Genomic DNA, 144,179 nt, shown 5'->3' with positions numbered 1-144,179 from the left:
TCTCTACATTCCATGACATCAATGCCATTATGCTTTGTTGTTTCTCTTATTACTTCACCATATACCTCTGAAACCTTGCTTACAATTAATGTGCCTGACGTTTATTCAAGTTACTCTCTCATATTAGACTAAATAGTGAAGAGTTACTTTGGATGATTTCAGATACCACAGAAAAATAACCAGATTCTGGAACTATTTGGGCAAACCAAAGACTATTTTCTGCAAGGAAAAGATGAAACACTCCATTGTAACATCAGTATAGAGCAACTTATTAATAATAAACGTATTCTGGAAAATAAACCCCATGATATTGAAATAATATATAGCTTTTGTTTACTTATATCTGGAAGGAGAACAGTAACTTCCACACTCAAGACCAAGCAATACAAAAATGGAACATTTCAATTTGTTTGTGCTTCTTTTCAAAGGAAACAGTCCCCTTAATGTCATCCTGTCTTCCTTTTCCCTACCATCGCAATCAGTATTTTCTGATTTTGTGACCAGAATGTGGCAGTCCTCTCACTTTAGATGGGGTTTAGATCAAAATCTAACATCTGTGAATGATGTTCGTGCCCACAGCACAGGGGGTGGATATAGTGATCTCTAAGGTCACTTTCAACCCAAATCATTCTGTGATTTTATGATTCTAAATCTTCACTCATCTATTCTGAATCTCTGCCCAACACATGGAAAATTTACCACTACAAATATTGTACTAGTTCTGTCTGAATCCAGCCTGTTCATCTACTATATGTATGGACAAGTGACTATGGAAGAGCATTCGGAGCTTCCTCAGGACTAGACCAGAGAGCTCAAAGGACAAGTTTCATCACATGTACAACTGTGCCATGCCTCACCTTCCACAGTGCTTGGGGAAATGGCTTCAGCTGATTTATTTTACCCAGTCATATCTCAAACAGGCTTGTGAACCTGCGTAGTTTAAAATTAATTTGTTTAACCTGCCTGTAAAATATTTTGATTTTTTTTTCCCTGGGGAATGGCCCAGCATACCTTAAAGAAAATGCCCCAATCAGATATGTAGCCAGTGCAAGTTGTTCACAGCTCAAATGAGGCAATTATCCTTGATACTCAATGTCAAAGATCAGTTTTTGCTCATGGCTGTATAACCTTTTCTATCCAGGAATGAAAAGCCTCTTTGTAGGATAGGAAAAGTAACCAAAGAGGGTATGAAGAAGTCTGTGAATATGTAATATTCCCGGGAAGCCAGCAAAGCAGCAAGCAGGTGCAATAGTTAATGCATGCATACAACACTGCTCAGCTGTACTGATGCAAGTTTGCACAGTCGGAGTTATTTTCTGGTAACTTTTGTAAACTATAAAGCAACCAAAGGAACAGTGGGCAATATCTGACTTCCTGTTACCTCATTATGCATCACAGAACTTTGCTTCCTATCTGGTCAGTTGTGTTACCACATGAGCTCAACCCAAAACTTAACTAACCTATTTGCATAAGAAAAATTCATTCTGGGGAACTCTGCATGAGATACTGGATAATATTACTTGGTGCTGTGTTATTTCTCAATTAAAAATTAAGAAGCTGACCACTCAGGTGGCTTGCTTAAAATAATTAATCTTAAATACAACATTGTGAAAGTCAGTAATGGGCTGGAAAGAAAGGCAAAGTTAACTAAACTTAATTGCAGCCCTTTTTTTTTCCCCAAGTACATGTTTAATACTAAATGAGATACTTAACAATAACTATGGGCAACACATTAATTAAAAAAAAAAAATAATCAGGTAAACTGAAAGTTAAAAGACAAGTGAAATATTCATAGGTTTTTTTTTCTTTCAGCGTTACTGATGGCCAGGAAATTTTGACTGCAATATTTCCTGTCAGAAAATGGTATTTCCTCTGAGCAAAACAGTCTCTGCGGGAATATGTCAATTATGACAAAATGGGAAGGAAGGGCAGTAAATGAATCCTTTTAGTGGTATCAAAACATTATGTTTTGAAGTGTTTCTGAACATTACCAGCATGGTGTTTCTTTTAATTATAATAATTTTATAGTCTGGTTTAAAAGTGAGATTCGAACAAAACATTCAAACACTATAAAATGGGTCTTTCCAGCCTCTCTAAAAGCATTTTTTTTTTTTTAGTATGTATTTTATTTAACTCCCTTTGCCTTCAAAATTACGTTTAGGAAAATCATGTTTTCATTTACTGCAAAAATGTCTCAGGTAGTGATTCTTAAATAAAAGAAATTTCAGATTTGTACAGCTTAACTTAACACCTAGTCATATTTTTGCCCCATTATTTGCTCTAGATGGGTTCACACCTGTCTTGGGAGATGACATAAATGAGACGGAAGATGTTTATGTTTCTTTCTTTCAAAGGTTGAAAGAAAATCTTGTTTCAGTGACAAACCGAATATTCATTTAAGAAATTCTGCCCCTCCCCACTTCTTTTCTCATTGATTACCTATTCCATCAACATCCCGTACCACCTAAGCTAAATCAGAACACAGAAATGATCTTCGGTTTTGTTTTTTTAATCTATTTCCTTAAATTCTACTGTTTCAGTCCAGGTTGTCTAGATAACTATACTTGTAGTATAACTTTAATAACAGCTGTCAGTACAACTGGCGAGAGAGGCTGTGTAAATGGGAAAAAAGGTGATGAGGTAGAAGGGAAAAAGACAGCTCTTCTACTGGCCTTGGTACTGAAGAAAATGTATTGTAGACTTCTGCAAAGGTTCAGATCCATCCATAAGGATAAGCAGATCTTTACTTATTTAGACAGACTTGATTAAAACAAGATACTCCCATTCGGTACAGACAAGCATTAATGGAGTCATTTCACCTGCTGTAGTGTTTCATCTTTGCAATGATTGCAGTGATGAAGCTGCTTAAATTCGAAATGCTCCCAACTTTTGCTAAAGCTTCCAGAATTTCCAAGACACTTGTATATGCTGTTTACACATAAAATATGCCCTTATACTATATATGACATCAATATCACAGTTAAAAATAGACAAATTGTCTAATTTTATGAGTGATTGAGTAAATGCCTAAGTGGGTTGGGATTTTGTACAAGGGCTCTCATCTCAGAGGTCAAGGGTTCAAATGTATTCCAAATCAATACTAACTGAGAGTTATTACCTCTGGGTGGCCTGTGTGAAATGAATGGTGGTTCTAGCCTAATTTCTAGTTGACAGATGTCTGTGCCATCAAAAAAAATACCATCATTACATTTGGCATTCTTCACATAAGCTTCAACATAGAAGCCAAAGACAGACTGGGCACAGAGGTGGAATTAATCTCTTATGAAAGGACTATAGTCCAAAACAGAGATAGAACAGATTATTCAGGCAGTGTGAGGGAACACTGCAGTGCTAGTGCTTGTATTTTTTTCCTTCCTCTGAATCAAGAGAGGACAGAATTTCTCACGTTTTCAATCTGGTATATCTTCATAAAGCCCAAATTCACTTTTGCACGGGAAAATGTGTAAGCAGCTTATTTGTGCTACGAAGTTAGATTGTGTCAACAACTCCACTGTAAACCCCAGCGAAGTATGATAATGTAATCTGGGCTAAAAGTTGATGGGGAGATTCTCAGCTCTAAAGTCTATTTCAAACCACGTTAAAAAATACGTTAGGCCATTTATAAGTTAAAATACCCAAGGCTAAATAAAAATAATAAAAGAGTCCTTTCATCTTAGCATGGAATGCAAAGAGGAAATTGAGTGTCAAATATTCTATGGTTTAAAAAATATCCCTGCATCTGTGCATCAAATGAGGAAGTTTTGATAATTCTTTCTGATTAAGTCTGAGGACGTTTAAGAGGTTCTTGTTTGAATTTTTGGGAATATGCTATCAGCAGGTCCTGGAGACAGACCGCAGAGAGCTTTAAAAAATGTGAGTGATAACATTTTGAAATCACTGCAGAACTTTACTGCCACAAAGAAAAAATATGTAGATTTGGCTTACTCCCAATGGGAAGATGAGCTGCATAGTTTTGTGCAGCTTGAAGGCGTTAAATTTGCCTAGTGGGAAGACCAGTTAAAAGAGAATTACAGCAGTTTAAGCATGAAAAATAAGAGTATGCTGCGCATCAGCAGTCTCAGTTCTCAGGCAGATACTGTGAGCCTTAATTCTTGCTGCATTTCTCAACTGAAAGAACAAAGATAATCAATGATTTTAAGAAAAAAAGTAACTCTTCTTATTTGTGCATAATAAAAGCATGATATTTTTTTACATTCATCCTTGAGATCACAAGCCTGAAAAGGGGGTAGATCTTGGCACCGAAAGTTTATCAGATAAATGCATTTTAGTGGGATGTAAAAGGTTGGATCCTAAGTCCACTAGGGCTGTCTTTAAGAATCAGGCCCTCTAATACTTCTCATTTCCCGTGGTACTTTGCTGCTGTGCAGTGACACAAGAAGAACAGGACTCAGTACGAACCACTCTGGGAAAGAAATTCAAGGATGCAGAAAGCTGCTGCCTTCTCTAACTGGTCCCAGCACAGAAAACTGGCAAAGAAGGAACACAAAGCTCAGTAGTGGTAGCTTCTTGTCCTCAAGTGAGGTATTACCCAGGCCAAATGGACTTTAAGCGTAAGGCATTTGTTGACCAGGTACTCCATGAAATTAAAAAAAAATCCCATCAAAGACACTGAATAGTCTGAAAATTTAACAGCACCCTTCACTAAAAGGCTTATGTTCTTTGTGTATTTAAAGAGGAAAAAATCCTATCAAGGCATTTTAGGAAGCAATGGCACTTTTACAGGAAATACACCAAACCATCTTATTTTTTTTACCCATCTCTATCTTCTATGGAGCTAAACTGTAGACAAAAATAACAATCTGGGAATACAGGATGTTGATAGAAAAGTTAGTATAGAAACACAAATACTCCAACCACAGCTTCCAGAGATCAAAGGGTCTTGAATAACAACTTGTATCCTCAAATAAAAATTTTAACAGAATGTCTGTACAGAATCAAATAATCCCCAGACAAGTTACCTAAGTAGTCAGTAAGAAGAAGAAGGGTACTTCATCTTGATTTAGCACCTAATTCAAGCAGTACTTCTGGAGGCCCATTTTTTCATGATTGCACTGCAAAATGCACATGATTGTGTTCGTGCTCAATTTGTAAGAGCTAGGATCTGGCTCATTACTTAAAGAAGAGCTGGTTTGGAAGAGAAAACAGTGTTTGCTAGCTCCCTATACATGGAGATGTGTTGGTGTGGATGGCAGGTGTCATCCCTGGGCTGTGGGGCTGCTGCATGAGGTTAGCTCAGGGCTCCAGGGCTGCACCACAGGGCATGGCCAGGCACTTTGAGGAGAGCTTTGGAGAAGAGAGGCACAATACTGTCAGCAGCTGCGAAAACGGGGAAAGAACCCTACCAGCACCCAGGGGAGAGGAGGAGATGATCTTCTTATCTCTATATGCACATGTCAGCTTTTCCATCTTCCTCTGTTCTACTGAGGAGGGGCAGCGGGAGTGGTTGTGTGGGCACCTGGTAATCCACCACAATCTCATATCAACTTCCGTGTATTAACCTTACAGACTGCACTGTTTAACTACAGAAAATAAAGCTGCTCATTGTCTCAAATTACCTAGGAGAATTTCATTATGGTACAAAATTCAAAAGCATAATACAAAAGCATTTACGAGCCAGAGGGGTATCAGCTGCAAAGCACCAACACCCCAACTTTTATCTGTAAGAATTCCCAACAGAGGTAATTTGCAACTTATGCATTGGAGAAAGAAAGCCGAGGAAAATGCTGATGCCTGAAAAGCGAGCTGTTCTAAAACTCACCAAATAGCATGGAGGAGAACAGGACAGTTGTTGTCTGACACTGTCTTGAAGGCACTGCTCTGAGTGCATCTCCTGGGCAAGGGTACGCTTCTCTGAGAGGAAGGTGACTCTACCAGGAAGTACTTGTTAGGTTTGTTGTTTCGTTTTTAGAAAATGCAAGGATTTCCTAGTGTTCTCTCTTTGCAGTGTCCTGATGCGCACACAGCTAGGGGAATGCACGTATCTCCCTCTTCTCCTGATGTTCTTCCATACTGTGAAGGAGAAAGAAGGCTCCGCATGCCAAATTCTTTCTGTCTGGAGACATCAGGGATAACAGCAGAATTACAGTGTAATTAACTCTTAGTGTTCTTTGCTACAGGAAAGGCATAGCTCTTTGAAATTGTTTCCATCCAAGAGAAATTTTTTTCTGCATAAAGCTAGGTCCAATATGTTGCCTAGTCTAACTGAAGGTAGCACTGCACTCGCTAAGTTATCTATGTACCGTCTGCTCACTTTGATTTACAACTTTTTTTCTTGGAAAAGCTCTGGCTGCTCCTAAGAAAGCAAAGAAAAGGACCTCTCATCCCCTCACCCTCAGTTTCTCAACCACCCCATGAAGCTTTCTATAAAGGGTTGATGTAGCAAGGTATTTAAATGCATCAGTCAGGGTTAATTTGTTTCCAGTTACATTTGCTCAATAGAAGAGAAGTTACATGAAAAAAAATAAAGCCCTTCTAAATTCAGGATTGCTTACTGGCCCAGATCCATCTCATTTCACTTCCCCAAGATACTTCCAGAAGGAACCCAATCTCTTTACATTTGTTATCTTCTCCTACAGAAGGGGAGAAATGAGGGAGAGACAATTGCAGAGAACAGTACTTATCCTCCCCTCCTTCACCATTTGCTGCAGGAAGAAGTATAAAGAGACAAGTTCCTCCTCAAGTTTCTTCACATAAGCAGGATGAACTCAGAGAGCCTGAGCCACGAGCTCATAAACTCTTGCTGGTTTAATGAGCAACCTAAATAGCAAAGACTGAAGCACTTTGAGCACTTAGGGAGCTCCAAAAGTCCTGTAGTTCCAGAAGTAAAAGGCAATCAAAATAGGCGTTGGGGTGAGTGGGAGAAGGGGAACAAGCAAAAATAATGTGACTCCTAGGGTTATCTGAAATTGTGCAAAATGTGGGGAAGAAGGTGAGACAGCATTTGACTGTATCTGCAAACAGCATCCACAGGTGCATTAGAAAGGGAGAGATTCAGAAGGTAACTGGTTCTGACAGTGGCTAGTCTGCAGGCATAACATTTTGTTCTACTGAAAACAAGAATGCCTGGGCTGTTAGGAACAGATGCCAGAGTCTTTGGGAAATTACATAGATGCAAAGTGACAGTTAAAGCCAAACAACCCCCTGACGGATGGGAGCTGGAGGCTCTAGGGCTGCCACCACTTCACAGAAAGTAACCGTACCTACCCACATCAGTAGTGCTGTCTGTAGATTGCCACAGTATCACAGGAGGTGGTGGTTATTTACAGTTACCTGAAATTGTCAAGACAGACAGGTGTGTCACCTTCTCCAAGACTCAGGAAGAAGAGGCTGGGGCTGCCTGGGGCAAGCTGTCTCCTCTGAGGACTGCTCAATAGGATGGAGCCACAGGGGCTGAGGGGACACGGGCATCTGAATCATGTTGTGAGACTCACTGCCTCCTCAGGCAAGCAGCACAAGAGTTGGAGGCAACTCCGAGAACTTGAGCAGCAATGTCTGAACTCCTGGAGCAGGTGCAGGTGTTAGTCTGGCTGCAGTTGTGTTGAGCTGGGCACTAAAAGTGTTACATCTGGCATTTTATTGGCAAGCTTTTATGTTGCAAGGGAAGTTGCTGAGGATTCTGCTTTGCTCCCTGGGCAGAGCTTGTGCAGAGGCCTAAGAATCTGCTGAAGTGATGCAAAGCTGTTTGGTACTGGTCTCAGACAAAGGAGTCAGATCCTTCAGGAGTCTTAAATCCTGAAAGGCTGATGGATGTGGCACCTTGCCAGCAATGCCACCTGCACAGAGCAGAGAGAAGGCACTCTAGGCCACATTCAGATGCTAAGGGCCCCTACAGCAGCAGGGAGAGAGAGAAGAAAAGAAGACCCGCATATAAGCATGTGTCTAAGGAGATTCCAGACCATGTCAAGTCTGTTGTTTGGGGACTGAAATGAAAAATGTGTGGAAATACACCTGAACATCAGATTTCGAAGATCCTGAACATGTACCAGGAGCCAAAAGGACAACAGCTGCCTCAAATGAAAATATAGTAAGGTGTTTGCAAATAGCAAAGGTCGTGGAGCAGGACTTTAGTAAAGCATACACTACAAAATGAGGCATATTATTTTAGACACTGTCTCTCACGCATTTTCTTCAGGGTTGTCCTAAGTCACCGGATGGTGCAGAAAAAGAAAAGAAAGCTGCTCTGGGTTCTCAAAGATAATTACCAGCAGTTTCACTTTTTTCTTTGGTTTTATTTAACATAATTCACCTCCTGATTTTTACCAACAAGGCAAAAATCCATTCAGTGATGACAACGTTGTGATGAAGACCTCCATGTCTATAAAGTGAGATAATAAACGATGTAACAAAGGTGCACACTCTCCGAAACAGATCAAGAATATGACATTTTTAGTGAAATGGAAATACAGCTTAACAATGAGAGATTTAGTCAGGAAGGGAAGAACTGAAAGTCTTGCTATTTGGATTTAAAGGGTAAGGGTTTGAGCCACCAGCAATTCTGGCAGCATGGCAGTCTGTCAGAAACCTCTCCTTTTGGCACGTGTAGGTAACTGCAATGACTGCAGCTGCATTCTTTTCAATATGAAGTACGGGGAAGATACTTTTCTCAGCCAAGATGATATAAACTCAAAGTAATTCTATCAGCATGCAACAGCTAATCTTGTTTATGAAATGCAGCCAGTACCTGTTTTGTATGACTCTTTTTCTTCCTTCCTGTCAGTGAGGGAATCTGTATTTGGCTGTTTTATTTTGTGTCTGTTTGGATACATCAATGTATTAGGGGAATTTAGGAAGTCTGCCTCTCCAGAAGGATTGCTGTGCTTACATTCAGATTACATTACGTGCCTGATTTAGCTTAGGCCTTGCTGGATTTTGTTGCTTGGCTTATGATCCAAAGACTATTGAAGGCATGAAAAGGAGCCTCACTGTCTTTGAGTCAGGTCCTTCTTTGAGAGTGTTGCCCTTCACACTCATACAACAACAGAATCCTTCAGGATTATTGGACTTGATAGCCCAGAAATGCAGGTTTATTGTACAGCTCTTAATGCAAATGTGAAAAAATTTATCCAAGCCAGATGTAAGCATTCAGGTAATATTGTGTTGTCAATAGAAAATGTGTGCAAAGGTCACTTTTAAGTACAGCATGTGGCCTCTGCTGGACTTAAGATAGATGAATCCTAGAAAAACCATTTTTTGTGGTGGCCACCTCAGTAAAAACATCTGCTGAGTGAAATACTTCAGCCGAAAAGTAAGCACAAGACATAAAGGAGCATAAAAATAAAACTAGCTGCATTAAGAGAAGTCAGGAAAATAAACCTGAAATATTTTACTGCTGTTGTAGATATTGGTAGTACACATTCCCTCTTGGTATTATCTCTGGTTCTGGTGATCTTCACCTCAGAAATGAACTGACCAAGTATATCAGTTCCAAAGTTTCTATAATAGTAGTATGTTTTACTACACCTACTGAAGGTTATGCCTGAGAGTCCAAAAGTTTCAGTTACCCACTGCTGATGAGGCTTTATTCTAGTCAACAGCAAGCCTCTGACAACAGAAATAGATGGAAATTGGAATTCTTGTTTGATTTTTACAGTATCTGCCCCGTGCACAGAGCCTTAAATCTCATTTTTACTCAGAATATCGTCTGAATGGCTGTTTGTGCTCCTGGGAATGACTAAGTGCGTTTTTATTTTCTCCTCTTTTGTGCTACTTAAAAAAAGTTTTATTTCCTGCAGTTTATCACCCAAATTCCAAGAGTTTCAGAAGCTGGAATATTTCAGGCTATTTCCCCTATTCTGAATTGTATGTTGGTATATCTCATTTATATAGAGGGCTGCAGGCTGCTGTATCTTCCAGCCTATGATGCTGACATGCTCAGTGTTAAATCCTGATTTCTTCTCTCTTCTTCGTGAAACAGGATGGCCTTCACCAAACCTGCCCTCTCTGAGAGGTGCAGTGCACTTCTCTGTGCAGTACATGGGCCCCATCTCCCAACTGTACATGCTATCCTTCTTTGCCTTCCAAGAGGTGCACAGCCAAACCAGACCTGTCCAAAAATTCCTATGGGACTCTGTCAGTTATTCTAAACATTAATCAGCTAAGGCCTTATAATACGAATTCGCAGCTTTTCGTAAGATTTGCTTTGATTTCTTACATGGAAAACAATTTGTCTCTAAGACTCCTTCCTAAGAGTTTTATTTCAGATAAGGAGTGGATTTTTTAAGCTAATTTCTCAGTTGTCAGACTTACTTTGCTCTGTTTCATATTGATATTGAAAACATGCTACTTTGTGATGAAAATAAACTGAAGGATACACTGGGAGCACACCTGATGTGCTACAACCACTAGCAGGTATTCCACTCACAGTACTCGACTAGGACCAGACCTAATCCAAAGGAAACCCTTTCCAAAATGTGTTTGGCCTTGATGTCAGATCTTGTATACCAGCTTTTTCACTCTGCAGATCCACTCTTATTATGCAGCATTGTTTTCTAATGTAGATCTAGCCAAAGAGGATATTAATGCAAAACTATCCCAGATCACATTAAGCTGTCTCAGACAAGTGCCATGTATTTGGAAAATGAAGGATGTAATAATGTAGTATGATAAATGCTCCAGAGTTATGTGAATTCTGGCATTTAATTTTCCGGTAGTTTATTTCAAAACAATGCGGACAGTATCAACATAGCTGCAGTGATGTTTGTGAATATTAATAATAATATAGAATAGAATCATAGAATCACCAAGGTTGGAAAAGACCTTCAAGATCATCCAGTCCAACCGTTCACCTGTTCCCAGTAGCTCCCACTAAACCATGTCCCTCAACACAACATCCAGTCTTTCCTTGAACACCCCCAAGCTCGGTGACTCCACCACCTCCCTGGGCAGTCCATTCCAGTGCCTGACCATCCTTTCTGAAAAGTAATACTTCCTCATGTCCAGCCTGAATCTCCCCTGCCGTAGCTTGAAGCCATTCCCTCTGGTCCTATCACTAATGACACGAGAGAAGAGGCCGACCCCCAGCTCACTACAACCTCCCTTCAGGAAGTTATAGAGAGCAATGAGGTCTCCCCTGAGCCTCCTGTTCTCCAGGCTGAACATTCCCAGCTCCTTCAGCCTCTCCTCATATGGCCTGTGTTCCAGACCCCTCACCAGCTTTGTTGCCCTCCTTTGAACACGTTCCAGGGCCTCAATATCTTTCTTGCAGTGAGGGGCCCAAAACTGGACACAGTGCTCGAGGTGCGGCCTCACGAGTGCTGAATATAGGGGAACAATCACCTCTCTGCTCCTGCTTGCAATGCTGTTTCTGATGCAAGCCAGGATGCCATTGGCCTTCTTGGCCACCTGGGCACACTGTCGGCTCATGTTCAGCCGAGCATCAATCAATACCCCCAGGTCCATTTCCTCTACGCAGTCCTCCAGCCACACCGCCCCAAGCCTGTAGCGTCGCCTGGGGTTGTTGTAGCCGAAGTGCAGGACCCGGTGAAAATATGAAAACCTTACCTCTTGAAACACAGCGAGCACTCTGATTTAGATTTTCTAGATTCATATATTTTTATAACCATTACAAATGTTCCTCCAAAAACATTAATATGGACTGATCTCCGGATGGCTTTGTCCTGCCCTCAGAAGTGTGCACTGAGATGTCTCTGTGGCATCCCAAGAGTCTGTGGTCTTCATGGAAGCACAGGCACCCAGCACCAGCTGCTGTGCATGACAGAGTCAGGATCTTTGCTCCTCAGACAGAAAGACAAATCTCAGTGACTTTGTAAAACAGTTTTCACATCAACTGGAGTCCTTGGCTCAGCTCCCCTCTGCTTTCTTTCCCATCATTCCTGGAGTTTTCATTGAAAAAAGCCTATGTTCATCCACAGATCCTGGGACCAATCTATCAGTGAAGTAAACTGTAAACTGTAGATTATACACCATTTGATCTACTGAACCACATCCAGGCATGGCAGGTGCTCCCTAAACTTGGTGCTGGAAAGAATGAAAGTTCTTACGTGCTTCCTTTTGTACTAGCCTGTTGAGAGAGTCTGTCAAACATAGAGAAGCCTCCATCTAGTTTGAAGGCTTTTGAGTCTATGATATTTAGGATGAAGTAAATAAAAACCATCATAGAAAAGCTGGGAAGAAGCAAGAGAGGACTTATAATGTGGAAGTGAAGGAGTTCGTACCAAGATGATCAGAAAAAGATGGGGGGAAAAAAACAACACAGTGAAACCATGGATATGAGCACTGCACTTTAAATTGCATGTGTTTATCTATCAGCAACTGTTTGACCGATGTGTTCTTAAAAATTGGAAGCTGTATTTATAGGTCACTTGCTTTCTCCTAGCCCTGTGATCCTCAAGATACCAGGTATAAATGAGATTTGAATAGCAACCTCTCTGCTCCTATGTCTTGTTGAGCAGAAGAAAAAATATAGAGAGCCAGTTCCTCAGCTTTTTTATTCAGAACTTGAAATGCGTAGACAATTCAGAAACTGAGGAATTACTGGCTTACTCCTATTCAGAAACTGGATAAATCAGTAGAGCAAGTGTTTTCTTTGTATCAACTTCCTTCTGAGTTTCCACTGATGAGAAAGTGGCAGCCACCATGGCTAAAAACAAAAGCAGAATTGGCTGGGGAATTGAGCTGAACTGAGAGCAAGAGAAAAGCTTCAATTCTCCAAGGAGGACCATGTTCCTGGCAGGCTGGCTGTTTCCCTTGAAAGACTCTGAACAGCTGGGAGCATTGTTTAGTGTAAGATGGCCAAGGACAGTTCCTCAGTCTGGGATGACTTAAATTGTCCTCCCAGTGAGACACTTTGCAAACTACAGAGTAGAGCGCCGTGAATTCTTCTGATGCTTCTCCTGCCTATTCATGCAACAAAACTGAAATCATCAGAGATATGTTAATTGCAGGAGCCTCAAAGCAAAACTAGATAATACTTCCCAAGGGAGGAGGGCTCACCACATTTCCTGCTGTCACCAAGCAATGAGTAACATTTACTGCATGGGAGCTGAGATATGATACAATAAATTACGCTTGCTATTTGCATATTCACACAAGCACGTGAAAATAAAAGGCAATGGACTACGGGTAAATTTAAGCTGGGAGTGACATTCACTGGTCATTAAGGAAGGTATTAAAATACGTTTTTTTTCTGCCTTTTGGATGTTCTCTTTTCTTTGTGATTTCTTCAGTATTGTAAACCTGCTTGGTATTTGTGAATAGGAAAGTATTCCCTGATAAGGGCACTTGGGAAACATGCTTCTTGTTAGAGCACTGGTATAGAAGTTCAGGTGAAGAGCCAATTCCAATGGTAGCTATGAAGAAAGTTGTGTTTGTGTATTACAGTTAGTTTCATTATGGAAGGCAAGATGATAAATGGAACAAGCCAGGAAGCCCAGCTGGCTGCTCAGAAAAGGTGGGAAGGCAGGCAGGAAAGAAGGAAGGCAGGCAAGCAGAAAGACAGTAATGAAAGCAGAATGGCAGGCCAGCAGAATAGAAAGGAAGCAGGCAGGTGGAAAGGAAGATGGAAAGGAAAAAGAAAGGAAGAAGTAAAAATCTTACATTTCCTTTGCCATATCAAGGCAGTTTAAACATTATTATTATAACAAAAATACAGCTCCCAGCTCCCAGTGTCAAAGACTCCTAATGGCCATGAACTGACATGTCAGTTCAGTGAAGAGGTGTTCAGGAAATCAATTAAACCTACAGGTAGGTTATGTTAAGTTCTGAGTAATTTGAGGCATGAAATAACGTGAATAAGCACTCTTACTCCTGAGAAGTGGTTCTTGTGCAACTGAGCAAGGTTTTGATGTCTGTACCAGAGCTGCTTGCAACTGTGGGAGCTTAAGAGCATGAAGGACATTTCATCTAGTGCAGTCTGGCACCTTTTGTTGAAACAGAACTCAGACACTCGTGTGTCGGGAAAAACATGCGTTTTAGTGTTAATGGAGCCAAAGTGAAAGTCTGAACATTGTGTAGGACAAGAGACAGGCTTCAAAAAAACCTAAGGAAGGGCAGTCAGCCCCTAACTGGGGTCTAGGAGAGGTGCTGCCAGACTCCACCCGGAGTCACATAGGTGAATTGCCTTCACCTGTGCTCTCGGGGCTGATCCAGTCCTTTCCCCAGGTGATCAATCAGTGGTCCAGGCCGTGACTCAACAGTTCCCATACAGTGTCTTACAGTGTAAATGGTCTCACATCCCTTCTCATGCTACTAAAGAATGACCACTGCATCCATGCAGCCGTGCCTTGGAGATAGCAACTGGAGAACTGTATGCAGAAGGCTTCAGGATAAGACCTCCAGAGAGGCAATCAGGCTATGATCAGGCAGCATAAAAAGATGCTGTATCCCTGCTAGATACTTCTGACCTGTGGTTGGCATCCAGATCCCCATTGCATTACAGTTGGATGTGTGCCCTCCTCTCAGAGGGAGGCTGTTGCAATTGTAGCAGGGAGGGCAAGGAACACAGTGTGCACAGAGCCTCAGCCACCACAGGTCACACTCCTGCATTATTAGCAGAAGCCAAGGAAGAAGGCAGATTTGTCATAACATGACAGGGTGTGACATGGGACAGCTGAGATATGGGAACGTATTTGCTGTCCCTAGCAGCCTGTTGTTCTAGAGAGCTGCCTGCAATCCCTCTTGGGTAATCATAGCCATGACAAGAAGTGCAGAAAAAGAAGTCTTTGGAGATAAAGTTAAAATAATTCTGAGCTATGAGCCTTATTGCTTTTTTTTTCTGTGGAGGAGGCAAGATTAGGGACTGTATCTTTCTGCACTGAAGCAATTTATGAAGATTATTGTTCGTTAGACATAAATATGGTATAGAGCTAACGGAACTGCATTTTATACAGGTTGCTCTGAAAGTATACCTCCTATTTATTTCCATTGAAACTACAAGAAATACAAAGAGCACAGTAATATTATTTGATAGAGAAAATTCTCAGCTACAAAACACAGTCATTAACAACCACATTAACATTACGCATTTTTTTTGCCAGAGATGAACAAGAGCTCTTCAATTCATGGTATGACAGCTGTGCAGGGCTGTGAAGAACGTGGCTTGTCTTTGACTTTGCTATCAACAGTGCACCATCCATGCCTCACTGTGCTCACATCCACTGCTTGGTCTCCATAAATGTTCAGCAAGTGTCAATGAATGTCACTGAGCTCCATTCTTTCTACATAGAGGAATTCAGTGACATATCTTTGCTTTATGTGCACATCTACATCAGACACCATTTGATCAGACTGCCCCTCTGCTGCCATCTGTTGCGCAGCAACACATAATGGAGTACTGCTTGGAAGGACCAACCTCTACTGCCATACCACCAACACGCACCAACATAATAAAATAAGAGGCATTACTTTCAGAGCAGCCCTCATACACTGCTGCCTTTTGTATACATAAGTTTGCTGTTTCTACTGTCTATTTTTATCAGTTGTCTTGTACCTCATTGCTATTATCCATATACCCTTGCCATTTTGGTGGTGAGTCCACAACAACACTACTTCTGTACATGTGCTATACAGCTACTTTAAGAATGTGTAGGCAGTCTAGTGAATCTGAGCAATTTCAGAGCTCTTGCACACATAAAGATCAATTCTGCACTGCTGGAGCAATCCAGCTCTCCTCAGCCCCCCACTGTGCTACTGTTTCTCGAGCTACAGCACACTGACAGGGAAATATGAACATATACGCCATGAAAGCAAAACTGAAGGAGCTGCAGGACCAGTGCTGTCTGAACAAATTTAAGAGACCCCAAGTTTCAAATGAAATGGAGTGACACGGTCTTGTAAAAACTACCATCAGGGAGAAAGAGAAATATATTGGGATGCTTGTAGGTCATTGTTAATTAAAAAAGCATCTGATTATCATTAACATAAATTGTCACTGAAGGAAATGGGCCCTTCATTGCAGGAGACAAACTGGCTGAGTTAGCTTAAATTGTCTGAAGTACATGTACCATGTGATGGAACCAGCGAAGAAACTGAAGGCAAATTATAACTCTGCATGTAGAAAATGTAACTAATTCAGAAAACAGTTAAGCTGATGTTGAACCTCAGTGTTTTGTTCAATTGCACTAGTGCCAGCACAAGCAATGGTTGAGTTAAAGCAGCAAATTTCTTATAGCTGAAGACAACATTCCTACACTTGCAAAAGTTAAGGGAATCAAAAATAGCAATGCAAAAAGTCATAAACTCTTGATATTTATAGGTATATCTCAAAAAAAGAAAGCCCTAGCACATAGATTAATTTGTATCTCTCCACTCGCCAGACAGGTCTGTGCCAAACCCTGTTACATTTTGATTTAGTAATTCTTTCCTACAGATAATTCCACCTAGTTAGAATTTGACTCGGAGGTATTTGGTCTTCCTCTTGCTCCAAAAGTCACTCTGCTTTATGCTTGCATTGCCAGTGGCTATACCAAGAATAGCCCAGTGACTGACACAGCTTCCAAAGCACTTGGAAAATCTTACTGTTTGTTTGAAACTCCACTCTCTGAAGGAAAATTATCAAATGGAGCAAGAAAAGCTTTAAAGGCTACACAAATCTTTAATTTCAGTGATATACAATGTATTGTACAACAGGAGAAAATCTATCTCAATATGAATCTAAAGCACACCTTCCCTCTTTCTGCATCTACACAGAGGTTAGCAGCTGGAGTTTTGGGGTCATTTTACTAAGTCACGCCCTTAAGTAACAGTTGCATTATTGAGCTTGAGTCTTCATGTAGTCTCTTTGTTTCCTCTCTCCTGAGCACTGCTGCAGAATTGAGCAACTAGTACACTGGTCGTGTGTGCAAATCAGTGTAGTCCTCCTCACTTTGTTGGAGCTAACGTGATTTACATGAATCATGCACTTGTCCCATCTCATGTAAATGTGCTTCTCAGGTTACCATATCCCTTTTCTAAATTCATGTTTTTAGATCTATAAGTTCTATCACATCATTAAACAGTAAATAAACATTTCCATTATGATAAATTAATAGCTGGTAAAGTTTAGTAAAGAGCAACTCTTTTACTGATACTTTGAAATAGATGTTTTATTTCATTTAGAAGTTGATGGGCATTTTTTAATATTTTGTCTTTTAATTTCCTTTCTTAAATTTTTTTCATTTTCAAACAAGCACAAACATTACCTTTAAATGTGCTGTGCTGTTTTGGACAGGAGACTATTTCAGCATTTCTGAAACCACCTGAAAGTTTCCAGACCTATCTCCTCTTTATTGTTGCTAAAAATGTCTGCTGAATTTGAAAGTAGTTTGAGCTCTCTGAAAACTCTTTTTTATGATTTTTCAGCTAAGCTCTGATTACGATAACCACTAAGATGCTTCCTGAAAATGTTCCTTTTTCTCATCTTTGGTTTACCTCTAGCAGCCACCCTCCCTTCACCAAAAGGTATCTGGTGCTTTCTCTTTTCTCGTCAGCTCTTGCACCCAAAGGTGCTATCAAAGCTGAAACTGTTCCGTTACAAATGTGGTTTGTTCATCTTAAAACTCTAAACTTGAAGCCCTTGCATGGAGGAAATGTGTATGTGATTATTCCTCTCTACTCTGCTCTCTTGAGACCCCACCTGGAGTACTGCATCCAGTTCTGGGGCCCCCACCACAAGAAGGACATGGAGCTGTTGGAGAGGGTCCAGAGGAGGGTCACAAAGATGAGCAGAGGTCTGGATCACCTCCCCTACAATGACAGGCTGAGAGAGCTGGGGCTTCAGCCCAGAGAAGGCTCCAGAGGGACCTAACAGCAGCCTACCAGTACCTGAAGGGGATCTACAGGAAAGCTGGGGAGGGATGTTTAATAAGGGCAAGTAGCAACAAGTGCAAAGAGTTTTAAACTGCAAGAGAGTTGATTTAGTTATCAGGAAGAAATTTCTTACTGTGAAGATGGTGAGACACTGGAACAGGTTGCCCAGAGAGGTTGCAGCTGCCCCCTCCTTGGGAAGATTAAAGGATGGAGCTTTGAGCAACCTGGTCTGGCGGGACATGTCCTTGCCTATAGCAGAGGGCTGGAATTAGGTGATCTTACAGGTCCCTTCCAACCCAAACCATTCTATGATTCCGTGATTGATTCTATGATTTCCAGCAAGTTGCAACATAAGGATGTATCATCTCTGACAGGACAGGCCCTGGTCTTTGGGAGGTCCTAAGCAATCAAAAAAAATGCACCTGAGAGGCAGGTTTGTTGACTAGTGGTTACTATTTTGGACCCATTGGACGTTAAGTTCATGCCTCTCATATCAACATGATTGCTTGATAGGAAAAGAGGCATGGGGCACTCTTTCAAAACAGATTTTGAGTAGTTAATGTCTATGTAGATGATCATCATGGCTTATCTTAAAGAGGCTTGCTCTTCAAACTGTTCTCACACCCATCTAAAATCTCAGACTCTTCCAAAGGGATCCTAAAATCACAAAGCAGCCTCTATCCCCAGTTTAAAGGAGGGTATCTTTCACTTTTCATTCCCAAAGGCCTCGATGCCTGAGTTAAAGAGGAAAGCCTATTTTGATTTTGCTGCAGATATTCAATGATACTGTACTATGAATGTATAAAGAAGGCTCAATTGCGTATAAACTCTTTGGGGAAAATGTTTGTTGACATGAACAGGATTTTTTGCTTGAGTAAGGCCCGCAGGATTTGGTCTGATAGGTGTCTTGAGGTTTTCTGTCACAACTGTGCTGTGGTGCCAACTACAGTGACAGCAATAGCGAATCAGACATTTTTAGCCTGTAAACCCAGCTCACACATGGGCATACTGGAAAGCCCACCTCCTACTCTGGACAGGTACATTTACATATGCAAAACAAAGCTTCAGTTGTCTTAAAAATGTAAATTAGCCTCCAATGTGTCTGCTTGTGAACACATGCTACAGAATTAGCTAACGTGCCCTGAACACAGATTTTTACTATATTCACAGAAACTCGTATCTTCAAAGGAAAATAAAGAAGAGATTTCTTGTTGACTTTGCTCTTATTCTATCTATTCTAGGAAAACCGAAGACATATTTCATTTATGAAAAGCTACTTCAACTAGCTTAGCAATCAAGTTAGAGGCACCTCAATAGTAACATACTGCCTTTGTCACTTTTCATACACTTCTGTATTTTATGTACTGCACTGATATGGAGCTTTTCTTGAAGAGTTTTCTTTTGAATCACTAAATAGTTGAACAGACTGTCACTAGAAAACGCTTTGGAACTTTTATGAGCGTACTTTTATTGTAAATATTCATTTACAGAGGAGCTATTTCAGTACCAGAGCTTAAGAAACAGTGCCATGAAAATTCTTAGCTAGAATAGTCTATAATTTGTTGGGTTTATTTAGTAAAACTCTCAGTCACAGATGGCAAATTTTAGTCAGAATTAATAAACATATAAGCATGTTGATTTGCGGTATTATTTCATCTTATTTCCCTCTTCTGTGTATTCATAAAATCTTTGAAAACCTTAAGCTTTATCACTGTCTCTTAGAAAAAGCATAATCATGGTATGAAATTAGTTTTCTCTCACTCCGTCTGTTGGGATCTCAGTGCACTTCTAGCTAATATGCAAATAACTGTTTTCCTGCATAACTTGTCCCCCTCCTTGAAGACCAAAATAGTGTGGCAGAAGATGATAAAAGTTTAGTGGCTAAATAAGTTGCCCCTGAGCTGCACACAGAGCACCGGTATGTCTTCAGGCTCCACTTATGCCAGCTAAAACTGTGCTCTTGCATGGCATGCTTCAGACTGTTACCTGAATTTTCATTCAAGGTCACACGTGAGTGTTTCTGGGGGTATGAAAGGGATCAACCCCAAAGTGACTGTTAATGTGAACCTGGTCAAACTGGTCAACACTCTGAGTGACATTTAAGCCACAGAGAGAAGCCAGGTTTCCCTTTCGTTAATTCAAGTGATGTCTCAACCACTTCTGGAGGAGTCTAGAACAGTGCCCAAGAAATAAGCCATGGGAGGGGTCCTGTTGTCATCTCCTTTGATTTGGCTGGCTGGTATCGTAGCCAAGATTCGGCTGGTATCTGGTGTCTCAACCACTCCTGGAACTAGAGCCAACTACAACTATCAGTAAGGGATAGGGGAGGCTGTCCCTTCCCTTTTTGCTTTGATACTGTAAATAGGGGCTAGGAGGCCCTTCCCTTTTTTGCTTTAGCACTGTAAATAGGGGCTACTGGGAGGATGGCCCAGGCCTCTTAATCTCCTATTAATGTTGATTCTTTTTCCCTCTTATGTATGGACTATGAGTGTTGTTTCCCCTTAATCTAATGGGGGATTTGTCAATGTGGTAACCCTTCCTCCCTTCACAGGTGGGACATGAAAAGGTGCACTGGGATGAAAGACCCATCTGCCTCACTGTACAGAGGGGCAAACACGAGGCCCCAGGCAATAACTCTAAGCCACTGGTTTTCCTTTGCTAAGAGTTTCCTCTTTTTATTAGGCTAGAGAAGGTGACTGAATTTATTAGCCTAAACTGGGCTGGAACAGATGAGATTTACAGTGATATATAGAAGAAAAGCCGAGTCGGAGGAAAAAGATGAAAAATTGAAATGATAAAGTTGTATTGGTAGCTTGTTGAGGTAATTGAAATGCCTTGTTATGTTGTGTTGTGATGGGTTCAAATAAAATACAGGTGCAATTTGTCTAGATCATGCCTGTAGCACACTACAAAATAGATTCCTCTCTTCTACTGTTAAGGACAGGTTCAATTTTTGGCTGTCAGTGTGGATTGTGAAGGGATGAGATGAGAATAAAACTTCTCCTTACTGATGTGCTTGACAGTCCGGCATTGTTTGTGCTATGCTACTTGCAGCAGGTTGGTGAGCATTATTCAAGGCACCATTTTTGCAGACAAGCACAGTGCTCCCAGTTTGTGCCCTGCTCTGGTTTCTGCTTGGAGAAAGGTCTCCAGCTGTGGTGCAGTGTCATCCTCAGAGCCACAGCCAAGTCCCCAGGGGCACTGAGGAATGTCCATGCACCTCACTGAGGTGTATCCACACTATGGCACTGTTCTGGGAAGGCAGCTCTGTTCAGAATGTCCCTGGATGCTTTGGCTTTCACTGTCAGCAGAACCAGTCCTGAAGCAGCGCACATGTAAAATGAGGAAGGAATAGAATTAATAAGATCCCTCTAAACTGCAAGGAAATAATTTATTAGAGGTTATTGTGTAGATTTCAAGAGGGAAAAGGTGCTATGCATCTCCAAAAATGACGTGGATTCCGGAAGCTATAGCTCAAGCCATGCACACATTGAAAATCCTAAGTCTTACCTGAATCAGGACAAGAGTCTGAGCACCCTGGTCTGGCTAATCATACATTTATTTCCTATTTAGTCCTTAAGTCCACTCAGAAAACACGGTCTCCAAACCATGCCTTACAACAGCAGTGTTCTCAAAGAAGACACAAATACTAGACTGGTAGAGCACTGGCTTACTATTTTTGTTATCTGTAGAGGTAAGATGCAGAAGTGACAGCATGTACCTATTGCAAGTCCAAAGCAATGTAACTGCTTTCTGGCATACTGCTTTCTGCCACAGCTTAATACCCTGTGGCTGAAAACTGTTTTCCGTAAGCTTCAACACTTATAGGCTGCAATTTGATTACTTCGTGTGGTCAGGAGAAGATTTTTTTTAAGCGTATTCCCAATACAGCAGTGAAAACATGTCAGAAGCTATTAATATCGCAGAGGAGTTACCAGGTTCCCAGATAGGTATTTTATAATTACATAAGTAGCAGCATTGTAACAGTCAGAGTGATCTAAGGCTATATAACAGAGGGTAACTTTGGGAGGAGAAGTAATGCTTGCAATGAAACAAGTTTGTACCTAGGGGAAAAAAAAAAACAACAAAAAAACAGGCCAGCTTTTGCTCTGGGAAGGACTTGTGTGCTGATCCATCCTTTCATTCTAATCAGTTGGTCTAATAGGAAATGTTACCTGTGTCTACAAACCTTGCCTTGCAAATACATGTGATTTGAATCAGTAAGTAAATCTTCATTGCACAATTAATACGCATATGATAATTTAATGCCAGTGAGTTTGTCAGTAGTGACATGTAGGCTGTACACAAAATCTCTTTAAATACAAACCAGTTTACATGTATTTTGAAAATTATTACCATGAGTGAAACCTCTAATGTGCTTGTAAAATGTAATTCAACTTTTTCTGTAGTATCTTTCTCTGTCTCCATAATGCCCTTCATTCTTTGCTTTGTGTTAAGGATATGTATTGACTTTGTAAAATCACTGTAGCAAACTGTAAATGATGTATTCAAAGAAAAATCACTGCCCAGTTCCCATAGAGAGAACATGAACAGTGCTGGGCAATCAGAGTTATGCTGCATTTTATATTGTGACATTCAGTGCAATCAGGAAAAGCAGCCCAAGCACAGACATCACTGACTTTTGACAATAGAAGTCTGTTCCTTTTAATATTCATACTGAGAAATACGAAGTGTTTTTCCTTCTTCACCTTACTCCCTTCACATTAGTGCCTGTCATCATCCATGGGGAGAAGACAATCCTTCATTACCTACACTTTCTTCCAATATTTGAAAGGAGCATACAAACAGGAGGGGAAATGGCTGTTTACGAAGGTGGATAATGATAGCACAAGGGGGAATGGATTTAAACTGAGACAGGGGAGGTTTAGGTTAGATATTAGGAGGAAGTTTTTCACGCAGAGGGTGGTGAAGCACTGGACCAGGTTGCCCAAGGAGGTTGTGGATGCCCCATCCCTGGAGGCATTCAAGGCCAGGCTGGATGTGGCTCTGGGCAGCCTGGTCTGGTGGTTGGTGACCCTGCACATAAAAACTAGATGATCATCATGATCTTTTCAATCCAGTCCATTCTATGATTCTATAATGATGATACACTTCCTTTGCTGCAAGAATGTAACTACCAATATGACAACTGCTTGTGTACAGCCAGCATATTCCCTCCAATTTGTCCACAGTCCATACACAACACATGGTAGCAGACACACCACAGAAAACATTTTTGTCCTTGCACCTAACCAGTTCAGCTACAGATATTCATAAGTGTTTTTTCCAAAAGACTGGAAGAGCAGAAAAGCTGCTCATCAGAAAAGCTTTTAAAAGTAAATATTATAGTAAGAACACAGCTCTGTGTATTTTGGATTTAAAATTCCACACGCTGGATAATAAAGAGTAAGTGGTACTGTGAGGGAGAGGAAGGGGAGGATGAAGCCAAGGTATCATGGCAATTGCTTGGCAGCTTGCTTTGGTGACCTTCAGCTGCATGAGCCTCACGGTATGCTCTGTCTGGTACGAGTAGGACTCTGAACTTTTATGCTTTTGTCTCAAAATGAAACCAGGTCTCAAACAAAACCAGTAAAGTCCAGACAAGTTTTCAAGTTGGCTCCTGCTCTTAGGATTTCCTGGTACCTTGGAGTTTGAAAGCCTCAGCATGAAGGGAAAGCCAGTGCACATCAGTGGGAGATAAGGCAGGGTTTTCCTCAGTGGCTCCAAACAAATGGGGGAATCAAACTCTTCTCCTGAAGATGTGGATGGAGCAGAGTGTGGTGCTGGTCTCTTTGTAAAAGGCAGAAATAAAAGTCTGCATTCAATTCAGTGTCTTCCCTAAGGACAGCCATTCAGAAAGATGATGCTGAATTCTACTGCCTCCCTTCAAAGAGACAATAGACTAAAGCAGGACTTAAATGATGAACTGAAAATTAGATTTAACAAGAGGTGTAAGAGGCAAGCAGAGGCTTAATTTTTAAGAGCAGAAGATAGCCCAAAACACAGCTGTGCTGCCAAATGGCCAGGTTTGGATATGAGTTTGACTCAGGTTGTCATTAATTAGGGTAGAAGATAAGAAAGCCTTGTGGGATTTGTCCTACTATTTGTGAAGACAACCCACTGCATTAAGTGACTGACTAACGCCAATTAAGGGAAGAGGCAGAGCAAAGACACAGTTCTGAGGGAACTGTTTGACAGTGTAAGCTCAGAGAGCCCCCTATAAGAGGTGAAAACTTAGGCCCTAGCACTGAGCTATGTCTGGGGTCTAATCACCAATTACCTGGAGGAAAGGAAGAGTGGAGATAATACAAAGGCCTCAGCAGTCAGTATTGTGGAGCTTGCATCCATTTGTGCCTTCTTTGCTTCAGCCATGTCAGGGTCATGCTGAGCTCTCCGCTGGATTTTGTGTGCATGTGAACTCTTTGAGAGGCTGAGGAGCTCGGGAGTTTTACCATTGCAGCACACATGACATCTGGCACTTTCTTGGTGAGTAGAGTTGGTATTCTCATCTGTGGACATGACAGCTTGAAAGCCGTTCCTATTGCTGATATAGTGACATTTTACAAAGTCGGTATGCTTTTATGTGCACATTGCTTTCACCATTCCTGCTGTTACGGGTGTGTTGTCTCTGTACATCACTTTTTCAGTGGTGTGCAGTGTTGTTTTATTACTTGGTGCCTTCTTGCTTTTGGGGGATGGCCTCATTTTTCCACTTGTCATATAAAATCCTTCTTTTTTAATATTCACTTTCTGCCTTCCTCAAAACTTGTTGCATCTGAAAAGACATCATTCAACGCACAGCTTAAAAAAAAAAAAAAAATCATTCAAGATTAACCTCAAAAACAAACCAACAGTTAAAGGACTATTTGAGAAAGTCAGCTACATCTTGTTGAGTCCTGCAACCCTTCTTGGTGCAAATATCTGGTGCTAGTAGTGCTGAAGACTGAGTAGTTCCCATTGGTGATACCAGCTGTACTGTTGTACCATGACACAGCCCACATCTGCAAAACTTTTGTCTGAAGAATCATGAACAGAGTGGGGTAAAATCAGGCAGGGATGTAAGTTATGCAGCAACACAAAAGCTGTTGTATGACACGAAATGACAACACCAAAGCTGAAAATAGCTGTTTTTTTCAGCTTTCTCCTCTATCGTTTCTTCAGCTCTGTCATTTAGGTAACTTGTAACTCATTCTTCATCTCAGTCCTGCAAGATAGACAACTATATGAACCTGTAAGCAATATCCATACGTAATGCTGCTGCTCTCAAGTTTTCCTTGTAGGGGAACAGTGTAAATAGCTTGCAGCATACAAAATTCTCTTGTTCAAACAGTGATAGCAAAATGTTCCTTTCATCTCTCCGAAAGCCTCTAAATTTTAAAACTGCTCAGCATGCTGCATTCTTTAGTATTTTTTACTCTGTTTTGCATGGCTTTAGCATTATGTATAATATGGTGGCACAGAGAACATCGAGTATTGGAGACAAAAGATTTAGTTCTTTCATGTAAGGATATTTAACCACAGTTGTGCTCAATAGAATAACCTATATTCAAGAACTGATTTTTGTGATTCATTTAAGGTTGATGAGAGCTAGAGTCAGGTTTATTTTATTTAAAATTGAAAATGTATGTTTTGTTTTTGAGGAAGGAGGTGACGTAGATTCTTACCCAGCTCTTCTGTGCACTCTGCATGAGGATGTTTGAAAACTTGCTCACTTTCTGTGAAAAGCCTGGTGGTTGATATCACACAAATGACGTTGATACAGGTGAGATGATGGGCATATTTCTGCCATGTACTCTCAATTCTGATTTCATAGGCATGTGAGAGCACTCTGCAGTTCGCATGACTCAGCCCCATGCTGGGGGGAGCATGAGACAAACACTGATAGTGTAAGTTCCTCCTCTGTTTTACTGTACATCTCACAACAGCTCCCAGAAAAGACAGTTGTTGTCACTGAGATGTGTCCCTGTGAATGAAGACAACACACAGGGGAGAAATTAGAGTACCCAGCCACACCTGCTCTGGTAAAACACAGTGTTTGGATAATCCATTCTGCTGTATATGTGAAAGCAAGGGGCTCATGAGTTAAATGGGTGTTGTTTTCTTCAGTGCTCACGCTGTATATTCAAAAATTCTCATGGGTTTTCTCTGTCATATATACAAGGGCTGGATTACATACTATATATTAACCCTAAATTATAACCTGAAATAATAGGCATTATCTGTATTTATTTTTGTGGTGCTGTGACATATACAGTAATCAAAGAGCCTTCACTGCAGCTTCCATTCCATTAAAGCTGTCATATGTATTTTATTCTATTTTTTGTCCTTACTGCCGCAGTTCAACCTGAGGGAAAAAGAGCAAGCTTACAGACTACGCTTAAACCGAGATGCAAACTTCTCAGAGAAGTGGCATCTGTTTTGCCTTTTAAATTAAAATCAGACATCAGAGCAGGCTGCCCAGGGAGTTGGTGGAGTCACCATCCCTGGAGGTGTTCAAGAGGTGTGTGGATGTGGCACTGAGGGACATGGGCAGCAGGTGGATTTGATGGCTGGACTGGGTCATTTTAGCAGTCTCTTCCAACCTCACTGATGCTATGACTTTATAATATATGCAGTACACTACATTGAAGCACAGAAATAGAGATGTTTGTATATGCTGCAAGAAGATACATGTTGTGAATCAAATCCTAGCCTGGATGTACACACTCATTCAGAATCAGCTGCATTCCAGCAACAGGTTGTGTGTTGCTCCTGGGAGCGGAGTCCCAATGTGATGGTGTGCTGATAACTTTTTGAGATGATGTAACACACATCCCATCTTGCTGTCAGGGAGAAGTGGCACTGAGGGGCACATCTGGCTTCTCATTACTAGAAATATCCTGAGCTTCTGGTGCTGACCAGTGGAACTGACATAAGAGCCTGTTCTACCCCCCTGGGCTCTTACACTGAGTCCAGAGATGAGCACATGACAAAGGAAGCTGGGATAACATCTTATGGCTTCCCAACAAATCAAAGCACTCATTTGTCACCGCTGTAATTCACCGTTTGGGGCACCATGCCAGGCTCCAAGCTCCCGATAACTTCTCTCGAGAGATTTGTGTGCCCTTTTTCTTTCATAATGCTGAAATGACAAAGTTGTGGTCAATATGAAAAATGTGGGGCCAGAAAACTAGCCAGCATGACCTTAGTTCTGTAAATAACCATTAGTGCAGGTCTGGATGGAGGAAAAAAAACCCAAATCTCGATTGTATCATCTGAATCTTCATCTCCAGATCTGACTACTGAGGGACTGGCACTGTCCCAAAGGATCGATTATGAGATTTAGAGCTTCCCACCGCCCACCTTGGGCTCAGCCACAGGCTGTTGGGACTCTGCTCTTCTCTGAGCTCAGTGGGGCTGCTTGAGTGCTTCCAGCTCTGTGCTCTGTGCTGGCAGGGGCCAGAAATACAGCCCAGCTATCCAAGTAGGTGAGATTCCATCCCCACATTACTGAGGTTGGCATGAGTTTACTCCCTTCCCCTTCTGCTTGCAGGAAGGTGAGGGTGGCCGGGTGGCTATAAGGCAGGTTGATGGCAGAAGGGATGCTCCGTGCCCTGTCTTGCTGCCCTGTGCTGTGCTGCTTTCCAGGCAGCATATTCCAACCAGCCCAGCAGCTTATATGGATGCCGAGATGGTCTTTAAAAGTGGATGTAAAACCCTTTTATTATTTGGTTGCTTTTCTGAAGTATTACACAAACCCTCCAGGAAACTGTACTGTTTACCCTCATAAAAGTAGCTCTGACATTAGTCTGGGGATGTTTATTAACTAAAACTGAGCCTTCTAAGGAAAGTCAGCTTTCTTCTCTCTCTCTTTTTGTTAAATAAAGCAAAGCTTCACCGCCTCTTCCCCACACACACTCAGTACTACTTCTGCTCTCTCTCAGCATCCCGTTCCCTCGCAGCCATCCCAGAGGTGCGGACACCCTCGCGGAGGGGGGTGCGCGGGGACGCGGCGTCAGCAAGGGGGTTCCACGGGGGGTGGGCCGGGGGGGCCGACGGAGGAGGGCGCGGCGCCCGGCACCAATCGCCTCCCGCTCGCACCCGCCGCGATAGCCGCGGGCAGCGCCAGCCCCGCGCAAAGCCCGCGCACGCCCCGCGCAAGGCAGGCGGCGCTGCGCCCCGCGCAGCCGGAGGCGGGAGCGAACGGCAGCGTTGCGCGGAGGCGCCCGGCGGGGCCCTGCGACGAGCGGAGCGGAGCGGCGTGGGGCGGCGATGTGAGGTCGCAACCGGCGAGAGGGGCAGCCCCAGCGCCGGGGAGGCAGCCCGGAGCTTCTGCGCGTAGCGAGGTAACGCGTCCTGTCCTCAGCGGGACTGCTTTCTGCCGTCTTTCCTTCTGGCTCACCGTTTCCCCATCTTTATCTTATCTGTTTCTTTTCCCCCCTCTTTTTTTTTTTTTTTTTTTTCCTCTTTTTTTTTTTTTCCTTTTTTTTTTTCCCTCTTTCCCTTTTCTCTCTCTTTCCCCTTTTTCTCTCTCTTTCCCCCTTTTCTCTTTTTTCCTTTTTCTCTCTTTCCTCTCTCTCTTTTCCCTTTTTCTTTCCCTGTTTTTCATTGCCCCTGTTTATTTTACCCTCCCTCCTTCTTTCCAGCACTCCTCCTCTCCCAGCCTCTTACCCAGGGCTGGGTTCGGGGCAATCCCACCGCGCCTCGCTTCGGAGCTGCCCCGGGACGCTCCCGGCTGCAGGTGCGGCGGGAGGGGAGGGGTAGCCCCGGGGAGGCGCGGCGAGAACACTCGGAGTCGGAGCGTGGGCACGGAGTGGCCGCCTCCAACTTTCTCGGATCACGAACCGCGGGGGTTTCTGCGGAGAAGGTGCAGGTTGTGCGCGGCGAGCGGTGGGAGCTGCCCCTACCGGGGCTCCCGAGGAAGCAGCGAAGCCCCCTGGGGGGTTCCGGGCTCGGCGGGCGCTGCGGGAGAGGCAGCGGGCGCGGGGGGGAGCGGGGCGTGTGAGCGGGCGCTGATGGTAAAAGATACGGAAGGAAGAGCCCCAGTGGCTGAGACATAAATCAGGCAGAATATATGGGGAGTTGATGAGAATAGGTCTTTTCACCCTTAAAAAAAAAAAAAAAATAGGCACTCTGGAAGAGAAAAAGGAGGCTGATTATTGGCATCCAGCTCCGAATCCCAGGCAGCTGATGCTGAGGGGAGCCAAAGGGAGCAGTTCTTCTTGGTTTAAAAACAGCAAGACAGTCTCTGCCAAAGATTGCTGTAAACACTGAATAAAGATTTCATTGTGGCTCGGTGTGACTAGAATAATTAGGCGGTTAATTGTTCATTCTGATCTTAAAGTGCAGCAATCAGTAGTGCACAGTAGGAAAAATACAGGGGGAAGAGAGGAAAAACAGCAATAGGAAAATGATAGGAAAATCTATCACTTTTTCCTCTCCCGCAGGTTTTTCTTTTGAGGCTGAGAGCACGTGGGTGCTGGTCTGTTTAGATAGAGAACACCTTCATGCAGTCGGGGTGTAATTGTGCTTTTGCAGCCACTGTGTCAACATCGCTGTGGGCTGGACAAAATCAAATTATGAGACTTAGAGAAATCCCATTTTATGGAAATGAAATCTGAAGATGCCAGGAGAATGAATGTCTGAGCTTGATTGACTGATAGCAATTAATGCATTTTACTTATGTGTACACTTTATTGCCAGCTCAGCAGGGATGCAAGCTAATGGTGCCAACCTTTGTGCTGCTCCAAGACATTTTTCAAGCAGGCACACAAGGTTTTATTGGTAAACCGTTCTGAGTTTTTAACGCTGTGATTGTGCCTCCCTTCAAATCGAGCTCCTTGCAGCACTGACTCTTCCATGGTAGTCTAAGGAAATGCTCTCTTGTTGCACTGCGAGCTGTTCCCTGTGACGCAGTAGAAAAGCGCAACCTGCGTGTGCTTGTACTGGGGGAGGCTGTAAGTTGTCGAGCAAGATGTGCTTACATGCATTAGAATAGGATGCACTGATGGAACTGAATGGAACTGAATGACGGCACCACAGGCAAGAAAGGTTTTCTTTCCTATGCAGAATGCTTTTCCATATGTGGTAGTTCATAAAGAAGCATGCTAATGGGTTAATTGACAGAAAAGAAGGAAGAGTGCTGTGTTTAAAAGAAAGAAAACTTCCAAAGTTCAGAGGCATTTGAGCAAAGTGAAAGAGACTTTAAAAAGTCTGATTGTAAAGGAAACGCAGTCATCCCTCGCATGACTTCGTGGACTTTGGAGAAGTTATATGAAAGATTCAGTCTGCTCAGAGACGTCCATGTAGCCTGCCCATCCATCCTAAGCAAATAAATAAAGGTGCTGGGGTTGGGCAAGAGAAGCTCAGTTAAATATCTTTTTCTGTCACTGCCTATGCAGAAAGCACTGTCAAACAGAAATAGACCTTTCATTCAGCTCTCAGAAGTAGAACAATTTGTCGTATTTTGTTGAAGATGAGTTTGTTGAAGGTTTCAATCTGAACTTTGCTAGATTTTTGTGGAAATAAATGTGGAGAAAATACAAAGCATGTTGTCTGTTCAAGGGTACAAAATGGACACAAAACACTGCAGTCTTTGCTCTCCGGTCACAGAGTTTAGGGCAGCCAGGACAGAAAGGTGAACTCCAGAGTTCTGTCCAAAGTGATGGTAAAGAAAATCAAGTGGATATGCAAATGTCAAGGTTGAAATATGTTTCATAAGCATTTTTATTAAGCTGTTGAATGTGCTTTATCCAACCACAATGACACTGGTATTCTGTCTGTGAAGATATTCCTGATTTAATTGCAAGGTGTATTGAAAGAGTCTTCCAGGCATTTTGCTTGCCAGTACAGTCTAGAGAGAGATATTGGTAGCTTTGTTTGCACTCTGAGACACCATAGAGTGTTGTGCTCTTGTTAAAGCAGTTCCGAAAGTGTAGTGATCAAGTGAACACAAAGGAGACTGCTCAAGCTTCTGCTTGTGATGTTCTGACAAAGAATGTTTCTGAAGTCCACATAGTGATATTCTTACACAAAGATGATGTTAGATTTTAGAACACTCTGTAGTACAGAAACATGATTTTGAGAGAAGTCTGAGGTGTTTTTTTCCTGCATTCCCAAATACAACATTTACCAAATGGCTCCTCTTTTCTTTAATAAAATGTGATGAAAACATATTTTGGGCATCACAGTAAGTTGGGGAAGAGGTCTTTCTTGCATTGTTACATGTTTAACAAAATACACAGAGGATTTTAAACTGATATTCGGGGAAAAACACTTGCCATTGAATACTATCTTATACCTAAAAGTTGTTTGAAACGCACAGTACATCTTCATAATAAAATTGCATTGTCACAGACGTAATTGTTATTCATAACAAGTAGTCTCACAAACAGATTCCATCCCTGTAAGTATTGAGTCTCAGTCAGGCCAATTATGACTAAATTACTGCATGTTCTCTGCTGTATCAACTAATTAAAGGGTAATTAATAAAATGATAATTTCATTCTATGGCAATGTCTACATCTGGTTGTCATAGCAGAGTTTGTTTGACATATGGTTAAATGGTCAGATAGTACGTTGTATGAATGCATTTGCATAGAACACCTGGCAAGCCAGAGGAATTTTAACCCTTAACACATTGATTTCAAGAATCTGTGTCAGTGTACCATTAGATTTGCTTGCTCATTCTCCTCACCTGGTCTTCTTAAGCATTTAAGAAAATTTGGTTCTTCAAGGATATTTAAGTGAGTAACTCTTCGGTAGGGGAAGAGTGGGAAGTGAACTTGGGATATTAGATTGGAGAAGCAAGGTAATATTGCACTGGCTTGTCACTGTGGGAAACAAAGTTCTGGTAAGAGACTCTCCATAGACCCTAGAATTACAGGGTGCACCCTCTAAGGAAAATTGGGCTGGAATTCGCACAGAGACAAAATGATCTCTTTTCGTAGATTCAGTTGTGTGTCAGAATAAAGGCTGAGGTTGTGGTCACAACAGCATGGAAAAATCTGCATTGCAGGCTTCCCACACTGTACCTGTCATCTATAGATAAACAAAACTTTTCTCCCATGGGACAGTAACCATGAAAGTCACACATCCTGAAAAAAAAAAAAAGAAGCAGCAGCAATCTTTTATCAAGTCAACAGATGATACAAACAAACAATCCTGGTTTAGGCACCTGATGCTCAAGATGCTGCCTGCACATCTTCTGAAATATTAGTAGTTGAAATCTTCATGGCAGTCCATGCATATTTTTTCATACTTTTTTTTTTTTTTTTTTAGCTTTCTTTTATTTTCAGGGAATGTATCTTAAGCCCCAATATTGCTGTGAAATATTACAACCTGTGCTGTTTCAAAGTATGCAGAAGAGTATTTCTGTCCTTTAAACTGTAAATAGTAGTACTGAAACGTGGGTTAAATTACCGTTTCTCATCTGTACTGGGTCAAGCTGGATCCCTCAGAGAACTAAGGATGAGACAAGAAATTGCAGACATAATGTTTTCCTTCTCTTTAGGAAAGAAAAAAATAATAATATAAAAGGGAGGGAAATAACTAGTGCTTTTTCAGCAATTGAGCAAGACGAAAAGGATGTAGTAAACTGCAGGAAGGCATGAAAGTCTGTCTTTTCCTATGCAAATGATCCTCAGTGAACAGTTCCCTCAGTGAATAGTCAGGGTGGCTCATCACCTCATGCGTCAGGTGCAGAGTTTGGCCAGTGATGCTTATAAAGCACTGTTTGTGTGTCTCTCTGAGAGTCAGAGTCCTGTTTCTTGAGAATTTCCAAGTGCACAGATCTATCTCATTTTCATTCTACTCATGGAACTCATTAACACCTGGAAAATCTTTTATAGCATTTAACTGCATCAGATGCACTGTCCGGCACATGTTTTCTTAATAGGGCTTTCACTGTGGCATTGTCAAAGAACCCTTATGTCACAGCTGGGAACATGAATCTGTCATGTCAGTTCTGTACCCTGTTTGAGACAGGAATAGTGTATGAGTGTTTTATGGAGGAGCTGAACATGCCCATATACTGCATTAGTGTGAAAGAATGTGGAGCTTGTTCTCCTAAATAAAGATTCAGGCTGGTGGTAGTGGAGTACTTTGTACTATTAAAACACTGCTGCCTCTAAAGCATTGTGCTTAAGGAAAGGGAAGTTTGAGGCGTTCAAGACACTCATAGTCTTCTAGTGGTGTAACGCTGTTGGTTAACGATATGTCATCATTTACATTTCATTGGGAAAAAATTGCCAGAGGTTTCTAATTCTGCCGTAGCAACTTGGTTGAAACTGGAAGTTGATATGAAAGTCCTCACCCTGGGAATATTTGTTTTTAAAACAAGTTTGATTTAAATATATTTGGTAATATAAAAAGAAGGGGAAGAGAAGTAAATGTTTTCTAATTCTGTATGCTTTTTGTGCCCATTAAATCACTGTAAAACCCAATTTTAAATAGCCTACTTTGTAGCTCTTTAATCAGCATGCCTAGGGTAATTAAAAAAGGATAGAACTGTGAATACTGGCTGCAGTACATGTGTAAGACCTACTTTTTCAGAGGAATTTTTAACATAGTTACATGCATTTCATTTAAAAATTAAATGCTTAAAATTCACCAGCTCTGACACTACCAAGCCTGTCACAATGATACTCCCCTTTGAAAAGTATCTGCAGACTTGAGTGACCATCACTGTTGTGAAGGTGCTAGCTTGGGCGGTCACCTACAGAATTTGTGCACAAAAGGGGCATTTTATGCAGTCATAGGAGGTACTGTCTTTTAAAATGCTTGTCTTACTTTGAAAACTCAAGTATAGTTCATACACTAAGAAACGTGCCGTTCCCTTGGGCCCTGTTGCTGTCACACAGAGCAGAGCTCAGCGCTGCCCCTCCGCTCCTGTGAGGAGCTGCAGCCACCATCAGGTCTCCCCTCAGCTCCTCTGCTCTGGGCTGAACAACCCCGGGACCTCAGCTGCTTTTCATACACCTTGCCCTCCACACTGTTCACTATTTTCATAGCCCTCCTTTCTCACAGTTTTATGCCCTTCTTATACTGTGGCACTCCAGAGCTGCCCACAGTGCACCTTTTTTTTTTCAGAAGGACAGAAGTCCTTCATGCTTTTGACCTTCTCAATAAATAACTGATAAACAATAAATAACTGATGGAGCAAGCCCAGCATCAAACCGTGTAGGGTTTGCCCTGCTGAACTGTGCAGCAGCCAGCAGCACAGTCCAGAGGTCCTGACAGTTTTCAAATCGACAGCACACTGGGGATGAATTATTCTACATGATTCCTTTAAGCTACTACAGAAGCAAATCAAAGGTAAAAAGAAAAAAAAAAAGAGTCTACATAATTAACCTTTTTGCCTAGGTATTGTGACACATAGTTAAGAGCCCTTGCAATATGTAACTTAGTTACAGAAAAGTGAGTTAAGGATTGAGGGAAAGGCTTAACTATAAATTTTCTTGCTTGTATGAATTTAATTTAGGATTGCCATCATGATGTAGCATAAATTAAAATAGTGATAGCAGATCGCTACTTGGCAAACCTCTTAAGAAGACTATGGGTACCTCACGAGGTTATTATAAATGGAATGTCTGCTGTATGCTTAGTCCATTGCTGAAATTAGTCTGTTCTTTAATTTTAAGATACTCTTGAAAAGGAGAGAGGTGATTTAACAGGTGAAGTTCCATAGTGAGAATTAGAAGACCAACTTCTGGAAAAATAGCATTTCCTAAACAGTGTAGAAGTGTTTCCCAGCTGAAAATCGGAACTTTTGTCCTCCAGTCCAAACGTTATCTAGAGGTCATTAACCATTCTAGTACATATTACTTATTGCTTGAGCTGAAGTTCTTGCTTCACAGGGAAAATATGTGTTTAAGTAACAGAGAAGTACAAGAGAAATCAGCACGCCTACTCAAGGGTGTACGGAACTACTTAGGGCAGAGGAATGCCTTCCAAGGAAGGAGATTTGGGGAAGAGTATAGATCAGTGGTTTATGTCCGTTTGAGGTTTTTTTCATGGCTAGATGTGTCTATCGCTACCATATCTCTTGAGAGGATCCATTGCACTTATCTGTTTGGTTCGTGTTTTCCATATGGACTTGCTGTACTCCTGTGTCTTCTTCAGAAAGTAATATAGAGATGGGCAGGCTCCATGCAAGCAATTAAGAGTGCCAGATCTTCATGGGCATCTCTCTAAGGCAAGGGAAAATGAATACAAGCTGTTAAATTTATTCTGATAGGAAGCCTGCTCCCAAGCACCCTCTTTGAGGACACCCCTTGAGCGCCCAGGGGAGATTTTGTCAAGTGAATAGAAAGCATCCTTGATAGTGACAACAGGAAGAGCAATCAGACCCTTGGAAAGGCATCAGTGAAGTAATGACTCAGACCAGTGCCTGTGGCCCGTAGACCTGCACGCCTTACATCCTATCAGCCCTCCTTGGGAGGAAGAACCAGAAGGAGCAGAAAATTGCCCTTGTAGAACATGCTGAATGCCAGGGAGTTGTAGCAGAGGAGGCGCCTAGGCGCAGTGCTGTAGGAAAAAGCTGAAATCAGCCTTCAAGCAGATGACAAGAGAGGATCTGTCAAAGCAGCCTTTAAGAGTACAGAGAGCACGTTGCGAAAAAATGATGATAATAGCAACAAAACCTTGCAGAGACTGAACAGAGGAAGAAACTGCAGGAGAGCAAGAAAGCAGATTTGAATAGTGAGGCAGAGAGAAAGAAATTACAAATGTCTTAATAAAATAACAGACAGTAAGGGACAGACTGGATCAGTGACAAGTATGGAATTTGGCAGTGACTTGGAGATGAAGTAATACAAAAGGAAGACAAATGACTTGTAGGTTTGTGGACAAACATGGCAGAAAGCAGAGCAGTTTGTGGTAGTAAATACTGGCTGAACAGCACCTAGATCCCACAAGAAGCCTCTGGGGTGAGTACTTGATATTGGAGGGGTTTTGTAAGAAAATCAGGTTCCTTGTTTTGTGTGTGGAATTTCAGGTAGTTCATCAGTAAACCAAGAGAAAGGCATCTGTTGCCAAAGTGTTGTAGATATTAGGGTTGTATACATCAAAAATGTAACAACTGTATAGAAATTCTGTACTGACTCATGGCTATGCTCTTCCTGGTGTTCTAGACTTTTGAAGGGTTAATTCTCATTAGGGTGTGTTCAAGGGCACTGCTGTGGGCACGGTGGAACTGCATTCTCTTACATATGCAATGATTGAGGTACGCTATTGGTAATGACTCATGTATGTACATGGTACGTCTCAACATGAAAGATGTAAGGCTCAGATTGGTAGAGGAGCTGATGATCAAAAGATCCCAACAAACCCACTCAGCCACCAACTCAGCTGACAGTCTCTTTCTATCTGTTTTCTTGCCAATCTGCCCAAAATTGCTCTTTGAGTGCCATCTTGCGTTCTGTCATGCTGCTCTGTGACAGTTCAAGGACCTTCCATTAAAATTCATTTATGTCATGATAACTACTAAACATTTGCCTATTAGCGAGATAATGAATGAACCATGGTTCTCAGCAGCAATACCCTGCAAAACTATTAACTTCCTATTAAAAAATCCATATCTCCATGACACTTGCTTGCTTCCCATGTCTGGGTTCTCCCAAAGAATTCACTCTTCACTGGAGAGGAGCTCCACTGTATCACCTCTGCAATCTCTTACTGGGTTGTAGAGGTGTTTATGCAGAATAACCATGCACAGTGATGTGTGGCAGATAGGTATTTATTTTTTAACATGTATTCCCAGCCTTGAAAAATGCATTTTGATAAAAATGTGTTTCTAGTTTTATTCCTTTAATTACGAGGCCCTTGCTTTGCTGGAACTTCAATAGTTGCATCAAAAGTAACTTACAGGGTGTGCCACTCGCTTTCTTTTTCGTGTGTCAGTTTAATAAAGCATAGTGAAATGGTTCTAGATAACCATGTGAAATATTTTTTATCCTATTGCTCTCTTTCTTTGCTGAGATATAACTGCATCAGTGCTAATATCTGCACAGTGGGCAAAATATGATTTCCACAGGAGTATATGATGAATATTTTTGAAGCTAATATAGGTCTGAACACTATATTCCCATTACTTTTAATGATCACTGAGCATCAAAATTCCCAAAGTAGCTACAGTTACCCACCAAATTGTCCTCAAAGAGTTTTTATTCTAAGATAAATTACCTTCTTCCTCCCTCTAAGAGCTTACCACGTTATTTACTAAAGAAGCAATTATCAAATGTCATAATATATTTGACTTGCTGGTTGTAAATATCCAGCCTATCAGCTGTATGTGTATTTATAATTTCCTTAGGTCCATTGGTCTGTCTTTTTAGGCACCACAAAAAAGGGAACAAACCACTTAATTTCTGATATAAAATACCATCCCATGCAGGATAATTATTTTCTAGGAAGACCCCCTGCATTGCAGGGCTCGAGGAGAGTTAGAAGAAAGTCTATTTTCTCATATGTCAATGATTGGTGTCATTTCTGCCTGAAGAGATGGCTTTGGTTCTGTATGCTCACAGGCTATTCAGACACATGTCTGAAATCATTGCTTTGATGAACTTCTTTCTATGGTAATTTACTCATCAGGGTACCATTTTGCAATGTCAGACTGTTACTTGAAGAACATTTACATGACGTAGTGAAGTAGAATACAAATTAGAGTGATATTTTATACAGCGATTTTTCTTTACTGATTTGCTTTACTGCATATACAGAGACCACTTGAAAAGCTTCCTCCTGCTGCATAATTCCACTGCCAATCATAAGTTTAGAAATAACCATACCGTTCTCCTTTAGCAGGTTGGTAGCAATCTCTGTAAGGATAAGAAATAGAGTAATGTAATGCTGCATAATCTACATGTTCAGCACTGAAAAAATCTCTCTGTCATCAATGAAAAAAGGCAGAAACTGTTTTTCTTGAAAGCTCAGTACTAGATGAAAGTATTTAGAACACAGCAATATCAGAAAACTGCAGAGGAGGATACATTAGAAAGTTCTAGCCATATTGACCAATAAACAATTTATGGAAAGAACACAAACAAACTGTTAGAATATTTTAAGACTGTAGCTTCTGACAAGTATACTTTATTTATGACTTTGCAGAGCAATCTTTTCCAGTAATGTTTATAGGATGTAGAAAAGAAAGAGAGGGGGAAGAGGGAGACCCAATGTTTTATACTCTTGCACCAAGCCATGTGTGGGGTATTATCAACATCCATGAGATAATCTCAATATTCCTGCCTCACAAACCACTGAAACTAAAAGAAGCACAAAAATAGTGTATTAAATGAGTAAAGAAATGAAGAGGAGGGAATGGTTCTGCCCCATCTGAAACTTGTATGATACCAGTGCCAATAAATGAGAGCTTCAAGCAAAGGCAATTGAGGTTGAAAAAGAAAACTGGGATGGAGTAGGAAAAGGGCCCGGCCTTAGGACAACTTCTGCCACTTCCAGACACTCTGTTAGCAAAAGTCAATTCACTTCTGATTGCGACATTTATCTAGGTAAGGACAGAAATGAGTCTGTTCTCAAGAGATTCTGAGCCAACAGGGATTCAGGTTGCTTTTGGCTATACAGTGAATCTGGATGCTTGAGAAACTATGCAGTTTTAGTTTGTGAGACCGGGCAGAAATAAAACTTTTATTAATAAAACTGTTATTAATAGCTATCATTTGTATTTTAAGGTGCCTGCAGGTGCTAGATGTGATGCAGCCCCCTGTGCTGTGCAAACGTGTAGAACTGGTAGGTGATAGTTCTGTTCTGCCAAACCTTAGATTTCAAAATCATTACGTTTCAGAAAGAAACCAAAGCCCTTTGAAAATGTTCAGACAAAAGAGCTGTCAGAGCATTCACATTTAGGAATGAATAGGTCAAGATTTTGAACATGTTCTGACCAGCACAATTAAAACACAAGGCAGAGCAATGATAGAGCGGGCCCAGAAAACCACGTGAGCCACCAGGGAGCAAAGGCAAGGGAAGCTAACACTGGATTCAAGCCCCTGGTTTCTACTCTCATGCTACATCATGACACATCCCCAGATGCATCCATCTTCCTTGTGTGAACTGTTTCTGAGCCATGGGTCACAAGCCCTGTGGGGAATGGCAGTGCTCTTTACTTTGGAGACCCACCAGTAATGATGCTCTGTGTGCAAGGCTCTAAGGAGAGCAGTGTAACCCCTGGAAGCCCTGGCACCGTACTGTAGCCAAGGACAGCTGCTTGTGCAGGGACACCTTCTTCCATCTCAACACCACTTCCTAGGGCAGCCCTGCTTCCAACCCACTGCTGGAGAAAACACCGGTGGGGAAGAATGTTGTAGGAATGAACTCATCAGGAAGAGTGTTACAGTATCTTTAAGATAACTGCAAAGAGCATTCTGCTTTAACAGAAACTTCAGCAGTGTTGGTTCACTGGATGAGTGTGCTTCTAACAAATCTGTCGAGCGTGACAAATGGTACTCTCTTAATATTCTAATTTTACTGGATCTGATGAGCAGCTTTCGGAGTTCAGAGGCAGAAAAAGACTACTTGAAAGATGGTTCTTACAAGAAGCTAATTGCATGCAGGGCTTTCAGAAATATTAGGTCAGTTCCTGTTCAAAAGTTGGGTGTCTGCACTTCTTAGTGGCAACAAAATTAATTCTTCTGGACTTGGGGAAAAAAAGGAGTACTTTGATTTTTACTGGTTAATGTATTGTTGTGTCTTACTTCAAATAACATTTTTAAGTTTTAAGCCATTCCACAAAGGAAGAGAGATCATTTCAAACATGAAGCTTTGGTATAAAATAATTCCAGCAAAAATTGATTGTATTATAGGCACTATATTTATATGGCTTTTGTAAAATACTGCTTTTTTAATGCTAATATTTCAGCAGTAGAAATGAAATATTGCAGCTGAGTTCTCTTCTGGACACATACATAAAAATACCATTTACACCAGTACAGCAGTGAAAGCAATGTGATTTAAGTGGGTTCAGATCTAGCCCCACTGGCCAAATTCTAGTTTTAATTACACCCTATCTATCTTAAAAATCCAGGATTTACTATCTCAGGACAGACTGGTGGTCTAATAGCTCTGGCGTCTTGTCTGGAAAAATGACCTATGTCAGATATTTCAAAGAAAGATGTAAAAGATCTTTACAACACAGCACTATCTATGTTATTTGGCTTTAATACACTGGCTTCCATGGGATTGGTTACACTGGTGAAATTAGAATTAATTTCACCTATGGAGGGTCTGAATTTGGTTTACAATAAGCAACTGATCTGTATTTGATTGATGACTTCAGTTGTTGTTTTTTTTTAATTAGCTTACTGTTATTATTGTGTTACACTGATGACCCCATAGCTTGGAAGTTCCATCCATCAGAGCAGATCTTGCCAAGGTTCCTGAGGAGGTTTCTACCTAACTAGAGGGGTTATGGAAAAGTGTGAAGAAGCACCTGATGTGCTTCTTCAAGCCCAGGTTTAAAATAATTTTTGAAACAAACATTATTGTGAAAAGTACAGTACACAGGGCTGCTTGTAAACAGTACTTTAAAAATCTGCTGTTTTGAAGAAAGATTAATCTGAAAAGATTTTCAAAGGCATTCTTTAGCTAGACATCACACTGAGTCACTAGCTTGATAATAGTGTTCATACCAGGCATTCTGCCTTGATAGTCCCACTCAAAGGATTCAAAAAGCAAGCTACAATAAACAGCTTGGTTTGATCACAGAAGTGTCAAATAAAGTATTTTCCTGTTGGAAAAGGAAGTTCATTAAATTTGAAAAGATTCTTAGTGAAAATTGACCTTTTGGCAAATTGTTGCACAAAGAAAAATGTGTCTGGCATACATTTTGTGTTTGGGATGCAATTTTGCACTGATGTTAAGCATCTTGAGGGTGAGATTGTCATGACTGGCGGGGCTCTAAGCATGGCTGGGGGAAAGGATCCCTGGGTTAGGCAGAGACGAGTAGACCAAGAACATCATCTCCCAGACACGGCCTTTTAGATGGCATCAAGGAGTGATGCCACCACAACACTCCTGCCCCTGGCACTGAACATTTTGTTTCAGAAACTTCCCAATCACTCATTTCACAACATAGAAATTACAATTTTTGCTTCTTAAAACTGACTTTTTAAATGTTTGTAGGGGGAGAAATTACATTATTTTTGCATTTCATTGTGACTTGGGAAAAATACCAAATACTATAACTTCTTGTGAGACAAAAATATTGTTCTTCAATCTGATATAAAAATTGTATGGCCACAGTAAATATCCTCAATCACTTGTAATAGAAAAAAATAATATGTACTGCTACATTTCTCATCAAATGGTCCTTGGCTAACTTAGATTTTACTGTGTGAGTGAGGCTGCAGCCATCACTGTGTGCACACATACAACTGGAGACATCCTCGTCATCTGAACCTATGGGTTCTTCTTATGGTGTACAAGACTGTCTCCAATATTGAATACCTCCAATATAAGCATCTTATAAAAGAGAACTCAGGGAAATGTGTAAATTAAAAATATAACAGGAAAGAGATTGAGTAGCCCTCTATAGAGTCTTCTTTGTGATTGCACAAAGATTTGAGGGCTTCAAAATCATCCCTTTCCAGGAGATGTACTTTTCCAGTGGGGTGAGAAGCAAGAAATTCCTAAAATTTCTTAGCTTCAGGAAAGCAGAAGTGACAGTCTCCCATGCAAGAGGTTCTGTATTTTTTTTGTTCACCAAACTCTCATGTAACTAATCCATTAGTGCTGTTTTTTTTGTTTTTTTCTGTTGCTGATATGAATTAAATCCTTACACTGCAGTTCTGCCATATACCCATCTTCTTTTCATAGCCTCTGTTTCCTTGTCTTACTTAATTATAGCCATAAAGTGGTCTTCCTATTATGCACGCTTCAGCATGAGTTCATCTGTAGCATTCAACTGCAGAAGTAATGCTTCATGCAACCTGTGGAGAGAAAAAGACACAGGGCAGCAAAGTGGCATTGAATTTGCTGTCCCTTGTATGCTTCTTTCCTGATCTTTACTGGAGACATGCAGTATGCTTTGAATGTTTCTTGAGGGTCCTTGCACCTCTGTCAACACATTTGCCCACTTATATGGTTCAAAACTTACATTCATTCTGTCTTTTCTTCTCTAGTCATTGTTTGGAGGTAACCTCTGGATGGTACAACATTAATCAGGGAAAAAAATCTCGATAGAGCGGGCTTTACTATGTATTGTGCCAGCATGTAACATACCAAAACAGCATGCAACATACCAAAACAAAGCATGCGATGCTGTGGAAAGTAGACGTGCTCAAGGCTGAGCTTGAAATAATTTTGCACATGAACAGATGTGATTCCAGTGCATTACCATCTTTAGCTCCCTATGATGATCTGTGAAGTTTGCACATTTCTAGCAGCCATGATGAGGCTCCAGCTTTTGGAAAGCCACCCTGAGACCTTGGCACTAACACTCCCAAAAAGTAATGACCATCACAGACCTCACCTTCTTCACAAGCAAAGTGCTGCTTTTTTATTTGCCTAACATTTGGCAGCATGTAGATTTAAAACAACAAAAACAAAGCCCAGCCAAAACAAAACACCACACTGCCTACTTAGTCCTTCCTTGCGAAGAGGAAGAGAGGGACAGTACACTCCATATGACAGATGTTGGTTGTTTAATGATCTGCAGGATGGCACTCAGATGCTGCAGTGATGTATGGCCCCATGGGGAAGAGAGCAAAACAACCTCTGTGCCCCTCTTCTCAGCAGCGTGAGAAAAGGGGCCCATCTGTGAGTGGAAATGAGAAACCTGAAAATACAACTAGCAGCAAATGCTTTGGTCATCCTACATTGCACGCACGTCCCTGTGCTCCCCATTGCATGGAAGAGTGATTAAAGCCTCGTTTTTGAGGACTCAAGTGGTATAGTGCACTGTGCTGGTTCTCTTACTGGGCACGGATTCCATCCCTTTATGTGTGCATATGTGAGCATCACCCAAAGCATCCCAGGCAGTGTAAACTGCAGAAGTTCAAAGCTCTAGGATTCCTCTTCATTGCTTTTCTAGGTGCTCCCTCTGATCTTGCCTTTTCATCCCTGGCTTTATTTTGAAAAGTATCTCCCCCATTTCTTCACGTGTCAGGTTGCAGGCAGATTCCCTTTCCTGGTAGCTAGTGTCCATCCGTGTTGCTTTGCGCGTAGTTTACATCTTCACAGTCCATAATGAAACCGAGACTTGAAGGAAAAGCCTCTCTCTCCAGCTGTCATGTCTTGCTGTGGCAGCAAACTGGTGTTTCATTGTAAAAGATGTTAATTTCAATCTGAGCTGTGGCTGTGTTGAGAGAAGCATAAAAGGAATTCTTGATTATCTGTATCAGTATCGTTGTCCCTGGGGACAGGCTCTGAATCCTCAGATCACATATGGCAAGAGTGCTGTGATAAAATATGCATCAATAAAACTTTGCAATTTATGATAATAAAGGAGTGGAAAGTTTTATATACTGTGATAATTATTCCTGACTGGTATTTTTTCCTCCCTTTCATTCTTCTGTACTACTCTGTTTTTAAGCCTTTTTCTGCTTCTTGTACTACTGACTTGCACTGTTGAAACTGTGGGTTCACAAAGCAGGGAGCTCTCTTCCTTCCTGGGTCCCTGACCTCCATTAGGCATCAGTCCACTTACAGGGCAGGAGGAATTTGTCCTCTCCGAGAAGGATCCGCAGCACCACTCTGCACTCTTCTCACTCCGTTGTGTATGCAGGCACACGACATCTAGCATGAATTTCCAAGTAGCTTCCAAAAAGGATCAAATTATATTCCTCTGATCTTCTTTGCATATCTCGTTACTGTAATCAATGAGAGATGCATACATTTGCATGAAGGTAGGCTTTATCCCATTTTGCATGTCACCTGCATTGTTTTAAATGTATTTCATTTAAATGATGTTTTTAATCTTTTGAAGTAGGAAAAATAATGATATGTTTACAGTCCTGGGAAGTAAACACTGGTCTATTAAATACCACCAATATATTATCTGCGACCTTATTTTTTTCCCCAGCTGACTGTATTTGTGGTGGCCGTGGTATAAGAGACCTTGTTTTCTGCTTTGGCATACTTGATAGCGATTAATCATATACCTTGCAATGTGTGGCCCCACAATGCAAACTGTTTGCATGCCTGGATTCTAACTGACTTCAAAGGGACTTCCAGGTGTCGTGTTTACAGGCAACGCTCCTTTACTCAACACCCTCTCTGACATGTTTGCACAGCATCCAGCGCAGTGGGACCTTCAGTTTGCTGGGACATCTAAGCCCTACTGTAACAGTCATTAGTACTGCCAGTCTTGTGCTTTCCCCTTTTATTTTACCTTTCTCAGTATTTTTCTTCAGCTGGCCTAACAGCAACAAATCATTCGTTTTTATCCTTTTTAAGGCTTTTTTTTTTTTCCTCCACAATTAAGGAAACTACTTATGGGAAACAGTTTAGCCATCAAGAATGTGTTCCTTACTGACACTCACTTGACTAAATTGTGCGCTCCGGTGCGATGGTGACAAAGTACTTATCTTGAAGCACATGCTATTTCCTATCGACTTTAATAGCACTTAATCACCTGCTTGAGGTTCAGCACGTGCTGAAAGGTTGCAAACACTGGGTTCCAGAAATCTGTACTGATTCAGTCCTGCCCATTCAGCCTTTTTTCAAGTTTCTGCAGGTGCTTGAATTTCATCAAAGACAATGAGACCTAGATCATTTGCGTAAGTGCTTACGTGGACTTCCATGTCTCTAAAGTTTTGCTGAATCTAGACCTACCTGATTAAAAGGTGCTCAGATGTTCAGCGGAGAGATCAGATTGCTTGTAATGGGAAGGCTATTTGCAAGTGCTTTCTTTCTCATGCAGGTGTAGTGCAAAAGACAAAATGTAATACTATTTTAGTTCCACTTTAAGGAGTGATGAGAGATTAAGGTTACAAAAATAATCATTTCTAATTATATAAGTGGAAGAAGGAGTGGACGATGAGGTTAGTAATGAAAAAAAAAGGATCTGGGTTTTTTTTCTGCCTCTGTATTTGTGTGAATTAATAGGAACTTGCAGACTATTAGAAAGTTGATTGAATTTTGTTTCTTAACTTTGCTCTTTTTCATTAGGGTGATCCTAAAAGCAGGTGGCTTTCAATTAGTTTTGTTGACAGTGCTGGCTAATGTTGTAATGATCCTTGGGAAAGGGAAAGAAAAGAGATTTATTGCAGAAGGGATAAGCTAGGCCAGGCAAAGAGACAGAGTACATAACCACTAATTAACTCATGTAGTCATTAAAGACAAAAAAAAAAAAAAAAAAGGAGAAAGGAAAAACAACAGGCAACCTGAGAGAGGATTGTAAAGCATTTCTGCACTGCAGATCAGACCCCTGAGCTTTCGTTACACTGTGCATATCATATTAGATGGTATATATGAGCCAATTGCATATAAATCACATTCTCCCAATTTTGCAAGTCCTTGTCACAGAGCATATTTAATTTAACATTGTAATATTTATTTTCTAAAGTTGTAAGTAGGCCAAAACATATCCAGTAAAACGAGCGTTCTGCCACGGCACAGTGCCTGACCTACACTCCAGCAGAAAATTAACCCTAATTCATCTTCACGGTGACCATACGCCAAATAACCATTTCAGTTGCTCCATTCCTGCCCTTCGCTGACTTTGCTGAAGCAATTTTGCCTAACTCAGTTTGGATTTTTAATTACATCTATTCCATTCATTTGTTCCCACTTAAAACCACGGTTTTGTGCTTGGGCGATTTGTAAGCAAGCTTTGCTTGGTCTTAGTATCCTTTAGGGACAGACTCAAGCCAGAATGCGCATATGTTTGTTGAAACCATGTCAAATGGGAATGCTAGCTCACATCTTTGAGCTTTGTTTTCTGACACAAAGGGTCAAAGTCTGTCTGCTTATTGCCATTTGTCACTTCCCTCCCCTGCCCTCAGTATTATTTCAAATTCACATTATGGATGAGCATTTGTGCGCATAGGTACAACTCACAGAGGAAAACAGAGGCCCTTTTATTCTTCAAAGAGTCTCTCCAAATGATGTGTTTGGGGCATCCCTCACAACCATTAGCACTTTTCTAACGTCATGGCTGGTAAGAATTTCAGCCAGTCTGCAGACAAAGTTTGTTTTCAGATACCAGATAGAGAGACTGTGAGAGGCATTATTGTTTGATTTTGTTATTCTTGATAAGAATTAATAGGAATTTATTAAGACTGTGTGTTTATTGCATCTGTTATTTGAGTTATTAATGCTATGTTTTTCATTATAGCACAATATAGCTCATTCTTCTGCTCTTCCCAAGATCAACAGAGATTGTATCTGAATTCCATAATGCTTTCTACAACTGTAGAACTGGGCATATTTGGGGAGCAATAAGGATGTGAAGTGGGAAGGCTGCAGAAAGGGCACTGAGATAAGGCAATCTGAGTCTTCTCACTGATCTCCTGCCACGCATAGATCAAAATGTTTCATGACAAAGACTATCAAATTTCATTTATCTCTTGAATGCAAATTAGCCCTAAGAAGTTACAGTATGGGAAGAAAAGGTGAAATGTATTTAAATTATTGTGTTTTTTTTTTTTCAAAAACTGTATTTATCAAAGTCAGGTGACTTCTGGTTTTGACATCACACAGGTAAAGCCCAGCTGTCATTTCTTAGCTCTGATACAATTCTGCTTATGAACAAAACTTGGCCCGTAAGGGAACATATGGGAGAAGCAGAAGGTTAACATTGGAGGGAATGCACCTCTACAGGTGGCATTTATTTAACCCCGCTGTGCATGTGCGTTGCATCCAGGCAGGGGACAGGAGCAGGGTCCCCCCTCACAGAGCCACCTGGGGGCTGCTCCCAGAAGCAGTGAGGACAGGGCAGGGTCGAGGGCTGTGCCTCCAGCCCCTGTGGAGTCTGGGCACACTGTTATACAGGCAGCAGGTGGAGGTTGGCTGTTTGCTGCCTGTTCTCACCATCCCGGTGCCTGGCTCTGGCATCTGGCAGTAGAAAGGGAGCCATGCTGTGGCCTGCTTGGCCTAGCATCATGGCCTGAGCAGCTTTGCCTCATCGACAGCTGCCAAATCCCTCTCCTCACCCAGGGTGCTACTAAAGGGGTGGTGGGGCCTGGCTCACCATGGGGCTTTGGCACCTGTGCTGCAGTATTTGGGGCGGGAGCTGGGTGTCTGTGCAAGGCACATCCCGGTACCCATCTCGTCCATATACCTTGCAAGCGTCAAGCCTTGCCTTGAGCATCCTACGCTAAAAGACAACTAAAATTGAACAGAGAATGTATATACAGAGGGTCACATAACAGGGATGCTGAGCAAACTAATGGTGCAAGTGTGCATGGGGCTGTGAGCTGCTGCATGGAAATTAGGAAATCAGGGGAGAGCAAGGATCAAGCCAGGGCAAAGAGCTGGAGCCTCACTGCTCCCCGCAGCACAGCCCTGCCCAGTGCCTCTGGCTGAGGTGCAGGAATGTGGGTAACTGCATAAGTAGATGTGAAATTAGGAGCCACCACAATCAAAATGTGCTGACTTTGGAGAAGATTTGAAGCTTTTGTGCAGCTATACTAAATACAATTTGCGGAAACAGTGCAATGTTTTAAAATAATTGATGCTCACACAATCACAAGCCATGATTTATCTTTGAGCATTCTCGTTCAATCAGGCTGTTTTGTGACTGAATGAAATATCCCCATATTGTTGCTACAAGCGTTTCTGTTAGCCTGGGTGAGGAATTTACAAAATTTCTTATATTTTTTGCTGGTTTGTTTGTTTTATTTTATTTTTATCTCGACTATCCATCTTTCTGGCAGCGGGTTATTCTAAAGAACATAGTGCGGGATTACTAATGCCTGCCCTAATGCTTTAATGCTTTTTTTCAGCACACAGTCTGTATTCATTCTTAGCTATGCATGCATCTTCTAGTCACATTAGATAATCTATTTTTTTTTTTCCTTTTTTCTTCACGCTGAAGATAAAGGAAAAAGAAAACTGTGAGCATCCTGTGTATTTCATTGCGGTTCTTAATGACTGTACTTGTATTACTTCACTAAGAAAAAAAAAGAAAAAAGTGGTAGTACTAATTGTAAAAAGCTGTCTGCCTGCAGCATACAGGATGAAAAGTGTTATGCATTACGGCATTCGATTCTATTACACTGCTTGGTTGCAAAATTATATACTAAGTACATTAGTTTAGAATTAGAGCAGAATGTAAGTACCTAAATATTGAACAAGTTCTCACCCTATTTACTTCTTGTGACAAAGAAGTGGAGTTTTTTTTACAAGCATCCATTAGATGTACTCTGCTATAAAACTTCTGAGTTCTTAAGATGGAGGTAATTTTATGAGGTGTCATGTCAGGAAGCTCTGCAGGCAGTCTGCACACAAGGCATTACTGAGGACACACAGTCCTCATGGAAGATGCTTATTGCAACTTTAATTGTGTAAGCAACATTTCTAAAAAATGATAGTAACTTCTGTAGGACCAGATGTTATAGCTGGGCATGCATTTGACCCAACTTTTATTCATCTGTACCATCCTATCTAATGAAGGATATTAATTCCGCTCACAAGACTTGTTGCATGACACCCGTACTACTCTCTCTTACTATACACTGCACTCTTCTGACAAGTTCCTGCAATAGCACTGAAATCCCTCTGTGGGGACCTAGTATACATATCAGAGTTGGGACAGGAAGATAAGACAGGCCTGGCGAAGATAACAATAAGGAGTTTTTTAAGTGATGTCACCCATTTTCTCTTCCACGATCAGTTGCAGGCTTTGAATGAGAAGTGTTTGAAATTAAGTTTTTCTAGGATATCAATTCCACCTTGTGCTACTAATAATGGCCAATCACGGATTGTTGATTTCACTTAAGAAAAAAAAGATCTCTGAAGATGTGTTCAGCTTTGCCTCAAGTGTTCAAGGGTATTTATTCCCAACTTATTGAGTGCATCACATACAGATACTAGTAAAACCAATTATGTCATGGAAGTGACTGGTAGACTGCAAGGCAATAGTATTTTTTCAGCTGGTTAAATGAGATAGCTAGATACCTGACCTGTACATTGTATCAGCACAGGTAACCTATTGCAGTTCAGACAAATGGGTGATACTTGCCTCAGAAAGGTAGCAGTGGGAACCATGAGATCATTTGTGCTTCTTCTTCTCAGTGTCCTTAGCAAGAGAATGTCTTGAAAACATTGCGAGGAAGGACCATTACAGTGGAAGGTGCAGAGAAGTCTCTTTTAGCAGCAGACTTCACTCACTGCCACTGCCAGTCTTTGAACATGAAATATTTGCTAATAAAGATAGGACTAAAAATTATCAAACATATCTTAAAATTCAGCTCCACTGAGTTTGATGGGAACTTTAGCAATGAATTCCTTTGAAATATTATGCCCACTAAATAGGAAAGAGTAGACAATATCAGTGAATAGTATTTTCCAGGTGGAAAATTAGCTACCCTACATCCTATGCTACTATTATTTATTATTAAGGGCTAACTCTCAGGGGTGCTGGTACAGAAACATATAGGCAGACAAATCCTGTAGCAGAGAGCTTTAAACTGCCCAATGACAGGTCCCTGTGGAAAGCTTTTTCAAAGAATTAAGAACTTTTTTTTTCCTACCATCTTTGACCTGTCCAGAAAATAGTCCCAAATCCTCTTGTCAGATACCATGTGCCACAGAAGCAGGTGTGGTGCATTCTTCTTCCCAAAAGCTCTGTATCCCAAATGTAGAGTAGCCCTATTTTTTACAGTACAAGGATAAGACTTGTTTAGAATGCTATTAAATTATTGTTGTTTTTTGTTTTGCTTTGTTTTGTTTTTAATTAAGACATAAGAACTGTTTGCAAGAAGGGATGCATTTAAATAATGCTGCTTTTGTATTGCTGCAGGGGTCACAGTCTTGTTTGTGTATCATTACTTAGTTTTCCATTGCAGTGCTGTATTACTAGTGCTGTTGTCATTAAATTCTGCTAGCATGTAGACTGGTGTGGTGCTGGAGAAAAAAAGTAGAAAAGCAGTGGTGATGTTCCTATGAGCTGAGAGCCTGCGTGGATTCTATATTCAGAAGAAGCATATAGGAAAGAGAAGAGTTAGGACAGCAACATCTCATGGTAATGACATTGTAATACTGGTAATGTACTCCATAGTAACATAATGTATTTTTTTTTCCTTGAAGACAGGCACCTGAGGATAAATAGGGTATGTTTAGATGCCTGTTAGGCTCAGTGTTATTAGATGCCAATGAGCAACTGGAAGTGAGCCCACAGGAGTTATTTGACTGTAAACTAGAGCCTATCCTAGAAAGACATTTCTTGTGTGAGCCATGGAGACGGCTGCGGGGGATCAGATTATGTGTGGTCCCAGGCTAGCAGGGAAAAACGAGCAATGCATATGCAGAAAATGGGAAGTTAATAGGAGGACAGAACATTGTAGAATCTTTTAAGACATAGGAAGATTCTTGATCCCAGTGTGCCTTGAGTGTTGGCACTTTTGCTTAGTGAAAGATGTTAACTGAGACCAGGATATTTGGCTTGGGGGCTGAACTGAACACCCTACGTTACAGATAGGTTTTCAAGAAAAATGGAAGACGTGACTACTTGTCCTGATCGCTAAAAGCAGCCTTTTAAATTCTGCTTCTTGCTGCAGAATTAATGGGCATGCACATCTCTTGCTGGAATACTTTGAACTATATTGAAAGACAGATGTTTTATTAATCTAATTTTCATTAGATGACTTTGAACAAAGTTGTAAAGGAAATACTGAAATATTTTCAATGAGATTATAATAATTTACCTAAGTAACATTAGTAAAGCAATAGATAATGGTGACAAATTACCATGGAATCTTTTAGGCAGTAGAGATGAGGCTCACAAGAATACTGAATAAAGTCTCTAGGGACCACACAGGTAAAATAAATTCCTAACTCTGAGATGCTGAGGTCTATCCCACGGTGAGATGTGAGAGCTCATCTGGGACTTCTGTCATATAATTTCCCAGTAAGAAGTAAGCAGAGAAATAGTGAGTGCCATGAAATTTAAGAACCAGTTCCTGCAGGAGCAGAGCGGCTAAAAAAGCCTACTGTCCTAGGACTTGTTTGCACTAGCCATATTACCTCTGTTTTGCCTCCTGTAGGCAGGGTCAGCTCCACAGCATCTCCTGTTTGCCTCCACGTGCACTGTGAGCATCCAGACAAAACCAGACCCTTTCAAGGCCCCGAGAGATGTGTTCCATGGCAAGGCCCAAGCCACATGTGTGCTAGACTGCCAGCCAAGGCTCAAAGCACAACTAATTGGGGAGAACTACCTACAGATTTCCTCTCCGTGGGACATTCGTTCGAGTTTCTCTTCTCTTAGTTATATTTACATTATATGCACAGGGCCCTCATGATTTCCAGTTCTGTCAGCTCTGAAATAAGCCAGCTGAAATTGGCTGAAATAACAGAAACTGAAATAAACCCATGGGTTTTAAACTAATTATGTGCACCCTGGAAGGACAGACATAAATACAGGGCCATGTCTTAAAGAACACACTGTGAGTGCATAAGCTCCCATGGCCTCAGCTTTGAAAAGCCCATAGAGGCACATCAGTCAGTGCTAGGATTGTGCTTGATAACAGAGATGATCCTGTATTACATAGTGTTGTATAGACGATCCAATCCCAGATCTCATATGGGAAAACCGTTTGATGGGACAGGTATTTTCTGTGTTTTTGTGGCAGCAAGATGCTTCCCCAGATGCTCAGCAACCCCAGGCTGCATATCCAGGAGCTGACTGCTGTTTGCTTGCAGATAAGTCGACCGTGGGCTGTAAATCTGATGTACTGGGCTGCATCTGCAGAGACACTGTACCCACCATGAGCAGCATGCCTGCCCAGTCCCTGCCACACAGGCACAGGGGAGTCATTCTCCTCACATAACATATATTTATCCAGAATAGTGGAGGTCCCCATTCAGCACTGTCCTTCAGCAGTCATATGGTGGCTCTGTGGACAGAGGGATGGTTAAAATTGTATCATTTCTTTATGAGGCCATGCTTGAAATGGTGCAAGTGCTGAAAGGGATAATATTTCCAGAAGGATGAGAGAACAGAGATCATCAGCAAGGCAAGAAAGGCCTTGCCTAAACCGAAGATGAATATTCCCCTTTTCTGTCGTAAAATAGAGTGAATTCAGGACTGGACAGTTTAAAAAATGAATGCAACGTGAGTCTCTCATATGCAGTAAAACTGAGACAGAAGCCTGACCCTGTTTTTCACTAGCACCCCATCCTAAGGCACCGTCTCTGTTCAGTTAAGGACATGCTTAATAAAAGATGCACGTTTCTGCTGTGGTGAATTTAATGGTGCTGAAGTCCATCCCACTGCAAGACGGCAGTTAAGTACCTGCTTAACTTTTAGCAAGTCCCCAAGTACCCGCTGTAATCCGCTCCTGATCATCATCTCAAGTACAAAGACATCTGCCTCAAATGAAAGTGCATTCAACTGTGCGTTTCATTACAGATATTTAGGAGATCTAACTGTTATGCAGTTAACGGGATAATGCACTACTTAATCATTTATTAATAATTATTGGATAAGGGTACAACTAATGTTTACCTGTAGTTACAATCTCTGCAATCTCTGTTGATTAGAATTGCACTATACATTGATGATGCTGGAAAAGCTTTTCTTATGTAAGAATGTGCATTGCCAAAACTTGAACAATACCGTAGTCTGTTTTCCTTTTTCCAAAACTGGCAAAACAGAACAGGGAAAGCAAAGCCTCTCCAACAAGCTCATTCAATTATGAAATACTGCAGAGGAGGTGTGGGAGGAGGACAAGAAGAAATTCTTTCTAATGCTCACAGTAATTAATTTTTTAGCCTTGAGATGAAGCCCAAAGCCCATGACTTGGATTTGATGTTTGTTTAAATAGCAATTGCTTTTGTGTCCTAGAAATGATGCAACATTATGTTGCCATATAATGCCCACAATCCAAAAATGACTGAAACTTTTTCAGACTGCTCACCTTAGCTTGTCCCTTTTAGTGACCATCACTTTCCTTCCTTTCGGGAACTTGCCTCGCCTCTCAGATAAACAGCCAAGTTCTCTCCAGAAAACAGGCTGAGTCATTAACTTCTTGGCATCAGTGACTGAATGCTCACTTGCTAGGCTCACAATAAGCTGGTATACAAAGCTTTTCCACTTAGGCACTAAAGTCAAAGAACAGGGTATTCAGCTCATCTAATTACCTGTCTAAAAAGGCCTAACTGAGAAGAAAAAGAAGACCATGGCTTAGATTTGGATCTGCGTTACACTGCTGAAAACTTCAGGGCAATCAGTAATGCTGCTTCATATTCATATCTGGCTCTGTGTCCGCTTACCGCATTAGTCTGAATCTCAGAATCTGTAATCAGCAACCTGCAATTAACTCGCTGTGTTTGTGCCCTTCTGATTAATCATAACACTCCATATTATTATTAATGCAAACAGTTACCATAAAATATTTCTTCATTAGTTCTGGCTGGTCGGCTTTTTGATTCTCCCCTTTCCTACTGGAAAAAAATAATTAGCCAGGAATAATACAATTAAGAATGATTTAAATCAATTCTATTAACTTGCTTTAATCAGTCGTGTGTTCCTCAGTCTCCTTTAAGTCTCCTCAGAGGAGCTGCTTCTGCACCAGTGCTTCCTCAAGGACTTCTGCCTGCTCTGCCTGTCTCCCCCACCTGATGACTGCACAACACAGGGATCAGTGGGGACAGAGCCATGTAAGGCCCTGACCTTTAATTAGAATGAGGGACTTGGCCGGACGGTGCTTGGGTTTCAATTACAGCCAGTCCTATTAGGTGGCCCCAACCTGAGCTACATCCTCCCCTTGTAATGCTTCCATCTGGCATCATCAGGCAGTGCAGCTTTGCAAAATGCCACGGTGTTACAAACCCAGCATGTGAACAGGCAGAAGCAGCCCCTTGGAAAGACTAAGGTTCATCCTTCTCCTTCCCCTTTGTAATGGAAGGACGGTCAGGACAGCTGGATTTTGCTGGAGATGGGTGCAGTGCTGGTACTGGAATGGATACTGAGCCCTGATCTGGGTCTTTTCTAATACAGCGTTGTAAATTCATACTGTGGTGGCAGCATAAAATCATCGTATTGTAGCATTTACATTTGCAGAGTGCAGACTTTGTCCATCAAACTTCTACTTCATTAGTTTGGACTGAAGTGCTCCCTTCCTTTTCCAGTTTACCCTTTCTCTTGTTCCCCTCTCCTTTCTTCCCTTTCTCTCATAGTTTCATTTTCTCCCCACATAAGATGAACCTAATGTATGGTACATCTATATGGACAACAGCTTTATTTTAGAGGTTGTCAGAAGGCACAAACCCTTTGACCTAATGTCCAGGGATTGAAACACAGACTGCATAAAGGGCAGAAAATAATGGTAGCCTTTGTGTGATGCATTTTGTCATTAGTTTTCAATTAGTTAAAAATTATCTGGTGTACTCAGCCAGCTAAACTACTGTCTTTCAACGTGGGATGAAGTGTGCTGGCTGGACCATGCAGAAGAGCATGACCATCTTCTGCGGAGTCATGGGCAGCGCCCAAGACTCACATTCCAGCTTCTCAGTGGTCCTGGCCAGGTCTGGCTCCTTAAGAGCCCGGAAGGAAAAGGTCAAAAGGAAAAGCGTGACTCGTCTTCTTATAACAGGGAGCATGACATAACAGAGGGTGAAAACGGGTGGAGTTTGCTTGATGCCTCTTTATGCCACCACTTGGGGATGTTTGCTTGGGAGAGTATTTGGTAGCTCTTCAGAGATTCTGGGGCAGCAGGCATGGACTAATAGGAAGTATTTTCCTCATGTATAGACAAAGCCATTCAAATGCTGCTCTTAAGGGCTCCTAGGATTTAAGTTAAGACAGTGCCTTTTGTGATTATTTGAATACCAATAGAAATAGCATTTGATTTCCAGGAATTAAAGCTCCATTACTGTTCAGGCAGTCTCCTGTCTTTTGTTTCCATAGTTTCTAAGTAGGACAGAATCCTAACTCCATTAATGTCTGGAAAAAGAGTTGTCTTTTGAGCCTATGCAATACCTTGAAAGCTTAGGGGCAAGTTTTGCTCTCATTACACTGAGCTAAAGCAAGATTACTTTGTTTTCACGGTTGTTTTATTTCCCTGTACTTTAGTTCCTTCCCTTTTGCTGGTTAAGTCAGACATCCCTTGCTGGGAAAATGTGAGGTTAACAGGACATTTCCCAGAAACAACATAGCAATTTGATAGAATGCAGCAGAAAGAGATTTAAGAATGAATGTGTGATTGAAATGAAATGAGTTAAAGGCTTTATTTCTGTGAAAAAATGCCAAAAATTATAATCTTTCCCCATCACAATGGTAGACATCGACATTATTAATGCCAATGGCATATAAGGATAAGAAGTTTGTAACTGGAGGCTTGCAGCAGCCAAACTAAAAATACTATTACTTAAGCAATTGCCTGTGGAGGAAGAGGCAAAAGTAAGCAGTAATGTTTTCATCCAAGGCAAAGTAGCCCTGCTAGAATGTGAACGTAAGAGTACATCCCCTGCCTCGGTGCTATTGTGGTCTGGAGCAGAGACAGAGCAGAGTGAATCCATGGTTAGGAACAACATGGGAGATGGCTTCTGGGGGCAGTGTTACAACCAGCATTAACAGTTCGGCTTTTCTCTCAGAACACCTTTGCTATTTAATTCCAGAAAGAGTTCTTAGCACCAGACTATGCTGCTGGGCCTCATGGCAGACTTTGCTGCAGAGGGACAGCTAAAGCAGACAGTGATGAGCCTGTCTTCATAGTCACTTGGCTGTCTTTCATTGTGCCCTCTTCTTCAGTTTTTCCTGCCTTAATTTCTTCTTCTGTAGCTTTAAGCTTATTCATTTCTGCCTTGAAGCCTGGCATTTCCATCTCCTTCCATCTGACATTTTCTCTTTGCTTCAGGCCCGATTCATTTTTTCCTTTATCACTTCCTTCAGCACCGCACTGCTGAAGGCAGGTTCTTCTGATGCTCAGGAGTTTGTGTTGGTGATTCACAGTTGTTCTTGCTGTCTGTTTCCTGTGCCCACATCCACCATCACTGCTGCCCTCCATCCCTCGTCTCCTCAGGCTGCACTCAGTGTCCCCATTCCCGGCACTGTTCCTTGGTGGTGCCTCCTGCTGCCATCTGCAGGGGAGGAGACTACCAGCCCTCCAGGAAGCCCTAACAGGACACGAGGCTCCCTGAAAGCAGACCTCACCATCTCACCTGTGCTCATCCATCAGCAAAGGCAAAGTTTCCTTGGTTGAGGCAGGTGGGTGTTTGGGAGACCCACTCACACCAAGGCCTACAGAAAATAGCTTCTGCTCCTTTAATACACCTTATTTTGGTCTTTTCTGTAGCAATATTAATGGTTTGTTTTTCTTCTCACCACTCCTGTGGAGACAGTCCTCTTTCCCATTTTGTCTCTGTGGGCTCCGTTCCTCCTTGCAGTGCAGCAGCTCTTTCATTTTGGCTTTCTGCCCACTTTTTCCACAGACAACACCCGTAAAAGGAGATATTTTATTTTCTTTTTCCTGTTTGTCTATTTCTTTCTCCCTCTTCTCTTTTTGCAGCCTTTCTCTTAGCACAGTGTCTCCTCTTTTGTCACCTTTTACATGTGCTACAGCCTGCACCGTACGGTGAGTTGCAGCTCCTCCATTTCTGATCATAGGTAGTTTTGAGTCTACCTCAGCCCTGCCACAGACAGAACATAGGATCTTGGGGAAACAGTGCAGCTTCGCCAGTAGTCAGGGCTTTGTTAATAAATAACCCAAACAGCAGACAGAAGACAAGATTTCAGAGCAAGAGTTTTGAGTGCTTTCTCCTTAAAGTGACTTTGCAGTACTTCAAGTAACTGCCCCAGGTGGAGGGCAGACGGGAGACCTCTCCGTGTCTCTCTGTACTGGTGTGCTCCTCTCCTTCCCCTCCGCTTTCACTGATCTCTCCCCTGAACTTCCAAGCATCTCCACAAGCATGTCTTTACCTGTCCCTGGAAATGTACTACAACCACCTTTGGTTTTCCTGTTGCATCCTTCCTTAAATTCTCTTGTCAGCTGAGTTAACTTCATGATGCATAATAGTCAGGGGAAAAGGCTGCCTCCTACTTTTTTTATTCCCTTCCTATCTCATTCCATCTTTTAGGAGTGCCTTTTATTATGAGTTACTTGTATCAGCAATGTACTTCCTCCAGCAAACTCACTCTGCTTGTTTCAAACGTGTGTTGATGATGTTTTATTCTTGTCATGTGAGATACAGTAATCCAGTTTAAATTCACGATTAGATTAGGAAGGACATGAAATACCTGAATTTGCAAAATTAGTGTAGATACTTACCAGTTGGCAGCTCGTTCCCTTACTTCCTCCCCACCTCTCTGCTGGAAGCCCTTAATCCACTACTCAGATGCATCGGCTGATGCTATGCTGTGAATCAAGAAAATGTCTTTCTGCATTGTTAATTTCGGTGTCATAATCGCACCTCATGTTGTCTTCATAGACGTGTGCCATGGCATAACCTGATGAGATGTAACCTGTGCTCTAATCGGCAGCAGGGAGTCAGCATGCCAATGGAGTCTCCTAGCAGCCTGTCTGCAGAGAGCCTTGGAAAAGGGAAAAAAGGGAGAAAAGGGCAGGCTGGCTCGCTGGGCTATGAGCAGGGTGTTAGCTGTGTGCTTGAGGCAGTCGGTGGGTTTCAGGCTCAGAGGCCTGGAGCTCCACCTGGGTTTCAAATGACTCCATTCCTGTTTTACAACATCTTGTGACAGAATGTGTAAACAGGCTGCTCAGAGAGGTTGTGGTTGCCCTGACATCCAACCAAGGCAAGGTTGGATGCCACCCTGGGCAACCTGATCTTGTACTTGATCTAGTGATTGGCAACACTGCCTGCAGCAGGGGGGCTGGAACTTGAAGATCCTTGAGGTCTCTTCCAACCCAAGCCATCCCTTGTCTCTGTTTCTATGATTGTGTATGACAGGAATTGAGAAACGCTTTCTCATGCTTTCTTCTCTTTTTGGATTAAAAAAAAATAAATTGATTTGAAAATGATCTTCCACTTAAAGGGAGCTTATGAGCAGGAGAGAAATACATGGATAGATAGTGATTGGACAAGGGGGAATAGTTTTAAACTCAAAGACAGGTGATTTAGATTAGATGTCAGAGGGAAATTTGTCACTCAGAGGGCAGTGAGGCAGTGACACAGCTGAACAGAGAAGCTGTGGGTGCCCCATCTCTGGAGGCACTGAAGGCCAGGTTGGATGGGGCCTTGGGCAGCTGAGCTGGTGCAGGGCAGCCCTGTCCATGGCAGGGGGTTGGAAGTAAATGGTCTTTGAGGTCTCTTGAAACCCAAGGCATTGTATGATTCTGTGATTCTATGATTTACATAATCAGAACCTTGCTCCCTATGTGCCATCCCTCCATCCTTCCATTGAAACCCTGAAGGTTCTTCCATAGGCTGGCTATTTTCACTATTAAAATGCAGATATATTTCTGCTTTCCAGCACTTTAATATGATCAGTCACAATAGAAATGAGCATGCCTAGCCACAAAGTTCCACCATACACCAGGAGATTGTTCCTGCAGCTTTGTTTCTCACCCCCATTTCCCCACACATGATCTCTCCTTCCCAAAGGCCCCAGAAATTCTTGCAGCTCATATTCTGATCTCTTCCAGCATGCTTCTCCCTGGCTAGACAAGAGTCCAAAGGCGAAAGTGAGAGATAAAGCCAGGCCTCGCACCCAGACCTTGGCTCTGTTTGCAGTCAGCGCAGAATGAGTGGATGGCACTCAGCATTAGCCAACCATTAGTGGAGGGTTTCTTCAGTGTTTGTTCATCAGCATCAGCCAGGGACTGTGCATCTCAGGCAGCGAGTCTCTCAGGATGGCAAGTGTTTCTCCTGTGTTTAATCCACCAGGATGCCAGTCTGAGCTGCGTGATGTATTATGGCAATACCATCCCAGAGTTGCAAACCTGTATACCATTCTGCCAAGGAAGTGTTTTTCCAAATATGCAGAAAGCTGCCAACTAGTTGTTTGTGCAGCTTAGTAAATTCTAGGTAATTTTCTTCTTAGACGTGGAAAGAAAGTAGGGAAAAACAATAAAGCAAAATAATCTGCAATTCCCCAGGCATTATGTAGGACTGTTCCTTAGAAGGAACAGCGGGGCTGCTCCTCACTGCCTGCAAAGCCCCTAGCAGGCACTGGTGGCACTGGTGAGGGAAAGCAGTGTTCCCAGGGCACAGCTTCTCTCAGCTGAGAATTAAGGATCAGGGCACTCGGCCAGCGTGCCCCAGGGTGAAGGCACAGTTGCCTTGAGCTCTTTGGTAGTGAGAACTGCCAAATGAGAGCCGGGGGGGAGCCAGTGTGAGTGGGTGGGAAAGGGCTGCAACAGACACACTGCTCCCCACAAGCCCCTGCTGCTCCTGAAGATGCACAGCACAGGGGGCATGGACATCCTCTCCAGTCTAGCGGACGCTGCTTGTCTCCATGTTTCCTGAGGGTCTCAAGAACGCTCTGTGGAGCACGAGCCCCAAGTTGTCACTGGGTGCAGAGGGTGAGGAAGTGATGAGGGCTGAGCGGAACCAGAAATAACAGCCTCTCTCCGTTTTCATACAGTTGTGTTGATACACAAAAGCTTGGCAACATTTTTTTTAAAGGGACTCTGTTACCTGTTACCTATTATACCGCAGAAGACTGAATCCTTTGGTATTCATGAAGAAGAATTCATGAATTCTGTAGCAGTTAACTTTAAAAATGTAGCAATATGCTGAATGCTGATTACTGAGCTGTGTAAAAAAGGGGGCAAAACCAGAGCAATACTTCATTATTTTATTTTCATTCCAAGCGAGTTTCATTACTTTAGCAGGCACAGAGCTAACAGCCTCAGCCCTACACCTGCTTTTATGGATTCCGTCCCATGTCCCGTTCTGTCTTTGCTCACTGCAGTTTTCCCATACCACTGCAGTAGAGAATGCAGGATTTTAAGAGCTAAGCTGAGAAAAAAGCAATGGGAATTTGAGAATGGGAGAGCCGAACACAAAGGTACAGGTTAAAGCATGTGGCTGTGATGCTCCTGAGGTGCGCTGGGTTATTCACACGCCCGCTGTGCCACTTCAAGTCGAGGGCGGTAAAAACAAGATGTTCAGAACCAATCTAGATGATTTCTCAGGGAGTGCTGTGTAAATGTGATAACCACCACCAGTGAGAATAAAGCAAATGGCAAGAAAATGGGGAAAAAAAAAAAAAGAAAAAAAAAAAAAAGGCAGGCAGCCTGGTCTTTGGTGGATTCACTGTGAGCCTGCCGTGTCAGGAGCCATCGTATTTATTGGCTGAAGCCCGGCTGCCAGCCTTATCCCTGCTCTCCATCAGCCCTGAGACTGTGCTGAGCAAACTTCTTCTGAAGGATTGTCGGTTTGTAGCCAGCGCAGGCAACGCGTCTCTGTCAGGAACAGTAATGCGTGTCGACAAGTGCACATTAATTTTAGATTATTCATCCTGACAAGGCTGTTGATTTGGAGGTTTGCTGCAACTGTTGGTTTAAACAGGCACAGAAGAAAGCTGGAGGCATGAGCGAAACCCAAAAGGGGACTTCTGGGAGGGGAGCTAATATCCTGATGGAAAGTCTTCCTAAATTTGTCTAGAGCTCAGCTTTGAGCTTGGAAAGCTGAAGTGAAATAGAGATGTATTTCAAGGTCTAGCAGCACAGGAGAGGTAACCATGGCAATTTAACCTATTCAGGATGAGATAGGAAGAAGCAAGATAGAGTTCCTTCGGTCTTTTTATGTTGAAAATGTTTCGTGTGTGATAAAGGAAAGGTCATCAGCAAATTAATAAAGGAAATTAATAAAGTGCACAAGGTGGGGGTTTGTCCTGTGCTCAGCACAGCTGGGGAGGTGTCCCAACAGTCCCTACAGCCAGAACTGGCCAAAATGCTCTGTTAGATCTCACCTGATAAAGTTAAGGATAGAAATCCCTCCTGCATGAAGGAATGAATCTCTGCACAGAGAGGTTGTGGATGCCCCATGTCCGGAGGTGTTCAAGGCCAGCTTGGATGGGGCCCTGGGCAGCTTCATCTAGTATTAAATGTGGAGGTTGGTGGCCCTGCATGCGGCAGGAGGGATTGAAGCTTCATGATCCTTGACATTCCTTCCAACCCAAGTCATTCTGTGATTCTGTGATTCTGAGTGAATAAAGGACTTTATAAAGCTTACATTGCCAAGCTGAGCTCTGTGAGGGGCTTCTCTCACAGAAGCATATGGGGAGAGGCAATTTGCTGATAAGCTTCGATCAGTGAGTCCAAAGAACTTACAGTATGCCGCAGAATAAAGCAGCCTGCCATCCTCACAGGTGAGAGAAGAATCTATACAAGGAAAGAAAAGGAGTGGAATAAACTGTGTGTTCAGGTTCCATTGTTATTTTTGAGAAGATGCAAGCAAATATCAAAAATACAGATGGGTGTGATAGCATCGGTTTGCCTTGCTCTCACAGTGATGAGGAAATTCACAGCTGTGAGGCAGGAGGATGAGCAGAGCCTTAGTTCTGTACCTGCTGTCATCAAGCATCCCTACTTGCTTTTCTCTGAAGATTACATTTTTAACGCATGTTGCACAAGAACAGGCGACTCTTCCTTAACATTATCTTTTGATAACCACAGCTTGATGGCCTTCAGATTCACATAATCAACCAATAGTTCTCATCATGCATAAACTTTTCTGTTATTAAAATAAACTTTCAGTAAAAAATGCACACTTTGAGATTTCCACACAGAGAGGACAAAGAACTGAAACTGCCATCCTCTTTGAAACTTCCCCAGCAAGGAGACAAAGTTCCAGACATCTAAGTATTTAATGTCCTCCTAAGGAAATGTTTTAGCTCATGGACTGTTAATGCTTATAATAATGTGTTTGGTTTTTTTTTGTGAGTACAGATCTGATCATTCCAGATCATTCAAGTCTTCACCTCTAGCTTTCATTCTTTCTGACAAAACTGCTACTTTCTTGTACTGGGTTGGCAGGAAGAGATGTGGAGGTGGTGTGCTGGCTTTGCTATGGGGGTTAGTGAATGTCAGTGCTGTGCAGTCTAGCAGAAATGACAACCGGTTCTCAAGAGACTGATCCTTCTGTGATTTTGGTTGTGAGTACCAAAACTCTCAGCAGCGGCCAATAATAGCAGGGTGTTTTCCCAGAGGCTGTGTTGCTTCCTGCTGAGCATACTCCTCACCTGGAGCACCAGTGCTGCTTGAGCTCTGCAACAGGAACAATGCCAGGCACTGAGGTGGAGGAAGGGACAGCTTCACAGGTAAAATGGCTAATTGATAGCCATCTCCCTTTGGCTATGAAATTAATATTGGAGTCAGAATGTAAGCTGGTTGATGAGTTCTGCCCTGGTGAAGGACATGAAGGAGGTGCTAGCGTTCAGGTGTGTAAGGGCTTCTCACAGCTGCACACAGCTGAGCACCATCTCCAGCTGGGTGGGCTCTCAGAGCAGCACACAGAGTGATGTCTCTGCACTTTTCTTGACAGAGCATGAGCAGTCTCAGTGGCTAATAGCATGAAATCTGGCAATCCTCAGTCATCTGAATTCAGGTGAAAAATACGGGCTGAGATTCTGAATCTGCTGCTGCTCCCAAGCAGTAACGTACTTTCCCTTTTCTGCGCCAGGCTACAGAAATTGCTCATGGCAGCCTGTGATGGAGCACATTTCCATCAGTTGCTTATTCTCCTTTGCACGCAGAAGTTGTACCTGACTCCTCCTCCCCTTTCATTGCCCAGCATGCCTCATGCAGCTACAGGTACTCCACAGATGCAAGAAGGCTGAGGCCTTGCCACAAGTTGCACTTCATTTTCCATTTGAAAGGTGGTTCCCCCTCAGACTGCAGCAGTAATGGCTTTGGCTAGACAGAGAAAAACATATTTTAAGCCCCAGCCAACTAGAGCTAGGTTGTTGTGTTTACAGTGTAAGAATGTGATAAAAATGCAGGGAGAGATGGGGCAAAGTGAATGAAGATGATATGTCTGAGGTGTAAGGATGCGGCTTGTAAGCCCTTCCTTTGCTCCCAAGGAAAGCTAAAGGAAGAAAAAGAGACTGGAGCCACGGAGAGAAGGAGGTCTTGTAGTAAGGCCCTTGAAATCAGATAAGGATAAAACTCCAAGTGAAATCTGAATTAAAAAGCTTTCCACCCATCACCATTCTGTGTCCCAAATGCCTTACGAGCTCTTAAACATACTGGTTCTAGCAGGATTTTTCGTTTTCCTTTAGCCATAGCTGTTTCACTAAGATTAAAAAACTCCAGGATTTTCTAATATTTGAGTGTGTTGTAATTTTAGTGGTCATCCTTAATCTTTTTTCCCTAGCACAGCTCTTTCTCTCATCAGCTTAATATTTAAACTGGATTCATTTTTAATGCTTTAATATGCAAACACATTTATGTCAAAATTGATTCAATATTTAAACTTGTTCAGTTTCAAACACATTTTATGCTTCAGCTGCTCCAACTTGTAGATTATTTCAAATGTGGAATTGATTCCAAAATTAAGCAGGTTTAAATGTTCAGTCAATTTATTTTAAAGTATGTGTGTGTTTTAGAGACCTGTATTGAGAAATAATGATTTTCTTTCCTGGTGCTTTGCAGTTCACAGTGCGTCAGCAGTTTGAAGGCACGTATGGCTGGGTCCGATTTGCCTAAAGCCTAAGCAAGCCTTGTATAGGACCTACAAAATGGCAGGTGTCCACTCTGTGCACAGAGACAGTGGGCAGACCTGGAAAGAGAGAGAGTCAACCTCAGAAACTTGGTTTTGCCTTTCTTCAAAAAATGTTTGGTGACAACTAGGATGGAAAACTCAACCTTTTGTCTCTGGAACTCCTGTTTGAAATCCCTTATTTCTCTGTTTCAAAGAAGAGGTTTAAAGCCCATTTTCCTGCTTCTTCAAGTCCACATAGAATGTTCCGAAGTGTATTATTAGAGCTTTAATTTTTATTGATTTGCCTTTTTTCCAAGCAGCACTGAAATCTCTGTTCAGTCAAAGCAAAGAGAATGGGAGGAGGTAGAGTAATGCGGGATGTTTTGATTGATTTTTGTCCATTTCAGTGGTGAGGAGTGCAAAACTAAATGTGGCTTGAAGTAGTTCTCCTTTTGTTTTGGTTTGTCGTTGAAAAAACACCCTCAGTAAAACTTGATGTTTTCTAGCTGGCTTTTTCTTATAAAACTAGAAGAAAATCTCCAGCTTTTCAGCTGGCATGAGTTTCTCTGCAATCTTATGGGAGGGAAAAAGAATACTGAGTGGTTGCAGAGACCTTTGCAATTTGATGCACAAGTGGTGCATCTTCATGGTAGATAGGGAAAGACATTTTCTTTGCTGACTGGTTTGTATAAATGACCAGAGGTGCTGTTCTTCTGTTGTTACTGATCTGGTACTTATTAATGAGTATTAAAAGAAAAAAAAAAAACTAAAAAATAGTTAGAATGTGGCTAGATGACTGCTTGCAGCATTGTTGATGTTTCTTAGGTAGACTTTTCCTTGCAGCAGTTATTTCCTGTCCTTCAGAGAGTACTAACTTTGCACATGCTGTTAAATCCAAAACAAAAAAAAAAATCTCAGGTAAACCACTTCTCATATTGGTTCTAGTGTGGAAAAGAAGAAATTAGGTAGAGTTTTGGCTGTTTTTCAGGACTCCTATAATTTAAGAATAGTTCTTTTCTTCAAAATGAAATGTTGTGTAGCAGCAGTTAATGATGTAGATGAGCGTTTTTGTTTGTTTTTTTTTCCCCATTCTCTTCAAATTTAAATCTCTGAGTTTTGAACATCTGAGTGCTGGCCAGTGTGCGCATATTAGACGGTTTTCATTTCAGAACTGAGCACATGAACATATTATCACTTGTATAACCAAGATGTTGTAATCGCAATATAATCAAAAGAGTAAGGCAAAAGCAAACAAGGATCACAAAAGAGAATAAGTAGAAGAGCTTACCCTTGGGTTAAGCTCACTAGAAGATACCAAAAGAGGAGGATCTCCAGAAGAGATCCTTCCCCTCTGGTAGCCAGCTCTTAAATAGGTCCAGGAGGGGTGCAGCCTGGCTCCACCCCTTCCGGCAGCACAAGTGAATTGCCTTCACCTGTGCTCCTCTGGCTGACTCAAGGCTCACCTCAGGTGATTAATCAGAGGTTCAGGCCGTGACTCAGCAGTTCCCATACATCACTATAACGGGATCACACTAAGAGCTGATAGGTTATATATACTTGCCATCATCATCTGTAAAAAATAATATGTAGGTTTCACATTTGCATAACTTTCTACATTTGCAAAAACTCAGCTTTTCTGTGTCAGACACATTTTGCCTAAAGTTATATTTTAACAAAACCATAGGTAACAGAAAACAATTCCATGGATTTCTTAAGAGCTTAGGGGGTTTCAGAAGACAGTGTGTACACACATACTCGCTGAATGAATAAGTTACTGTGTCTTATTTATTTACAGCATTTTGTTTTTCCTGTGAGAGACAGCTGCACCAACCCAAAGAAAATATTCAGGTGTTCAGTAGTAGTAGAATCTGGGAGAAGATTAGGGGCAGCTGCTAGAGGAGCCCGAGGCTCCTTCTATCCTACCTAATTAATCATGCCTGGGGCTGCTCTCCAACACTGAAACCAGTGGATACAAAAGAATTTGTGAGACTGGGGGCCATTCTTTCAATCCTGAGAGATGGATGATCATTAAGTCCCATCATGACTTAATTTACTGAGGTAAAGATAGCCTAACAGCTTACGTTCTTAGAGCACACCCCTGTAACTCCAACAGCAGCATGTGGTACCAAGAGGATTTACTTTTTTGTTTCCAGGAGCAATATAAAGGCTTTTGGATTAGTAGCTGCTGTTCCCTGTAGCTCCCTTCTCCATGGATGCTGCATTGTAGTTCCTGTTTACAAATGGACTGCATCCAAATTCCCTGCTATATGTATATGTGTGTGTATATATATACGTATGGGACTTGGTGAAGAGCAGTAGTCTTAGTTTCATGCCCAAATTCTCTTTTGCTGGATAAGAAGGATGACGATACTCAATCCTTTGGTATGAAAATGTAACTAAGATGTATCCTGAATGCAGATGGGAAAGCTGCCTGAGTGTGAGCACTTTGAGAAATTAGAAAACTGTAGAATTTGGTAACAGATCACTGTCTGATGTAAAATTTCCATGACGGGAGAAACAACTGAATTCTGTGTGGTTTTCAGTGGATCCAGAAATGCAGTGGTGTTAACATGACCTTGTCACTGCAGAACATTAGACAATTAAATACACTCATGTTTTTGACAGAGAAATCTTAGTCTGTGTAATACCATGGTAAACAACTAGCTTAAAATTCTATCATCCTTTATTAAATATGCAGAGTAAGAAAAGAAAGAGATTAATGCATCTGACATACAAACAGCAATCTAACTTAGTTTTAGCAATATATCCCATTTCCTTAAACTTTAGCTGTAGAAAGATCATTCAGCAAGACTTTGGCTGATATTACTGGTTATAGTGATTGTTCTCATTATGGAAAAGATAAAATGTCAGGTGAGCTAGATTGGAGCTGTTTTGTCATGTCTTGGCTCCCTGAAGACAAGGAAAAAAGGATAAACAAGCATCGAAGAATGCACAAAGAACATCAAGAAAAGTGAAAAATGTTTTTTGTTTCTGAGATGGGCTGTTACTTGCGACAGTGCCTCTAGAGTGGTGTGCACAGCACATATTCTTCTTGGCAAGTTCAAGAGCTGTCTTTGGAATGGTGCTAGACCAATTATTTGGTAACTCCTTTTATAACTGTATATGCAGTGTAGCAACAAAAACTTTCCCCTTAGCCAAGCACACTAAGAGTCACACAGAGACAGAGGCATGCTGAAATGCACACAAATGTGCATAAGAATGTCCAGATCACACAGAAGATAAAAGGAGAGTAAAGAAAAAGGGTTGGAAATGGAAAGAAACACAAAAGAAGATAGAGGACCATAAATTTGTTCATAATTCAGTAGAGCTTTGCCAGACCTAATTATGAGGCAAAGAGCTGCTGATGTCCTCTAGATCTCTCTGACTTCCTTGGTTCAATCTCATCATTTTCCAGGAACAGAGGAAGTAAGGTCCAACAGCATTAGGACAGTTAGGACTCGTGTTCAGAGGTGTCCCCATTACACATACTATCTGCTTACTTGTATGTGTGGCCTTAGTGCCTAATTATACTGACTTTCAATTACCTTTGCAAATATATGCCCTCTTAAAAGAAGGTAGAATAGCATGTTCTCTCTGTACTTTATTAGCACATTGTTTTATACCATTGATTTCTGGTCTGATTTCTCATGCCCGTTGCTCAGACTTCAGCAGAATTCCCATTCTTATCAGTTGGATACCTCATTGTTCTTTATGATTTTTGCTGACTACGTGCTGTTAATTTTGTGCAACACAATGAATTGCATATAAGCTGCTTCAGGAAAAGTAGTTTCTTATTTATATGTGCTCAGTTACTATTTAAAAAAAAAAAAAGAAGAAGAAGAAGAAACACAGCCCTACCAGATCTAAAAACTGCAAGTTGTAGTTGAACGTGGGCAGTTACAGTGGGTCTGTGGAGCCAGTGATACAGGAATATATTCAAAACAGTAGTTTGACCCTTGTATTATCAAGTGCATGTAACATATGCTTGAGAAATACTCAATGTCTGGGAATCCACATACTCTCCTCATGGGCTATCTGTATTCACGTGTGATCCAAAAGGCTGATCAGCTACAATGCTGTGTCCATATTTTTCAAAGAAATCTACAGTGACCCAGAATATCTCAAAGAATTAGACTGAGATGAGCAAGGGAAATGTTAAAAGCTGTCTGTTGTAATATATATTTATGAAATGCACAACACATTAGGTGATATGGACTGCTGTTTCATTAACTATACATTTTGAAAAGAGATTTTTCTTTGCCTTTTAAATGGTTTTTGTAAGAATAAAGAATATCATTACATCAAAGGAAATATTCATATAACCCAAAAGATCTGACATAAGCCCTCAAATGCCAAGCAACCCATAGACAGTATTAGAATTCTGTGTGTACCTCTAGCCATTAATGCAAATCAGTAAAAGGTTCCAAAAAAATGTCAGCTTTTATGCTGTAATTCTATGACAAAAGGACCTGAAGGCAGACGAAGTGAGTATGCCCAACTGATCACTTTTCACAACGGTAACATTGTCATTGAAATATTTTTAAAATGCCATAATTTATTACCTCAGAAGAAGGGTTTGATACCTCTCAGAGACACATCCATGCACTGAGAAAGCTTGAGATTCACTTTCCCCTTGAAGATGGCCTTGGGACGTTCTGCCTTGCAGGAATGCTCCTTACCTCCTTGACCTTATCAAACCTTTCTGCCACTATTTCTTCTGTTAGTGAGGGCAGCTTTGCACTTCCTACATTGCTAGTCAACTCTGGCAAGGGTATGGAGGTGGTGCTGGATTTGGGATTCAATGGTGTCCTCTCAACCTCTGCCTGGCTGGGCTAGGAGTCAGAACTTTTAAGAGAAATCTGCTTTGGAGCAACGGTGAAGCAAATGTGTATATTATCACCATGGACCATATACTGCTTGAAAAATCTACACAGCTCTTGAAAAGACAGCAAGAACAAGAAATACGAGGTTCCTATTCATATACACTGGACAAATAGAAGAGAGCTTTCAGTACTTTGGATGCTTTTCATTAGTTCTTTATGTTTATGTAGATTACCTTTTAATTCTATGAAGAAGAAGAATCATCTTGAATTCAATTTCTTGTTTTTCTTTTGAAAGGGAAAATCACACACCAGCTGTAATAGAAATTCTAATTAACCAATAATAAGCTATCAGTATTTTTTCTGACAATCAGATTTTATGGGCTTGAAAGTTAAGTAATGGAGAAGAATCAATACAGAGAAAGAAATCAATATGCCTTGCATGCACTGCTTCCTAAGTTCAGAACAAACCCTCAGAAATGTCTGCAATTCTTCCATTATCGCCATGTATTTTAAAAGCTGTGAAAAATCAGATGTACAAAAAATGTTCCAAAAACAAATGTAATCATAAATTCTCCTCACTCCCCTACCTCCCATCCCCCAAACGTGCATTTATTTCCATTGCCTCAATCAGAAGAAAGAGGTTTGTACATGCTGTTTAGTTCAGCAGAGATGATTCAGGGACTGGTGATGAAAATTGCTAGAGACACAAAAAGACTTCCATAGAAGAGACAGTAAAAATCCTGAAGCTGTTTAGTCTGGAGATTAAACAAATAATGTGGAGCATGACAGATGTATACTAAGTAATGAATATTATAGAGGAGGCAACTTAGGAACTCACAATTACCTTTTCTTTATACCACACAACAAACTGCTTAGAGAGGTTATCTTTTTTTACCCAAGAGCACAGTTAAATATGAAATTCATTGTCACTAGCTATCACTCATGCTAAGAGTTTAGTAAAACAAAACAAAACAAAACAAAAGAGTTTGGAAATATATATGTATCAACATACATACTTAGCTATTGATATCTATTGAAATGTCAGAATAGCAGAAATATCTATTGATAACTTGGATCAACGTGAAAACATATTGGATCAGAAAGCTATATTCTTCGAAAGGGAAGCCTTTCGAAGGTCATGCATTTGTATAGGATCTTTGCACACCCTCTGAAATCTCTGTGACCAGTCACAGGTGAAGGCAGAAACCAGGTTGAGGGGTGTCAGTGCTCTGCACTGACTTAGCAGCAGTTGTACATCTGTAAAACATAAAGAAAGTAGGCCTGCAAGCTCAAGAGGCCATCCCTTCCTGAATACAGCATCAATTATACTTCCAATTTAAGCCTGCTTTTTAAGATGTCCTCAAGTGGAGATACAAGAACCTCCCCACGTGGCCTGCCACCATGCTTGATGAGGCCCATCTGCACAAAGCGGCCCTCGTCCATCGTCCACCCCTCCCTGACCTGACTGTGTAGGCTGTTCACCTTGGGCACAGAGGAGCAAATCATGCCTTTCTTTTTCATGACACCATCTTACATTCCTGATGACTGTCATAATACTGCTTCCTTAGTTCTTTCTTCTTCTGGCTAATTAGCTGCCATTTGTTAAAGCTCTACTCTGAAGCCACACTTTCCAGACCTCTAATCTGTCCCAGTGCCTGCCTCTGCCATGCCTCCACTTGAGCCACACACGCTTTGAATATGGACAAATATGGACACGGCCCCACATGAAGCTTCCTCAGTGCCAAGTGTAATGAGAAGGGCTGTTCCAGATGTCTTGCTGTTTCCCTGTTTCTACATCCCAGTATGGCGCTTCCTTTTTTAGTACCAGCAGGACATTTTTGAGTCTTGTTCAGTTTGTGGTCTGTTACCACCTCTGAGCTTTTTCCCTTGAACTGCACATTATGATCTCGGGCCCCCCCCCCCCCGAGAAGTATAGCTGATTAACCCAAAGAAGACGTATACCTTATCTTATTCCTCCCATGTTGCATCCACTGTAAAACAAGAAAAGGGTTACTTATTTTGAATGTCTGAGTTTTGTAATATATCACATGAACAGAATAATATAAAGAGGGTAATGGATCACTTAAAGAACTCTTGTACACTCATTTGCTATGTGTAATTCAGCTCACCTTATTTATTGCAATAGCAAATCATTTACTCCAGAGGCTAGGAGTAATCTTAATCATACAGAATTTCATGACATTTTTCAGTTTTGAAAAATTTGGCTGTGTGTGGATTTACCAAACAGAAACCAGATTGATTTCACTTTTGCAGTTTCCACAGAAGTCAGCAATAGTCTTAAGGAAATATGTGAGTTCACTAGTTTACTCCACTCAGCTGTTGATGATTGTTTATCTCCTAGGAAGGATACAGAAATGTATTGAATCATTAAATGACTGTTTTTACCATAGTATGAGATAAAGTTTTGTCACTAATATAACAATGATGTTTAGAACATACATGGAAATTCTCAGATATTCTAATGTCATGATAGGTGCTCACAATGTAACAGAAGGACTATCAAGAGAACAATTTTCCAATAATCATTCTTGAAGTCAAGTTTTCATAAGTTACAACATTTGTTTTCTAATGTCAAAATTTGAATCTTCTTTCTAACATTTTTCAAACATAGACAAATGCCAGGGTTGCATCTTTGCTTTCCTAATAACCCAATCACGTAATTCGCAAAGACCATGAGTTTTTCCTAGGCAGATACACTGGAAAAAGTTCTGGTATAGTTACCCCTATAGTTGTACTGTTGTATTGACTGTTCGCATAAGCATCACTTGTTTTCCCGTCTTAACAGAAGCTTTTATACTGACATGCTGGCAAAAGGACATACAGTTCATGAGATTTAAAGTTCTCCAACCTCAGTGAAGAGGCAAGCTGAAAGATGCCCATATAATCATTGACTTTTCGTTTAAACCAATTTAGCAATTAGCTTTATAAAAATCTTCAAAGCTCTCAGCTACAAGTCTCACCCTGTGTCTCTGCCTTTTGGTCAGCTCTGCTTATGTTCCAGCTCCAGCTTAGGAGAAAAGCAGAAGCTCCTGACTTCCACTTTCCTCCATGACCATGGTGAAAGCAATTGGAATCAGGAATCTCATCCATGGCCAAGAGAAGACAGAAAGCCAGCCACTCTGGGGTTCTATTATCTCACTCTTTACAGAAAACTGGAGAGCCAGTGAAAGCTGATCCACTGAGTCATGCATTCATTCCTCTGCTCGTGCATAGCAAAGATGTGTGCCCTTCCTCAGCATAGGCAGATGGCTACATTTCAGTATAGATTTTAAATTTGGGGAAATTTTAAATTGGGTCACAAAAATGGAGCAGAGAAGGTGCAGCTAAGCAGATACGCTCTTCTTTTTCTGCTTTATTCTCAGTTCCTGCTGATCTTGTAGCATTGATCTGCTACTTTTAATAAAAAGCAGTTGTTTACCTCCCTCATCTGGAAGCTACTAATGCCCTAATAAAGCAATCACAAAAGTGCTGTTTTCTTTGTTTTCCATGAAAGCATTTCTCTCTCCATACTCCCCTCATGTACAGGCAGGCAAAGGCTGTTAACACACTGCAGCTATCTGATCACAATCAGGACCTTGCATCCTGATTTTACTTAGTGGCTCTTTTGGCACAGGGATGTTTTAGTGTTTATGCAAAGTGATTCTGGCCTCTTGTTTCGAACATAAAGGTTCTTTCTAATTCTGCAGTACCTTCTTTCTTCAGAAAAACAAAACAATACTCTTCTGTTCTTAAATCAATATAACCTGTAAAATAGAAATTCCTCCACAAACCAGGCTGAATAAATTATGTCGTTAGGAATCAGACCTCCACTTACAGAAGATGTGATTCTGTGGGCTATACAGGCTCACAAAGTCAGACATCCGAGCTGTTGGAGTCAGATACTTCTCTAATCTGAAAAAGCAACTCTGGGTAAATAGCATGGTGGTGTGTGGTCTCTATCTATTCTGCCTGCACAGTACCAAGCTGCTGACAAGTAATGGATGTATTTGTCATCACAGTCTCCTTGATAGTTTGGGCAGTGCCCTCACCCATGCTTCCCCCTGGAGCCAGAAGTAAGTGAAGCCACAAAGTCTGCCTGGTGTTTGGCAGTCACTCTGGTAGCCCATGGAAATTAAATTTCCCAACTCTGACACCAGAGCAGAACTCAAAACATTCATTCTGACTTCATGAAATGGAAGTTAGAATGTTAGCTTTGAGCAACTTGAAGAAAAGGCATGTTATTTTGAAAAGGTCTCCATGACCATGTTTTCTTCTTTCCTTCAGGCTGTATGTGTCTTAATGCATGGGAAAAGAGAGGAATGGAAGTCAGCTGCTCAAAAAGGATTTCTCTTGTTTACTCTCAGAAACTATCGAGGGAAGGAGCAGGCAACACATCTTAATCTGCACTTTCCTTAAAGTCCTTCCTTGCTTTGCATTACACAGTTGGCCTCAGCTCTGTCAAATGAGAAAAGGGGTCAGGAGTGCTTGAAGTGGAGATCCCAAGTTACTATTCCAAGAAACTGATGGTTCTCTGTCAGGGATTCCTCTTACACTGAAAAACATCTAGTAAGGTGTTCAGTAGCCCAAAGAGGAGGGGGAGGGAGAATATTTATCTTCTATTCGCATGTAACTTTATTCTGAAAAATTACCACTTAAAAAGAACACCTTCTTGCTCAGGAGGTCTAATGAAATCTTGAGTTTCTTTTGCTGCTTTTTCTTCACTGTGCCCTGAAGACTCAATACAGATAGGCAGACTCTGAACTTTCCATAATCCTCAGAAATGTTTTCAGACAGCTAATTAGTCACAACCTGCCTTATAGCAGTATGGCCAATAGAACTGCATACGGTTCAGCTGTGGCACAGTTTGGCCAGTTGGCCATTCCTGCTTGGTAGTTGTGAAAAAGACATTGTCAAGAAAGATCTATGTAGAGTTTGCAAGGTCTGCAGTCAGGTAACAAGTAGACACTTTCCTCTCAAGCTGAATGTATTTTATGCAGAAAATCAATGTGAAGTAATAGACATCCATAGTGTGATTTTTGCTGGAACATCTTAGAATAACGATGCATTTTAACTCCCAATTATGCTGTGAGACATAAAAGTCTTGGAGGTCTTCATATGTGGATGCTTTTCTTTTTCTGAATTTAATCATAGAATTATATCTACTATCATATACATAGGCTTAATGTTTAATTCATAAGGTCCCCAAGGAAATCTTCAGGTTCTACACAAAGCCATGAAAATCTGCCTTTCCCGTGCAGAGACCCTATTGTCAGGCCCACCTCAACACCCCTCCACAGCTAACATTTCTTGATTAGAGGAAAACAATATTAGGCCTCAGCTGTGATATGACAGTTGAGCTATTTAAAGCTCCCCACTTTAGCAATTCAGAGTGATATTAAAATGTGCAATCCCTGGTAATTGAGATTGGAGTTAAGGACAGATCAATGAAGCAAAGGCAATTTGGAAATGGCAGTAATAATTATGAGTCCCTTTGCTTCCACGAAACATGAACTAGTGAACATCCAGCAGTGGTACAGGTGCTGCAGGATGAAGAAAGAGGAAAAAGAGAGCATTGGGGCAAAACCAAACCAAATTTAAATCTGAGAAAGCTGTCACTTCAGCCTAAATCTGAGGAACAAGAAGAAATAACATTTGCATCCTTGTTCTAAAGGCTGGATGAGAGCCAGAATTGTCCTCAGCATCTCTCTGTTTCACTTTCACTTGAGGGCTCAGGACAGCATGGGCTGGACTTGGCTGTGTCTGGGTATTTCTGACTGCTGCAGGCACTGGAGCTGGGCCCTAGGCTCATGGAACTCTGCAGCTGTCTGGAATTACCCAGTTTCTGGGAGCTCCCCAGGCTCCCAGAAGGCTCCATGTGACTCCCACATACAGATGATGACATACACAGCCCTCACCAGGATGCTGGAGAAAAGTAGGCTGCTAAAACAAAGAGGCAGGCAGTGAGGGGAAAGAGGAACTGGGCAAAACAGACCATGAGAAGAGGACAAAGACAAAGGGGTTGGTCATGGGTGGCAAGCCCAGACCTTTTTCACATTTTGCCAGTGCATCCTTGCATCCGTAGTCTACTGAAACTCATTTGCAGCTCTGTGCCTTTTCAGATACATCATAGCAGAACCTCTTCCAAGCTGAACCACTAAGTAAGACTCCAGTAAGTATGAATGAGGAGAGTGTTCCTCATTATAACGTTGCTTAAAAAACACCTACAATGACCTCAGTCTTGTGACCAACATTCCTTCCTCAGCTGCCTCCTTTAAGTTCTTTTCTCACTCACTTCTGTTCCTCTTTCTGCTTCTTTTATGTGATATTTTTGGTTGAGAGGCCATGAAAAGGAAAGGCAATAAATGCAGTGTGTTCAACCACTGCCAAAAGCTGGAGTCACTTCACAGAGACAGAGGAAGCTAGGGCTTACTATGTAATCCTGAACATGTGAAAACTGAAGCAGGTCACTGTGGGGTACAGATCACAAGATGCATTGCTACAGCCCCTTTGGTTTTTCAGTCTTGTCAGTAAAATGAAATCTTTATTTCATTTTGCTCTTATTAGAAAAAATAAAAATAAAAAGGATATCTTGCTTAAAGTATCTAGTGTGCTAGATTGGAAGCAAATTGATTTCATTGCTCGGGACCAATTTATGATAGTCTTAAATAAGCTTTCTTTAACAGGTGCAAATTGCATGCCTCAGTTTACTTGCTGAGGAATACAATTAAGCCAGCACAAAGCTGGTTGTGACTCACATATAATGAAATGAAAACAGTATCATCACCATTAAGCAGCAAATAAAGCTATTGATTCCTTGCACGCTGTCAGGTTCAATTCAATTGCATTTTTTTCTCCTTTTTGTCCTTAATTGTGTGGTTCATGCTGAATCCTCATTTTAATGCATGGAATGGAATGATGCCACTACCTTCATACCTTAGCATCTAAAATGCAAGCCTGCTGAGCCCCAGCATATCTTTTTTGGACTTAATTAAAGTCAGCTATGTTCACAGCACCTGATAAAGACAGATATTTTAGTCCCGAGACTGTTAGGAGTGGCAAGACAGCAGATCCACTCCATGCACAATGTCAGGCTGTGCTGTACTCTTCCTGGCTGTGCACATCCCTGGATGAATGCATCACAGGTGACTTCCATTTAGCTTGCACAGATAAACCAGGCCATGAGCAAGTGGCGCACTGAGCCAAAGCAAAAGATAGGAGGGGAGGAAAGTGCTGCAGCAGTCAAAATGTGAAACAAAAGCCCTGAATAACTTTGCTCATGGGGGCAATGAGCAGCAGGGTGCAAGGGGTGAAGCAGAGGTGGAGTACTAAGTGAGGAAGAAAGGAGAAGGGCATCTCATAGAATCATAGAATATCCTTAGTTGGAAGGGACCCACAAGGATCATTGGGTCCAACTCCTGGCTCCACACAGCACCACCTAACATCCAAACCCTATGAGAGCACTGTCCTAACATTCCCTGAACTCTGGCACTTGGAACCATGCCCACTGCCCTGGGCAGCCTGTTCCATGCCTACTACCCTCTGGTGAAGAATTTTTCCCTGTGGATTGGGCTGCCAGATGTATGCAAAGGTAGGGAGTTGTTGTACCTCTTCTGATGAGCAGAGCGTGCTGAATAGTGGGAAGAGGTGGAGGTTTTGTTGATTTTTTTGAAACAACCATACAAATCAGCTGAATAGCATATTCACTGGATATTGTTCAAGTAGCACTTCTCCCTGCTTGTGGCCAGTTTGCAGTAGATGTATTCATGCTGAGGGCAACCTTATTCTGCGAGCTATTCATGAAGTGCTTTCTTAATATGCATCAGTGGCAAATTTGGTCCTGGCTGTGTAGTTGTGTTGGAAATGGTCTAGACTGATGCTATTTTTCCACTTCTGACTTTCTGATGAATATGATCTGTGACGTATAGACCAGTTCTAGTCTCTTGACTCAGACCTTCCAAAGTGATCTCCCTCAGCTCCAGCTCCTGCAGCACGGTCTTCCTGTGCCACTTGCTGTGAGCCAGGGAGTCAGTGCACTGTAGGCAGCAAGTTCTGATTATCCAAGAGGTGACATGTCTGGGTGATGTTTTGTTTCTGCCCAGATTCACAGGGATTTCTAACACAATTAGGTGAGTATCAGATAGAGTCACTTCACAAGAAGCAGTGAAACATTTTCTCTGCCTTCCAGATGAGCATTACAGAAAAGGAGGAGATTAAAATAAATCCCCTGGCATAAATTCAAACAAACTACACCTGCCAGCATCTTAATTAGGGTCTGAAGATATTGTATCAAGTGTATTTGTGAGGATATTGACTGAAAAATCAACAAGAAAGAGCCTCACAGGGCTCATTTCCTCACAGAGTCCTAGGGTCAGTGTTTCTCATGTTCTCTGTGGCAACTTCTTATACCGTGGAAAAATTTTACTGTCACTTCTACCCTACCTGTTTGCATGGCACAAGACTGAAGTACTAGGAAAGTTGATGCTGAGATACTGTTCTCACTTGAGGTGGTTTGGTTTTTGGTTTTTTTGTTTGTTTGTTTGTTTTAAGAATATTTCAACTCTAAAGAAAATTAGGATTGTTTGATTGCTACTTGAGTTTTGTATTTGAGGTGTCCTTCATCACTTTATAAAAGCTCCTTGAGTCTGTGGTACTATCCCCCCTGCAACAGCACTTAGAGAATTTGTCTGATATAAATACCATGTCACAGAATCATCAAATCATTAAGATTAGAAATGACCTCTAAGATGATCTAGTCATGGTTTGAACCAGAAACTGAGGATCTAGTAGGAAGGCAGGGCCAACCCAGGGGAGCTCAGGTGCATGCAATGTACTTGAGTGAGTGGAAGGGGTGGAGTCAGGATGTACCCCTTCCCAGACCTCATAGAAGGGCTGGCAGTGAAGGTGAGGGTACCTTACTGGAAATCCCCACCTATCTGAGGTCTTCCAAAGGTAAGCAGCTCTTTTTCTTTATTTTTGTAACCACAGCTGCTGAATTTGGGCTTGTCCTTATTTGCTGTAGCTAAAGACTTTGCTACCCTGCTGTTATTGCTGTGCTTTCCATCACATTACAGCATTTTTCCCCTAGTTTGCTACAACTTTCTTTCATGAACTGTGGAGAAAAATGAAGGTTGATGGAGAGTCCTTCAGACCTCAGACAGTGCCACCTCTGAATTTCACAAAACTGAGTTTTAGCTTCATAATGATCTCAGGTTACTTTTCCTTGAAAAGATTAATATTGATATTTGTTATCAGTTGTTATCACCACTGTTCTAAGTTTCACCGACAGGCTAAAAGAAACACATGGCATAAAGTGCTTCTGATTTCCATTTCATATCCTGTCTAGATCTGTGTGGGCATTGTGGAGCCTGCTTCCATTCTCTAAACATATATCTTATTCTGTCTCTCATGCTGAAAATGCAGAACAGAAAAGAATTGCTGATTTGGGGTCTCACTTTTGAATGGGAAGGGTTTAGATCTATGTGGGCTTAACTTTCCTGGAGCATTATAATAATGCAGAAGATTTCGATGAGATTAATACAAGCGGGTCCATCGCTTCTGTGATTTCCTGCAAAAGCACGCAGATATAGTTAAGCTTATATTCCTCTCCTGTATAGGCAGGATATTTCTTACTCTGTAGATATTGCCTTGAACATCTGTGGTGGGAGGGAGGAAGGAAACAGATAAAAGCAAACAAAATAAAACCCTACTGTTTAAATCTGCGTTATGGCCTTCAGGTCTCTGCTTTGTCTGTTACATGAGTTCCTGTTCTCCAATTTTCACCTCTTCTTTCATCCCCCATTTTGATTTCTATTGCGGTATGGTATATGTTGAATTAAACAGAAGCAGCGACTCTAAAAGTTTCCGATGCAGATGATAAAGCCAGCACCACCAAATGAGAATTTCCCTTGGTAGGTTTGTTTGTAGCTTGTTTACTGCTGCTTGCAGCTGTTTCAGGTGGTCTTCCCCACCATCTGCCTGGGAATGACTGCAGGGGGGGGTGAGAGGGTCTGGTGAGAGGTAGAGCTCCCCACATTTCCTACTGCATTGGAGGGATCCCACCTACCACATCCACAGAGGCTGCTCAGCACAGCCTCCAAGTGATAACATTAGAAGCATCACGTTATTTTGTTTTTTTCCTTTCCATCAGATTCTCCAACTCAATGAATCATTAATGTGGTTTAGAATGGAAATGAAAATGCCACAAAAGAGCATCTCATTGCAGGATGTCTGTAAAGATATACAAAAGGATCTTTTCATAGGTAATTATTCAAACCATTTCATATAACTGTCACCATTAAAAGGTCACTAACTTTTACCACAGGGGGCTTCCTGAAGAAGATGCATCGTTGCAGCCATCTTCTAAAAGCAAGTAAATACTCTGCTGTCATGCATGGTCATCATGGAATCATAGCATGGCTTGGGCTGGAAGGAACCTCAAAGGCCATCTAGTTCCAACCCCCTGCTATGGACAGGGTTGCCCCCCCACGAGATCAAGCAATAGCTCCCCGATGACACTGCTTGGCTTTATCTTATCTTAGCAGAGAGGATCAAGGTGACCATCATGACAGGCAGTGTGTAACCTCATAACAAATAGCGGTTCTTTCCCTGCAGAGCTTGCACTCGCACAATGATAGACAAGACTGTATCTCAGGCATGTCATCTTTTCCTGGTAATAAGTGCAGTACAACCTACAGTGTTCCTGCTATATTTCATTTCAGATTTTAATTGCACACTATCATTCTCATTCCAAATTAAGATCTCAGGGCGTGTTTTAAACTGTAAATACACATTAAAAAGATGACGTTCATTACACAACTGCTCAAGCAAACATGTATGTTGCACATTAAAAAAGCAGATATACTTGTAGAGAAGTTAATATATGAAGTTGCTGTAGAAAAAGAAGTCCTTTGGGTATATCACATATAATCCTTTTCCTTATCTGTTATAACATGTTCTCTGTCAAACAGAGTTGAAATTGGCTAAATGGATTCCAATTGTATTAGATGAGGACTGACAGGTAATAAGAAATGACTGTACACCTTTTTCTTTGGGAAATCCAGCTAAAATCCTTTATTCTCAAGTTTGACTATACAAGTGACATAACTTCCAGCAATATGGTTTGATTTGATTTGCAGCTGTATTTTTAAGCTGCAAAGCTACTTTAATTAAAAAAAAAAAAAAAGTGAGGCTATGCAGATGTTTTCTGAGATTGCCCTCTTGCTAGCAAAAGAAGTCCTGTGCATCCCTGAGCTCTGTGAACATTTGCAAAACCTCAGGAGGTTACATATGGGCATAATGGGTGCCAGCAAATATTACATGCCATCCTTAGAGTCAGATGTCAATATCCTCATTGCAGTGTGAGCCAAGTGAACCCTGACATGCAGAAGAAAGGAACATTTATTTGCACTGAAGTGGTGCTAAGTGTTTAGAAGTCCATTGGCAGGTGCAAGTCTAATAGCGATAGGACAAGGGAGAATGGATTTAAACTAAAAGAAAGGAAATTCAGGTTAGATGTTAGGGAGAAATCTTTCACTCAGAGGACAGTGAGGCCAGAGAAGCTGTGGTGCCCCATCCCTGGAGGCACTCAAGGCCAGGTTGGATGGGACCCTGGGCAGCTGAGATGGCAGTGGCAGTCCTGCCCATGGCACAGGGTTGAGACTGGTGGGCTTTGACGTCCCTTCCAACCTGAGCCTTCTGTGATTCCATTCTATTATTTAAAAAAAAAAAAAAAAAAATCATCTTTCTTGGAGTGAAAATTGAAGGGAGCTTTGGAGATACCCAAGGACAAGATGCAACATGCTGCCTAAGTGAGGTGATAATGAGGCAGAACTACTCCTGGAGAGCAGAGATTAGCCCAGAACTGCCTTGGTCAAAGACAAGGGCAGCTGTTCAGACCAGTAACATTTTGTCTATGCAGAACAGGTTGTGCTTAGTGCTTCCAGCGTAACATAAGAAACTTGGTATTGTTTAACCTCCTATTTTTCTCTCATTCTGTTTATCCCAATCACCACATAATATCCAACAGTAAAGAAAAGAAGAAGAAAAAAGAAAGGAAAAAAAACTTCATTTCTTATGGGAAGCCTGGAAGAAAGTGCTTATTTCAACTGAAAATTAATCCCAAATGATATCTTTCATATGGTAAGAAACTGGTGTTTTCCAGTCATGTTAAGTGGAGACTGCCTATCCTACTAGGCACATGATAATTTTTTTTGCAGCCACATTGTCTGCTTTTTCTGAAAGCTGTCAGAGCTCAGGAGCCTTAAACAAGCACATAAATATTATTCCAAATATCTAATTTCAAACAGCTTTTGGCATGTTATTCTAGTGCTTGTGCTCAAGCTTCAGTAGTACCAAAGATGTTTTTGTGGTCTTCTGGCTTATGTTTCAACAGATATTGTTGGAATTCATGCAGTGTTCATTATTAGTGATTATTCCTCACTGGGAACACTTGTTGAATGAGCCTTTCTCCTGCACCAGTAATAGGTGGTTGATTGGTGCTGATTTAATGATGCATAGCATCTTATCTCCTGCTGAGACCGGAGCTCACAAGAACTGCCAGGGATGTGCCTGTTGAGAAGCTGACATGGGCTGCATATTTCATGTGTTGCTGAGGCATGCAGCCAGGCTGTGTAGTGATCAAACCCCAGAAGATGTACGTATCTCCAGTTTTCCTGTGTAACAAAAATCTTGTCATCTGTTGACATAAAAGACCAAGATAACTGCTCTGCGACCTGATATAGTTCTTCAGTCTGGACAGATGAGACAAATCTAAATAATTGAGCATGAGCTCCTCTGATTTTCATCATGTTAATGCAGTGCCACATCCAAAACATAAAACAGTTTTGAACTTACTATGCTTATCTGCTGCTTGCAGTCTTCATTGTGATTTCCAGTCCAGGGAAAAAGGAAATGCCAGCAAAGTTGGATTTATACTGGGTCACCTAGCTAGTGTCTCCCAGCTCATCTGCAGCAGCTTTCTGCTCTGCCTTTCAAACCATGCATATTTTGGAAACTGCTGTTTTCTGCTCTCTAGAAACTAGTACTTGGCAGCTCTCAGTTGGATGAGAGTTCACAGCATGGGGTTCACACCCTGGATGCACTCTCTGACTGGGATGGGGAGCTGTGTTTGACAATTCAGACCCCACGGTAGAACTTGTCCCAAGTGTCCCAACACTGACTCCTTCTCCTTCCTCCCGGCAACGGCCAGTTGCCGTTCCCCTCTAAGCTCTCCTTTATGGGCAGTGGTTAAAGTATAAAATATAATGTTTTACCTTATGTTAAGCTAACTAAAAGTGTGCATGTACATCTATGTACACAAGCATACACATTCACAGACACGTTTCATCTGTGATAGGATCACATCCATCACCATACCTCACCTCAGTGCTCACAGCCTGTAGCCCATGGTCTCACTTATACTTGTTCTTTCTCAGTCTTGCAAGGAGAGAAAATTCCAGCATGAGTATAGTTTCACTGAGTGGAAAGCTCCTTGCTGCCTCCTGTTCAGAAAACTGGAGACAGACATCATTTACTCTGTTGTGGTTACCCTTGCAAAAGATTCTGTTTTACAGCTTAATCTTATTTCCTTTTAATAGCATCTGTTGGCAGAATTTAGAAAAAGTGAAGCAACAGGAGACCACTCACCATCTCATTCATAACAATATAATACCAAGGCTTCTTTATTGCTATTCCTATTTAGAGTGACTGCAGTTTGCATTGAATTTACCTGAGATTCACAACTTCATTTCCAGCTAACTATCTGATTTTGAGTGCTTTTTTTCCTTTAAGCTTTATTTGTTAATGCATTTTTCTGTAATTATACGATGATCACTCCTAAGTGCACAGTTTACATTGAACAGAGCCATTAAACATTACTGCTGGGAGTTGGCTGTTTCACATGGTTGTGAAGAGATCTTTGTGTTTAAACCCAAAACAGCTTTACAGGGCAAAAATATATTTAGCTACAGGAATCTCCAGTTGCTATTTTTGTTGACGTCAGTAGTTAATAGGCTGGACAGCCTACAGGGTAATTTTGCAGACAGCGTAAAGCAGTTCTGTGCTCAGCAGAGATTTCAGCATCCTTGCTGTGCATATACAGCATATGTGTGCTGTAGTGGTGGCTTTGAATCGTGCTCGATCTGATGCAAGGGCTTCATGATGCTCTAGAAGCTATCAACAGGGCCTTTTTTTCTTCTCTAAATTCATTCCTAGATGAGGAAGGGATTTTATAATCACAGAACCTTGATTTCTACCTCTTTGGCAAAGGTCTTGGCCAAGTTTGAATTAAAAAAACAAACAAACAAACAAAAACTACAGCTCTTTGACAACACATTTACAGCTCAGGTGGGTGCGTTATCGTTTGAGGAAAACATTAGTATGTGTAACATTAGTGATGAATAATTAACATACAGTTATAACACCTTTCATCTTTATGGATTTTTTATGGGCTACAATCATTGAATTTTCTCCAGATCAGTAAGATGGAATAAGATGGAATAAGATAGAGCTGCAGTTAAGGAGTGTTTGCTCTCAAATGGTCCAGGAACTGAAGATGACTTCTACACACAGAGGAAACAACAGAGAATTTAGCTAGGCAGAAAATACTAGCAGGAAGTAAGCATCTAGTGATGGAGCTTACCATCTAGTGATGAAGCTTAGTTTCTTAGAGGTTTCCTACTCATGACATTTCCCAGACCTTCCTTAGCTTTAAAAAAGCCAGGAATCATAATATGGAGTGCCATGAGTGCTTAAAAGCTGCAACAGGATACACATAGGCAGGGTCCTGTTTCTATTTGGACATTCAGGTTTGCTGAATCAGAAAAAAAAAAAATTGTTATGAATGTATGAAGAAGAAACGTGAGTGGCTATACTGGCCTTCAGAGAACTCTGTGCTCTGAGCATGAGGTCAGCAGACACGAGACTGCCAAGGTGCCACTTCTGCCCTAGCGCAGTGAGCAGCAAGACAGGAGGTCCTCAATAGGCAGGAAAGGGCGTTAGGTTGTCTGATTAAAAAAAAAAAGCCAAGCCTCTTTGGTCCAGCGTTCAAAAATAAGTGATTTAGGACTGCAGAGGGAAAAGCTATTTTGGATCCATTTGTAATCGAGGCCAATTGAAAGGACTGATGTTGCAGTTGCAGAGCAGTTGGCAGAGTAGTGACATGATGGTCCTTGGGCCCCACCTAGGATGCAAGGGTCAAGCTGCAGCCAATGAGCATCCAGCATGCTGTAATGGCGTCCTCGCTACATTAGAAGCCTTTGACAGCCACAGGAAGGTGATAAAGGACTAACAGACTTCAGTTCTGCAAGATAAACGTGGCTGGCTCTAGAGAGCTTTGTTCACTCCAGCCTTGTAGCCGTAGCCAGCTGACATGTGATCTCGTGCTTTTTGAAGTCACTGATTTTGCTCCCATTTGGAACAGCAGGCCAAGCAGGTTGAGTGCCACGATAAGCAAAGTCAGAGCTCCTGAGGCTTTGGCAAGAGGTCTGTCCTGGGCAGGTGAATAGATGTCCATTCCTCAGGGATCACTGCCCATTCTTCACTGTATATTGACTTCAGAGGTCAATCCCAACTTCACTCTGGCAAGCAATTACTTTCAGATCTTTATTTTTCTGCAAAAAAAAATTACTTGCTATGAATGCATTTCCCTATTTATAAAGAGGAAGGTCACATTCATCCTATATTCAGATTTCTTGAGCGTGGCGCTAATTAAAGCCAATGACAATCTAGCCCATTTTATAGACATTCAAACTCCTTCACTGACTCCTCCTAAGTAAGGAAGATTTCCTGAATATAAATAATGTCTGAAATTGATCCTAAAGCCTCAGTTCTTATTTTCTTTGCAGGAATGTGTGTTTTATTGACTTTGCTGTGTTTTCAAGAGGGAAGCAAAAGCTACTTTACATAGGGTTCTAAAAACACCCCTTTCCAATGTAAGCATTTGCCCACTGGATGGTGACTTGCCATTATCTGCCTTGATTAAAAAGAATAGCTGGAAACAAGAATGTATGGGGCTAAAACAGTGCAGTCTCTGAGGTGCGTGCTTCTGAAATAGTTGAATTCATGGGCTTATGACTATTAAAAAATCAATTCAGAATGGATTTGTCGTTCCAGTTTTGCTGACTGTTCATAGTTTTTAGAAATGAAAATCAGGCTGTAAAACTTCCACTTTTTTTTTTTTTTTTTTAATGGAGAATCTAATGGAAAATGAAGCTGTTAAGTATTTTCCATAGCTTCCTCCAGAGATCTTTAAAAATGATCTAAAATTACAACGTCTTTTAAAGTAATTAGTTCAGTTTATGGGCTGTTTAAGAAACAAAATTGCTTATCTGAGATAAGTTGGAGAAGTTATTAAGGTCAAAAAGCCATTCTCTGGATTGACGTTACAAACTGAAAATGTGACTTCGCATTTTACTTTTCTTCAGTGCCTCTGATTTTTCATGATTTCCCTTTTGTTATTATGTTTCTGCTTTTGGTATGTGATGCTAGAGTGAACTCATCTGTATAAAAGACATCAGCAAAATTTTAGCACTTTCCTGTTCTAGTCTAACTCTTGTCCAGAGTTCTATGCCAAATATCATAGAATTATAGAACCATTTCAGACCTTTAAAATCACCAGATTAAACCATCAACCTAACACTACCAGGTCCACCATTAAACCATGTCCCTGAGTGCCATGTCCACACATCTTTTATGTACTTCTGAGGCTGGCTACTCCAACGCTTCCCTGGCCATACTGAATGAGATACTGAAGAGAATCTGTAAAGAGTATAAATGGATTTGGCCTCACATCAGCATTGTAACTTGTGCCATGCTGCAATTAGTTGCAATTGTAAATGGTCTTCAAAGTCCATAAAATCTCCATATCTCTACAGACCCTTCAATTCTTTGTTCCCCCCAAAGAAATAATGCAAATGAAAATTTTATGTCATAATAATCTCAGTAAATGTGATATGGTTCTTGAGTTGGTGCAATTCATCTTCTGTGTATTTAGCCATTTCATTCAACTATAGGTATAAGTATGTAACTGTGTTGCAGTTTGAAAAGTTAATCATGCGGCACCCCTTCACCCCCTTGGGAGTAGGGGGGAAGGAAAAGAAAGAAACTCAATTGAGATAGGAGAAACCAATTTATTAAACAGAATGTGAGATAATACAGAATAATTGAGAATAATAAATCAAATGAACCAAAGAGGAATCAGAGGAGACAGAAAGAGAGTCAGTCTGAGTCTTTATCGGCAGGCCTTCCACAGCTGGCCTCCTGTAAAAGACAAGAGAGCTTGCACTCACCTGGAATTGGGAGATCACATCTCCCAGAGCCAGAACTCGCTTGAAATAGCTGAGTCTGCTAGAAGTAGCAAATGAGGAATGCACCCAGCACTGTGCTTAAGCATCAGACAGCCTACTGCATGGTGCCATGATGTGGGATACTGATAAAACAAGGACAGGGTGATTTCAAATTCTCTGCTACTCCCTGTTTTGCAAAAATGACTAGTGATTTTGGTATCTTCTCATTGCTTGAGTGAAATGAGATACTGATGCCACGTTATTCCCGCTGTGCAAATGAGGAACTGAGTCACAGAGGCCATTGTTTTTGCATGCCCTATTACAAGCTGCTTCAGAATTTTTTTTTGTATTTTATATTCAGAATCCGTGTTTCATGAGCAGCAAATGGTCAGCAGTTTGGCAGATCATATGAGAGAGTGGCGAATCTTAAACCCAGAAAATGTTGGACAGTTAGGAGCTGCCTGAGAAAAGACTGGGTTAAAGGACTGCAGTTTCACCTGCTCATATAACCACATCTTCCAAATCTGCTATGGGTGATGTAGAGGCTTTACAATGCAGTGTCTCTCTCTTTGCTCTCATAAGAGAACCTTCCTTCTGCTCATCAAATTATCCTATCTCATCTCTTTCCACACTGATCCTTCAGTCACTTTTTCTGCACCACACCAACCTTCAATTTATTCTGTTTCCTTATTGCCTTCAGGTCCTATCGGTCCTAGTGTTTGCCCCTTCTGTTTCAACTTAACTTCCACCCTGACACAGCCTCCCATCAAAATGTCAGTGATTGAGGACACACAGGAAGCTTCTCTGCATGAATAGTTGCCGAATAGTACAGAGAGAAAAACAGAAGCAAACGTAACATTGACTACTGCTGAATTTTTTTTTTTTTCACATTAATTTCTCATTGACTATGAGAATTGGACATCCTGACTGAGGGAGTGTGATTGTTGAGAAGTTAGCTTACAGTGAATGATGGTTTTTCAGTGCTTGACAGACAGCAGTATGCTGAAAAGTGTCTGACATACTCTCATGTGATAGCAGTAATCATGTCGGTCAAGGGAAGAACCTAATACTTCTCACTGGCATTCATCAGCCCCAAAAATTAAAGGTCCCTTTCAAATCTGATGGTTCACATTTCTCTCTGTCAGACACTGACAAAGAATTCATTTCCACTGCATGGCTTTGAGTGTATCTTTGCCTGAAGAAAGCACTTTGAACTCCCTTTATCTCATCTGCAAAAGAAGATGACAGCTCATTGCTATAGAAAATATGTGTCTGATAACTATATTATCTCTTAAAACACTCTTTTCAGCCCCAGACAACCAAATGCTCACCACAGAGGCAAAACAGAACCCTCCTCATTACTTTACTTCTCTGTAAGAGTTAATTCTGCATTTCATGACACTTGTCCATAGACTAAGGCATATGGTGGGCATGCTGGGAGAGATGGTGTAGGGAGTGTGAGAGGGAATATCAGAGAACTTCTTATGCGCTTCTTGTCTTTTTTTTCCCAAGATATTCCATGTCTGTCCTTTTTATACACAACATTCCATTCTGCTTTTTTTGGGCAGCCCAGTCCACATAGATATGACCAGAAATATTCCCTTTCTTAATTCTGCCTGACACAATGGGGATTATATGGACTGCTCGTAATCTCCACTTCATTTTTTATTTGTCAAATCAGAAGGATTGGCTGGGTCCATGGAGCACATCACCCACCACTCCACTCCTCAAAGCAGTGTCCTGCCACTGCTGGCTGCAACATGACTTCAGACAAGCTGTATCCAATCTATTGCTACGCTGCATTGTCACCTGTTAAAATTGGTGTTGTTCCTCAGTTCCCTCCATTTTCAAGCTGGAAAGGAGAGACAGATAGATAAGCCTCAGTTTAATTTGTTCTGGCAATTATTGGAAATCTCCCACAGAGAGAGAAGCCCTTGCCTATCGGTACAGAATGACTTACAGCCATATGGACCCAGACAAAAGGAGACCCTGCTTTTCTGCAAGTCTATTCACTTATGTTAGACATATAGGCTCAGGTACTGGCCTATTCGAATCTTAATGGGGAAAAAAGAGAGAGAAGAACATATTAAAAAAAAAAAAAAAGAAAAAGAATTTAGAAAAAAAGAATAAAAGAAAAAGGATAAAAACTATAAAGTGAGAGCTGGCATTGAAGGCTCGAGAACAAAATGTGAACAGGGGAAGAAAGGGGGAGAAAACTGATTTGACTATCCAGTCCAGTAGATAACTACACTGATACTGTTTGTGTTTCAGAAGTATCAGAATAATGCCATTAGTACAGATAAAGGTTACAGTAAGATTGATTTTGAAACATGAATTGGAGATGTGTGTTTTGGAGCTGAGATACCAGCTAAGCTTCTTTTTTCTCTCTCTTTCTCTCCCTCTCTTCTTCTCCCTCTATTTTTGCAAATCAGGATTCAGCATTAATTCAACCCAAATGAAAGTGTTAGGATAAAAAAAAAAAAAAAATTTGAGAGGCATTTTAAAATACAATTTCCTGCAAAATGAATGTGTAAGTTTATTTAAAAAAGAAAAAAAAAAAAAATCAACGTACTAGTCAAAAGGTGAAAGAAATATATTACATGATTATGGAGGAAAAAAGAGGTTATTTAAGAAATAGCTGAAATGGCAGTTCTTTTAAAATTGTGATGTGGGTGCCATTAAAATGCAATGACAATGGCAGCTTTTTCCTTACACTCTGCTCCTGAGAAGAGGAAAGAAGTGTTTGTTGAGCAAATCACATTAAATTCCAGATTTTTCCCTGCCTCTGAATTAATTCTGTCAATTTATCCCTTTAACAATACTTAATGGTAATTCTTATGGCTGGCTGGCTTGTCTACTCTGAAAACAGCTGACAGAGTTAAATGTCATAGTTTGGTCATTGACATCCCAGGAATTTCTTATTGTTTTAATAATTTGTTACAGAAGAAGAACTATAATGTGAACCTAGGAAATAACAGGCACTCCCCCTTTCCCCCCCTCCCCCTTATTTTTAAAGGAATTATTGGGACTGATCCAAAGCTCATTGCATTGAGTGAAAATGCTTTTGCTGGCATTGCTGGATTTGGAGCTGATGTATTGTCTATAGGGATTATAACCCCTGTCGTTGTTGTTGTTGTCTGCAAGAGAAATTTAAGAACATACAACGCTAATGAATATCTGCCTTCATTTTGTTAATGGTGATTTCTTTGAGGTGATTAAAGAATTTCTGGCTGATCAATGCTTCAGTTACACAAGTTAAAAGTAAAGTTTTAGAACAAAAATATGCTGCCGGATAGTTAAAAGATGCATGTGTCTTTCTAGGGAAATTAGTTCTTACTGCAATTAGTGGCCATTGTGTCTGAGCATTAATAGCCTAGGGCAAACATAATAAACCAGTTCCTAACTGTTGGTAATGACAGATTTCTCAGGGATTATTACTTAATTAACAATAATTTGAAAGGATGGTTCAGCTGAGATGAAGCATTCATTTATATGGCATATCTAAACAATATAGATCAAAAGAGCACGTAGTCTGTTAACATTTCTCTTGGTCTTTTGGTTTCATTTTTGTATGTCTGCCTGCCTGCCTACATAAAATATTATTTTTGCATCTGAGCAGCTTTCTTTGTGGGTCCATATAGCAGTAATTGGTTCCCCATTGGATATATATGTATTGTTTCATCGTCATGCTGTGTCTTCTGGGTCTAGGCAGATGATGATTTTAATTGGAAATGCTAACTTGATCAGGAAATTACCTCCCACACCCACGCTTTCCATCCTCACCACTCCAGAATGGGGCAACTGTTTCCCCAACACATGCATTATTCATTCCCAGCCACCTCAACATGAAATGTTTGCTATTGTTCCCACCATCCACCCACGTAGCTTATGTTCTCTCGGCATCTTTTTGAATGAATGGCTTCTGTATACCTCACCTCATGGATTACTGGCCTCATTCACATACTAGTGCATCAGTTGAGAAAGAGGCTAGTTCTTCGGACAAAGAATATTCTGATTGGTTTGGGGTGATGTCTATTTTTTCCTTGAAAACTACCACACGCTATAATGCAAATGAAACTTTTTCTTTAGAGCGGATTGTGTTAAAGAGAACAAAGCTGCCGAAGTGCCTGTTGTGCTGCCCAGGAGTGTACGAGGGAAAGGCAGTGATAAGCTGAGCTGCTGTAGCAAATGACAGGAGTGCAGAGAAGTGCAAACGTAGTGAAAGGTATGTTGCAACACCACTGTTTCTTTTTGCTGTTACCTGTTTTCCTTATAGCTTCTTGTTGAATATGGTGGATTGCTTGAAAACAGGGAAGTTCCAAGAAGCGTTGTATTTTTGTGTTGGTAAGAAACAAATGCATCTGTTGTGTTCTCCAGGATCTAGACAAGTTGTCTAAAACAGTTCTTGAGAAATATTAAGTAGCTGTCTGTTGCAGTCATTGGTATCCATATAAAGAGCTTAGGAATACTTCCATTATTTGCTCCTCAAAATTCTGTTCAAGGAGGCTCTAATTTTAAACCCATGCATTCCTTAAGAGTGACGGTGACAGTGACATGGGCATGTTATTCTTAAACAAGTTGTAAAACTCTTCTAATTGAAAAGTTGATTTGTTAAATAGGCGTTAGAGCCATACGTTTCTATTTGTACTTACAGAAAATTCCTGTTCAAAGAGCTAATCCGCCTGTCTTGGCTGTCTACTTGGAAGCTTGTGTTTGGAAGTAGATTAGAATTGCACTTGTTGAGAGCTCTGACTTGTGCGGTGGATCAAGATTGATTACAGTGACACCAAATTTCACTTTTATTTCAGTAGAATTTAAAGATTTTCTTAGTTCACATGACATCAAAGGTGTCCTTCTAAATAAATATCTTGCAGTGCTCTATCTTAGGGCATATTTCATTATGTACGATATAATCAGATTGATATGGTATTGCATCAGAAACAGCACATGCTGTTTTGAAATGTGCCTTGTGGGAAAACAAAATAGGGAATAAATAACAATATATGTGTTTGAAAAGAATGGTTACAGTGAATGAAGTTCAGTTGTGCTAATTAATAGAATTGGACAGGCGCTGCAGCTACTCCTGAAATACTGAATGAATGTTAAACCAGAAATCAGAAGTTTTATCATCGTTGACATATTTCTTTCCAAATCACTGTTCACATTTCTTGTAGTTTATTCAATTTTCCTTCATAGCAAAATGGTTAGGGACTACGGCTACAGACTGCACTGACCGAAATTAGTGGAGTTTGGGGACTGTCATCAGAGAAAGTTTCCTGTGTCTTTTAAGGAAAGTTGCAGCAACAGGTGAAAACCTTCACAAGCAGAACAGCAGGATTCCTTCACACAAGGAAATTCGCACTTTCCTCTTCCCTCATGTGGTACAGGAAAAGAAGCAGTAATAGTTCTGCTTAGTCAAGGCCACCTCTCCAGCTGCCTCGCCAGCTCCCTGCCCCACGTGTTGTGGTGTTGCTGTCACAGGGGGACCCTGAGACCTCCACAGCAGGGTTCCTGCTCTCTGCCCAAGAGAGTTCCTCATCAAAATGGCTGTGGAAGGGGTTCTTCTGGGAGCCTCTGCCCCCTGGGGCAGGTGGAAGATGCAGGGAGCATAGAGGGTGCCATAGACACAGCAAGGAACAAGCAGAAAACCCTGTTCCAGCTTTTAGCAGTTTTGCTTGAAACTGTTTCTGTGCAGAAATAGGACAGCTCAGACTGTCATGTCTCCACATCACTCCAGCAGCCTGCAATGCTTTCCCTATTCGAGTTTTGCAAGATAGCTCTCTCCTATTTATATGTTACTAAAAATGTTCCTAACTTTTCACTGTGGCTTCGTAAGCCGGCCACATTCACTGGTTTATTACTTCAATATTTATCTAGAAATTAGCAGCAACAGATCTAATCAAATCTGATAATTACTTCAGTGTGACTCAAACCCTGGACTTAAAAGTGACTTGGAACTGTGCAAGTAGCTATGGATGTGAGTTGTGTATGAGTTGGGTTTGCCTTCCTAGGATCACAAAACTGCATATTCATGAGCGTGTCATATCTTCTAAGGGAAATGAACCCCATGCATTCCATATATGTCATATTATTTTGCATTATATTACTTTGCAGTATATTTTATTATATTATACTCTTTTATTTTAGGTGAATGAAATATTGATTAAGAAATCCAATCCCCTCCTATTATGCAAGTGGAGATCATTCTGACGTTAAAAAGCAGAAAATTTCATTTAAGCTCTATTTTGCTTATTATCATGTGATTGGCAGGAAAAGTATTTCTTGGAGGGAAGATGTTTTAGTGGCTGGAGAAGATGTGATAGATTTTTGACAGGTAATACTGTGAATTTATATTGCGCTTCCATTCCAAATTATGTCACAGTAATATAAATAGCACCTGAATAAAATTTTCATTTCTTTAGACCTATTTTGTGCCCGCAGTTATTCATTGTTGCTAATGAGACAATTAATAGGCTAATGGGCACAAATGATAGAATATAAACATTTAACTCTGCCATCTGAATGTCAAAGCTGCCTACAAAGTCTACGGTTAGGAGCTGTAATTCTTTTCTGTGCCTGTTGCAGAACCTCAGGTCATATCTTCATGTTTCCATTCACCTGTGTATGCTGAAGGTTGCAAATGAGTAAAGCAACTGAGATTTGTCCTATGCAAAGTCTGTACAAATCTAGAGGCTAGGCTAGAGTCTTTTAGAGAAAATACAGTCTTATGCAAGGAAAAGCACTTTTCTTGCTTTTGAAATATGCACATCCAAGGTTGAATGCAATAATGTAGAGTGTTGCTAAGTAAGAATGCATAGGCCAGAAGTGAATCAATGCCAGCTGTAAGTGAATTTAGACAAACAGAAAAGTGAGCTTATAGGAGGTGAGAAAGAACATATACTATTACGGTAAGTTCTGATCATTTTTAAAAGGCAGAGGTAGCTCTGGTCTTCTGTGCCTGAACTAATGCAAAATGTGCATTACTTACTGTGTCCCATGATGTTGAACAAGTTATGATGGAGATGCTTTGTTTTACTGGAAATGTGTTTGTACTTACCAGGAAGGATCAGTTAATTATTTTCACTTGAATACTTTTGACTGTGAAACTGTATTCTGAGATAGGAATCAGTAAGAAAAGTGCGTGGGTAGTTTTTCTTATATAGGGATTTGAAAGGCAATGGGGAAGATTGGTCTTTTACAAGCTATGGCAAGTTCTGCCTAGTTACCATTTTTATATTAGTTTGAGCTTTCACAAAGCTTCAGTTTAACATATACAGAAACAGAAGCCCCTTCTGAATCAATACAACAACATTTGATGATCATTTTATGAAATTAAATTACAGCCTTCGTGCCGCTGTAGGGATTACAGAATACTCTATAACACAAAAATACAGAGTTTAAGGGTACATTCTCAGAGATAATCTTAAAAAATGACATTTAGGCATACAAGACTCTGGGCCTGATCTACCTGTCATGCTCCCACTGCTGTTACAGAAATGGGAGCAGAGTGCCATTGGGGTGAATTCACTGTTCCCAGACAGCCCCACAGTACAGCAATCACAGATAAGCACCTTCTGGTCATCTCCCTTCCTGGAAAGACTAATTTCTCATGACGATTGAGGATTTTTTCTTCATATATTTTCTAATGGCCACAAGAAGCACTAAGCATCCTAAGGTTTATTTGTTATGTTCACATATGCTTAAAAGTGTCAGCCATGCTTCTACCACTTAATAAATTGGTTTATTTGAGCACTTGCACAGGAGAGGCAATTCACAGCACGTGTGGATTCAGTGTAACAGGAAGAAGCAAAAGGGTGAAAGGACCCAAAGAAGAAGACTAAGGCAAAATGAGTACTCAAGCTTTTTTTTTTTTTTCTCTTACACTGTAAGATGTGATTTTATGTTTTGGGGTCACAGAAATAAAGGACTTTCCTAACTTCCTTCTGTCTTTTGCTTATGATAAAAGATCAAAAGTCACCAGAACAGCTTCCATTAGCCTACTCGCTAACCTTATGTAAAAAGCTACAAAAGTGCAGATTTCACTGTTTCTGTCAGTCGTCTCTTCCAATACTTCACCCACCTGATACTAAAAGTTTGGTTTGCTTGTAACCTGAATTCCTCTTGCTTCAAAGTAGGTTTACTGCACCCCCAGCTGCTCCTGGAAACTAAGAAAATAAGTAGATCACCACTCTTCTTATTACACTTGTTAATAAAATCTGATCCTTTTTCTCGACTCAGCATATACAAATTTTAAACCTTTTCACAAGTTCTGTTTTTCCCAACTGATGTTCAAATTTTTTGCTATCCTCCTGAGATTAGTTGGGGAATCTGGCTGCATCTTCTTTAAGCTGTGATGCACTGCTTTTCTGTGCTGAGGATGCCAGTATAAGTGCTTCATGTAAGCAAAACACACAAGGCACATGGTACACTGTTGGTGCAGTGCAGAGCAGCATTTTCCTCCTTTACCACAACCTATGCATTGAAGCTCTGGCTCCTATTCAGTTTGTAGTCAGCTCTTTTCTTACAGTGCTGATTCCTAGGCTATTATTTACTTCCATATTCTTGGGCATTTGATTTAGCCATTCTAAGGCTTGTGTTTTCAATTTGCCCTTATTGAATTTTCCCATATTGATTTCTTTCACTTTATTCAGTTTATCAGGATCATTTCTAATTCTAACCCCATCTTTGCAAGTGCTTGCAGCCTTTCCCAGCCTGATGTCGTCCTCACATTTTACAACTGTACTGCATCATCCAAGGTGTTAGTATAAATACTAACATAAATACTATACTATAAATACTATAAATGAATAGTCCTGGACATGAAACAAAGTCTGGCGTGGTCATTTGGTGTTGTCTCCCATTAGCTGAGACACTGAGCAATGGTATCTACTCTTTGAGTTATTTTCCAGTCTGTCTTACTCTTATTTTACCTGGGCCATACCCCATCTTACTTTTGACAGTGAATTGTAGAGCTTTGTAAAATATCTTACAAAAGTCAAAAAGCATTGTGTTTTTCTCATCTTGCATCTGCTAGGCTAGTTATTTTATCAAAGCAAGGGAGATCCGGTTTGCTTGTCGTCAACGCGTTCTTCACAAATCCATATTCACTGTTCCTTACCACCTTGTTATCCTCAAGATACTAAAAAGCTGGCTGATTGCTCCAGTAAATTTCCAAATACTGAAGGTAAGCTGAAGGATCTATAATTCACTATTTACTCCCCAACGACCCCATTCCTCTCACCTCACTTTAAATGTAAAAACCTAGTCCCCTAGGAACTCACTCGTCTTCTATAAGCTTATGAAGATAATCACTAATGTTTTGACTATTGCTCTAGCTAGTTTCTGAAGTACCTGGGGGTAAATTCTGTATGGACTGATTGATTTGGCAAGAGACTTCAAAAATGTAGGTTATGCAGCTTGAGACGAAGCAAACATAATATCTAGATGTCCCATCAATTTTTCACTGGGCACTAGATCAGGCTTTGGCCAAGATTGAGCTTTGCTGATGGAGTAAAAATATATTTTTCTTTGTGCTTCTCCCAAACTTTAAAAGAAAAGATGGAATAATAGTTGGATAATTTGGAAGAAATTGAAGGTGATATTTACACTGCTAGATATCTAGAGAAATAATTCTTCAGTCAAAAGGAAGAAAATAAAACTCACACTTCAGTGCCTAAACCATTCACAAGGGTCAGAAAGGAATTCTCACCTTTTACAACACCTCATAACAGTACAGCCTTCTTTTTCATCGTTATTAACTAAAGATGATGTATCAAGCAGGCTATCATACTATTGACCTCTAAAAGCACTGGTGCTTATTCTCATTTCTCTTTATTTTCCACTTTTCTTCCTTCCCCTGTCTGAAATTTCAAATACAAAATATTGAATTAATTAGATTTCACCCACAAAGAGGAAGAAACAGTGATATCAAGGATGTATGTTTCATCTTCATCTGGAAGCAAAGTTTTCTTGAGCATCTGTCTTTCAGACAAGTTGTTTTAAGTTTGCATGCACTTGTCTTTCAAGTTTCAAAATTTCCCAGCAATTCATAAATCAGTATGTAAGAAAAATTCAACTTTTCCTCCTTTTCTCCACTTTCTGCAGTTAGTATTTCATTTGTTCCAGACTAAAAGCCTACTCCATTTTCACTTGGGGAAGTGCTGTCCCTCAAGCTTCTTGCTGTAATCCTCTTTACTTCTATTAATTACAGCTATTCTGATGCCAAGTTTCTTTTGTCAGAATTTCCTTTCCTTCTGAGCTATCGCATCCAAAGAATACTGCGGGGAACTTTAACTACTTGGAACGAGCAGTTATTGGCAATTTCCAAAGGCAAAAATCTCAACATTCAGAGCAAAGGTCTGGTTTGGAAGGGATATCCTCATGTCTAGAAAAAATACAGTGCAGTACTGAATAAAAGATCCACAAATAAGTTAGAAGAGAAATAAATAAAACTGCCTACTGCTGCAATGCACACACGAGCTAGAAACAAAGCTGAAATCTCATTTGAGAAGTTCTTCTGCAATATTATTTGCTTCTCTTTCATACATTTTCTGCATTTTCTTGCTCTCCTTTGATTGCGTATTAACAATTCTTTGCCTGAATTCTTGAGAATTAAGAAAGAATCATTAAATTATTTGGAGAGCACATTAAGCAACTGCCCACGGTGAGAGAAATGGGCCTTGATATTTCCATGCAGTTGTTGGCAGAAGAGTCTTTCTGTGTTTATGTGCTGTGGCCAGGATCAACAATTCTTCATATCCAGGCTGATGTCTCTGTATTTAAAAAGAAGATATTATGCTTAGATATTAAAGGGGACCAAAGTGACCTGCTAGTGACCACCAGTGAAGAATAGCAAATGGAAACCATAGCCTACTTTCAGGTCCATACTCAGAGTTTGCACTGGTGTGCGCCATTAGACCTCAGGCAGTGGGATGGTCCTTGGAATTTCTATGGATAAAACTGTCCTTTGTGGCTATTTACAAATATGTCAAGAGCAAGGCAACAACAAAACCTGGTTTATTATGGCTGTATCTTTTCCCTCTAACTCCTTCTTGCTGTACACAATAATCTGGGCTTCTAGCTGCATTGGCATGCCAGTTCAACACCCATTACTACTGTGGGAGAGCAAAGTGATCACTTGACCAAAGAGATTAACTTCTCAACCTTTCCTTGGTGGGGTCATTAATTGGAGTTCTCTTCCCTATTGTACTTGCTAATTCCTATGGAGTAGACAGAAATGTAGCAGTCCTTGGGATCTCTGCATATTGATGGAGCGACAGATTATATCATTGTGTAAACAAATTTATTTGGGAATCTAGATTCAAGCCAGATATGAAAAATCCTGAGAAGGACAACAGCTCGATTACATCAGATGATAGAAGGATAAGTGTTATGGCCAAGAATACCTTAGCTCTTACAAAATTTGCTATTACTGTTTGGTGTTGAATTTTAAGACAGTTGGATCACTGGTTTTTGGAGACTCCTCTGAAAGACTCGCCTGTAACAAACTGCCAAGGCAAGAGTTTGCAATCATGACAAAGCCTAGGAAATCTTATATTCTATTAAATATTAGATCTTAACCATTAAGAAACCCAGACAGAGGAACTAATCCATCTAGAATACTCAGCTTCTGACAGAGGAGGGGGCTGGGAAACCTGGGAACATCTCCCAGCAGTGGATTATGAATAAGACAGAAAGTAGATAATGGAATCATCTTCTTAAGAGGTACTCTTTGTGCATGTCGCATTTTCACGGGTCAGTTAGTTAATACCTCTCATACACTCCCTGTGGAGACTGCAACAATTGATTTTGAATACCAAAATCTAGAATTTGCATGCAAAGTATATGAGGTTGTTTTTCAGATTTTATTATTCTTACCATATTTAAACAGATGTGGGGCAAATGAGGTCAGCAGATCTTTATTCCTTCTTAATTCTTTCAGCCTGAAAGTGTCCTGTGAAGGCCAGGCACACATATTCTATATTTCTAGAAACACTCTGAAGCTGTGATAAGAACAAGATAGCACTAACAGTTCAGATAGAAAAAAGCTGTAAGTCTTCTGTTTCTTTTGCTGGTTTCATTTCATATACAGCGGCTAAAAGTTGGCGTGGAAATGTTCATCCTCCTGGTTTGTAGCATGTCTTCATGTTCAGACAGGGAAATCTGTGAAGTCAAGAAAAAGTACTGATGCCAGTGTTGAACAGCTGAAACAATGTCATACTCAAGAAATATGAATTAGAGGAAAAATGTTCACCTCTTACAGCACGTGCAGCTATTCTGAAGCTTCTTTCTAAATGAATACAGAAACAATTTCAAGTTTAAGAAAAAAAAAGTGCAGTGAGTATATATGCTTATTTTGAGAAATATTGTTTTCTGTCTAGAAATAAAAATACCCCATTCAATTCTTTACCCTCAGCAGCTACTCTTGGATGTGAGATGTTTTGGTCTAGTTTTAATGTGTCAAAATGCTGTATGAAATACCAAGCTAACAAGGAACATGGTCGTAATGAAACTAAGAAGTTGTCTTCACCAGTGACAGCACATTGGCTCTGACCTATCGTTACTTTCAATCATCATGCATGAGTAAAAATACATACCTGAAAGACCTCTATCTGCTTTCAGACAGACAGCTGCTTCTCTTATCTGTCTCCATATAGGAGATAATGCTTTTTTCCATCTACAGCACTTAGTGGGTATCAGTGAGCCTTATCATTTATCCAGCAGCTCCGGGATAAGAAAGAGTCCAGTTTTCATTGCAACTTGGAAATCTGCCATATTCTGGGGACTTGCATACCCAAAGTGCAATGTTTAGTTGCTTAAGGAAATGATTTGCTACCACAGCCACCGTGTAATACAGGCAGGGACACTTCAGGTTCAAAATGCATTCTAGGCGTGCAGCAGGAATGGGTTTTAGCCCATTGCAGGGGAATGAGAGATCAGGTTAGAATCCACTCAGGACCTGGAAAAGGAGAGACGGGGTAGAAGGAAGTAAATGAAAATAAAAGAAAGAAAGAAGGAATGGTCTTTTGATTTTTTTTGTCAAAGACGATTGTAACGGTTGTGAGTAGGTCCTACTCTGGCCATAAGTACTCCACTGGCTAGAGCACCAAGTCATACCCCTAAGCGACGTCCCTGCTGGCCTCACAGCTTGCAGAGATTCGGTGGGCAATGCAATATTCAGAAGAGAGGGCAGACTCACCCAGCATTACCATCTCTTCTCTACACTAGCTAACAGGCATCATCTCTTTACATTGCACCTGACCTATCCTTCTCCTTCTTCCCTTTTGAAAATGTAGGAAATTCTGCCATTCTCACCCAGACCTCTCAATCTTTGACAAAAGTCAATAGATTTTTCTTTTATTGCTTGGAAGCTTTGGGAGAGGCCTGAGCAATGGCTTCTGGTACAGCTGCTTAGCAAGAAAAAAGGTCACATTTTGACAGGAGTTCCTATATTTAAAAATGTTACCTGCTTGAGAGGGCATGAACATCAAGTAACAATTTCTTGTTGCTTGCAAACATTTTTTCTTGACAGGGTTTCAAAAGCAGTGAGAAGACTGTGTGAACTAAAGTGAATTTTGTATTCATAATGGAAGAATAGTATGACTTCATACGTTTTATACATTTTTGCAAATCCTGTATAGGACAAGGGTTGCTTTATCTGGCACTTATTTGGATTTTCCAATGAATTTGCAGTGCAAATTCAATTGCAGTCCAATGAAAGCGCAGCCTTTGTTCTTACTGAGGCTGACTTCAAGTAGAGTCAATTAGACCAGCTTTTGAAATCCTATCTTCCTTCTCTCCTGCTCTTTTACTATAGTATTTACTGTACCTCCCACTGAGTAAAAGCTGCGTATCGGATCTTCACCTGATGTAAGTTATCAGCATCATTTTATTTAGAAACATTTACTTTTTGATTGTGTGCATGTTTCATTCTTTTTGATCTTTTTATGAGCCTGTAACGATAGGGCTGGGATTTATACAATGGGATTCCCTGTCATTCTGTGGGATTTTTTGCTCTGCCTGCACTCTGTAGCTTTGAAGCACTTCAGATCTTGAGTAAAATGAGTTCACTGATGTGTCCCAGGAGGGACCGTTGACTGGTCTGTGGATGTAATTTTATGACAATGGATTGTATTGTGAGTTAATGTTTATGCACCATATGGTACATTGTCAAGTTTCATTGTATTTATGAAGATCTCAGTAAAATGGAGTAAAAAGTAAAAATACATATTCAGGCCCAGTCTATAGTCACTAACAAACTCCTCTAGATTTTTCTTTTTAAATTGAACTTGTCTAGTGAATATAAGAAGGGCTAATAATAACAGTAAGACTGGCCTGGGATAAGACATACGCAGTTCTGGAAGCAGTACAGATTCATTTAGGACTGTAGTCAGCCTGCTGAGAAGTACCTAACTTAGGTACTGAAAGCATTAGGAAATTTAAAATGAGACAGGATTATGCAAATTGTCATAGAGATTTTAGAACCTAGCTCAGTGCAGGAGAGAAGTCTTGGAGGCTGGTGCTAGGCACCTTTTACAGGATGTCTGCCTAGCAAAGAACACAGCTTACACATTCTTACTGACTGATGGTCATGTTGGGTTATTCCAAAGGCATCTGACAACAAAGCTGTGAGCGAGTAAGGGTATGGGAAATGTAAGAAGTAATCTGTGAAAACATAAAAGAATAACATATTTGATGAGGGAAAAAACTGAACAGCACTTTCATCCCCATCTTGGGTTCAGAATGTCACAGGACATTCAAGGAATAAAGTAAATAGCTCACTTGAAGAATTCTTTTCACTGAACTTCAGTTTCTTCCTACTGGGTTAGAGTTAGAGTTGTTTGGTTTCTTTGGGTAAAATAGTGGGGGACAACTCTTTAAAAAGGTGTCATTAAGCACAGAAATAATTTTCCATTCACATATTATTATTGCAGTGTATGTACTGCCAGGTAACATTTAAATACATATATTAAAAATATCACATGTATTTGTATATTTATGTATGGATAAAGTGGAGGAAGGAGCTTAAAAGCGATTTCCTCTTCCCCATTTTTCACTTTAGTATGTTTCCTGTAAATGAATTGCCTCTGCTCTGGGGATGTGCCTGCATGGGAGCCTCTGCAGTGTTCTATACGAGTGCTAGGTCCATACAGCAAAATCCATTAAAAGACCAGGGATAAAGGATGTAAGCATGTAATTAGTTTTATGAATGCAAATATTCCACTGACTTTCTGGGAGACTCCCTGCTCAAGATGGCAAATTCACTAAGCGTGCGTGTAAACCTTTTCAAGTTTCAGCTTTTTAACTATAAAACCCTTGGCATTTATGTAAATATGTATTGAGCACAATACATTTCAATCCCAGTGGAACTCTCTGCATGCTCACATGGTCATCCTAACTATTAATATCTTTATCCTTTCTTTGTAAGTGCTGCTCTCTTCAGAATTAACATGATAAATGAGTCACTTGCAAGAAATGCTAGAAGTTGGTTCTGGTGCATATTTCTTTTTCCCTTTCATCTTTGACCAGAATTAGGTATTCAATTAAGAAGTTTAATTACAGTACAAATATGGAGGGGTAGTGGAGCCTTTAAAAATGGAACATGAACAGTATCTCACACTTGGAATACGCCTGTTTTACTTGCATAGTATGTGCTAAAAGAAAGATTTGTATTTGAAAAAGTGGAAAGTGCCTCGTGACTCTTTTGTGTAGAAAAATTAGATGGTTCCTCTGTGTTATATATAGGTCACCAGTTGCATGGGGTTCAATTAGATCTTCATGGGTCTTTATAAAGCCAAAAGCCATATTTGTAACTGTTGAGTTGCAAGGAAAAGGATTTTCAACAATGTCTTCAAGGCAAGTACAGGAAAAGAAAGTAACCTAAACAACTGAGCTGGTAATCAAATATTCATCACAAAAGAAGGGGCAAGCAAGGAGTTCACTTTGGGTCAGGGATCTAAACAGCACAGATGCAGCTAAGCTTATTACAATAGGGTACTCAACTGTGAGTAGCAAACTGGGTTCTGAAACACGTTTAATTTTTCTTGAAAAATAAAATACACTGCACATTGTGGTCATGCAATCTTCTTAGGCTTAATTGTTTTTTGTGTGTATGAGCAAGGAAAATAAGATTTCCCTCCTGTTACTGCTTTGAAATCCTTTGCTCATCCCTGTGCTGAGCCATGAAATACGTGTTTCTAAAATGTATTTTATATAACGGGGAGAAGTCCATCAGTTCTATGTTTGCAGATATAGTTAAGAACCTGTTTTGGAGAGCTCCAAGGAATAAATTAAGAGACCATTAAAGGTCTTTATCAGTTATGCCAACAAGTGCCTTCCTGTATGACCGATTCCCTTGATCTTCCTGCAAAGAACTACCCTGCCTGAGGCAGAACAGACTGCCTCAATGTCTGTGTCATCCATCTGTGGCAAAAAGCTCTAAGGCCCGCATAAGGCTAGAGACCCTACCAAGTCAGTGCAGTCAGAGCATATGGCTATCAATCCGGCCAACTGCCATAGCTACAGTCCAGGTGACTGTGTACTCATTCATCACGCTCACCTGGTGAGGCAGCCATTTGCACAAGTCCTCTGAAAGACCCAGTCATTCATGGCTTTAACTATGCAATTCAAGCCCTATATGTACATAACTGCTTTTATCTGAGAAATACCTTGCTTGAAAAATAGTATCTCTTGCAGAGCCAAGGAGCAACTGTAGATGAAGTTGTGTAGAAGAAGGACCAAAGAGATCAACAGCACCACAGACCAGAAGTTTGCAAAGGTCTTTTTCATTCTTTCAGTATGATCTAAAGACCTGAGATAGAAAAAAAAAATAATGTAATACTCCTTCAGCTTCAGAGGTTGAGGAACTGTTTGTGATTAAACTCTGTTATTCATTGTAGTATTGAGCCTGCGTGCTAACCGTTTTGGAAAGGAATGAGACACCAAAAACTCCGGTATTAGCATCAAAAAAAGAAAATAAGGAAAAACAAACAAACAAAAAAAAAAAACCCCACTGTTAGTGCCCTACACTAAAGTAGGATTGCGTTGGGAAGAGTAAATACTCTTTATAATTTTGCTGCTGAGGATCACAGTGTTGCACATTCTTTAAGAAAGGTTCCTCGTGGAACTGCATGACAGTTCAGAGTGGCCTTCAAATGAAAAAAGCTGTTTTCATAGACAACCTGTAATAATGCATATCCAGAGGAAAAGCATCTTCATGACTAGAATTCTTCTGCTATTACTTCACTACAGGTATGCCGTTAATTCTGTAAGTTTATATATTCATATCTCAGTACTACCTTGATTGAGGGCTATTGGCCTTCATTGGCTGAATTTAATTGCAGGAGACAACTGGCAACATTAGTTTTCAAATCATGTTTGGGGCATTCACCTACAATATAATTCTCGTTGCCACAGGAAATGCTTCATCATGTTGTGTCACTACTTTTGTCATACAGAGAAAAATGTAACTAATTTGTACAAAAGATGTAGTTCTAAAAGTAAAACTCTAGATGGGATCTCAGCCAGTGTCTCTCTCTGCTTTCCCATCCAATGGCATAGTAAAGACAGTGATGAGTTCTTTCAACACATGGAGAGAGGCGGTGGGAAGCCCCTCCCCATCTTTATTCATCAGTATAACAATGGTTTTCAATAATGTCCCCTTACCTTGGTTGAGAAAACGTGCTCTTGACAACATATAAAGAACACGGTGTATGTACCTATTATGTGATAAGACCTTCAACTTCCTTTCTGCAGTGTAAAAACATTTTGGCCATCAGGAGATAAGGATTAGCAGGACAGAGAGAGGCAAGCACTCCATGCACTGTTGTTCGACTCCTTAGACTGTGAGCATCCAGTAAGAACCTTACCCCTGCCTCTCACACAGGTGCCGGCTTCTTCATGTAATGACAAATACACAGTTTGCTGAGGTCCTTCTATGCTTATATTACTTAGATAAATCCCTATTCTTTGCCTTTTCAAACAGTATTATATAGCTAATATGTAAACACCTAGCAGTTCTGTAAGTTGTTGTGCTTAGAAGAGATCTATCAAGTTCTGTGTTTATAATTTGTCTTTTCTTTGTTGCACCTAACCCTAGGTTTAAAACCTTTCCAGGTACGGACTTGTTAGTTGTTTGTTATGCTTCACAACTTTATTGGCTAGCAGCACTGTATAGTCATATTCCTTCAGGGCTTTATATTTGGAAACATCATTTTGTGTAGAAATCAATCTAAGACAGTTATTTTGAGTTTATTTTCCTTGAGGATATGTATTTCAGAATTAATCTGTCTCTTTCAGATTTCAGTGATCTTTTGAATTAAATTCTGATTTGCTAATTCAGCAGAAAGTAGAGATTTCTGAGGGTCGCAGGACTCCAGTTATACCAAGTTGGATGCTAGAATTTTTTCCAATGTTCTCCTCTCTGTTGAAAGCATTGTATTGTTTCAGCCATCACTTCAAAATACTATGGTAAAAATGTTTATAATACTTTTTCTAATATTTGACAGCTGTCTCCTGCTACTTTTTATTTCCAGGGGATAGAGCGATTAATTAACTATGGAACAGCAGTAAAATGAAATGTATGTTACTTTCTTAATCCTCCAAGCCTAATATGCCTTTCTTAATGAATCCATCTGTCTTGAAGAAAATTGAGAACAGAGTTCTGAAAAAGAGCAGCAACAACACTAGTCCCATAGAGGAGGTATGGAGTATTTTGGAAGAGTAATTTGAGTGCAGTATCACATCATTAAACCCAGCAAAATGGTGAAGGAAAGGGTTGCTACAATCCATAGCCTGGACTGAGGTCACCGACTAATCTGACTTTATGACTACAAAAGATCCTAGACTGATGAGAAAGTGTCCTCTGATAGAGGTCAGCATTCCTCAGCCAAAACGGATCTTTCAGACTGCTGGAGGAAAAATGTGTTAGGACACATCACACAATAGCATGTGACCGTCAGCACTCTGAAACCTTTTGTGGGTTATAAAATGATTAACTGACCATTCAAATTCTAGAAATGTTGCATTTGTAGCAGCAATCAGCTCCTCAGAGAGGAGGCAGCAGAGTGTGAAACCTGAATTCAAGCAGCAGGGAAGGTTTAAAGTATAATTAAAACCAGAAATAACTTGCAGCTGCTAGAAATGAAATTCAAGGTTGGTAATGCAGCAATGTATGTATTTAAGTAGACATGTTTGCATGCACGTGTGTGTAATGACAATGGCAGAGTTCTCAAACAACAACAAAAAAAAAACCTGTTGCAAAAAGTGTTTGCCAGATATTATAAATTTCCAGAGTGAGCAGTATTAAGTATTCTCTGAGGACTTCTGGTCATAAACATTTAGAGTATGCACTTAGCTCATGCCAGTCAACACTACAAAGAAACACTACAACTAAGTTAGCAAAGTAGAGAACTCTTATTTACTGACCAAGTCCTGGTGATTCTTTTATCTGAGGTTCCAGTTCTGCAGCTTATATGGTAATACTCTTCACAATTTCAGAATGCATGCATCCTGTTATTATATTTTTATATTGAAGATTAAATATTTTATAGTGTATTTGCCTATTGAAGAAATTCTTTTACCTTGGGAAAAATAAGATCCTGCTATGAATTTCCTTTAACTTTACAGGAGGCTGTGATTCTCAGAACCAGGATCTCTCTTGGACATTTCAAAGGACTACACACAAGACTTGCTTTCTTCTCAAGGGACCTAAGATACTGTGTTTTGACTTTTAAGTCAGCCCTAGTATACGGATGTGGACTTCAGGTAGAATGAGCAATGCAAAGAACTTGTTTGGACTTGGGGTCTCCTTGTACTTTTGGGGACTGATGGACCTAACTACAACTGTGCTGTCAGGAAGTGCCAGGCCCCTCACTGAAGGGCCAGAAGACAACCTGTCAGACAAGTTGCATCAGCGAATGAAGAGGAGCTGGGTGTGGAACCAGTTCTTCGTTCTGGAGGAATACACGGGAACGGATCCTCTCTACGTTGGGAAGGTAAGAGCTGCCCCATGAGGATGTCTGGTAGAGTACATGCATTTGTGCACATGCAGACCGTGGCAAAACATGGGAAGTTTCTCTAAATGCATTTTTATTCCCTTCTTTCTGGCAGAGAATCTATTCACATTAATTTCACTTCAGCTCCCAAGAGCTTTTCAGCAGTGTCACCTTTAGCCATGAAGAATTTCCTTTTCAAGGTGCTGTCAATATATTTGCCTATTTCAAAGAGATCCGCTGTAACCATCATCAGCTGTAATTGAGGTAGTGTTAGAAAGTCTGCAGTGATCTTTCCAGGGACTCCTTCAATGTCAAGACAAAGCAAGGTTGTATTGACTCGAGAGGATTAGGAAGGAAAGGAAGTGTTTGTGATCATGCTTCTGTCTGTGATCAAGTCAGCTGGAAGATGAAATTCACAATCAAATGAAATAGCCAATATCTCTTGAAAACTGACATTTCAGTTTTTGTTTTCTGCAAATCTCTGAGGTCAGAGTATTTTCTTTCTTACCGCAGCTTGACCCCAGGTTAATTATGTGGACTAGAGAGAAGTAGAAGGATAGAGTGACAGCTTATTAAATACAACAGTACTATTTTCAGATCCCTTACACACTAAGAATATATACATCAGTACAAACATTTGTAAAATTGACTGCTATGCTCACCCTGTCTACCTGGCAGCATTTTGAATTCACTTTACTCCAGCTCCTTGAAGAACACGCTGATGGAAGTCAGGCCCGTAATGTCTGCCATCACAATCTACCTCACTATATCCATCCTCCTTTGTCTTCTTTCCCAACATTTGTAAAGACTCTGAACTATTTAAAGTATCGACCTGCTAATCAAAGTATTGACCAGCTATTCAAAGGCCTATGGGCAGCACTAGGTTTGCATTCATTAAAACCGAGCTGACAGATCTGGGAAGAGTGGGGAGGGTTAGTGTAGTGAAGTGTTTGAACAATGCAAATAAGATTTTACATGTCTAGGTGATGAGCACAGCCTAAATATAGGTAGATATGACAAATTAAGTGAAGAAGTGATGCCAGAAAACAATTCCTTCAGATTTCATTGCTTTCCTGCCAAGCTATCTGTCTGCAGAAAAAAAAAGAATCACAAATCCAAAGGCACATTTTGGACTTGCATTTATCGTTTTACAAATCCACAGAGTTAAACTGTGCCTTCAGTCATACCAGTATAAATCAAAATGAATGCACTGGCTTCAAAGGACCTCCTTCCAATTTATCCTTATGTGACTAACAGCAAGATGTGCTCTCCTTCCTTCCTCCCATAGCAGTGGAATTACTAGTGATTGCCATCAAATGAGACAACATTTGTCTTCATTCATCTCTGTGCCTAACTTTTCAGCTCTTGAGATCCCTATTGATTAAAGAAATTCTTATTTTCATGCAACTTATAACTTTGGAACGATGACCAAACACATTATTTTGCATACTCAATTTCATCTGAAATGAATCCAGATTTGCATTGTAAGCTGAATTTTAGCTACAAGCAGTACTGGAAGTACTCAACTCCTCTTTGCTTTAGACTTCTGGTATTAGGAACACAAAAACATGGCACATCCAGCAGTTCTCTTGAGCTTGTTCCCACTCAGTTCTACTGAATGGGGATAGCAGCAGTGGCATTTCATGGTCTGTATCCACTACATAAACAGCCAAGCTGCCATGAGTGAGCTCTTTTCTACACCATGGTTGGGTCGCAATAGGGGCGAGCTAGGGCTAATTAGCCCTCACGGTTAACAGGGCCAATTAGCCTTATGCACTGACAACCTGCTGGCTAGCTTGTTCCAACAGCCTTCTGAGTCTGTTTCGTGTACACCAACCATCATGGAATTGTGCTGCCAAAATGTCCTTTGGGATCCAAAATCTCATCCTCTCCCATCCCTAAACCAAGCTCAGAGCAGTGGGGTGAGCGCTGCAGCAGCTGCCAGGAGAGAAGGGCCTCCACTCTCTTCAAACGGCTGAAGACGCAGACCCTTGGAAGGAGCTGCAGCCTACCACAATCCATCACCACGCCTGCACCTGAGGGATCCTTAGGAAAGGGGTCAGCAGGGAAGAGGCTGTGGGCTGAATTAATTGTTCTGGCAGGACAGAAATTTTTCATCCCATATCACCCCAGGCAGGCTCAGAAATATCTCGTGCAGAGCTAGACGGAAACGGAGAAGGACTGCGGGCCTCAGTGCCAGCACCAGCCCTTGAAACTGCCCTGGGTGCCTGCTGGACAAACAGAGCTTCCTCTGACCCCTACGACCCACAGCACCCTGCAACATCCTGCTTGCCAGGCCTTGCTTTCATCCACCTGCTTTGCACAGAGCCTGAGGCAGATGGAAACAGCATACAGTGTGGGTCCAGATATATTTACTTCATGCTCTAAAGACATCTCATAAGGGAGGAGCTCCTCTGGTGCTCTTGTACAGCTGTTTCAGGCTAGCTACGTGCTGCTGAAGCAACCTCTAAATAGCTTGAGTCAAGCCCTGGGTACAGGCTTGCCTCATATGATTTTCAAGGCTGCTATAAAAAATGTACTTTCCTATGTACCTGTAAGTCATGGAGCAAAGTATCTATTGGGCAGGGAAATGAAAGGGAACTTCCTGAGGTGAAGTCAGTACAACTTTTGCTTTTCTCCAGTGCTCATTATTCTTATATAAAGTGTTTCAGCTCCAGAAGTTTCCATGTTGCAGATAAATATGAGGCTTGAGCTTTCTTATAGGTAACCACTGTTAGATAGTAGGACGAACTACGGAAACTACAGTCCTTGCATGTGCTGCAGCAGGTACTTTCCACATTTGTCTGGCAAATTAAACTGCTTCAGTACTTGAACTGGAGACAGACTTCACTGCTTTGCAGTGTTGGAGCTTCCCTAAGCCCTATTTCAAAGAGGCATTTGAACCACAGCAACTGAATGAGCGAATAAAATGCCTTCTTTCTACAGACTATCAATACATATTAACAAAGTGCTCTCATGCATCCTCACAAATTCCCCTGCAGGTGTTACCTCCCTGGAAGCTGAGATGGGAGAGCACATCACGGACAGAATCACAGCCATTCAGTGGGTCTGCGTGAGTCCTTCCCTGAGCTGCCCCCAGAAGCACCACTCTCTTGCATGTGCTCTTTGCCAGAAAATGTGCTGTTTAGGTGCAGGTACAGCCTCCTTAATCTTTGTACTGTCCTTATCAAAAGCAGCTCAGGTTGGCACAGGTAGCAATTTCTTTTATACAGAAGAGAAAGCACATTTAAATTGTTCCTACTTCTGAGCCAGCCCCATGGCAGCACAATCTATTACACCACCCATTAAACAGAGCCAGCTTAAAGCTGGATCACCTTTCCAGTACAGTCACTTCTACATACACTCCACCATCATGATATTGGGTTTGTCACTGCAATGGTGTGAGCTTCAGTTTCTGTGGACACCTCATTCTTTCAGATTTATTAGTCTGCATTTATTAAGTCTTTTTCTTTTTTCTTTTTTTTTTCTTTTTTTTTTTTTTTTTTTTTTTCTATGTCTTCAGGTTATATGAGAAGTTACAAATCTGCTGCTAGCATTTCTTATTGCCCAGTCTTAACTGAGACCTTGGTTGAGGCTTTTAACAAATCACAGTTAGACAGAGATCCTCTTGTACTCCTAAATTCTTATTAATGTGCCATGGTTGTTCCTTGTTTTTCTCCCTATATAAATGCTTTCATTCCAAACGAGGCTTTGAACAGAAGGGGTAATTTAACTCATCAGTTTTATTCAATATCTTATTCCAAGTCTTTAGAACTTTTCAGAACATCCGCTATTTTAAAACATGCTCTTTTTCTTTTTCCTTTTCCTTTTTTTTTTTCTTTCTTTATCATTTGTCTTTTCCTTTGGCTTTGCCCTCACTGTGACTTTTTCTTTCCTTTGTCTTTTTTTTTTTCTTATTAAATAATGACTTCTTGATATTCCAAAACATGTTTTCTTCCATCAGACCCAACTCTAAATTCCCCAGTCAGGTCTAACATCTGTAATTATCTGAGCAGCTGCACATACTTACCAATGTGCTTATTCACTAAAACAAATGCCTAAGATGTAGCTTCTGAATCAATTTGAAAACCTACATAGGTCACTCTGAAAGTAATGCCTCCTATTTATTTCCATGCAAACTACAATGGATGCAGAGAGTAAAATAACGCTGTTTGATAGAGCAAATTCTTAGCTACAAAATATTATTTTTCAGCATAGTCACCACTAACAGCTATTTCACCATTTTCACCAGCAATGAACAAACCTGCATGACACGCTTGTAAAAATCTGCACCAGTGTAGGTGAGCCACTGTTTAACAGCTGCTATGAGGGCATTGCTTCTGAAACACACCACTCACCGCCTCAGCGTGCTCACATCCACTGTTTGTTCTCCATAAACATGCAGCAGCCATCAGTGAATGTCACTGGGTGCCATTTTTTCCATATGGAGGAATTCAGTGACATACTTTTGTTTCATACACACTTCCATGTCAGGTGCCATTTGGTCAGACTGCCCCTCTGATGCCATCTATCACACTGTGAAAGCATGTACTAGAATGTTGGTGGGAAAGTTCAGCCTCTACTGCCATACCACCATCATCTGCCTCTGACCTCATGGGCCAACATGAGAAAATAGGAGGCATTACTTTGAGAGCAACTCTTGTATAACAGCTTCCTTCTTTTGGAAGTATGCTGTTTATGAGCGATGACAGTGATAATCCCTGAGCCATGAGTGTTTAGGGCAAATAATGACAACCACTGTTGTTTTTTAAATTAATCACAAAACGCTGTTTCCTGAAGATGTGCCAGTTTGCAATTCTGGCACCTGCGTGAGAAATAATACATATGGCAGTCATCTAAACGTAACTGTTTTGCCAATTTTTTCTGGGCTTGTTCTCCCTCCATTTAGCTGATACATCACCTGAGAGCTGCCAGCATTCCTCCTAAGGCCCGATACAGATTTCTCAGATACAGCAGCCACTGCAGAGACCGTGAGCAAAACGATGAAATGAAGTATCAATTACCTGACAAGGCAGTTGTCACAAGCACTTTAGAGCTTAGCTGTGGCAGATGGGTTCCTGCCTTTAACAATCGTTGTCAGGGCAATTGTTAAAGGTCAACGTGCCACCTAAGTACTCGAATGACTGGGTGTTGGTTGGCTGGTTTGCTTTGTTTTATCTATTCTTTATTCATTTCCAAATACCATAATCACAATTCAAAACAACATTCACACCTCAGCTGTTCCTTCAAGTTCCTCTTGATTGTTGCACCTCCTAACACCACCCTGTTGGTTAGGACTGAAACAGTTCTATATTCTCTGGGCACTGGTCAAGACTTTATGCTCTATTCCTCAAAACCATGGAAGTATCATACTGTTAAGCACTCAGATGGAAGTTAAGTGTTCTGTTTGTCTTTTGATAGTCATTCCAGTATTTCAGAGGAACCAGGTGTTTAACAGAATGGTAGTCCCTGGGATGATTTGTTTCTGTTTCAGATGATAATTTGCACAGCATTTACTTTTCCTCTGTTCTGTTGCATTCCCAGCTATCTGTGGCTGCTCAGAACTAATTAGCAGTCATGCAATAAATCCATTTGCTAATTCTCTAGAATCTCTGGGATACCTCTCATCTATATATCCTACAACAGACACAATGAAACGTTCCTCATTGATTACCTTACCTACTGCTTGACAGTAATTCTTTCCTGAAGATGTAATGGTCCAGCTGAATTTTTCTTGCTTTTCATGGGAAAATTTCAGGGGACTTTCTTTAGAAGACATCTGAATGATGGCACTCACTGAGTAGCTCTCCCATCCTCCTTTCTCCTTGGTTACAAAGAGATTTACTTCATCTGCCTGATATTATGCTACCCCCGCAGTATCTCTCTCCTCCATGAACAAGCATTGCCTATATTTTTGCTGACCTCTCCTTCTTTGGCAGTGAGTCTTTTTCAATGGCTACTGCAACCCGGCAAAGGATAATTCTTGTGCTAAACGAGATTTGAAAGAGGCACAGGGCCTGTTCCTTCACTGTAAAGTTCAGTAAGACCAAAATGCTCACGTGCTTTTGGAAGCTACTTGCCCTGCTCATGCTCTAAGTCAGTCCTGTTCCTTTCTACAGCTCCACTCTGACATGGACAGAGGAGATGGTTCCATCAAATACATCCTCTCAGGAGAGGGAGCTGGCATCGTGTTTACAATTGATGATACCACGGGGGACATTCATGCTATTCAGAGACTGGACAGAGAAGAAAGGTCACAGTATACCCTGCGAGCACAGGCTCTGGACAGACGAACAGGCCGGCCGATGGAACCGGAGTCTGAGTTCATCATCAAAATCCAAGACATCAATGACAATGAGCCCAAGTTCCTGGATGGACCTTATGTGGCCTCTGTTCCAGAAATGTCACCTGTGGGTAAGGCAGATTTTGTGGTTAGAGACAGTCTCCAAAACATCAATTCCTTGACTCTTTGGACTCTATGTTTGCTCCTCATAAAAGCTGCAGGGCAGGAGATCTTCCTCAGGGGTGCCTGGGTGCTGCAGGAGGAATGTAGGCTTTGCACCACCATCAGATGGGCACCTATGAAAGGAAAACATGTGAAAGGGAAATGGAGAGCTGAAGAAAGGTGTAATTTGAGCATGCTATCTGCAGACAACTAGCAGTAACGTAGTGCTGCTTCTCCCCTGCCCTCAGATGGTAGTATAAGTAATGACCATTAGACATCCACTACCAGCCAGGAAATTACGGTTACAGAAACCAATGCAAGTTCAAACTGAGAGCTGAAATGATGTCCAGAAGCCCTTGAAATTGCGTAGACACAATGACAATTTTTAGCAACTTTCCACCTTCTAATCCTGTATGCCTGCACTGAACGCTGTTCAGTCAATCCCAAAGATCCAGTACTGTTTGCTCTGCACTTCTAGAAAGTGAGATCATGCCAAAGACAGTCATTATTGCAGTGTAGCCAGAGGGCAAATAGCATCCTTCTTATCTACACATCAAGATAAACCATTATCCCATTATCATGTGACAATTCTAATAGTCACATTAAGTACTCTTTTTTACTGGATTTTTTTCTTTCTTTTGGAGAGGTATGTTCCTTTTTGGCTCAGTAGCACTATTTCTGAAATAATACCAAATAAATCACATCCTGAAGTTACAGATGTGTTCAACTCCTCATTCTTCAAGATAATGTTGGCATAAGGCTGGAAACAAGTACCAATTCAAAAATTCCTTTCAGAAATAATGTTACTTAATGTTAGCAGGTAGCTTGAATTCATGTTTATTTTGCAGTGTGTATCTAGTAATACTGGATTTGTTTCTAACACAAAACATGATGTAGAAGGCTAAATGCATTCATAAAAGCATTGTCTGACATTTTAAGGAGTCAAAACTCATATATTTCAAACAGTTATGTCTCACCTTCTCCTTCTTCTTGATAAATTACATCACCTACATGCCATTATTAGCTTCAGAGGATGCAGACCTTGAAAACTGACTGAAGGAAAAGTATATGCATCTGTGCAGAGCCCAGAAGGTACTTTTGCAGGGTGTAATCTGTAGTCCATACAACGTAAATTGCAGGGCTACAGAGAGGTTATCTGAGAGATGCATCCCTTCATACTCAGAATTTGTGAACAATTTCCATTCCTTAGTCAACATATAGCACCCATGGACTTCCTGCAGTAATCTGTGATTTCTTCTATAGATGTTATTTGAACTGATTTCAGATAACATTTTAAAGCAAGAAAGGGGGAAAAGAAACAAGTAGCATGTTACTAATAACTCCCTGCAAACCACCACGAAATGCTGTTAGGTCAGCAGTTCTGCACCCGTGCTCCATAGAGTTCTTACTCTTTTATATCTTCTTAAAGATGCTTAATGAATTTATGCCTATTAATTCCTTTAGTGCTATTGAAATACAAATGTGAGCAATAAATACAAACACCACCAGAACCAAATGTAGAGATTTTGTGTGGGAAAACTTGTCAAACATTTTGATATGAACTGTGTACTTTTATCCCACACGGTCTTCGTAATTTATTTATTTATTTCTTTATTTATTGTCAGGCACCTCTGTAATTCAGGTGACAGCAACAGATGCTGATGACCCAACCTATGGGAACAGCGCAAGAGTTGTGTACAGCATTCTCCAAGGACAGCCATATTTCTCTGTGGACTCTCGGACAGGTATGTTATTTCATTTGGGAATGAGCCAGTGTGAAAAATAAATGAAAAAAAAATTAAGAAGAAAGAAGAAGAGGTACGTCGTGACTGGATGCAGAAACTGGACAGCACAGCAGTGTGAGGTGGTTAAAGCAAGAATGTGGTAATGAACTCCAGAAGAAGGACTCTGCAGCAATATGTTCATCTGAGTGACCATATTCTGCTGTTAAGGATGGGGCTTGTTTGATGCTGTAAATATCTTTGTTAGCTTCTATCACTGCAGTGATGTCTTCAGCAGATCTAGTAGGTAACCAAAACTGGAAAGTGCAAGTTGAAGCACGTAGTTATGTGGAGTAGTTTTACCTAAGGGTGTTCTTGTTAATAACCTTAAATTTATCTCCAAGACAATCTCTCTGTCTTGCTTGTTTTCTCTCTCTTTTTCTGTATATACCTAAGGATTATATCCAAAGGAGGAATCTGACAGGTTTTGACAGTTTCTAAAGGGCATCTGTAGTGCTAAGGTCAGAAACTCATAAGACGATAGTCTCTGCTGAGCCTTAGGGGACAAAGTAGGGAAAAAAAATCACTTTGTAATCCATTACTGAAAGTTAGCAATTTCTGGTTAGCAGGTGTATTATCCAAAGACAATGTGCAAACCAGCTCTATGCTATTCAATTAAAGCAGTAACATTTGTTTTGTAATCAGGTTATCAAACATAGAAAAATAAGGGCATAATCATCATTTTTGTTAAGTACTGAATGATTTCTAGGAAAGCAAAGAGGTAACATTCTGCCTCAGATCCAGTATTGATTTAACAGCTGGAGTGCAACTTAGGCTGCAGAAAAGTCCTTTTAGTCCAAAACCATGTACTTGATTGCTTTTTAGCAGAAAAGATCCTCTTTCTCCATTTAGAAATTTCCCAGTCACTTAGACCTGGATCTCTAGACATGAGATCCAGAGCAACCTCTGCGCAACGTTCAGGGTGCACACACTTGTCGTCCAGACACTTGTCATCCAGAAACTATTTTTTCCACATCACAGGTACAGGACTCTAACCAATTTCTCCAATGCAAACCTGCCTGCAGGATTTGATAACCAACAAAATGTGATTGCCCGTCTCATGTTCTTCAAAAGCAGAGATAGAGCATAAGCAATCACCAGTTCCTTTGTAGTGATGCCTGATGATTAAAGCACCTAGGAGTGTGCACGCCATTTCAATGCACTCCTCTGCCAGCAGCCCTTGGGGTCCCTATCCCTCATCTCCCAACATGGCCTTGCTCAAGAACACTGCTCCTGCACTGTTCTGTCATTTACCTCATGTATTTTGCATTAACCTAGATGCAAAGCAATTCAAAGAAAGGCCAAGAGCCTCTGTCCTTTTTCACAGAATAACAGAATCACAGAATCTTAGGGATTGGAAGGGACCTCCAGAGATCAAGTCCAACCCCCCTGCCAAAGCAGGTTCCCTATAGCAGGTCACACAAGTAGGTGTCCAGATGGGTCTTGAATATATCCAGAGAAGGAGAATCCACAACCTCCCTGGGCAGCCTGTTCCAGTGAACAAAGTTTCCAGAGGACTTTCACAGCCTGTTCATGATCAAATTCCCCTAAAAGGTTAAAGATGTGGATTTAAATCCCATCAGGCAGTAGGCAAATGTCCCTGATTTTCTCACATCCTGTGAAACTATTTGGCTGTTATGGAACAGAAAGGACATCATCTCTGCTCTTTACTGTTTTTTAAGAGCCATGTCCAAGTTGCTAAAAGCAATAGTGCCAGTACCTGATTTTGGAGAATCTGAGGATCTGAGTCCTTCCCATAACCATAGAGAAGGCATAAGGTTCATCACCATCCTCAGCGTTCCTTGGCCAACCAATTGCATGCAGCAGCAGGAGGAGGTGCGTGGCCGCTCCTCCAAAGATTACACAGCAAGGTTGTGTATCCAGGTGGAGGGGCCCTGTAGAACCTGTGTTTTACTTTTTTTGTAAAAACCAAACCAATTATGTGCTGGGCGTTTCCAGAAAAGCCAAACCTTTTGGAGGAAGTGGGACCTGGGAGCTGGGAGCAGAGGGCATGTGTGAATCTGAATGGCTTTGAGGGTTGGTATGCTGGACCACAGACCACAAATGCAAGTGCTGATGTCTTCTTTAGATTTAGCTCACTCTCTCTCAAGGACAAGACAGGAGGAGGAATTCTCAGCAAAATATTTGCTTGTAGAGAAAATACATTCCAAAATGCTATGCATTTTCATCTTGTTTCTATTACTGAGGAGTTGAGGAGTTGTTCAACTTTGCAGGATGAGACTCTTAAGGACTCCAGGCAGCAAAATTAAAATAGTGCACTGTGAATTGCCCGGTCCTGGTCGCTATTTCTTTCCTTTTACATTCAGTGATAATTGCCAATGCAATATCTTTTTACTGCATTTTTATTAAACCCATACATTGCTCGCCTGCTAAAAATAAAGACTAAAGGAGATCACTGCAGCTGGCAGTGCCCTGATGCAAGCACCCTGCACGCTGCTCCGTGCAGACAGGGTGGGTGCCTGGGGCTGAGGGGGCCGTGTGGAGGGACACCCTGAATGTGTTCCAGAGTGCAGCCATGGCTTTGGGTGCCGCAGTGTCCGGCAACGCGTCCTGCCCCAGCCGGCTGCTTGCAACCTTCATAAGAGAAGAGCTGCTGCCACCTCACGTCCGCTCGCAGTAGTGTCACCCGAGGAGGGCGACGGCCAACCTCCCCTCCCTACTCTCCCCAGCCTTCCCATAGAATTAAGGACATTTCAGTAGGAAAAGACCTTCAAGGTCAAACTCTAGTTGCCCCCGGCCTAGGTGTCTACTGGACTTCAGTCAGCTCGTCCCAAGGACTCCGTGCAGGAGGACAGCCTGGAAACCTCTGTATTTTTTCTCTGATCCCATTACTTCTACCTTTTATGCAGAGTTTTTTTAGCCTGAGTACAGCCATAATTCAGCGTAGCGCGCTGTGTTCCCACAGTCCTTATCCAGCTGCTGTGGAAGGTAGCGCTTTAATTTTGAATGGACAGCCTGCCCCACATCTGATGCGTTTTAACCGGGCTCCTTTAAAATTCATGCCTTCTGTTGACCTAGATTTAATTTGGGTGAGTTTTACTGTGCCAACAAAGGTGAGACTGAGTGCAGAGTCTTGTCTGATGCTTTGTGTAGGGAGCACACTGCAGAAGCAGGACCGCCCTGCCTCGTTTGTGCACTAACTGCTGTCTCCTTTGTTCCCCAAACCACTTCCCCTTTCAATCTCACAGGCTTAATTAGGACAGCTCTGATGAACATGGACAGAGAAGCAAAAGAGTATTACGAAGTGATTGTCCAGGCCAAGGATATGGGTGGACAGCTGGGAGGATTAGCTGGAACAACCACAGTCAACATCACGCTCTCTGATGTCAATGACAACCCACCCAGATTTCCACAGAGTGAGTATCCACCCTGTCAAGATGGCAAAAAGGGCAGCGCCGCATGACTGCTGTCTGGTCCCATTCCAGCTATTTGCAAACTTGGTGTGGCAATAACGAGAGATGAGCATGATTTCAGATCAAAGGAGGAACTTTCCTTCAGAAAAATACCAAAACGAAGCTTCCAATAGTTTGTCTTTCAGTAAAGGTTCCTGTCTGCCAAAATCATCAAAAGCAACCTGCTTTTCACAGGGTAGAAAATTAATTTATGGGACAACATTTAAAGAAAGAAAGAAGGAGAGCTATTCCAAGGCTGCTCATGGCCGTTGCCTTTAGCTGCTAATAGCTGCCCTGGTTCTCTCTTAGTCCTATCTCCAAAAGGCTGTCTGTCAGATCAGGGCCATGTGGCAGTTCTGGAAGTTGGAAGATAATTCATTCAACACTGCAGCCAGGCCACTGCAGGGAGCGTCTGGTTGCTGAGCTGTCGGCGTCACACAGGCTGTCCCACAGGCTGTTCTCTAGTAAAGATTCCCTTAAACCTCAGCAGTATACAGCTAAACAATAAGCAACGCAACAGCAACAGTCAATGGAATCTGAGAACAGACACCTCCACTCTTAGCAGAAACACTACTTTGTCTTTACAAAGTCTTAAAGCAAGATTTGCAGTTTTTTGCTCTTTTGTGTGTGTGTGTGTTAATTATTCTAGGTCAAATTTACCTACTATATTGCATTTAAAAATCAGACATAAAAATTCAGATCTGTTTGTACTAAATCTTCCAAAGGACCTACGATACATTTCTATTTTTTTAAAAAAGTCAATTTTCTAGTGGCATAGATCAGTTCTCAAGCTATTTTAGTTTTGCCGTTTTTCTTATCTGGATGAGGAACAAAAGCTCCTGCAGTTCTTTTTGTTGCTCTGCTTCTTCTCCATCTGTTTCTGCATGTGGCATTGATATATCAGAACACTCCACAAAGACTAGCAAGAAGCATCAACTTCTACTTCCCTTCTCCTTTGAGAACAACTTACTGAACACATCATCACCAATCCTGTTTGGAAAATGGCATGAATTGTAACTTTGATATCAAAGCCTAGATTAAGGAAAATGAGAACAAATCAAACCCTACCCTTGGTGTTACCCTACCCTTGGTCTGCCTTGTAAAGCACAATAATTGGACAGAGAAAGTGCAGCGAGGATGGTTTGGACATGAAGTAGGATGGCAGGACTGTATTTTATAAAAAGCATTTATATTTTTAAAACATGTAGTTTTAAAATGCATACTTTTAAAATCGCAGTTATTTCTTTAGCTGCTAAGCAAATTAGTGATGTGCTAAATGTGCTCAAGGCCAGGTTTGTAGAGAGAGGTGGTGCATTTGAATAGAGCAACTGTTAAATTTGGGAGAAGGAACAGTCAAACTTCTGAGCTCTCAAAGCACTGCACAAGTTTGTGCAGACTTGGTGAAGGATCCGTGGTGCTCAGCATTTGTGTGCTTATTCCAGTTGTATGTCTTTCCCACTATGTTTCATATCCTGCTATAGATAATAGCTGCACCACCATCTGTGTTAATTGCTCAATTTTTCCATCTGAAGTTCCTGTTTTTGATTTTATTGCTATTTTGAACAGAACCCTGTGAGCAAACCTGTTGGTAAGACAAACACCTGCATCAAACATTCTCTGGCAACTCAGTCTGGCTGTGGTCCGTTAAAGGCGATCACACTGTGCTGTGTCCACTCTGGGAAAGGTCATATTGATTCCCATCAGACTAGGGGTATTATGGCCCATCTTGAGGCACCTTTTGAATTAGCATGCAGTTTCTGGCTCCTTTTCACAGCTTGTTGTTCTGTTTCTCCCTGCTTCTTGTGGCAGAGCACTACCAGATGAGTGTGCTGGAGTCTGCTCCTGTCAGCTCCACCGTGGGCCGCGTGGTTGCTAAAGACCTGGACGAAGGCATTAACGCAGAGATGAAGTACAGCCTCGTGGATGGAGATGGGCTGGATGTCTTTGATATTAATACCGATCCTAATTACCAAGTTGGCATCATAACTGTGAGAAAGGTAGTAAAGTTTCCTTTTTGTAGTAATTTATAGCTAGTGGTCCTGGTTACACTTTATGTGTGCAGTATTCCCCTATGCGTGTAGTAACTTGGCTCCCGTTGCGTGGCAGTAGCCCCTTTCCTGCTATAAAACAGCATTTCTTTAACATTCATTGCTAAAATATGAAAGCAGATCACATTCCTAGGAGCAGCTTTTCAAAAGCAGGGACAGTGCTAGCATAAACATGTCTTTTCCCACCAAAGGAATATTCAGATTTGCTATTTATCTATTTAAATATTCTCTGTAGCTTAATTATCCTACAATGCAAGAAATTAGATCAATATTTGCATTTGAACTATACACATTTTTCACTCCGGTGTCCCACAAACAATAATAAAGCATGCCTTAGAATTATTTATAAACCAATAAAACCAAGGCAGTGTTTTTTTTTTAATTGCTGCTTGAAGATCCATAAATGCTAATTAGGTTGGAAGAAGCTGTTTCTAAAATGGCAGCTGTGAAGCTGCTAGTGCTCGGTACCGCAGGCTATAGAGAACGGAGTAGACCTTTCTGCTTAGACTCCCTGCTACAGGATATTTATTCTACAGTCTTACATAAGTGCAAGAAGTACTTCTAGGTTACGAAATTGTAACCATATTTCTGAGTAAGTGTATGTCTGGTGTACTAATAAGAGAATATATACTCCCTTTAAATAGCCTGGGACAAAAATGTATGCTAAAATGGAAGTACACCTGGGATTGATTTGACCCTGCAAGTCTCTGTGCCCTACAGCAAAGCATTTAAGCATGTATTTATGGTCACTTCTCTCCAACTCTTATTTATGTGCACTAAGCCCTAAAGTTAAGTGTGTGCTTAAATGCTTTGCTAGAACAAAATAAATGTTATAAAGACCTTACTGGAATTTTTCACTTATTTATTGATGAAATAAAGTAGTTTATGTGGAGTACATATGTCAATTAGTGTGACTTCGCTTATCCTAAATACAGCTTTACTAGATGTTAATTTGTACCAGAAGCAGTTATAAAAAGTTTATGACATCAATCATATTGGATATGTACCGACATCACACTGCTCAATCCATCCACTGTATATAAATGTCTCTAGAATGTGATCTATACCTGGCACTGTTTGAAATGTTGCAGTCATCAATAGCCAAACATTGGGAAGTCATCCTTTGGAGCTATGCAACCAAAACCAAAAATTGTCATGCAATTGGTATTGTTAGAAAATAATATCACAGTAAGGGGAAAGAGGGAGAGAGAATTTCTAACACCAGAATGAATTCTTTGAAGAAAAAGGCATCTCTCCTCTCAGCTGTGTGCTCAGCAGGAGGCAGCCATCTTGCCCTCCTCACGCAGTCACGTTGGAAAGAATGCATCCAAAGCAGAAGGTACATGGAAGGCTCAGAAGTCTAAGCCACAGCAATGAAGGAGGCCAAAGCAAACTGAGGTGGTCTGAGCCCAGAATGTGGTGGCCTGCCACGGCTTTAATTTTTCTTTTTTTTTGTTCCTAACTTGAGCACCCTAGGCAAATATTTCCTAACATAGTTGGATTTTATAGCTTTTAAGTCTTTCTGTGCTTTGAGTGAAAAGAGCTTTTTATAACAGCTTTTTGGTTTATGTGCAGTGTTTCTCACACGGTCTTCTTCATGTGAGAATCCAGGAGATAGAATGGCCTCCTTCCTGATACACATTCAGGCAGCTTTGCATTGCACACTTCTTGCCAGATGGACAATAACTATTGCTTGATTGTGTGAATATATTTATTGCTATTTTACAGTGCATTAATACACAATTGGTAGAGCATAATGACTCCATACTAATGGGTAATATATTTGTATATCTACTTGAATTCTTGCTGACAAGTGCTATGTCTGCCATGTCCACTGATTCACCAGGAGAATTAAGTGCAGCAGAAGTAAGTTTTGGATCATCTGCTTGTGCCTCCATTTTCTTGTCCAGCTCCTTGCCCTATCTAGTCATATGTCTTCAAAGTGAAAGAGCTGAAAGGAAAAAGCAAAGGTTTTGGATGAGAACAAGAATGGTCTTACTAGAGACTGAATGAACTGAGAGTGCATGGTATTCCACATACAGCATTCCAATTTGTACAAATGCAGCCACACGTTTTGAAAGCCATCCCTGTACCAAAAATGATATCCCACTGGGCAACCCTGAGAATGGGGACATTTCTTCCCTGGTACAAAGTCTGTCCTGCTTGGAAGGTCTGTGTTAAGTAGATCCAGTTGTGCTGGATTTCAGCATTAATGCTCCCTGAAATACAGAAATAAAGGGCTGTGATCATTTAATCCCTGTATGATTGCTTGTAACTCCTGACTAGTGCTTGGAAAAATATGGCTGTGTCCTCTAAAAATTGCACTTAATCTGGTGAAAAAGTTCCATGCAGTCATTCTTGTCATGTTTTCTCTTATTGGGATTGGTAAATTGCACATTAAATATGAAATTGTCCATTTAAATCCAAGCAGGTTTTAGAGAAGCTCCATTTAATTCAGGGATCTGTAAAAAGGAGCATAGAGGGAAATTAAAGATTTATTTATTGAAAATTTCAGTGTCAGAATCTATTATTTCCATACCCTGGATCCCCAAGTAAATAACTTTATCTAGAAAGGAAATCAAGTTCACGCAAGTACTAACAGATAAAACTCATCTCTTCTTATGCATGCTCTGGGACCTCCTCGTCATGACTGCCACCAGGGCCCATTTCTGAGGAACCAGCTCCTCATATCTTTGCCTGTTTTCAGGTGCTTTCAAACTACCTGTTTCTGCCTGGCTTTTTTTTCGTTTCTGCTTTTTTCCCAGACTAGAATGAAAATGTGAATCACAATACCAGGGTGGTGCAGCCACTCTTCATTTCATTATAGCAAGAAGAATGAAAGAATGCACATTTTAAAGTGACTGCAGTATGAATACATATTGCAAACTGACTTTTTTCAGTTCAACTGTCAAAAATAATTAAAAACAAGATGCAGGCATTGCCACTGCCAGTACAGCTGTCACTCAGCACTCTGTTTCCACCTGCAAATATTAATCTTTATTACCCTTGTGAATAAAGCTCGTTGTAGAGATTTATTATTTACAATAAGAATTAGCTTATGTGAGAGGGCATCTTCTGAAGATTAAAATATGGACTAAATCATGTGATGCAGCTAGCCTAACCATAGATACGATTTTTCTCATTAGCCTTTAAGCTTTGAGAGCAAGAAAAGCTACACCTTGAAAGTCGAAGGTGCCAACTCCCACCTGGAGATGCGCTTCCTGAACTTGGGTCCTTTCCGAGATACCACCACTGTCCACATCAGCGTGGAGGATGTGGATGAGCCTCCTGTTTTCGAGCCCAGTTTTTACTTTGTGGAGGTGCCTGAGGATGTGGAGATTGGGGCCACCATACAGATCATTTCTGCCAAGGATCCGGATGTGACCAACAATTCAATCAGGTCTGTATTTTCTTCTTGTGTCCCCCAGGAGTGTTTCCTGATACCTCTGGTTGATGGACTGGCGATGGGGCTGACGCAGGACAGGTGGGAGGGACTCTTTCTGTCCAGCCTGTTAAAGTCATCAGTGAGTTTAATCAAACAGGATCTCATACTACAAGGGGCCTGGTTACAACTGGCAAAGCAAAGCAGGAGCTCACCCTTGCTTTTTCTGTGGCACACATAGCTAGCATTGCCATGAACTGGTCAAGGCAAGCCCTGACAGCGTAAATTAAAAACAAACTCCAGACCTTTGTGCTTTTGCTGGCACAGTCTGACAACAAAACTGACAGCATTGCTGAGAATCTGCTATAGGACTGAGGGGAAAGTAATGAGCTCACTTCTCTCTTCCCATTCTGTTTCATAACCATTGCTATTTGCAACCTGTCTTTGTCAACAGCTCAAGTGCACAGCTACATTTGGAGTAGTTTGAACGCATACTAATGAGCACACATGAGCCACTGAATTCTATAGTGTTTGGTCAAAGCTGCAGAGCTAAATGTACCTGTAAGGAGTTATGGAAGGTAAAAGGTGTATTTACAGCCTTAGGAGCTGCAGAGCTACAACTCAGAAAGGAGCCATAAGGGCAGCTTTGTGTGATAGCGGTACTGTTTTCCATGGTTGCTGCTGAACCAGCCCAATTTATCAGAGAAGACTGATTTTCTCTGAGGCCAACCCACATACTGGTTTTCACTGCCTGCAGAAGCTCCAGGTGTTTGCAAGTTACTAATCCCAGCAGGTCAGCTGCTCCTCTCACCTGCAAAGTGCTTTGAGTGCTGACCCTGAACCTGTGTTTGGATTCTGAATAGTCTGCACTCACCTATCTGTACTCAGTAACTGGGAAATACTGGAAAGAGTCATAGCACTGATAGTCTTCAAAGAAAGGGAAGTCTATACGAGCAACTCTATGGGCTTCAGCTGAGAGATGCAAGCAGATACAAAGACTGTTTTTCTTGATGTGTTACTGCTGTAATTAAGTTTTTCATCTCTTCTACTTAATATACCCACTTTTTCTACCTACATTATAAAGCTATCCTACTTCTCATGACATTGTTTCAAATTATTGAGTAAAACTAAACTGCTATACTGTCTGCAGCACAGCTTCATTACCCTAAACTTTTTTTCTGCCTGCATCTATTTTGCTGATTGCAGTCTAGCATTATCCAGACACTGCAGCACAAACAGCTTTGTGCTAATCTGCTTTAAATAGTATAGAAATAATTCTGTGGAGTATTGGCAGTGTTCGTTGTTATTTCTAATAAGTTTTCTTTTAGTTTTCTTGAGAGCTTTCCAGTGGCTGCCTGTGATGAAAAAGCATTCTAGAAAGCACAGAAGGCATTGCCAAGGATATTTAAAAACACGTTACACACTGTAAAGATTCCTCTATAACTTTTTTCTGTCCCACCTTTCTTCTTTCTTTCCTTCCCGTCTTCCTCCCTTCCCACTTTCCTTTCTTTTTCTTTCCTTTTTCTTTCTTCCTCCACACCTTGCACATACAAACGTGAATGACTGAGATAAAGAAAAAAAAAAGAATAAGTACTATTTGAATAGCACTTGTAATGCTAACTAAAATGCAAATGTCAAGTATTGCTTCTCCTACTCCTTGCCTCTAATGTGGTTTCCTCCATCCACACCAACTCTGTGTTGTATCAGTCTGGCTATGTTTTGGGCTTGCACAAATTTCACTTTGCACAGGGTAAAACAAAATAAGACGATCCCAGATACCTATCTCATTACATAAGATGGAATATGTCTGAAATTAAAATTGAGACCTGACACGTCCTTTGGCCGTTTTGTCAATTACAGGAGTCAGGTCATATCTCAGCAGCGCTCTGGACCCCCACACTGTAAACTTCCAATTGCTAGAAGTACACCATGATTCATTGTCAGGGAATTTAGGAAGATTACCTCCAGAGTACAATAGAAATGAGTATGTAGGAGCAGGCCTTATTAACAAGACAACATACATGCAGAATCCAGGCTAAGACTCCACCTGTGCTTCTTGACACCAGTGATTAATACTGCACTACTAATCACAAGGCCGTATTCAATTTCATATACTCATTGGCCTTAAACTGTCAGAGGGAAATTCTTTTTATAGTCTCATGCAAAAATAATTATTATAGCAAAATATAGCAACCCTCGTACATATTTCCCAAATAAATCAAATTCCTCAGAAATTTCTTTATTTAAGAAGAGGTGGAAAGAATTGGAAGTGAAAGGGAAGCAAGCCTGCCTTTCCACCCTATTTCATTCTTCTGAAACAGCATAACCTAACAGTACTTTATATCCCAGCTTAATGCATCACTATATAAAGCTGGCATTCTCATTCCAGTGAATGCACTTAGGCTGAAAGGAGAAAATTCAGACAGCAAGCCCTGCTCAGCATCTGTTATGACTAATGCTTTCAATTCCCATCAACTTGGAAGAAAGAACCAAGAGAGAAGAAGTCCAGGCTCTGTTCAAGTCTGTGGCATTTGCATAAACACATGGGTAGCTTTTGCCAGAGGATCTCTTACCATGTTAACATAATTAGCTAGGAAGGCGACTGGTACGAACTGGTGGTAAGAGTATTTGAAGCACATAATTGAGTATGTTACACACCCTGCAAACGTGTCTTTGCCTCCAGTCTTTCATCTGCTGAAGGAAAACTTGATGACTGATGGGAAAACCTGACATCACCTCTTGCAAGGACGTGGCTCTGTCAGTAGGGCAGTTCAGGGTTCAAATGGAGTTAATTCCACTGGAAGGAAGAGAGAATGTAAAAGCGAGAGCAAGGGAATGGTTCCTCCTCCTCAGCCCAAGTGCCCAGTGAGGGAGTTGGTGTGAAGTCATTTTCAAACAGTCTGAACTGTGCCCAAGGGAAAGGTATAATTATTTTGCTTAGAAAAAGAGCTTGCACTCCTCAATGACAGATTTTCTCTGTAAAGCAGATGTTCCCATACCGAGCTGTGTCTTGCTTTGAGGCTGCTTCCTCTAAATCTTCCTGTCCTCCATCTCCATCCCAGCAGTTCTCGCTGTTACATGCCATTAGCCATGCAAACTACTCATTTTTCAAGTGTCTTTCTCCATACCTATACAAGTCACTGGAGCACACAGCTGAGTTGTGGATTTGCTATATAGGATTCCTAGTATTCCCACTGCTGGAGTACTTTGTTGAACATAGAATCACAGAATCATTTGAGTTGGAAGGGACCCTTATAGTCCATCCAGTCCAACTCCCCTGGAGTGAACAGGAACACCTACAGCGAGATCAGAGCTCCCTCCAGCCTGACCTAAATGTTTCTAGGGACAGGGCATCTACCACCTCTCTGGGCAACCTGTGTCCATCCTTACTGCAAGAAAAAAACCTTATTCCTTACATCCAATCTAAATTTCCTTTCTTCTAGTTTGAGATCACTGTCCTGTCACACAGCAGACCCTGCTAAAGAATCTGTCCCCTTCTTTCTTATAGCCCCATTTTAGACATTGAAAGGCTGCTATCATGTCTCACAGGAGTTACAAAATGCTTTCAATGTATACTCTTGCAGGTACTCGATTGACAGGAGCAGTGATCCGGGGAGGTTCTTCTATGTTGACGTCACTTCAGGAGCACTGATGACTGCAAGACCTCTGGACCGGGAGGACGTTTCCTGGCACAACATCACAGTGCTGGCTATGGAGCTGAGTAAGGAGAATGCAGACTGTGCACAGATTAAAGAGATATAATAGACAAAGCAGGCTGAAAGACCAGGATTCAGCAATTCATAGGATCTTATGTATTGAAGGGGAAGTGATATTGAGTTACTTCTCAGATACCAGCAAGCCAGTACAATATTTTATTAATTTCTTATGCTCCTTTTCACAAGGTGGTGGGAGAAGGGGAGGCTGGCATTTAAACGCAGAGTGCATTTTTTTCTTTTCATTAGTATTCTAGGGATTTATTTAAAACTCTTCCTGAAATATGTCTCTGTGAAAGCTCTGTTTCTCCAGAAGGACTGGGCAGGTGCAAAGGCTGTGCAGCTGCCAGAACTGCCAGTCCTACCTGGGAAGACTGTGCAGTGCAGGGACTGGCAGGCAGCAATGATTCTTTACTATTAGGTTGCTTCTGGAAATCTGCTCTGGGCCAGAAGCAAGTGAGTGGCACCACCATCTGCTCTCTGCATGGATGATTTGTGGAGGGTGCTGTGGAATCCTCTTGTATGAAAACCCCACAGCAACTGGAACTTAATAGACTCTCAGGTTTTACAATGAACTGAAACTCGTCTCAGGATTCACCCCACCAAGGCTGTGAGAACAAGGAGATGCTGATCATTTCATAGCAACGCAATGAAAAATGGTACTCAGTTCACAATACTTACAAATGTGAGCTTCGTAAAGAAGCTTACAATATATGAGCAAATAAAATAAAGAGTTCACCCAATCTTCACCTGAAATCTCTTTGTTCCACACAGTTTTTGGTCAGGATTTCAGTTCATTGGCAGAGGAGCAGCAGTCTTCCAGAAGCTTGCTGCCAAAAGCTGAGCGATTCCTCATCTTTGAGGAAGCTTCTGTTACATCCAGGCTGCACCAGGGATGTGGGGCAGTTTGAAAGGAAACAAATTGAGAAGCTGTCCCAAACCCAACCAATCAACTTAAAGTTAGCAGGGAGAATATTTCACAAGAGTCAGGAGGAAATCTGCCACACATTTGCATGCTGAAACAGCCCACAAGGCCTTCCTGTTGCATTTTTAGTAGTGAGAGCGGCTGGTGACATGGTGGGATCTCACCCCATCTGTTTCAATGCTAGCTTTATTTTCAGCCACTGATGGTCATCACAGTTCCATGTAGATGCACACTGCCATGGAAGTCCTTAGAAGCCACCCCTGTAGCCGCACTGCAAAGCGAGAGCAGTCTGATGATGTCTTTCTTCCTTTGACTCACCTTCCCTGCCTCCTCTGCCAGTTTTGCGCTGTACGTGGGCAGCACAGTATTTTAACTTAGCTTCAGGAATGCCGCAGTTGTGCACTCCTAAAGCTTCTTGTTTCAGAAGTCAGGTGAATATTATTGAGTGTAAATGCAGACACTCTTGTGACAGGTGTGTGAGCGAGATGTGTATGGGTATGTGGAAAGCCAAAGGTTGAAATTATATATCAGAAAGAAACAGTATAGTTCAAGAGTATTATCCTATTGGCATGATGTAAAACACATTATGGATTCGGCACACTGAACTTGCAAGAAAATTCCAGAGTATGAGAAAATTATTGTTTATATGAACACATCATTTTATGCTATAAAGTGAGATATATTTGGAGATCTATGCATGACACTTTATGGCTCAGACAAGATTACTTTTAAAGGAATTTCTAGATTTTTGCTCCCTTTCTTACCTCCTAATCATGATTTTCTTTTTCTCCTTCCTCTTAGAGTTTCATTTTATCTTTTAATGAGGGGAAAAAGTTGTTCTGGGGCAGAAAAACACAGTAAAATAAAACTTACTCTGTGGCTACCAAGTTTGGAAACTGTGAAGAGATGTGAAATGATGTCTGAATATACTGGGCAAAAGAGCTAATGAACCAGTGGACAGAAATATCACAAATGATGTCATCCAGAATGTGAAATTTTCATTGCAATTTTAAGCCTCAGTGAAAGCTTTTCTGTACCATTTCATGTGTTATTGCATTTTAACCCCCTTTACAAAGTAGCAAAAAAAACTTGCCACAATATTTTTGTGTTCAAGGAATATAAATTCTGGGGAGAAAGATACCTGAAATGCAGAAGTACTGTTTCCAACAAGCTCCAAGTAAAAAGCCTGTCCTTAAAAACAGCCTCAGCATAACTCATGCTACTGGTATAGAGGCTCAACAAGCAGCATTTCCTAGCCAAAGCTGTGACTGCAGGGCACTGTCTAAAACTTTTACTATAGAAATAGTCCCCTTTGACTGAACTGAGTTGAAGCCTTTTGTATCTAAAGGAATTTGAAAATGATGTGACCAGATGGAAAGCCAGGATAGATAGTGTAGCATTTGCTGCTTCACTCTGAGTCATACAACAAGCAAGTGACCGCAGTCTCTGATGAAAAAAAAAGTAATTTAATGGGAATCAATAGTAAAAAGGCTGCTGTAGCTCATCAGCAGAGTGGGGAGCTAGCCCTTTCCCTTGCCACATTTTGCCTTTCCTCACATTGTCCCCCCTCCTTCCAGACAACCCCTCACAGGTGGGCAGTGTCTCCGTCACGGTGAAAGTCCTGGATGTGAACGACAACGCGCCAGAGTTTGCGAGGTTCTACGAAGCTTTTGTTTGTGAAAATGCCAAAGCAGGACAGGTGAGAAATGCTGGGAATACTGGGGGCTGTCAGGAGGCAAAGCTGTGAGAAAGCCCATCAGACAGGATGAGCGCAAAGAACAGAGCTTGCCTAACCAAACATGGCACCTGAGCTCTCGTGAGCAGTTGCCTGCGCTGCTTTCTAAGGGCAAGCACATCACAATGATGTGTGCATCATATAGAGCACCATTTTCTCTCCAACAGTGGTTTCCAAACTCACTGCACAGTACATTTCACTGCTGAAATAAAGCCTGCCCTTGGGCAGGTGCCAGCAGGCAAGCAGCCAGTGTGTCCTGTAGCAGCAATAAAGAGAGGACAAGTGTTATAAGAAATGCCACGGAGTCAGTTCAGCCTGTGTATGACCAGCAAGGCTTACTTGTAAAAGACCCTATTTATAAGAGGCTTAATCACCTCGACTTATGGGAGCTGGACACAATACGCTGCATCGACTTCAAAGGGTGGCAAACTGAGTCCATTCTGCTGTGAACTGGAGATTACAGAGAATCATAGTTAAAACAGGACTCCCAGTTCTGCACACTGTGAACCCACATCTCCAAGCAAGCAGTAATACCAATTTGCTTCAGCCCTTTCCAAAGCCCCTTGAACGTGGTCTGCCTGTATCACACATGGACAGGAGCTCACACTCGCTGTTGGTACTGCAATTTGTGCTGCTGATTGCTGGTGGGATGCAACCTGCTGTTTCACTGCCACAGTGGGGACCTGTGTCTCCAAATGCATGGCTGACAAGCATAGTATAAGCACACAGATGCACAACTGATTATTTATGAAGAAAAAAATTACAGTAGCAATATCACTGCTCATTCAGTTGGGCACCTCCCAGCTTGCTGTGAAGCAGAATGAAATAGTTATTCACTGCTGGAGCAACCAGCTCACTAAAAATCATATACAGGATAATTTCATCCTACTAACTTAATAAAGAACATAAGGAATAAAAGTCATTGCCTAGACATTTTGCAGGTTTTGAAAGGACTGACAGGTTGGATATTAGGAAAACTTCTTTTCCAGAAGAGTGATAAGACACTGGCACAGGCTGCCCAGGGAGATGATGGAGTCATTGCTCTGGAGGTGTTCAAGAAACATGTGGATGTATCACTGAGGAACAGGGCATGGTGGGGTGGGTTAGTAGTTGGATTAGATGATCTTAGTGGTCTTTGCCAACCTTAATAGTTCTATGATTTTAAACCTCTGTAAGTGAGTTGACAAACCTCTTCTTGGATTTATTATTGTCTTAGTTTCTTTCCTTTGTTTTATTTGTTGCTCATACAAAGCATCCACGTGGTTGCATTTTCTCTTTGTTTTCCACTGACTTTTTGGAAGAGCTTAATGATAAAAGGAACCAACCTCAAGTATTTTTCTACCTGCAAAATGAAGCTGAAAATATGTATGGGCTTTCTTACAAACTCTCTAAAGCATGTGTATTTTCTGAATGCTCTGGGTTCTCAAAAGGAAAGGTATGACAAAAGATAGACACGTGGGGGAAAAGTGTTATTTGAACCAAATTATCTCCTCCTTCGTTTAAAAGTGATTTGCAGAGTGATAGCAAAATAAAATGAAACCTGCAAGGCAGTTTTACCCCAGGTTGCTTATATTCACATATATAAATGTATATTGTATTTATTGTTTATTTGTTTACGTGAGGCGTATTTAGCTTCTCACCTGCTTCTGCTTTGTTCTCGTATTGTGCAGCTGATCCAGACAGTGAGCGCCATTGACCGGGATGACCCACAGGAGGGTCAGCACTTCTACTACAGCCTGGCTCCAGAGGCAGCCAACAACCCCAACTTTACTCTGAGGGACAATCAAGGTAATCAGAGCAGATGTGGACAGTTAGCTACTCTAATTTCTAATGTCCGAGTTGGGCTCGAGAGTTTGTGACTTACAGTGTGTGATAAGACTGCCATTTCAGATAATACCAAGTGACACCTGCTCCTTAAAGGCAATGATAAAATGACATATTTCTTAATACATTTGAAGGTTATATGATATTTTCCTCTCTATAAGTATTCTCTAGTAATAGGCCCCCCTTTTCTTCTTAGAGGAAATGTGTCACTGTTTTGTGCAAATTTGGGTCTTGTGGTCAGGCTGCAGGCATCTTGGATTACTAGAGTGGAAATTGCATTCGTTGAAAAGGAGATGCTTAAAGGTAGGCTAGAAACTGGAATGAGGATACAAATCTGAAGGGAATTACATTGCTCTTTTTTGTACTCTTCTTGTTTTCTTCCAGGCACTGAAATGGAAGTTTCTCATATTGTTCCCATCTTTTTCCCCAAGCACTTTTTTTTCTTCCTCTATGCATACCCTCATTTATTGCCTAGGAAAGGCAGGGAGGTGGGGGAGAGATGCCAGGCCTTAGGGAATAATTTGAAATGCAGCTAAATGTCTATGTAAAAGGTTTCAGCAGAAACTGAAATACCAGCGGGGAGACTTGTGGCAAAGGGCTGGCATTTGTGTATCCTCACCAGTGGAATTCACTTATTTTAGGGAAGTTTTGGTGGTTTTGGAGCCCGAAGGAAAGCTCTGTTATGAGCATGCGTTCATACGACTCTAGCTGATAGAGGACCTTTGTGGGCAAATGGGTGCAGAAGTGAGGTCTACAGCTGTCTTCAGCAGAAAAGAAAGATGACCTTGAATAATCCAGTGCAGAGCACCAAAAGTTGATGTGGTGTCAGTAGGAGCGTGTAAAGTACTACAAACCAGCAAGGAATTCTATTAGAAAAGGGGATACAGGTACCTGCAGCATCCGTGACCTGTTTCCAGGCATAGTGCTGATCCTACTCCCACATGAGCACACATGCCTACTTGTCACACTTGTTTCCATAAGCCCTCATCTATGCCTCTTGCAAGCATGTGAAAGAGTAACCTAATGGCTAATAAACAAACTTCTTCCATCACGAACCAAATATATCTTAAATGATGCTACTTGCAGAGCCTTGAGTTCTCCTTCACAGCATGCTAGTGCTTTTACAGCCCAAAAACATTTTATCCTTCAGAGTCCCCGAAGACTCACCACACAATTTCTTGCGTTTTTATCTCTCATTCTCTGTCTCTGTTTTTTTTAACTTTTGAACATATATTGCCAAAATAAATTAGAAGATAAAACACAACCATTGCTAAAACATTTGGCAGTCTAGGCTCATTCTGTCCTGAAGGCATTGTTCTAAAAAAGGAAACACATAATTCCCACCATCAGATGCATTTTTTCTGTCTAAGGCCATACATGCTGTAATTTATAGTGACAGCAGTGACTGAATGGCCGTGCCTTCTGCTTTCTGCAAAATACCAGTTTTCCAGAGCTACATATCATGAGAAGCATAGGGTACTGTTGGTTACAAATCTGAAATAAAAATGTGAAGTATCATACCACTGACTATTTGAAATATACACATTAAGGGTTAATTTACTGCCTTGGCAATTTGGAGTGCAGTAGTTGTTTCAGTACCAATAATTTATATTTTCATCTAGGGACCACTAAGTACTACATAAATTATAAGATTTAGTCACCGAAGGCGAAGATATACTGCATGCCTCAGGATGGAAAGACAAGGAATGGAACCTGCCTTGCTTGTTGCAGCCTCTGTGTCTAACCATGAGACAGCAACGCTTTCCTGGCTGTGGGAAGACACTGTTCAGATCAGCAGTTGTGCTAATTACTTGGTTGTGCCATACAGTAGTAAGAAAAACTGCGAGACGTGAAGCCATCTTTGCAGCAATGAAAATTTAAGTAACAAACAGATCACAGTTTGCATTCTGATGAGCTGCTTTACATATTTCTTTGACCCTTGTTATTACAGTCTCTGAGAACTACTTTAAGCTATTCATTCTCCCCCTAGCTTTGGCAGCTAGAGAAATCCTATTGTCTTCACTTTGTAGACAGGGATCTGGGGTGAGCAGAAATTAATCTACTTACATGCCTGGTTCCCTTTGAGTCTGGTAAAATCAGTGGGCAATAGATTTGCAAGTATCTGCAAAAATTAGGGCCTGAATTACTTCTCAAGGACATATAGGAAATATGTGATGAAGCAGAGAACTGAGCTGAGTTCTCCCTTCTCTTTTGTTAGTGTTAGAGGGCATCAGTGGGCTGTCTTTGTCCCACTTCTAAATCTGGGTAAGATAGTGCTGGGAAAGGGTTGGTAAAAGAGGCTTGCTGTGAGAATGGGATGAGCAACAAAATAAGCTTACCAAATATCCAGACTAAACTTTGAGCTGGTCTCCTCTTGGCTTTTCTCTGCTGCCCTCCATTTGAGGGTAACAGGAATTAATGAAGAGAGTAGTCACTTGGATGGGTGCAGGCATCAGTGTCATACCACCATCAGGACCATCAGTGGAAGTCCCTGAAAGTCCTCTCTCTTGCATTTCAATTCAAATGTCAGGGAGGAGAGGCTCTAAGTCTTGTTCTCACAAGCACACCAGTCAGAATGGCCAGAAGGATAGTTCTCACGTTCGCACCAATCTCAGGGGTGCAGGATCACACACTGTGCTCTACAATGCCTCTGCTCAGTGTGGTAGCTAACTGAATATCATCAGTAATCTGCAAGACAGCGATGCTGTACTGGAAGCTGGATGCAAAAGTACTGTGCATTCTTATTGTGCTTTTTAAATTAATTTATTTTTAATATAATAAGGCTATCATGTTCACCCAGGCCTTGTTGTGTCAATGGCTAGGACTTAGCAGATATCAAATTTGGAAGAAAATAGTGCATTCCAATTTCTGCCATGCTGCTTCACATTCTATCATGTCCTTTGCAGTGCAGCAGCACATCAGATGGCGTTGGCTTCTGATGAATCACACAACAAGCTCTGGCACCAGCCTATTGCCATTGTGGTGTAACAGGTACAGTGATTCCTGAGGGATGATTTATGTAGATGCTTGTCTAGTACAGAGCAAAACAAAGCAAAAGGGCTGAAACATAATGCTGACAGACACCAAGGGAACCATATGGCCAAGAATATTTAGGACCTATGTGATAGGATCAGCACATCACAGCAAAGTTATGTACATATATAAATATATATATACCCTTCAATATTTGATTACAGAAACTTGTTTTTTAGCTGGAAAAAATATATATATATACATATATATATTTATATGTATTTGCACAACTTGAATCACTGCCTGTGATTTGTTCTACGGGCAAAGTATGGCCAGCTCCAGAATAATGAAGTCTTTTTCCTTCACAAAGAGCAGTTTCACATAAAATGAAGGTTTGCTGTCACCTGAGTGGGATTTATGACTTCTGTTATTGGCCAGTTTAAACAGCGTGAGTCTTTCACCCAGGAAAGAGAAAGGCAACCAAACCACTGCACTGTTAAGATGACTGAAGTGCAATATAAATCCAGATGTTTTGTCATTTTCTGCCCTTTGGGTTGCTTTTTCTCATGCCACAACAGGCCAAATAATGAAAAGATGTGGTATTGATAGCTGAGGAGGATGTACTGAAGGGCACATAGCCTGAAGAAGAAGTGAAAGCACTTGTGTGTGTCCCAGGAGAGAAAGGAAAGTGGGGCTCACAGTGGGGAGCCCTTGTTCAGGAGCTGTAGTGGCTGTAGGGTGCTGATCTCTGCTGGGTCTTAGGACATGATGCTGAAAATATGTCTGCATCTGTCACACCTGCTGCACTTGTTCAGAGCAGCACAGCCTATTGAAGGATGGTAAAATCAGCAAAAGCTGAAACATCATCCATTTTAAGCAACCTGGGGGATTTCATCCTGCATCTGGTGCTATTTGGTTGTTCTTTTCAAAGCCCCAGCTCTTGGGATCCCGTGATTTAAGGAGATGCTACAGTTTTGTTACTTACTCACATACAGGCACAGGTGCACTTCAGTATTTTACACTTTCAGAGCAAAAGCTTGAAATGTCATGGATATATAAGGCATGAAAGATCCTGAGATTGCTTTTAAAAACTATGGAAACTGAGATTGTTTTTATAACTGTGGAGCCTGACTCTCAGTACTTGCAGACACCAGTGCTGCCTGCTGTTGAGAGCTTCGCAGCACAAAATATGGAACTTGCAGCATAGTTTAAGTCTGGTAGGGAAGCATAAAGAGTCCAGCTTGAATTGCATACATTCCAAAGCTGGCTGTATATAAAGCTCATAATCTCACTCCTAAAGACCATCAAATAATTTCTGATATCGCTGATTAACCTGCATGTCAATCAGTCTCCACACTGAACAAAATGACCAAAGATTTTAATTTTAGCAGTGAGTTGACATGGAAATAATCACAGAGTCATAGGGGTGGAAATTAAACAATCAGTTGTTGGTATCATGTGTTTTTTTTTCATAGTTTACTTGTGATTGCATTACTGGCTGGTTCCAGGCAGCCAGCTCCATTGTGCCAACCCAGCAAGGACCAGCTGATTGACATCCTGCATTTCCAAGCACAGTACATGTGTGCTGGAAGCAACCTAAATATGCAGATAGCCAGACCACAGCCTCTTTTGAACCCAGGGAACACGAAACAAAACTAAGTAGTAAAAGAAACTGCATGAAGCCCAAATCCCCACAATCTCACAGCAACGCTGTGCATGGTCAGGGTTTGTAGGTCTGCCAAAAAGAGAAAAAAGATCCTTTGTTCTCCACCTATTTTGCCGGCTCAGGATTTGCAAACACATTTATAAGATGTGCCAACTTTCCTGCAGGTTCTTTTAGACGCCCTGGTGGGCCAAATCATATTGGAGACATTCAATTCAGCCTTGCTCTTTCCCAAAGTCTCTGAGGCCACAAAGCTTAAAAGTCAGTACAGGTAAAATACACTGATCTCCAGAGAATTTGCCATGGCATTTTGGAGATAAGACTTGAGGAGAACAAAGTCCTGAATCCACTCTCCTTCTTACTAGGAAACTCAGTGCACAGTTTGAGGAATTTGGGGGAGAAGGTAAACAGGAATTCAGAAGCCATTGGAAATCCTGACATTAAATATATATACATAGCTCTGTTCTTATATATATGTATAGATAAGTATACATACACACACACACATATATATATATATATATATGGAGAGAAAGCGCCAGATGAAGGAATTTCCCTCGACATGAAAATTAAAGGCAATCTCCTCTCCTCTTAGGTCACTCTCTTGCTCCTTTGTTTCTGCAGCATCGTTTCAACCCATTTTGTTTCAAGTTCTAATAAAAATCAGGTGGCAGAATGGTCAAATTAAAGCAGCACAATTTTGACAATGACAACAAAGTACTCTGACTTTTTCCAATGGCAAAAGTGCTGATGAAATTGCACATATTTCACTGAAAAAATGTTTTGTTGCAAAATTTTCGACCCACTGCTCTTTAGGATAACCAGCTGTCATTTTCGCTGTCTTTTGTTCCTTTGTTCCCTGTCTTCTTGTTGCCTCAAGCAGATGGCCATGCCTCATATCAAAAACCATAAAGACAACCTTAGCATGTCTGCAAGGGTTATACACCAGCATCTACAAAATGGTGGCAGCTCTTAAGAGCCATGTCTAGAAAAGGTGCTGACCAAGAACAAACAGGGATAACAAGCCTCCTTCAACTATTCATTTCCATCCTGCCTTCTGAGAGCTCTTCTAGCTAAAACTGAAGGCTGTGAGTTTGCTCTGGGCACTTTATGTCAGAAGGGGTGAAAGCAACTTGTAAGGTGTGCATGCCTTGCAGGTTTTGAGCTATGGCCTCGGAAGATATTGAAATATGAGAGGCAGAGGCAAAACGCTGATCAGTGACAAACTGTTTTTTAAAAAAGGATAAAGAAAAAAACAGGGAAGACAAATGGATGTGGGTCTAGGGCTGATTTTTTTTTTAGACCTCCTTTTCTGATGAATATATTTGTTCTTCTTTTGTCTCCATTTATTTCCAACCCACAGACAACACGGCATGGATTTTGACGAGGCGCTCTGGCTTCAGACAGCACGAGCAGAACATCTTTTACCTCCCCATCCTGATCAGTGACAACGGCCGCCCTGTGCTGAGCAGCACAGGCACGCTGACTGTGCACGTGTGCAGCTGTGACGAAGGCGGCATGGTGATGTCCTGCAATGCTGAGGCCTACGTCCTCCCTGTCAGCCTGAGCAGAGGAGCACTCATTGCAATCCTTGCCTGCATATTTGTCCTGCTAGGTAAAGCCTTATCTGCTTCTTGGGAGGATGAGCTCTTCTGTCCTGGCCAGGGGGTTGCTAACCTACTAAAGATGAAGGATACAAATGCACGTGCACATAAAGGGCCAAAACATGGAACAGGCGTAGTCGGCCCCATATTGCTTCAGACAGGGGTATAGGGATGGGGGAAATAATACAGACTGCAAATATTCTGGCAGATCCCCGTTGTGCCAGGATGTCTCATATGGCCCTGCTATATGAAAAGAAGTACGTCAGGAGGAAGTAGAAAACTGAGCATCTTCCATATGTTCTCTCTACACAAGCATATTTCTTTTTTTTTGTTTGATTGGTTGAGGTTTTTTGCCCAGACCTTCTATTTCCCCTGTTAGCCTTGAGTATTAAAAGAACTTCTGTTCCCTTGTTCAGACTCTTGAGTTGTGAGATATTAATTCAAAACACATTTTCCCTGAAGTTTCAGAGGCTCAGTCTAAGGATCAGTAGAGTAGTAAAAACAACAAAAAACTTTAAATTCTATCTCTATAAAGTCTAGATGCCTCAACCCAAACTTTCAGTGTTCAAAACCCTTGCTGAGTTCTAGCTGAAGATACAGTCACCAGGTGACAGCACATTTTCTGCAGTGAAGGCCTCTTGGTGCCTGTGTATGCTAAGAATCATCTGCATCTCAGTATTGCTGAGCAACTGACAGTAATTCTACTCAGCCCAAAGCAGCATTTTTCAGATAAACACAGAAATGCTTAGGAGCAGATGAAGGAGCTACCTCAGCCATTTGCCATGTAGGGAGACATACTACCATGGTGAATCTTCCATCATGGGCTTACCATTCCCCCACTTATGTCACGTGCAGCACCCAGACCAAGAGGCTTTCCTAAAGCAGGCTGCAAATCCACCTACAAAGCAGGAAAAAAAAAAAACAATCACATCTTTGTGAAGCTGCTGCAGATAAGTAGTTACTAATGCTTGATCTGGCTACCTTTAAAGTATCTCAAGTACCACACTGCAAACACTACTGGCTAGACTTGTCCCAAATGTTGTCCCTAGACTTGTGACCAAAAGTTAAGACTTAAGGTAAGCTAAGAGACAGATAGGCAGGACCTCGAGATACTGATCTCAGGTAGATATCTGCATCCCTCCATCTGCAAACATCACAGCTCTTTATATCCAAGGGGCTGCCTCAGGCATAAAGACTATGCAAGATCTGCCCTCTTACTGATGGCCCCATGTTTTGGTTGCCTCCCACAGTGCTGGTGCTCCTCATCCTCTCCATGCGGCGCCAGCGGAAGCAGCCATACATCATAGACGAGGAGGAGAACATCCATGAGAACATCGTCAGGTACGACGATGAAGGCGGCGGGGAGGAGGACACTGAGGCCTTTGATATCGCCGCCATGTGGAACCCACGGGAGGCCCAGCTTGTGGTGAAAAACAGGCAGGACATGCTCCCTGAAATAGAGAGCCTCTCCAGATATGTGCCTCAGGCATGCATCATGGACAACAACGTCCACAATTACGTGCTTGCCAAGCTGTATGAGGCTGACATGGACCTCTGGGCTCCTCCCTTTGACTCCCTCCAGACATATATGTTTGAAGGGAACGGCTCGGTGGCAGAGTCGCTCAGCTCCCTACAGTCGGTGACCACAGACTCAGACCAGAGCTACGATTACCTGACGGACTGGGGCCCACGCTTCAAAAAGCTGGCCGAGATGTACGGTGCCACGGACAGCAGTGGGGCCCTGTGGTAACAGACAAGGAATTGCAGAGGGGTTTCCGTGTGAAGTGGCATCAGATTAGATCCATTCTCATTAGATGCTTCCATGGACATGGGTGAGGCCTCCTAAAATAGCAATACCGTGCTCCAATGAGAATGGGAAGAAGAGCGTGAATGAAGGTCTCTATGGATCAGCTTTACTTGGTTAAATTAAGTCATATTTTGAAACAGTGAGAAGCAGAAGGAAGAAAGTTTTTCTGTTTTTCTACAGAAAAATTGGAAAGTTCCACCCCTGGAATATAATGACGTTACTCTCTCCCTCCCTCTTTCTCTCTCTCATACATGGCAGCTTACTGAGCTCTGTATGTCTGGGTTCAAAGACCAGCAAACACCAATTGTAATCTCCAACTCACAGAAGACTGGTTCCTCATTGGTTATTTTCCCCCATTACAATGGGAGAAAAAATAAATAAAAAAGACATGCTTGCTAACAAGAGAAAAAAAACACAAAGCAGAAAATTGAAACTGGAATCTCAGAGGGCTCTTTGTAAACTAAACCTCCTTTCTCTGTTGCTAACAGAGTCCTTTCCTAAATCTTTACAAGGAAGGCTGAGATTATTTTTTTTTCACCTGGCTGAGAGAGCTGGGGAAGAGGCTTTGACTTTCTGCTCTAGTTTAATGACTGACATGAGTCATTGACATTAATACTAATCCATCTCCTATTGAGTTTGTGTAAATTTATTCTCCTCCCGGCTCTTTAAAACCATGACACTGCTAAACTGCTCAGAACAAAAACAGAAGATCTGCCTCTTTTGCACTGTAGATGTCTCTTCCATGTGCCAAATGTGAAGATTAGATTCTACCAATGAAAGCCAAATAAATTTAAAAAAAGAAAAAGCTATATTTGGTAACTACATGGGTTAGATGGGCTTTCCTAATCTGTGTGAGGTCAATCCAAGGGATGTTTACATACTGTAGATAACCTACTTGAACAAATGCAGTATTATAGACCAATAAATGGATGTAAGAAAATTACATGTATAAGTTTTGTATATTTGTTAATTTTGGTAATAAATATGATGTACTGCATACAGTACAGTACCTTAGCACCTCTTTTAATAAAAGTTAAACAGAAGGGAAAGTCTGATGGCAATTTATTGACTATCTTGCAAACAGCAGTTAGTGCTTATCTGTGGCTTTATTGTCACCTGCCTCGGGCACTAAGAAGAAGAAATGGTTTGTCAGCACTGCATCGAGGATACAAGCCTTCAGTTTATAGGTTTGAGCAGACTGCCTCCTGCATTTATTGGCACTGGCTTGGACAGTGCCCTCAGCAGTGAATCAGCCCATGCCCAGCCCATCAGAGTAGTTAACATTTCTGACCCAAGGAAGTATGTTTTCTTTTTTAACATTACAGCTGGGTCAATAAGAATCTCAGAAACTAGTTACACCGCCCTAAAAGAAGCTCATGCCTTCAGAAACATGACAAGACAGTCCACAACACACAATAGTCATTCATGGTCCATTCTACTCTGCAGATGAAGTTTTGAGCCTGGATCTTATCTTGTTTACCTGTATAAATGGGGACAACAGGAAATTACACTAATGCAAGTTTCATGAAAGGTAGTAAAAAGCTTCTGGAGCAGAACAGTCTGCAGTTTCTTTCTAGCTAAGACCAGCATGTCAAGGGAGCTGATCCTGCCACTCTGCACTGCAGAGGCCTACAGAGGAGGGAAGGCTTGAAACCTTCCCCAGTGATCTCAATACTGCATTTCTTTATCTGGGTTCCCAGAAAGCAAGGCATCTCCCGCCAACATCTTGATGAACAGCTGTAACTCCCGTATCAGCTACATACTGACAAGGGAATCTCATCTTGCTGGGTTGGATACTCATAGTGCTGCACATGCTTCTTCAAAAGGGTGCACATTCCAGCAAGGAGGTTAGGACTGCCTGGATATATCAACTGCCACCACGTCCACTGCTCAAATAGATACACAGCAAATACAAGTTGGTCAGACTCCCTTTTAAATAAATAATCATTTTTACTTAAGGCAGGATGCAAGATCACAGTGTTAGTCTGGTGCACAGCTGTGGGAAAGACTCAGACATAACACCTGTCAATATTCCATTATTAATGCGTCCCTATCTACAAAACGGAGATCATGGCCTGCTCTACATTAGCTATTCAGCCTGCAGGTTCAGGGGAGCAGCTCTCATTCTGTGTGGACAAGGGCTATTACAATGTATCAGAATCATAAAAGGAAAAAAAATGTGCTTTTTAGCTATGCTTGCAGTTACATTCTCCCTGCCAAGCTCAGCCTTCAACTCATTGTCCAGTCTCCGCATGTAAACTTTGTTCTAGCATTTAAAAGCAAAACACAGCTGTGGTGTAATACCTGATCAGCTTGATGCCATTAAACAAACAGAATGCCAGCCTTTTACTTTTGTTTATAGCATCATTACTGGGAACAACTCATCTCTCTTGCTGTATTTGTGCTTCAGAGCCCATATTTGGCTTTTAAATCTGACCTAGTTTTGGCTGTTAATCTTCATGGAGAGTCTGTGGATGCTACCGATGGTAATCAATACACTACAAATACTGGAGCATCTCCCTTTGCTGAAGATGAGCAAAGGGAGCGGAAGCTGCAGTACGATTGCACTATCGCACATAGGAGGCCCTGCCTCCCTCACTTCTTTTGACTTCATTAGTGCTCCACAGAGTTAATTATAAAACCATAGAACGGCTTGGGTTGGAAGGGAATGTAAAGCCCACCCAATTCCAATCTCCTGCTGTTGGCAGGGTTGCCAGCCACCAGCTCAGTCCGCCAGGGCCCCATCCAGCCTGGCCTTGAGTGCCTTCAGGGATGGGACATAAATGAAATCCACTCCAATCCTACAACAGCTCCAACAGCATCACTCTGAAAATGGAAAAAGCTCCACTTTCCCTGCAGCAAGAAACAGGGAGTGTTTGCAGAGCCTGGTGACATTTTCTAGTTGTTTGGATGGACTGAGTTTATAAACACTTTTGTGGCTGGAAGTGCCTGCCTTTAAATCTAATTTGTTTTAACTATCCTCAGGATTTCCCTCAGAGCTGCTTCAATTGATGCTGTTAAGAGGGTCTTGTTATGCAGGGGACATGCAAGGTCATGTTCACAGTAAATAATAAGCCTGCATTCACAACAGACCTGTTAAAGGGCATGATTAACTCCCAAGACCTGTGCTGGAGTGGGTGGGATTCATCTAGAAGTACCAATATCGGAGGGAGTCGGGGTCAAAATACATCTGACCACAAACTGAAACCACATGGAGACCGCTGTTGCATGTAATCCCACCACTGAATACTGGCTTGTGGGACCAGTGATGAGGTGATGACAGTCAAGGCACAGGGGCACAAAGCTGATGTGTGTGAGAGGACACAGAAACAGCTCATGTGGAAAAAGGGGGTGCAACATCTCAGGCTTCAGAAGATGCAGAGGTGGGCCCCATATTCCAGGAAGAGCAGGAAGCAGCAGGGAAACTGCTGCCTTGTCTTGAGGTTTGGGGCACAGTGGGTTGAAAATGCTATTTAAGAGGTTTGAGAATCACAGAAAGGAGAGAAAATGCAGTTATTAATCTGTGTGGATGTTCAGTTTACCCATGCAAAGAGCACATTCAGGATATGATGAAAGAATAACCACAACAGAAAACTATTTGCCCCACTTCACATCCTTCTACCTGAAGAGAAGAGGCAGAAAATGAAGGACTGTCCTACAGTTGTCGAAGCAAATGTCTGAGGATAAAGAGAAAGCTGTGTCTGCAGCAGCTACTTGCTGCTGTAATTTGCAGTGTAAATGAGGATTTTGCAGGGTCACACAATAGAGGGACTCCATGATCCTCCATGGGTCAATGGAGGAATGCCCCCCCCAATCCTTATATCTGTGCTTCCTAATTTCATAGAATCATAGAATCGTAAGATTGGAAATGAGCTGCAAGATCATCTAGTCCAACCATCCTCCCACTACTATTGCTATCACAAACCTCTAAACCATATCTTGTAGCTCCTCATCCAGACACCTCTTGAACCCTGCTAGGGACGGTGACTCCACCACCTCCCTGGGCAGACCATACAGGGCATGAAGATCAATCCCACTTTACTCTAAAGAATAGGTTCATACATGAATCATAACGTATCTTAAGTGATTTATAGCTGATATAACCATTTTACAGATGAGTAATACATGTTGCAAGTCCATCAACAGAAGATTTAATGGATAGGCAATCAGTCAGCCCATGTGACAACTAATTAACCATACATTAAGACCTCTCCCTGTGCCCCATGAATCCTTACAGTGCTGGTGACAAACACAGCCTCGGCACTACACCTTGCAGTGGTAACAAAAGCAAGTGGACCTTGCTATTATGCTCTAGCTCTCCCATTTGCAGCCCAGTGCAAAAGGACACAACAAGCTAACATGGCAGCCAGCCTCATGTCTGGCAGAGCCCTGCTCCACCAGGGCAGGAGGCAAGCAGTTCTTTTGGTCTCAGTATCTGCATGTACACTCTCACAAATGTCAAATATCCCTCACAAAACCCTCCATCTAGCATGCAGTGACTTTGGGATGCTGATACATCTCCTTTGCTCTTGAGTTTTAGTAATTCTACCAAAGTAGTAGTAGTAGTAGTAGTAGTACTTCTACCAAAGGTAAGAGAGGAGGATTATGAGCTGGAAACAAGGAGGGAGGGAGAAAGAGAGGGTGAAGAAAGGAGTGAGCCAGAGGCACACGGGTTTAGGACTGGTTGGATTCTCTTCATTCAGGATGTCCTATTTTCCCAGTGAGCAGCCTGTAGAAAATGCAAGAAGCTGTCCTGCATAAAGAGAAAGACTGCCCTGATAAGCAAGCAAGCTGGCACATGCAGAAGATCGTGACACTGTATGGGAAGGTACAGGTCACAGCCAGGGGTTGTTTCCACTTAGTCCAGAGGTGGTGGGTAAGCCAGAGCAGCTTCTTTAGTGTAAAGGAAGGCCCACGTTTTTTTGAGGCATCATTTCATCGGTTTGTACACCATGGTCTGACAAGTCTTGTAGGTTTGGTGATCCTTAGGAGATCACCAAATATCAGGGGGACACGGAGTCCAAGGCTCCACCTCTGCAGCTCCAAGGACTGGGATCCAGTGACGTGGTGGACAACAGGGAGCTGGAAACAAACATAGCACTATACTCAGAGAACGGAGAGGAAAGGAGACCTGACAGCTGCTGTAGGACCAATACTGCTATCCCAGAGTAGATAGTAATGCATCAAGCCTGGTCAGCAGGACCCACTGCTCTGCTCTTGTTTTCTTGATTTCTCCTCAAAAAATGTAGTAACAAGGCCATATATCTGAAAGCAGAAACAGCAAAAGCTAAGCAAATACTTGCTT

The 144,179-nt window shown here is 41.3% G+C and overlaps 1 protein-coding gene across 2 annotated transcripts; it reads left to right on the top strand.

Moving 5' to 3' along the window:
* The first annotated feature begins 28,016 nt into the window (after window positions 1–28,016).
* Window positions 28,017–139,796, top strand: CDH20 (cadherin 20). Of its 2 annotated transcripts, none has more exons than XM_042869127.1 (12): window positions 28,017–28,088; window positions 105,194–105,561; window positions 111,681–111,975; window positions 113,632–113,751; window positions 116,997–117,164; window positions 119,010–119,197; window positions 122,395–122,648; window positions 126,215–126,351; window positions 128,846–128,967; window positions 130,674–130,791; window positions 136,827–137,078; window positions 138,318–139,796. In XM_042869127.1, exons 2-12 carry the CDS (start codon window positions 105,319–105,321, stop codon window positions 138,815–138,817), a joined length of 2,397 nt encoding a protein of 798 aa, XP_042725061.1. In that variant the 5' UTR covers window positions 28,017–28,088; window positions 105,194–105,318; the 3' UTR covers window positions 138,818–139,796. The 2 variants fall into 2 exon arrangements, with proteins under 2 accessions (XP_042725061.1, XP_042725062.1); XM_042869128.1 differs by lacking the exon at window positions 28,017–28,088 and adding an exon at window positions 89,721–89,792.
* Window positions 139,797–144,179: the final 4,383 nt, after the last annotated feature.

Source organism: Lagopus leucura, unplaced genomic scaffold (genome assembly GCF_019238085.1).
Source record: "Lagopus leucura isolate 7727_CA_CO unplaced genomic scaffold, USGS_WTPT01 Super-Scaffold_100002, whole genome shotgun sequence".
NCBI classification, from domain to species: domain Eukaryota; kingdom Metazoa; phylum Chordata; class Aves; order Galliformes; family Phasianidae; genus Lagopus; species Lagopus leucura.
This window is presented reverse-complemented; position numbering and strand designations above follow the sequence as displayed.

Coding starts and splice junctions, on each gene's coding strand:
- CDH20 (XM_042869127.1), top strand. CDS start 105,319: ATGTGGACTTCAGGTAGAATGAGCAATGCAAAGAACTTGTTTGGACTT. Junction 105,562..111,680: donor ATCCTCTCTACGTTGGGAAG/GTAAGAGCTGCC, acceptor TCCTTTCTACAG/CTCCACTCTGACATGGACAG. Junction 130,792..136,826: donor TACTCTGAGGGACAATCAAG/GTAATCAGAGCA, acceptor TCCAACCCACAG/ACAACACGGCATGGATTTTG.